The sequence below is a fragment of the Oncorhynchus masou genome, chromosome 14 (genome assembly GCF_036934945.1).
Source record: "Oncorhynchus masou masou isolate Uvic2021 chromosome 14, UVic_Omas_1.1, whole genome shotgun sequence".
Taxonomy (NCBI): Eukaryota; Metazoa; Chordata; class Actinopteri; order Salmoniformes; family Salmonidae; genus Oncorhynchus; species Oncorhynchus masou.
Window position 1 is genome coordinate 37,861,378 of NC_088225.1, and position 141,999 is coordinate 38,003,376.

The 141,999-nt window shown below is 45.1% G+C and overlaps 1 protein-coding gene across 1 annotated transcript; it reads right to left on the reverse strand.

The window, feature by feature from the left end:
- Positions 1–67,796: 67,796 nt before the first annotated feature.
- LOC135553794 (transmembrane protein 114-like) lies at positions 67,797–120,877 on the reverse strand. The gene is made up of 4 exons (XM_064985740.1): positions 120,570–120,877; positions 112,844–112,921; positions 87,945–88,082; positions 67,797–68,029 (listed from the first exon to the last, which is right to left on the reverse strand). Exons 1-4 carry the CDS (start codon positions 120,748–120,750, stop codon positions 67,797–67,799), a joined length of 630 nt encoding a protein of 209 aa, XP_064841812.1. The 5' UTR covers positions 120,751–120,877.
- Between the last annotated feature and the right edge of the window lie 21,122 nt (positions 120,878–141,999).

Here is a 141,999-nt window from a genome sequence, read left to right on the forward strand (position 1 = left end):
ATAATTGTGCAGTTTAGAGTGTGTAGACTTAGAGTGATTATCTTAATTTACCGAGGTTAGCTAGCCAGCTATTTGTCGTCCTTAACGTAGGAAATGCTGCTAGCTAGCTAGCCAACAGCTAGCCAACCTCTACCGAATTGAACTCCAACTACCCGGTCAACATTCCGCGTCGCTCCACAGGTAGTATCACATTTTCATTTCACTTCATTACAGTACAACGGTTTGATTTGTTTGATCGTAGCTAGCCAGCTACATAGCCGTCTTTGTATCTAAGACAATTGTGTAGTCTAGAGCGATTTTCTAGGTTAGCTGGCCAGCTATTGTCGTTCTTCTAACGTAGCTAGCCAGCTAGCCCCCGAATAGCAGCACTGTAGTAACTATTACAGTACAACGGTTTGTTTTGTTTGATCGTAGCTAGCTAGCTACATAGCCGTCTTTGTATCTAAGACAATTGTGTAGCCTAGAGCGATTTTCTAGGTTAGCCAGCCAGCTATTGTCGTTCTTTTAAAGTAACGGAACGCAATCAACCTTGCTAGCTAGCCAGCTAGCCCCCGAATAGCAGCACTGTAGAAACTATTACACTCGACGGAACGACTTGATTAGTGTAGTGTCAACATCGCAGCCACTACCAGCTAGCCTACTCCAGCAGTACTGTATCATTTCAATCATTTTAGTCAATAAGATTCTTGCTACGTAAGCTTAACTTTCTGAACATTCGAGACGTGTAGTCCACTTGTCATTCCAATCTCCTTTGCATTAGCGTAGCCTCTTCTGTACCCTGTTAACTATGTGTCTATCTATCCCTGTTCTCTCCTCTCTGCACAGACCATACAAACGCTCCACACCGCGTGGCCGCGGCCACCCTAATCTGGTGGTCCCAGCGCGCACGACCCACGTGGAGTTCCTGGTCTCCGGTAGCCTCTGGAACTGCCGATCTGCGGCCAACAAGGCAGAGTTCATCTCAGCCTATGCCTCCCTCCAGTCCCTCGACTTCCTGGCACTGACGGAAACATGGATCACCACAGATAACACTGCTACTCCTACTGCTCTCTCTTCGTCCGCCCACGTGTTCTCGCACACCCCGAGAGCTTCTGGTCAGCGGGGTGGTGGCACCGGGATCCTCATCTCTCCCAAGTGGTCATTCTCTCTCTCTCCCTTACCCATCTATCTATCGCCTCCTTTGAATTCCATGCTGTCACAGTTACCAGCCCTTTCAAGCTTAACATTCTTATCATTTATCGCCCTCCAGGTTCCCTCGGAGAGTTCATCAATGAGCTTGATGCCTTGATAAGCTCCTTTCCTGAGGACGGCTCACCTCTCACAGTCCTGGGCGACTTTAACCTCCCCACGTCTACCTTTGACTCATTCCTCTCTGCCTCCTTCTTTCCACTCCTCTCCTCTTTTGACCTCACCCTCTGACCTTCCCCCTACTCACAAGGCAGGCAATACGCTCGACCTCATCTTTACTAGATGCTGTTCTTCCACTAACCTCACTGCAACTCCCCTCCAAGTCTCCGACCACTACCTTGTATCCTTTTCCCTCTCGCTCTCATCCAACACTTCCCACACTGCCCCTACTCGGATGGTATCGCGCCGTCCCAACCTTCGCTCTCTCTCCCCCGCTACTCTTTCCTCTTCCATCCTATCATCTCTTCCCTCTGCTCATACCTTCTCCAACCTTTCTCCTGACTCTGCCTCCTCAACCCTCCTCTCTTCCCTTTCTGCATCCTTTGACTCTCAATGTCCCCTATCCTCCAGGCCGGCTCGGTCCTCCCCTCCCGCTCCGTGGCTCGATGACTCATTGCGAGCTCACAGAACAGAGCTCCGGGCAGCCGAGCGGAAATGGAGGAAAACTCGCCTCCCTGGGACCTGGCATCCTTTCACTCCCTCCTCTCTACATTTTCCTCCTCTGTCTCTGCTGCTAAAGCCACTTTCTACCACTCTAAATTCCAAGCATCTGCCTCTAACCCTAGGAAGCTCTTTGCCACCTTCTCCTCCCTCCTGAATCCTCCTCCCCTCCCCCCCTCCTCCCTCTCTGCAGATGACTTCGTCAACCATTTTGAAAAGAAGGTCGACGACATCCGATCCTCGTTTGCTAAGTCAAACGACACCGCTGGTTCTGCTCACACTGCCCTACCCTGTGCTCTGACCTCTTTCTCCCCTCTCTCTCCAGATGAAATCTCGCTTCTTGTGACGGCCGGCCGCCCAACAACCTGCCCGCTCGACCCTATCCCCTCCTCTCTCCTCCAGACCATTTCCGGGGACCTTCTCCCTTACCTCACCTCGCTCATCAACTCATCCCTGACCGCTGGCTACGTCCCTTCCGTCTTCAAGAGAGCGAGAGTTGCACCCCTTCTGAAAAAACCTACACTCGATCCCTCCGATGTCAACAACTACAGACCAGTATCCCTTCTTTCTTTTCTCTCCAAAACTCTTGAACGTGCCGTCCTTGGCCAGCTCTCCCGCTATCTCTCTCAGAATGACCTTCTTGATCCAAATCAGTCAGGTTTCAAGACTAGTCATTCAACTGAGACTGCTCTTCTCTGCATCACGGAGGCGCTCCGCACTGCTAAAGCTAACTCTCTCTCCTCTGCTCTCATCCTTCTAGACCTATCGGCTGCCTTCGATACTGTGAACCATCAGATCCTCCTCTCCACCCTCTCCGAGTTGGGCATCTCCGGTGCGGCCCACGCTTGGATTGCGTCCTACCTGACAGGTCGCTCCTACCAGGTGGCGTGGCGAGAATCTGTCTCCTCGCCACGCGCTCTCACCACTGGTGTCCCCCAGGGCTCTGTTCTAGGCCCTCTCCTATTCTCGCTATACACCAAGTCACTTGGCTCTGTCATAACCTCACATGGTCTCTCCTATCATTGCTATGCAGACGACACACAATTAATCTTCTCCTTTCCCCCTTCTGATGACCAGGTGGCGAATCGCATCTCTGCATGTCTGGCAGACATATCAGTGTGGATGACGGATCACCACCTCAAGCTGAACCTCGGCAAGACGGAGCTGCTCTTCCTCCCGGGGAAGGACTGCCCGTTCCATGATCTCGCCATCACGGTTGACAACTCCATTGTGTCCTCCTCCCAGAGCGCTAAGAACCTTGGCGTGATCCTGGACAACACCCTGTCGTTCTCAACCAACATCATGGCGGTGGCCCGTTCCTGTAGGTTCATGCTCTACAACATCCGCAGAGTACGACCCTGCCTCACACAGGAAGCGGCGCAGGTCCTAATCCAGGCACTTGTCATCTCCCGTCTGGATTACTGCAACTCGCTGTTGGCTGGGCTCCCTGCCTGTGCCATTAAACCCCTACAACTCATCCAGAACGCCGCAGCCCGTCTGGTGTTCAACCTTCCCAAGTTCTCTCACGTCACCCCGCTCCTCCGCTCTCTCCACTGGCTTCCAGTTGAAGCTCGCATCCGCTACAAGACCATGGTGCTTGCCTACGGAGCTGTGAGGGGAACGGCACCGCAGTACCTCCAGGCTCTGATCAGGCCCTACACCCAAACAAGGGCACTGCGTTCATCCACCTCTGGCCTGCTCGCCTCCCTACCGTTGAGGAAGTACAGTTCCCGCTCAGCCCAGTCAAAACTGTTCGCTGCTCTGGCCCCCAATGGTGGAACAAACTCCCTCACGACGCCAGGACAGCGGAGTCAATCACCACCTTCCGGAGACACCTGAAACCCCACCTCTTCAAGGAATACCTAGGATAGGATAAGTAATCCTTCTCACCACCCCCCTTAATGATTTAGATGCACTATTGTAAAGTGGCTGTTCCACTGGATGTCAGAAGGTGAATTCACCAATTTGTAAGTCGCTCTGGATAAGAGCGTCTGCTAAATGACTTAAATGTAAATGTAAATGGTTAGAGGGGCGGCAGGTAGCCTAGTGGTTAGAGGGGCGGCAGGTAGCCTAGTGGTTAGAGTGGCGGCAGGTAGCCTAGTGGTTAGAGGGGCGGCAGGTAGCCTAGTGGTTAGAGCGGCGGCAGGTAGCCTAGTGGTTAGAGGGCCGGCAGGTAGCCTAGTGGTTAGAGGGGCGGCAGGAGGCCTAATGGTTAGAGGGGCGGCAGGTAGCCTAGTGGTTAGAGGGGCGGCAGGTAGCCTAGTGGTTAGTGGGGCGGCAGGTAGCCTAGTGGTTAGAGGGGCGGCAGGTAGCCTAATGGTTAGAGGGGCGGCAGGTTGCCTAGTGGTTAGAGAGGCAGGTCGCCTAGTGGTTAGAGGGGCGGCAGGTGGCCTAATGTTTAGAGGGGCGGCAGGTAGCCTAGTGGTTAGAGGGGCGGCAGGTCGCCTAGTGGTTAGAGGGGCGGCAGGTAGCCTAATGGTTAGAGGGGCGGCAGGTAGCCTAGTGGTTAGAGGGGCAGCAGGAAGCCTAGTGGTTAGAGGGGCGGCAGGTTGCCTAGTGGTTAGAGAGGCAGGTCGCCTAGTGGTTAGAGGGGCGGCAGGTCGCCTAGTGGTTAGAGGGGCGGCAGGTCGCCTAGTGGTTAGAGGGGCGGCAGGTAGCCTAATGGTTAGAGGGGTGTCAGGTAGCCTAATGGTTAGAGGGGCGGCAGGTAGCCTAGTGGTTAGAGGGGCGGCAGGTAGCCTAGTGGTTAGAGGGGCGGCAGGTAGCCTAGTGGTTAGAGGGGCGGCAGGTAGCCTAGTGGTTAGAGGGGCGGCAGGTAGCCTAGTGGTTAGAGGGGCGGCAGGTAGCCTAGTTGTTAGAGGGGCGGCAGGTAGCCTAATGGTTAGAGGGGCGGCAGGTAGCCTAGTGGTTAGAGGGCGGCAGGTAGCCTAGTGGTTAGAGCGGCGGCAGGTAGCCTAGTGGTTAGAGGGGCGGCAGGTAGCCTAGTGGTTAGAGGGGCGGCAGGTGGCCTAGTGGTTAGAGGGGCGGCAGGTAGCCTAGTGGTTAGAGGGGCGGCAGGTAGCCTAGTGGTTAGAGGGGCGGCAGGTAGCCTAGTGGTTAGATGGGCGGCAGGTAGCCTAGTGGTTAGTGGGGCGGCAGGTAGCCTAGTGGTTAGATGGGCGGCAGGTCGCCTAGTGGTTAGAGGGGCGGCAGGTAGCCTAATGGTTAGAGGGGCGGCAGGTAGCCTAGTGGTTAGAGGGGCGGCAGGAAGCCTAGTGGTTAGAGGGGCGGCAGGTAGCCTAATGGTTAGAGGGGCGGCAGGTAGCCTAGTGGTTAGAGGGGCAGCAGGAAGCCTAGTGGTTAGAGGGGCGGCAGGTTGCCTAGTGGTTAGAGAGGCAGGTCGCCTAGTGGTTAGAGGGGCGGCAGGTCGCCTAGTGGTTAGAGGGGCGGCAGGTCGCCTAGTGGTTAGAGGGGCGGCAGGTAGCCTAATGGTTAGAGGGGTGTCAGGTAGCCTAATGGTTAGAGGGGCGGCAGGTAGCCTAGTGGTTAGAGGGGCGGCAGGTAGCCTAGTGGTTAGAGGGCGGCAGGTAGCCTAGTGGTTAGAGGGGCGGCAGGTAGCCTAGTGGTTAGAGGGGCGGCAGGTAGCCTAGTGGTTAGAGGGGCGGCAGGTAGCCTAGTGGTTAGAGGGGCGGCAGGTAGCCTAGTGGTTAGAGGGGGCGGCAGGTAGCCTAGTGGTTAGAGCGGCGGCAGGTAGCCTAGTGGTTAGAGGGGCGGCAGGTAGCCTAGTGTTTAGAGGGGCGGCAGGTGGCCTAATGGTTAGAGGGGCGGCAGGTAGCCTAGTGGTTAGAGGGGCGGCAGGTAGCCTAGTGGTTAGAGGGGCGGTAGGTAGCCTAGTGGTTAGATGGGCGGCAGGTAGCCTAGTGGTTAGTGGGGCGGCAGGTAGCCTAGTGGTTAGAGGGGGCGGCAGGTCGCCTAGTGGTTAGAGGGGCGGCAGGTAGCCTAATGGTTAGAGGGGCGGCAGGTAGCCTAGTGGTTAGAGGGGCGGCAGGAAGCCTAGTGGTTAGAGGGGCGGCAGGTAGCCTAATGGTTAGAGGGGCGGCAGGTAGCCTAGTGGTTAGAGGGGCGGCAGGTCGCCTAGTGGTTAGAGGGGCGGCAGGTCGCCTAGTGGTTAGAGGGGCGGCAGGTAGCCTAGTGGTTAGAGGGGCGGCAGGTTGCCTAGTGGTTAGAGAGGCAGGTAGCCTAGTGGTTAGAGGGGCGGCAGGTCGCCTAGTGGTTAGAGGGGCGGCAGGTAGCCTAGTGGTTAGAGGGGCGGCAGGTAGCCTAGTGGTTAGAGGGACGGCAGGTAGCCTATTGGTTAGAGGGGCACCAGGTAGCTTAGTGGTTAGCAAGATAAACATCTGTCGTTCTGCCCCTGAACAGTAAATAACAATTTGTTCTTAATTACCTGACTCTCCTAGATACATTTAAAAAAAAAATGTTTTCCACACATATTTCCGTGTAACCTACTTGGACACTGGGTCCCTCCATTTCCCACTGTCCAATACTGAGTAGCCTGAAGCCTTTGGGCTCTTCTCTCAGGCTCTATTTTCCTCCGCGGCAGCATTGTGGACCGTTGGGCAGGATTGTTGCCTGGTTACACGTACATTGACAACACAGCAGCTTATCAGCATGTTTTGTTATTTCTGTACAACAGAAAATCAACTCTTTTACAACGTGGGTCAATAGGAAGGAATGTTTGTTTCCACTAATGTGTAGTTGTGTTGGTTGTGATTAGGTGAATATGGACTCTGGACCCACAGTTGTCCATGTGAAACAGTGAGTCTGACTCAAATAAACCACAACTTCTTCGTTTTGACTGTTCACCCAAAATAACAGTGTTCAAAAATGTATTAAAATTACACAGTAATAAAATTACACAGTATTAAAATGTATTAAAATTACACAGTATTAAAATGCAATAAAATTACACAGTAATAAAATGTATTAAAATTACACAGTAATACAATATATAAAAATTACACAGTAATAAAATGTATTAAAATTACACAGTATTAAAATACAATAAAATTACACAATTGTCACACCCTGACCATAGTTTATTTGTATGTCTCTATGTTTTGGTTGGTCAGGGTGAGATCTGAGTGGGCATTCTATGTTGGATGTCTTGTTTGTCTATTTCTATGTCTGGCCTGATATGGTTCTCAATCAGAGCCAGGTGTTAGTCATTGTCTCTGATTGGGAACCATATTTAGGTAGCCTGGGTTTCACCGTGTGTTTGTGGGTGATTGTTCCTGTCTCTGTGTTTGTTGCACCAGTCAGGGCTGTTTCGGTTTTCCACGTTTGTTGTTTTGTATTGTTCGTGTTTCATCTTCATTAAAGATGTATCTAACTAACCACGCTGCATTTTGGTCCGATCCTTGTTCCACCTCTTCGTCAGAGGAGGGGTTAGAAGAAACCCGTAACAGTAATAAAATATATTAAAATTACACAGTATTAAAATGGAATAAAATCACACAGTATTAAAATGTATTAAAATTACACAGTAATAAAATTTATTAAAATTACACAGTAATAAAATGTATTAAAATTACACAGTATTAAAATGCAATAAAATTACACACTAATAAAATGTAATAAAATTACACAGTAACAAAAAGTATTATAATTACACAGTAATAAAATGTATTAGATTACACAGTAATAAAATGTATTAAAATTACACAGTAATAAAATGTATTAAAATTACACAGTATTAAAATGTATTAAAATTACACAGTAATAAAATTACACAGTATTAAAATGTAATAAAATTACACAGTATTAAAATGTAATAAAATGTATTGCTCCATGGACCCTTTTCTTGCCTATTGAGTTGAAGTGTGATGTCACAGTTATGACGTCACAGGGACTATTTCAGAGCCATGATTAGAGAGTTCCGGCCAACTTTCACAGCGTTGACTATTGTCCTAATTCATTCTGTTACATTAGCATTGTGGTCATGCGATATTAATGGGGGGGGGGTAATTGCAATGCTATATAATTGGTTAAGGGCTTGTAAGTAAGCATTTTACTGTAAGGTCTACACCTGTTGTATTCAGCGCATGTGACAAATACGATTTGATTTGAGAGAAATTGATTTGATTTGTTCCCAAAATATTTTCTTTTTACAAATATGTAAATGATAATATAATAACCTTTTAAAAATGCTTTTCTTACATGACGGCTCTGACGTGTGTTCCAGTACGTGATCTCCTAAATGTAATGCTCTGAATCCCTGTGGATAAGTTGGTTAAAGATGCTGCTGTGTTTCAACCAGAGTGTCTGACTCAGTTGTTCCTGTATATCATATGATGTGATCAGCTGATATAAAACCTTTCCATGCATTTTTTTCTGACTCCCGAGTGGCGCAGTGGTCTAAGGCCCTGCATCTCAGTACTAGAGGAGTCACTACAGGCCCTGCATCTCAGTACTAGAGTCACTACAGTCCCTGGTTCCAGTCCAGACTGTATCACAGTGGTCTAAGGCCCTGCATCTCAGTTCTAGAGGAGTCACTACAGTCCCTGGTTCCAGTCCAGACTGTATCACAGCCGTCTAAGGCCCTGCATCTCAGTACTAGAGGAGTCAATACAGTCCCTGATTCCAGTCCAGACTGTATCACAGCCGTCTAAGGCCTTGCATTTCAGTACTAGAGGAGTCACTACAGTCAATGGTTCTCAGTTCTAGAGGAGTCACTACAGTCCCTGGTTCCAGTCCAGGCTGTATCACAGCCGTCTAAGGCCCTGCATCTCAGTACTAGAGGAGTCACTACAGTCAATGGTTCTCAGTACTAGAGGAGTCACTACAGTCCCTGGTTCCAGTCCAGACTGTATCACAGCCGTCTAAGACCCTGCATCTCAGTACTAGAGGAGTCACTACAGACCCTGGTTCTCAGTACTAGAGGAGTCACTACAGACCCTGGTTCCAGTCTAGACTGTATCACAGCCGTCTAAGACCCTGCATCTCAGTACTAGAGGAGTCACTACAGGCCCTGCATCTCAGTACTAGAGGAGTCACTACAGTCCCTGGTTCCAGTCCAGACTGTATCACAGTGGTCTAAGGCCCTGCATCTCATTACTAGAGGAGTCACTACAGTCCCTGGTTCGATTCCATACTGTATCACAGCGGTCTAAGACATCTCAGTACTAGAGGAGTCACTACAGACCCTGGTTCCAGTCTAGACTGTATCACAGCCGTCTAAGACCCTGCATCTCAGTACTAGAGGAGTCACTACAGTCCCTGGTTCCAGTCCAGACTGTATCACAGCCGTCTAAGGCCCTGCATCTCAGTTCTAGAGGAGTCACTACAGTCCCTGGTTCCAGTCCAGACTGTATCACAGCCGTCTAAGGCCTTGCATTTCAGTACTAGAGGAGTCACTACAGTCAATGGTTCTCAGTTCTAGAGGAGTCACTACAGTCCCTGGTTCCAGTCCAGGCTGTATCACAGCCGTCTAAGGCCCTGCATCTCAGTACTAGAGGAGTCACTACAGTCAATGGTTCTCAGTTCTAGAGGAGTCACTACAGGCCCTGGTTCCAGTCCAGACTGTATCACAGCCGTCTAAGACCCTGCATCTCAGTACTAGAGGAGTCACTACAGTCCCTGGTTCCAGTCCAGACTGTATCACAGTGGTCTAAGGCCCTGCATCTCAGTGCTAGAGGAGTCACTACAGTCCCTGGTTCCAGTCCAGACTGTATCACAGTGGTCTAAGACCCTGCATCTCAGTACTAGAGGAGTCACTACAGTCCCTGGTTCCAGTCCAGACTGTATCACAGCCGTCTAAGACCCTGCATCTCAGTACTAGAGGAGTCACTACAGTCCCTGGTTCCAGTCCAGACTGTATCACAGCCGTCTAAGACCCTGCATCTCAGTACTAGAGGAGTCACTACAGTCCCTGGTTCCAGTCCAGACTGTATCACAGCCGTCTAAGGCCCTGCATCTCAGTACTAGAGGAGTCACTACAGTCAATGGTTCTCAGTTCTAGAGGAGTCACTACAGACCCTGGTTCCAGTTCAGACTGTATCACAGTGGTCTAAGACCCTGCATCTCAGTACTAGAGACGTCACTATTCCATTCCAGGCTGTGTCACAACCCGGCGGTGATTGGGAGTCCCATAGGGCGGCGCACAATTGACCCAGTGTTGTCCAGGTTCGGGTTTGACCGGGGTACACCGACTGATCTCTCCTGATGGGTAGAGGTGAGGCAGTTCTCTCCTGACAGGTAGAGGTGAGGCAGGTCTCTCCTGATGGGTAGAGGTGAGGCAGGTCTCTCCTGATGGTTAGAGGTGAGGCAGGTCTCTCCTGATGGGTAGAGGTGAGGCAGGTCTCTCCTGACAGGTAGAGGTGAGGCAGGTCTCTCCTGATGGTTAGAGGTGAGGCAGGACTATCCTGACGGGTAGAGGTGAGGCAGGTCTCTCCTGACGGGTAGAGGTGAGGCAGGTCTCTCCTGACAGGTAGAGGTGAGGCAGGTCTCTCCTGACAGGTAGAGGTGAGGCAGGTCTCTCCTGACGGGTAGAGGTGAGGCAGGTCTCTCCTGATGGGTAGAGGTGAGGCAGGTCTCTCCTGATGGGTAGAGGTGAGGCAGGTCTCTCCTGACGGGTAGAGGTGAGGCAGGTCTCTCCTGATGGGTAGAGGTGAGGCAGGTCTCTCCTGACAGGTAGAGGTGAGGCAGGTCTCTCCTGACAGGTAGAGGTGAGGCAGGTCTCTCCTGATGGTTAGAGGTGAGGCAGGTCTCTCCTGATGGGTAGAGGTGAGGCAGGTCTCTCCTGACGGGTAGAGGTGAGGCAGGTCTCTCCTGATGGGTAGAGGTGAGGCAGGTCTCTCCTGACAGGTAGAGGTGAGGCAGGTCTCTCCTGACAGGTAGAGGTGAGGCAGGTCTCTCCTGACGGGTAGAGGTGAGGCAGGTCTCTCCTGACAGGTAGAGGTGAGGCAGGTCTCTCCTGACAGGTAGAGGTGAGGCAGGTCTCTCCTGATGGGTAGAGGTGAGGCAGGTCTCTCCTGACAGGTAGAGGTGAGGCAGGTCTCTCCTGACAGGTAGAGGTGAGGCAGGTCTCTCCTGACGGGTAGAGGTGAGGCAGGTCTCTCCTGACAGGTAGAGGTGAGGCAGGTCTCTCCTGACGGGTAGAGGTGAGGCAGGTCTCTCCTGACAGGTACAGATGAGGCAGGTCTCTCCTGACAGGTAGAGGTGAGGCAGGTCTCTCCTGATGATAAAGCTTTCAGTCTGTCATGTACTGCACCTACAGGGCAATTCCAAATCATTTGACCATCTTAAAACAATTCCACATGTTAACTTAATAGAAACCCTGCCCCGGGACCTTAGACTATAGGGGGCTCAATCAAGTTTCCTTTCATTTGACAAAACAACGTTTTTATTTATTTTGTGGTGTTGTCTTTTATGTCAGGGCCAGACTCTCTCTTTGGGATGTAGTTCATGTCTTCTACACTAGAGGGCAATGTGTTCCCTCTGTGCTGCTACCTGTCCAGAAATTGGTTCCCAATAGTATCAATTTCCTCCCAACGTGAACACTTACCTTCACTGATTTAAAATGACATGAATGCTATAAGAAATATGGTGTCATCTCTCTGTAGCCTAACTCCCTCTACTGATCCAATTGTGCCATCTCTCTATAGCCCAACTCCCTCTACCAATCCAATGGTGTCATCTCTCTGTAGCCCAACTCCCTCTACCGATCCAATGGTGTCATCTCTCTGTAGCCCAACTCCCTCTACTGATCCAATGGTGTCATCTCTCTGTAGCCCAACTCCCTCTACTGATCCAATGGTGTCATCTCTCTGTAGCCCAACTCCCTCTACTGATCCAATGGTGACAACTATCTGTGTGGGTGGGTGGAGGTCAGAGGAAGACAGAGATGTTTTATGTGTGGGTGGGTGGGTGGATGTCAGAGGACGACAGAGAGCTGTGTAGCTGTACATGTAGTGTTCTGTAACAGCTCATTAGCTTAGTCAATGATGTAGAAGCAAGGACAGCTTGCTAGCCCTGCTGGTTAGGGCTGGGTCTGTTTGATAGATGGCTAGCCCTGCTGGTTAGGACTGGGTGTGTTTGATAGATGGCTAGCCCTGCTGGTTAGGACTGGGTCTGTTTGATAGATGGCTAGCCCTGCTGGTTAGGACTGGTTATGTTTGATAGATGGCTAGCCCTACTGGTTATGATTGATAGATGGCTAGCCCTACTGGTTAGGACTGGGTGTGTTTGATAGATGACTAGCCCTGCTGTTTAGGACTGGTTATGATTGATAGATGGCTAGCCCTGCTGGTGAGGGCTGGGTATGTTTGATAGATGGCTAGCCCTGCTGGTTAGGACTGGGTTTGTTTGATAGATGGCTAGCCTTGCTGGTTAGGACCGGGTATGTTTTATAGATGGCTAGCCCTGCTGTTTAGGACTGGGTCTGTTTGATAGATGGCTAGCCCTGCTGGTTAGGACCGGGTATGTTTTATAGATGGCTAGCCCTGCTGTTTAGGACTGGGTCTGTTTGATAGATGGCTAGCCCTGCTGGTTAGGACTGGTTATGTTTGATAGATGGCTAGCCCTGCTGGTTATGATTGATAGATGGCTAGCCCTACTGGTTAGGACTGGTTGTGTTTGATAGATGGCTAGCCCTGCTGGTTAGGACTGGGTTTGTTTGATTTTTTTTTTCACCTTTATTTAACCAGGTAGACTAGTTGAGAACACCTTTATTTAACCAGGTAGGCTAGTTGAGAACAAGTTCTCATTTGCAACTGCAACCTGGCCAAGATAAAGCATAGCAGTGTGAACAGACAACACAGAGTTACACATGGAGTAAACAATTAACAAGTCAATAACACAGTAGAAAAAAAGAGAGTCTATATACATTGTGTGCAAAAAGCATGAGGAGGTAGACAAATAATTACTGGTTAGGACTAGGTGTGGTTGATAGCTGGCTAGCCCTGCTGTTTAGGACTGGTTATGATTGATAGATGGCTAGCCCTGCTGGTGAGGGCTGGGTATGTTTGATAGATGGCTAGCCCTGCTGGTTAGGACTGGGTTTGTTTGATAGATGGCTAGCCCTGCTGGTTAGGACCGGGTATGTTTTATAGATGGCTAGCCCTGCTGTTTAGGACTGGGTCTGTTTGATAGATGGCTAGCCCTGCTGGTTAGGACCGGGTATGTTTTATAGATGGCTAGCCCTGCTGTTTAGGACTGGGTATGTTTGATAGATGGCTAGCCCTGCTGGTTAGGACTGGGTTTGTTTGATAGATGGCTAGCCCTGCTGGTTAGGACCGGGTATGTTTTATAGATGGCTAGCCCTGTTGTTCAGGACTGGTTATGTTTGATAGATGGCTAGCCCTGCTGGTTATGTTTGATAGATGGCTAGCGTTGCTGGTTAGGACTGGGTGTGTTTGATAGCTGGCTAGCCCTGCTGTTTAGGACTTGGTCTGTTTGATAGATGGCTAGCCCTACTGGTTAGGACTGGGTCTGTTTGATAGATGGCTAGCCCTGCTGGTTAGGACTAGGTGTGTTTGATAGCTGGCTAGCCCTGCTGGTTAGGACTGGGTGTGTTTGATAGATGGCTAGCCCTGCTGTTTAGGACTTGTTCTGTTTGATAGATGGCTAGCCCTACTGGTTAGGACTGGGTCTGTTTGATAGATGGCTAGCCCTGCTGGTTATGTTTGATAGATGGCTAGCCCTGCTGGTTAGGACTAGGTGTGTTTGATAGCTGGCTAGCCCTGCTGGTTAGGACTGGGTCTGTTTGATTTTTGTATTTTTTTTATTTTTATTTCACCTTTATTTAACCAGGTAGACTAGTTGAGAACACCTTTATTTAACCAGGTAGTCTAGTTGAGAACAAGTTCTCATTTGCAACTGCGACCTGGCCAAGATAAAGCATAGCAGTGTGAACAGACAACACAGAGTTACACATGGAGTAAACAATAAACAAGTCAATAACACAGTAGAAAATAAAAGAGAGTCTATATACATTGTGTGCAAAAGGCATGAGGAGGTAGACAAATAATTACTGGTTAGGACTGGGTGTGTTTGATAGCTGGCTAGCCGTGCTGTTTAGGACTGGTTATGTTTGATAGATGGCTAGCCCTGCTGGTTAGGACTGGGTATGTTTGATAGATGGCTAGCCCTGCTGGTTAGGACTGGGTATGTTTGATAGATGGCTAGCCCTGCTGTTTCGGACTTGGTCCGTTTGATAGATGGCTAGCCCTGCTGGTTAGGACTGGGACTGTTTGATAGATGGCTAGCCCTACTGGTTAGGACTGGGTGTGTTTGATAGCTGGCTAGCCCTGCTGGTTAGGACTGGGTGTGTTTGATAGATGACTAGCCCTGCTGGTTAGGACTGGGTGTGTTTGATAGATGGCTAGCCCTGCTGGTTAGGACTGGGTCTGTTTGATAGATGGCTAGCCCTGCTGTTTAGGACTTGGTCCGTTTGATAGATGGCTAGCCCTACTGGTTAGGACTGGGTCTGTTTGATAGATGGCTAGCCCTACTGGTTAGGACTGGGTGTGTTTGATAGCTGGCTAGCCCTGCTGGTTAGGACTGGGTGTGTTTGATAGATGACTAGCCCTGCTGGTTAGGACTGGGTGTGTTTGATAGATGGCTAGCCCTGCTGGTTAGGACTGGGTCTGTTTGATAGATGGCTAGCCCTGCTGGTTAGGACTGGGTCTGGTTGATAGATGGCTAGCCCTGCTGGTTAGGACTGGGTCTGGTTGATAGATGGCTAGCCCTGCTGGTTAGGACTGGGTCTGTTTGATAGATGGCTAGCCCTGCTGGTTAGGACTGGGTAGCTGCTTGTCCTTAACTCTGAAGTCCCACTCATCCCAAACCATCTCAATTCGGTTGATGTCGGGGGATTATTGAGGCCAGGTCATCTGATGCAGCACTCTATCACTCTCCTTCTTGGTCAAATAGCCCTTATACAGCCTGGAGGTGTGTTGGGTCATTGTCCTGTTGAGAAACAAATGATAGTCCCACTAAGCCAAAACCAGATGGGATGGCGTATCGCTGCAGAATGCTGTGGGAGCCATGCTGGTTAAGTGTGCCTTAAATTCGAAATACATCACAGACAGTGTGATGGGGTCACCTTGGGGTCATGATAGGGGCTGCACCAAATGTTTGATGTATTATAATAATTGATTATGCTTATGTTTTATTAATAGAAGGGGAAGGGCTATAAGACCCTCCCACACTACATTTAAAGGGTCCTGGACTACAGATTAGCAATACATATCATCATTATAAGGTTTAATATTGTTCCACGGTTCTTTACCAGTCTTTGCCGCTTATAAGAAACGGTCTGAGAGATGTGTGAGCCATTGCGGTCAAAACAGGGTGTCTGTGAGAAAGCGCCTCAAGGCTAAAAGAGACACATAGACACAGACCCCTGCAGGGGAATAAATAGATAAGAGACAAGTCAGACATACCACTGTTAGCCACACGGGAATGGAAAATTACTGCTGATCCCTTAGAAAAGACTGGAACTATTGTTTTCTCCTGCAAGTGTGTATAATTATATTTGCATGGGCTTGGTCTCATGAGTAGAAGGTGTTGACTTAGGCAGTTACACCACTGCAAGTATATTAAAGCAACTTTGACCTGTTTTGTTTTGCATAGCTTACACTGAAACATACGTGCTGTGCATCCGTTGTTAACATGGTCAACACCGACATTGTGTCCACCCCGGTTGAAGGAGATTCTACACCGTGGTGCCAGAGATCCAAATTAAACAAGGTAAACAGTTTAATCTAAGTCTGTAATTAAATGGCATTCGCTGGTGTGGTTTCCCTCTAATAAGTAAGTGGCACCTCACTCACTCTAAAATATATATATACAAATTTGAATATGACATAGTCGAATTCTAGAATGGTTATTGGTGAAATACGTGATGTCAATATATCATAAATGAAATTGAAGGTTTGAGGATTTTGATGTGTTTTTGGAGAAGTAATGCAGCGACCATTACTTAATAATAGTTTGTTTTGGAGAGGTGACTCAGTGACCATTACTTAATAATAGTTTGTTTTGGAGAGGTGACTCAGTGACCATTACTCAATAATAGTTTGTTTTGGAGAGGTGACTCAGTGACCATTACTTAATAATAGTTTGTTTTGGAGAGGTGATTCAGTGACCATTACTTAATAATAGTTTGTTTTGGAGAGGTGATTCAGTGACCATTACTTAATAATAGTTTGTTTTGGAGATGTGATTCAGTGACAATTACTTAATAATAGTTTGTTTCGGAGAGGTGACTCAGTGACCATTACTTAATAATAGTTTGTTTTGGAGAGGTGACTCAGTGACCATTACTTAATAATAGTTTGTTTTGGAGAGGTGACTCAGTGACCATTACTTAATAATAGTTTGTTTTGGAGAGGTGACTCAGTGACCATTACTTAATAATAGTTTGTTTTGGAGAGGTGACTCAGTGACCATTACTCAATAATAGTTTGTTTTGGAGATGTGATTCAGTGACCATTACTTAATAATAGTTTGTTTTGGAGAGGTGACTCAGTGACCATTACTTAATAATAGTTTGTTTTGGAGAGGTGACTCAGTGACCATTACTTAATAATAGTTTGTTTTGGAGAGGTGACTCAGTGACCATTACTTAATAATAGTTTGTTTTGGAGAGGTGACTCAGTGACCATTACTTAATAATAGTTTGTTTTGGAGAGGTGATTCAGTGACCATTACTTAATAATAGTTTGTTTTGGAGAGGTGATTCAGTAACCATTACTTAATAATAGTTTGTTTTGGAGAGGTGACTCAGTGACCATTACTTAATAATAGTTTGTTTTGGAGAGGTGATTCAGTGACCATTACTTAATAATAGTTTGTTTTGGAGAGGTGACTCAGTGACCATTACTTAATAATAGTTTGTTTTGGAGAGGTGATTCAGTGACCATTACTTAATAATAGTTTGTTTTGGAGAGGTGACTCAGTGACCTTTACTTAATAATAGTTTGTTTTGGAGAGGTGATTCAGTGACCATTACTTAATAATAGTTTGTTTTGGAGAGGTGATTCAGTGACCATTACTTAATAATAGTTTGTTTTGGAGAGGTGACTCAGTGACCATTACTCAATAATAGTTTGTTTTGGAGATGTGATTCAGTGACCATTACTTAATAATAGTTTGTTTCGGAGAGGTGACTCAGTGACCATTACTTAATAATAGTTTGTTTTGGAGAGGTGACTCAGTGACCATTACTTAATAATAGTTTGTTTTGGAGAGGTGATTCAGTGACCATTACTTAATAATAGTTTGTTTTGGAGAGGTGACTCAGTGACCATTACTCAATAATAGTTTGTTTTGGAGAGGTGACTCAGTGACCATTACTTAATAATAGTTTGTTTTGGAGAGGTGACTCAGTGACCATTACTTAATAATAGTTTGTTTTGGAGAGGTGACTCAGTGACCATTACTTAATAATAGTTTGTTTTGGAGAGGTGACTCAGTGACCATTACTTAATAATAGTTTGTTTTGGAGAGGTGACTCAGTGACCATTACTTAATAATAGTTTGTTTTGGAGAGGTGACTCAGTGACCATTACTCAATAATAGTTTGTTTTGGAGAGGTGACTCAGTGACCATTACTTAATAATAGTTTGTTTTGGAGAGGTGACTCAGTGACCATTACTTAATAATAGTTTGTTTTGGAGAGGTGACTCAGTGACCATTACTTAATAATAGTTTGTTTTGGAGAGGTGACTCAGTGACCATTACGTAAATAATAGTTAAGGTAATTCTGATTTATGGGGAAATTACCTATACCACGCTGACCTATGGGGAGGGTGGCTTGTTGAATAATTTCAGAGAGGTAATTCTGTGAAAATTACCTATACCACGCTGACCTATGGGGAGGGTGGCTTGATGAATAATTCAAGAGAGGTAATTCTGTGAAAATTACCTATACCACGCTGACCTATGGGGAGGGTGGCTTGTTGAATAATTTCAGAGAGGTAATTCTGTGAAAATTACCTATATCACGCTGACCTATGGGGAGGGTGGCTTGTTGAATAATTTCAGAGAGTAATTCTGTGAAAATGACCTATACCACGCTGACCTATGGGGAGGGTGGCTTGTTGAATAATTTCAGAGAATTCTGTAAAATTATACCACGCTGACCTATGGGGAGGGTGGCTTGACCTAATAATTTCAGAGAGGTAATTCTGTGAAAATGACCTATACCACGCTGACCTATGGGGAGGGTGGCTTGTTGAATAATTTCAGAGAGGTAATTCTGTGAAAATGACCTATACCACGCTGACCTATGGGGAGGGTGGCTTGTTGAATACTTTCAGAGGTAATTCTGTGAAATTACCTATACCACGCTGACCTATGGGGAGGGTGGCTTGTTGAATAATTTCAGAGAGGTAATTCTGTGAAAATGACCTATACCACTTTCAGAGGTAATTCTGACCTATGGGGAGGGTGGCTTGTTGAATAATTTCAGAGAGGTAATTCTGTGGAAATTACCTATACCACGCTGACCTATGGGGAGGGTGGCTTGTTGAATAATTTCAGAGAGGTAATTCTGTGAAAATTACCTATACCACGCTGACCTATGGGGAGGGTGGCTTGTTGAATAATTTCAGAGAGGTAATTCTGTGAAAATTACCTATACCACGCTGACCTATGGGGAGGGTGGCTTGTTGAATAATTTCAGAGAGGTAATTCTGTGAAAATTACCTATACCACGCTGACCTATGGGGAGGGTGGCTTGTTGAATAATTTCAGAGGTAATTCTGTGAAAATTACCTATACCACGCTGACCTATGGGGAGGGTGGCTTGTTGAATAATTTCTTCAGAGAGGTAATTCTGTGAAAATTACCTATACCACGCTGACCTATGGGAGGGTGGCTTGTTGAATAATTTCAGAGAGGTAATTCTGTGAAAATTACCTATACCACGCTGACCTATGGGGAGGGTGGCTTGTTGAATAATTTCAGAGAGGTAATTCTGTGAAAATTACCTATACCACGCTGACCTATGGGGAGGGTGGCTTGTTGAATAATTTCAGAGAGGTAATTCTGTGAAAATGACCTATACCACGCTGACCTATGGGGAGGGTGGCTTGTTGAATAATTTCAGAGAGGTAATTCTGTGAAAATGACCTATACCACGCTGACCTATGGGGAGGGTGGCTTGTTGAATAATTTCAGAGAGGTAATTCTGTGAAAATTACCTATACCACGCTGACCTATGGGGAGGGTAGTTTGTTGAATAATTTCAGAGAGGTAATTCTGTGAAAATTACCTATACCACGCTGACCTATGGGGAGGGTGGCTTGTTGAATAATTTCAGAGAGGTAATTCTGTGAAAATTACCTATACCACGCTGACCTATGGGGAGGGTGGCTTGTTGAATAATTTCAGAGAGGTAATTCTGTGAAAATTACCTATACCACGCTGACCTATGGGGAGGGTGGCTTGTTGAATAATTTCAGAGAGGTAATTCTGTGAAAATTACCTATACCACGCTGACCTATGGGGAGGGTGGCTTGTTGAATAATTTCAGAGAGGTAATTCTGTGAAAATTACCTATACCACGCTGACCTATGGGGAGGGTGGCTTGTTGAATAATTTCAGAGAGGTAATTCTGTGAAAATTACCTATACCACGCTGACCTATGGGGAGGGTGGCTTGTTGAATAATTTGGGTTTTTGGAGAGGTAATTCTGTGAAAATTACAAAGTAATGAGTTGAGTTGTTTATGAGTGTTGTGTTGTTTTATCTGTCTGGGGATTATGGCTGTTTTATTGGGTAAAGACCCAATGGTGGAATAGAAAGTTAGGAGAAGGACAGAAGTTATTTGAACAAAAGGTTGAACATATTTGTTAGTGACACCTTCCTACCATAGGACAGTACAGGAAATGTACAACCCCTTAGTATACCAGTAAACTATTACCAGGAAGTTCTGTTCTGTTGAGACGACTTTGTGACGCTTTCACCAGGGGCACTGCTGGATATAACATTACCGTTACTCTACACCCTTATGATATAACATTACCGTTACTCTACACCCGTATGATATAACATTACTGTTACTCTACACCCTTATGATATAACATTACCGTTACTCTACACCCTTATGATATAACATTACTGTTACTCTACACCCTTATGATATAACATTACCGTTACTCTACACCCTTATTATATAACATTACTGTTACTCTACACCCTTATGATGTAACATTACTGGTACTCTACACCCTTATGCTATAACATTACCGTTACTCTACACCCTTATGATATAACATTACTGTTACTCTACACCCTTATGATATAACATTACTGTTACTCTACACCCTTATGATATAACATTACAGTTACTCTACACCCTTATGATATAACATTACTGTTACTCTACACCCTTATGATATAACATTACTGGTACTCTACACCCTTATGATATAACATTACTGTTACTCTACACCCTTATGATATAACATTACTGTTACTCTACACCCTTATGATATAACATTACTGTTACTCTACACCCTTATGATATAACATTACAGTTACTCTACACCCTTATGATATAACATTACAGTTACTCTACACCCTTATGATATAACATTACAGTTACTCTACACAAATTATGATATAACATTACAGTTACTCTACACCCTTATGATATAACATTACCGTTACTCTACACCCTTATGATATAACATTACTGTTACTCTACACCCTTATGATATAACATTACTGTTACTCTACACCCTTATGATATAACATTACTGTTACTCTACACCCTTATGATATAACATTACCGTTACTCTACACCCGTATGATATAACATTACTGTTACTCTACACCCTTATGATATAACATTACCGTTACTCTACACCCTTATGATATACCATTACTGTTACTCTACACCCTTATAATATAACATTACCGTTACTCTACACCCTTATGATATAACATTACCGTTACTCTACACCCTTATGATATAACATTACTGTTACTCTACACCCTTATGATATAACATTACCGTTACTCTACACCCTTATGATATAACATTACTGTTACTCTACACCCTTATGATATAACATTACTGTTACTCTACACCCTTATAATATAACATTACCGTTACTCTACACCCTTATGATATAACATTACCGTTACTCTACACCCTTATGATGTAACATTACTGTTACTCTACACCCTTATGATATAACATTACCGTTACTCTACACCCTTATGATATAACATTACTGTTACTCTACACCCTTATGATATAACATTACTGGTACTCTACACCCTTATGATATAACATTACTGTTACTCTACACCCTTATGATATAACATTACTGTTACTCTACACCCTTATGATATAACATTACTGTTACTCTACACCCTTATTATATAACATTACTGTTACTCTATTCTTATTATATAACATTACTGTTACTCTACATCCTTATGATATAACATTACTGTTACTCTACACCCTTATGATATAACATTACCGTTCCTCTACACCCTTATGTTATAACATTACAGTTACTCTACACCCTTATGATATAACATTACGGTTACTCTACACCCTTATGATATAACATTACTGGTACTCTACACCCTTATTATATAACATTACGGTTACTCTACACCCTTATGATATAACATTACTGGTACTCTACACCCTTATTATATAACATTACTGTTACTCTACACCCTTATGATATAACATTACTGGTACTCTACACCCTTATTATATAACATTACTGTTACTCTACACCCTTATGATATAACATTACTGGTACTCTACACCCTTATGATATAACATTACTGTTACTCTACACCCTTATGATATAACATTACTGTTACTCTACACCCTTATGATATAACATTACTGTTACTCTACACCCTTATGTTATAACATTACTGTTACTCTACACCCTTATGATATAACATTACTGTTACTCTACACCCTTATGATATAACATTACTGTTACTCTACACCCTTATGATATAACATTACTGTTACTCTACACCCTTATGATATAACATTACTGTTACTCTACACCCTTATGATATAACATTAGGAGTTGAAGTCTATCATGTGGTTGTGTTGGGAAAGTTATGATTAAATGACTGAACAAATCATTTTAAATGGAACTGTAACTAAGTAAACTTATACTCTGTTTTATTATATCTGATTAACAACATGAGTTCATAAGAAGGGATTGATGACACGGACAAGGAGTAATTAAAGTTAAAACCTCTTGAAGCTTTGGGGGCGCTATTTCAATATTGGATAAAAAAAGTGCCCGTTTAAGCGCAATATTTTGTCACAAAAAGATGCTCGACTATGCATATAATTGACAGCTTTGGAAAGAAAACACTCTGACGTTTCCAAAACTGCAAAGATATTATCTGTGAGTGCCACAGAACTAATGCTACAGGCGAAACCAAGATGAAACTTCAAACAGGAAATGAGCAGGATTTTTGAGGCTCTGTTTTTCATTGTCTCCTTATATGGCTGTGAATGCGCCAGGAATGAGCCTGCCCTATCTATCTTTTCTCCAAGGTGTCTGCAGCATTGTGACGTATTTGTAGGCATATCATTGGAAGATTTGCCATAAGAGACTACATTTACCAGGTGTCCGCCCGGTGTTCTTTGTTGAAATTGCTGCGTAATCTCCAAGCTGCACGCATTCATCCATGTGATTGAGACAGAGAGGAGACTTCCACGAACGATATATCATGAAGAGATATGTGAAAAACACCTTGAGGATTGATTCTAAACAACGTTTACCATGTTTCAGTCGATATTATGGAGTTAATGTGGAAAAAAGTTCTGCGTTTTCATGAATGAATTTTCATTTTTTTTTGGTAGCCAAACATGATGCAGAAAACGGACCGATTTCTCCTGCACAAATAATCTTTCAGGAAAAACTGAACATTTGCTATCTAACTGAGAGTCTCCTCATTGAAAACATCAGAAGTTCTTCAAAGGTAAATGATTTTATTTGAATGCTTTTCTGGTTTTTGTGAAAATGTTGCCTGTTGAATGCTAACGCTAAATGCTATGCTAACTATCAATGCTGTTACACAAATGCTTGTTTTGCTATGGTTGAGAAGCATATTTTTGAAAATCTGAGATGACAGTGTTGTTAACAAAAGGCTAAGCTTGAGAGCTAGCATATTTATTTCATTTCATTTGCGATTTTCATGAATAGTTAATGTTGCGTTATGGTAATGGGCTTGAGGCTGTAGTCACGATCCCGGATCCGGGATGGCTCGACGCAAGAAGTTAATGAACACCATTCCAACTAGGCAGAAACGAATGGGTTCGGGACTGAGTAAGTAGATAAGGTAGTTAACCTATGGTTGAACCTATGGAACTGAGCTCTGGGGTGTTTTAGAAAACCTAGGAAGTCACTCACTGTCTTTTCTGTTAATTAGAACTGTCAGCTAAGTGGTGATCGATAATGTTGGGGTTCAAAGTTAATTCAGTTATGTTGCGTGACCTGTGAGTGTGTTAGTAAGTTAGAATGAACTATTAACCTCACCTTGTCCCGGTCGAGAGGAGGGGATTCTGTTAAGCAATGAAATGACGTCATGTTATTGTATATAAACTGTTGATCGTGGTGAAGTGGCAGCGCGCTCCGGGAATAAATTCTGTTACCTATTATTGAAAAGACTGGTCTCCGTCTATTTTATGCAAACAAGAATCTTACAAATTCTCATAAAATAGATTAAGGGTTTTCAATCAATGAAAACACATGGGCATAGTTAAATTACAGTAACAGGTTGTCTCTGTGAGGCCCGTGTGTGAAGCCTGGATTAAGTGAGGGTGGAATTAGGATTACAGTATCACCCACTGTTGTTTAACACACACTGAAAGGAGATAGAGAATCATTTATATAGGCATTTTCACACAATATTACACCCACTTTAGGATAACCTGAAATAAATTGTACAACACATTACACGCAGACTATCCACATAAAAAGCCGGAGCACCAAGGCACATTCCAACCAGAAATGAGGAGATAGTTGCAGGAAGCCTGTCACGCCTGTTGAATATATGCAAAAGATGTTTAAATCTGTGAAATTTACATAAACTTTTTAAGAAATGGCATGTCTGGACGGAGACGGCAGGAGAAAACAGATATCCACTGGATGGTTCATTCAACAAGACGAGGTTGGATTTAGTCAAGGAGATAATTCAGACAAGACAAATGGACAAAAAGAAGGAAAGTACCTTGATATCAGGTGATGATGCTGGAAGGACAGATCGTCATGAACAAGGCTACCATGAAGCTGGAGAGAACAATAGAAGGACAGATCGTCATGAACAAGGCTACCATGAAGCTGGAGAGAACAATAGAAGGACAGATCGTCATGAACAAGGCTACCGTGACACTAAAGCTGGAGAGAACAATAGAAGGACAGATCGTCATGAACAAGGCTACCGTGACACTAGAGCTGGAGAGAACAATAGAAGGACAGATCGTCATGAACAAGGCTACCGTGACACTAAAGCTGGAGAGAACAATAGAAGGACAGATCGTCATGAACAAGGCTACCGTGACACTAGAGCTGGAGAGAACAATAGAAGGACAGATCGTCATGAACAAGGCTACCGTGACACTAAAGCTGGAGAGAACAATAGAAGGACAGATCGTCATGAACAAGGCTACCGTGACACTAAAGCTGGAGAGAACAATAGAAGGACAGATCGTCATGAACAAGGCTACCGTGACACTAGAGCTGGAGAGAACAATAGAAGGACAGATCGTCATGAACAAGGCTACCGTGACACTAAAGCTGGAGAGAACAATAGAAGGACAGATCGTCATGAACAAGGCTACCGTGAAGCTGGAGAGAACAATAGAAGGACAGATCGTCATGAACAAGGCTACCGTGACACTAAAGCTGGAGAGAACAATAGAAGGACAGATCGTCATGAACAAGGCTACCGTGACACTAGAGCTGGAGAGAACAATAGAATGCGGGAGGAGAGAAATGAGTCAGGACTGAGAGGTGGTGGGGCAGACAGAAGCTGAACAGGAGAACTCCCCCCCGCTCCACCGAACTTGCACAATTGGTGGCTGACTAAATACTTTTTTGCCTCACTGTCGGTAGGTAGGTAGGTAGGTAGGTAGGTAGGTAGGTAGGTAGGTAGGTAGGTAGGTAGTTAAGCAGGTAGGTAGGTAGGTAGGCAGGTAGGTAGTTAAGCAGGTAGGTAGGTAGGTAGGCAGGCAGGTAGGTAGGTAGGTAGGTAGTTAGTTAGTTAGGTAAGCAGGCAGGCAGGCAGGTAGGTAGGTAAGCAGGCAGGCAGGCAGGCAGGTAGGTAGGATGTCCGTCTGAAGAAAGAAAAACACAAACTACTAAAGAAGCAAAAGAAAAGTACAATGAGCCACCATCCATGGGTGACCTGTTCAGAGAGCAAGAAAACGAGGACTAGGCACTGCACTGAAGAAGGCCCAGCTTGCACAGATCGAGACAGGAAGTGGTGATTTTACTCACAATATGATGGCTGCTCAAGTTGTTTCTACAGGCTCACCACAGCCACAGTCTGCCACTCCCCCCACAGTCACATCAGTCACACCTGTGAACCTAGCGCCTGAAGGGTATGTGCTTTTCACCACTCAGCATTATTGTGACCACAACCATGGACTGGAAGAGGAGATGGGCCCGCCAGAGCCCTTTATGAATGGAACAACACTCAATGCTGGACCTGTGGGCAGTTGGGGCATGTGAGTTTGCAGGTCAGGGGAAATGGAAGAGGAAGAGGTTACAACAGGGACAGAGGAAGAGGAAGAGGTTACAACAGGGACAGAGGAAGAGGAAGAGATTACAACAGGGACAGAGGAAGAGGTTACAACAGGGACAGAGGAAGAGGTTTACAACAGGGACAGAGGAAGAGGTTACAACAGGGACAGAGGAAGAGGTTACAACAGGGACAGAGGAAGAGGAAGAGATTACAACAGGGACAGAGGAAGAGGTTACAACAGGGACAGAGGAAGAGGTTTACAACAGGGACAGAGGAAGAGGTTACAACAGGGACAGAGGAAGAGGTTACAACAGGGACAGAGGAAGAGGTTACAACAGGGACAGATGAAGAGGTTACAACAGGGACAGAGGAAGAGGAAGAGGTTACAACAGGGACAGAGGAAGAGGTTACAACAGAGGAAGAGGAAGAGGAAGAGGTTACAACAGGGACAGAGGAAGAGGTTATAACAGGGGCAGAAGAAGAGTTTACAACAGGGGCAGAGGAAGAGGAAGAGGTTACAACAGGGGCAGAGGAAGAGGTTACAACAGGGACAGAGGAAGAGGTTACAACAGGGACAGAGGAAGATGTTACAACGGGGACAGAGGAAGAGGAAGAGGTTATAACAGGGGCAGAGGAAGAGTTTACAACAGGGGCAGAGGAAGAGGAAGAGGTTACAACAGGGGCAGAGGAAGAGGTTACAACAGGGACAGAGGAAGAGGTTACAACAGGGACAGAGGAAGAGGTTACAACGGGGACAGAGGAAGAGGTTACAACAGGGACAGAGGAAGAGGTTACAACAGGGACAGAGGAAGAGGTTACAACAGGGGTAGAGGAAGAGGGTACAACAGGGACAGAGGAAGAGGTTACAACAGGGGCAGAGGAAGAGGTTACAACAGGGGCAGAGGAAGAGGTTACAACAGGGGCAGAGGAAGAGGTTTACAACAGGGACAGAGGAAGAGGAAGAGGTTACAACGGGGACAGAGGAAGAGGGTACAACAGGGACAGAGGAAGAGGGTACAACAGGGACATGGGAAGAGGGTACAACAGGGACAGAGGAAGAGGTTACAACAGGGGCAGAGGAAGAGGGTACAACAGGGACAGAGGAAGAGGGTACAACAGGGACAGAGGAATAGGGTACAACAGGGGAAGAGGGTACAACAGGGGCAGAGGAAGAGGGTACAACGGGGCAGAGGAAGAGGTTACAACAGGGGCAGAGGAAGAGGTTTACAACAGGGACAGAGGAAGAGGTTACAACAGGGACAGAGGAAGAGGTTACAACAGGGGCAGAGGAAGAGGGTACAACAGGGGCAGAGGAAGAGGTTACAACAGGGGCAGAGGAAGAGGTTACAACAGGGACAGAGGAAGACAGTACAACAGGGACAGAGGAAGAGGTTACAACAGGGGCAGAGAAAGACGTTACAACAGGGACAGAGGAAGAGGTTACAACAGGGACAGAGGAAGAGGAAGAGGTTACAATGGGGACAGAGGAAGAGTGTACAAAAGAGGAAGAGGAAGAGGTTACATCAGGGGCAGAGGAAGAGGTTACAATGGGGACAGAGGAAGAGTGTACAACAGGGGCAGAGGAAGAGGGTACAACAGTGACACGAGGAAACGTTGGTCCAGCAGAGGAAGCTCCAGTGTCTCCAGTATGAATTCAATGATGGAAGAGAAGAGCTGATGGTTACTCTGAATGTTAATGGACATGAACCATTTCTAATAGACACTGGAGTTCCTGTTCAGGCAACCCTGGACAAGTTGTTGTGTCTTCCGTCCGTTACGATAACAGGGGCATCCGGACAGCCCAGGAATGTGAACCGGACAAAGACTTGTTTAATGAACCTCTGGTTGACTCTGACATGGTGCAGTTCGTTGCTGGTTTATATAGATCAAAGTACAGGTAAATGATTTGCTGTAGTAGACGTGGAAGGTGATATTGAGGTTATACGGCCCCCTACCGGAACATTTATCAGCGCAGCAGGCAGAATTATTAGCTCTGAAAACAGCTTGTGAATTGGGGGAAGGGAAGGCCCTTACTGTCTACGCTGACTCATCATATGCTATTGGGGTTTGTTTGTCACGGTGTGGGGTTTGGAGAGCAACAGGGTTTACTTGCACCACAGGAACACCTATTAAGAATAGGACATATGTTGAACAGTTGATTGAAGCAATGCAAAAACCTAACAAATTGGCTATTGTTAAGGTTGAGGCACACAAGGGTAGGAGTGATTATGCTAGAATTGGTAACAGCATTGCTGATGAGGCGGCCAAATTGGATGCTTCCCGTTGTCACACACTTGCATTCTATTTTTAGTCTTGAGAAACAGCAGCAGGCTGATGTTCTCAGTCACCAGGTGTGGAGGGAGAGAGGGTGTGCTCTCTGTCCTACGTCTGGCTTATGGCTACATCTTTTGTCTGACATGCCCTGCTTACCATCAACCATGATCTCTACTGCTTGCCGATTGGCTCATGGAGTGAGTGGAGAACGTTTCGGCCCAATTGTTTTGCCCAAATTTGACTCAGAACATAACGCAGTTAAATTACTGTTGAGCGACATGTTTGTTATTTAACATAGACAACGGAACTCCACTGAGAATTCCACTGGAAACTCCACTGGGAACTCCCCTGGGAACTCCCCTGGGAACTCTACTGGGAACTCCACTGGGAACTCCACTGGAAACTCCACTGGGAACTCCACTGGGAACTCCACTGAGAACTCCACTGGGAACTCCACTGAGAACTCCACTGGGAACTCCACTGAAAACTCCACTGGAAACTCCACTGGAAACTCCACTGAGAACTCCACTGGGAACTCCACTGAGAACTCCACTGGGAACTCCACTGAAAACTCCACTGGGAACTCCACTGGAAACTCCACTGAGAACTCCACTGGGAACTCCACTGTGAACTCCACTGGGAACTCCACTGAGAACTCCACTGGGAACTCCACTGGGAACTCCACTGGGAACTCCACTGCAACCAGGGAAGTTCTCCACTCCAAGAGGACCTTTTGTCCACCTTGCTATGGATTTCATAGACATGGTAGAGTGAAAAGAAAGAAAGAGATGCTGCCTGGTGATAATTGACGTCTCACAGAGACACGGCAGGTGGGAACCAAAAATCTGCAATCCAGACCAAAGGACACATTTCCACCGGTCTCATGTCCATTGCTCGTGTTTCTTGGCCCAAACAAGTATCTTCTTCTTATTGGTGTCCTTTAGTAGTGGCTTCTTTGCAGCAATTTGACCATGAAGGCATGATTCACGCAGTCTCTTCTGAACAGTTGATGTTGAGATGTGTCTGTTACTTGAACTCTGTGAAGCATTTATTTTGGCTGCAATTTCTGAGGCTGGTAACTCTAATGAACTTATCCTCTGGGTCTTCCGTTCCTGTGGCGGTCCTCATGAGAGCCAGTTTCGTCATGGCGATGATTTTTGCGACGGCACTTTAAGAAACGTTCAAAGTTCTTGACATTTTCCGTATTGACTGACCTTCACGTCTTAAAGTAATGATGGACTGTCATTTATCTTTGCTTATTTGGGCTGTTCTTGACATAATGTGGACTTGGTCTTTTACCAAATAGGGTTATCTTCTGTATACGTTGTGTTACAACGCAGCTGATTGGCTCAAATGCATTAAGAAGGAAATACATTCCACAAATAACATTTAAGAAGGCACATCGGTTAATCGAAATGCATTCCGGGTGACTACCTCATGAAGCTGGTTGAGAAAATGCCAAGAGTCTACAAAGCTGTCATCCAGGCAAAGGGTGACTATTTGGGGCGGCAGGGTAGCCTAGTGGTTAGAGCTTTGGGCTAGTAACCAAAAGGTTGCTAGATCGAATCCCTGGGCTGACAAGGTAACAATCTGTCATTCTGCCCCCGAACAAGGTAGTTAACCCACTGCTCCTTGGCCGTCAATGTAAATAAGTATTTGTTCTTAAATGTCTGGTTAAATAAATAAAAACATTTTTTTGAAGAATCTCAAATATAAAATATATTTTGATTTGTTTAACTATTTTTTGTTTACTACATATGTGTTATTTCATAGTTGATGTCTTCACTATTATTTTACAATGTATAAAATAGTAAAAAAATAAAGAAAAACCCTTGAATGAGTAGGTGTGTCCAATCTTTTGACAGGTAGTATAAGTCTTTGGAAGGGCATGATAAACCTGAGCCTCCTAGGTTTTGTATTGAGGTCAGTGTACCCAGAGGAGGACAGGAGCTGGCTGTAAATATTTTCTTAATGTCTTCTTGAACTGCACTGTTGTGCTTGTAAGTAAGCATTTCACGGTAAGGTCTACACTTGTTGTATTCGGCGAATGTGACAAAGTTTGATTTGCAAATGAATCATTTGTTCACGAAAAATATCGTTCTCACATATTCGTGTTATTTAACGCTGTAATTTAAAGGAATGAGTTGTTTTGGGTGGATTTTTATCCTTCAAGTGTAAAAAAATACATTTTTGAGCAAAATAGACACAATTGCAAACTTCGTGGTGTTGGTCTGATGATGAAATCTGTCATCGGCCTCCCCTTGCCTGAGGAACACCCCCCCCCCCCCCCCCCAACCACCACCACTTGTGTCATGTCAGAGGACACCTGGACCACCTACTGAGATGTAGAAATCTGTCATCGGCCTCCCTTGCCTGAGGAACACCCCCCCATGTCAGAGGACACCTGGACCACCTACTGAGATGTAGAAATCTGTCATCGCCCTCCCCTTCCTGAGGAACACCCCCCCCAACACCCCCCCATGTCAGAGGACACCTGGACCACCTACTGAGATGTAGAAATCTGTCATCGGCCTCCCTTGCCTGAGGAACACCCCCCCCCCCCCCCCACCCCCACCCCCCATGTCAGAGGACACCTGGACCACCTACTGAGATGTAGAAATCTGTCATCGGCCTCCCTTGCCTGAGGAACACCCCCCCACCCCCCCCCCCCCACCCCCCTCCCCATGTCAGAGGACACCTGGACCACCTACTGAGATGTAGAAATCTGTCATCGGCCTCCCCTTGCCTGAGGAACACCCCCCCCCATGTCAGAGGACACCTGGACCACCTACTGAGATGTAGAAATCTGTCATCGGCCTCCCCTTGCCTGAGGAACACCCCCCCCCCATGTCAGAGGACACCTGGACCACCTACTGAGATGTAGAAATCTGTCATCGGCCTCCCTTGCCTGAGGAACACCCCCCCCCATGTCAGAGGACACCTGGACCACCTACTGAGATGTAGAAATCTGTCATCGGCCTCCCCTTGCCTGAGGAACACCCCCCCCCCCCCCATGTCAGAGGACACCTGGACCACCTACTGAGATGTAGAAATCTGTCATCGGCCTCCCCCTTGCCTGAGGAACACCCCCCCCCCCCCATGTCAGAGGACACCTGGACCACCTACTGAGATGTAGAAATCTGTCATCGGCCTCCCCTTTCCTGAGGAACACCCCCCCCACCCCCCCACCCCCACCCCCCTCCCCCATGTCAGAGGACACCTGGACCACCTACTGAGATGTAGAAATCTGTCATCGGCCTCCCCTTGCCTGAGGAACACCCCCCCCCATGTCAGAGGACACCTGGACCACCTACTGAGATGTAGAAATCTGTCATCGGCCTCCCCTTGCCTGAGGAACACCCCCCCCCCCCCCACCCCCACCCCCCCACCCCCCCCATGTCAGAGGACACCTGGACCACCTACTGAGATGTAGAAATCTGTCATCGGCCTCCCCTTGCCTGAGGAACACCCCCCCCCATGTCAGAGGACACCTGGACCACCTACTGAGATGTAGAAATCTGTCATCGGCCTCCCCTTGCCTGAGGAACACCCCCCCCACCCCCACCCCCCCACCCCCACCCCTCCCCCATGTCAGAGGACACCTGGACCACCTACTGAGATGTAGAAATCTGTCATCGGCCTCCCCTTGCCTGAGGAACACCCCCCCCCATGTCAGAGGACACCTGGACCACCTACTGAGATGTAGAAATCTGTCATCGGCCTCCCCTTGCCTGAGGAACACCCCCCCACCCCCACCCCCCCACCCCCCCATGTCAGAGGACACCTGGACTACCTACTGAGATGTAGAAATCTGTCATCGGCCTCCCCTTGCCTGAGGAACACCCCCCCCCACCCCCACCCCCCCACCCCCCACCCCCTCCCCCATGTCAGAGGACACCTGGACCACCTACTGAGATGTAGAAATCTGTCATCGGCCTCCCTTGCCTGAGGAACACCCCCCCCCCCCATGTCAGAGGACACCTGGACCACCTACTGAGATGTAGAAATCTGTCATCGGCCTCCCCTTGCCTGAGGAACACCACCCCCCCACCCCCCCACCCCCCCTCCCCCATGTCAGAGGACACCTGGACCACCTACTGAGATGTAGAAATCTGTCATCGGCCTCCCCTTGCCTGAGGAACACCACCCCCCATGTCAGAGGACACCTGGACCACCTACTGAGATGTAGAAATCTGTCATCGGCCTCCCCTTGCCTGAGGAACACCCCCCACCCCCACACCCCCCTCCCCCATGTCAGAGGACACCTGGACCACCTACTGAGATGTAGAAATCTGTCATCAGCCTCCCCTTGCCTGAGGAACACCCCCCCCCATGTCAGAGGACACCTGGACCACCTACTGAGATGTAGAAATCTGTCATCGGCCTCCCCTTGCCTGAGGAACACCCCCCCATGTCAGAGGACACCTGGACCACCTACTGAGATGTAGAAATCTGTCATCGGCCTCCCCTTGCCTGAGGAACACCCTCCCCCACCCCCCACCCCCCCATGTCAGAGGACACCTGGACCACCTACTGAGATGTAGAAATCTGTCATCGGCCTCCCTTTGCCTGAGGAACACCCCCCCCCATGTCAGAGGACACCTGGACCACCTACTGAGATGTAGAAATCTGTCATCGGCCTCCCCTTGCCTGAGGAACACCCCCCCCCCCCCATGTCAGAGGACACCTGGACCACCTACTGAGATGTAGAAATCTGTCATCGGCCTCCCCTTGCCTGAGGAACACCCCCCCCCATGTCAGAGGACACCTGGACCACCTACTGAGATGTACATCCTGTTAAGGAAGTCATGTGATAAATGAGCTGAATAAGAGACTGGAGTAGGACTATAAGTACTCTTAGATGTATGTGGTTCTGGTACCAGTTCGGACCAACTGTTTAGCTTATACATCGACCTGTGAATACTGCAGATCCAAATGTCTTCATTGAGCATCGACCTGTGAATACTGCAGATCCAAATGTCTTCATTGAGCATCGACCCGTGAATACTGCAGATCCAAATGTCTTCATTGAGCATCGACCTGTGAATACCGTAGATCCAAATGTCTTCATTGAGCATCGACCCGTGAATACTGTAGATCCAAATGTCTTCATTGAGCATCGACCCGTGAATACTGTAGATCCAAATGTCTTCATTGAGCATCGACCTGTGAATACCGTAGATCCAAATGTCTTCATTGAGCATCGACCTGTGAATACTGTAGATCCAAATGTCTTCATTGAGCATCGACCCGTGAATACTGCAGATCCAAATGTCTTCATTGAGCATCGACCCGTGAATACTGTAGATCCAAATGTCTTCATTGAGCATCGACCTGTGAATACTGCAGATCCAAATGTCTTCATTGAGCATCGACCTGTGAATACTGCAGATCCAAATGTCTTCATTGAGCATCGACCTGTGAATACTGCAGATCCAAATGTCTTCATTGAGCATCGACCTGTGAATACTGCAGATCCAAATGTCTTCATTGAGCATCAACCTGTGAATACTGCAGATCCAAATGTCTTCATTGAGCATCGACCTGTGAATACTGCAGATCCAAATGTCTTCATTGAGCATCGACCTGTGAATACTGCAGATCCAAATGTCTTCATTGAGCATCGACCTGTGAATACTGCAGATCCAAATGTCTTCATTGAGCATCGACCTGTGAATACTGCAGATCCAAATGTCTTCATTGAGCATCGACCTGTGAATACTGCAGATCCAAATGTCTTCATTGAGCATCAACCTGTGAATACTGCAGATCCAAATGTCTTCATTGAGCATCGACCTGTGAATACTGCAGATCCAAATGTCTTCATTGAGCATCGACCCGTGAATACTGTAGATCCAAGTGTCTTCATTGAGCAACAGCCCTGGTTCCCATGGACACGGTAATATATATTTCCTGAGGCTGTGTGAAGTAGGATGTGTGACGTCTGAGACCACTTGAAGCTGGGATATCACTCTCTGGTTGAACCTTACATCACAGCCATTAACAAAAGCACATGCTTGTAATCGCTACATCTTAGAGCAGCGGGACAGAGTGGTTTCATCTCCGGAGCACACGGAGCAATCGATTTATACTCATTAATCCTAACGAGTTCAGGAAGCCGAGCTCGAGCTCTGTGAGACATTCACGGTGATGGGGAGAGGGCAGACGTTTTGATCGAGAAAGACCTTTAGAAAATATGAACATGTTTTCTAACACTAAACATACAATTGTGTATTTGACAGTTATAAGGAAGGTGAAATCTTATATAGTTAGTAATTTAATCATTTTATTATGCTATTGTAGCATGGTTCATTCTGTGTTGTGTACTTTTAATTAGGACGCTGCTACAACTGAAGGTCTGCTAGTTGAATTATTTTTATTTGCCGTGCACACGAAGAGACAACACACATCATTTATTTTACCTTTATTTAACCAGGCAAGTCAGTTAAGAACAAATTCTTATTTTCAATGACGGCCTGGGAACAGTGGGTTAACTGCCTGTTCAGGGGCAGAACGACAGATTTGTACCTTGTCAGCTCAGGGATTTGAACTTGCAACCTTCCGGTTACTAGTCCAACGCTCTAACCACACCCTTGGCACAGCTCTCAGGTGCCTTGCTATGCCGAAGGTCAGGCAAAAGAGAACAATAAGGGGAAATACAGATAACCCTCGATGGACCAAACCAAAATATACAAAAACCTTTACAATCACATGTACAATTATTGATATGAAAAAGTGTTTGTACACCAAAGAAAAAACATTAGCTATGCAGCTGTAATTAAATAAATAAAAATACACTGAATTATTATTATTACTATTATCAAATGATTAACGTCGCCTCTTGACGTGGTCTATTTGGATTGGTCCTCGTGTGCAACTTGGTGCATCATCTAGGGGAACAACATCACACTGCTTCATCCACCTCTGGCCTGCTCGCCTCCCTACCACTGAGGAAGTACAGTTCCCGCTCAGCCCAGTCAAAACTGTTCGCTGCTCTGGCCCCCCAATGGTGGAACAAACTCCCTCACGACGCCAGGACAGCGGAGTCAATCACCACCTTCCGGAGACACCTGAAACCCCACCTCTTCAAGGAATACCTAGGATAGGATAAGTTATCCTTCTCACCCCCCCCCCTTAAATGATTTAGATGCACTATTGTAAAGTGGCTGTTCCACTGGATGTCAGAAGGTGAATTCACCAATTGTTAAGTCGCTCTGGATAAGAGCGTCTGCTAAATGACTTAAATGTAAATGTATGTAAATGCTACACTGGGTTTAGAAAGCATATATCAATCCAAGCCTTATTCATTTAGTTCTGTTGAATAGAAAATGCCTCATATAAAATATGTCGTGTTTTATGTGTGTCACAGTTGTACTGTGTACTTGAGCTCTTGTTTTTATGTGTCACAGTTGTACTGTGTACTTGAGCTCATGTTTTTACGTGTCACAGTTGTACTGTGTACTTGAGCTCATGTTTTTACGTGTCACAGTTGTACTGTGTACTTGAGCTCATGTTTTTATGTGTCACATTTGTACTGTATACTTGAGCTCATGTTTTTATGTGTCACATTTGTACTGTGTACTTGAGCTCACGTTTTTATGTGTCACATTTGTACTGTGTACTTGAGCTCACGTTTGTATGTGTCACAGTTGTACTGTGTACTTGAGCTCACGTTTGTATGTGTCACAGTTGTACTGTGTACTTGAGCTCGTGTTTTTATGTGTCACAGTTGTACTGTGTACTTGAGCTCGTGTTTTTATGTGTCACAGTTGTACTGTGTACTTGAGCTCGTGTTTTTATGTGTCACAGTTGTACTGTGTACTTGAGCTCGTGTTTTTATGTGTCACAGTTGTACTGTGTACTTGAGCTCGTGTTTTTATGTGTCACAGTTGTACTGTGTACTTGAGCTCATGTTTTTATGTGTCACAGTTGTACTGTGTACTTGAGCTCATGTTTTTATGTGTCACATTTGTACTGTGTACTTGAGCTTGTGTCCTCAAAAAGTGATGACACCTCAGCTTTTTTTTTTATTCTACAAAGGTGATATTTTAACCTTTCAAACAGTATGCAGCATTACTAGTTATTGTTTATGGCCCTCTCATGATAAATAATTACTTTTGGTGGATTACGTAGATTTATGTTTTCGAATTTACGTTGCATTGTGCCTAAGGCCAGCCCTTAGCCGCGGTATATTGGCCATATACCACACCCCTCGGGCCTTATTGTTTATGAAGTATGAACTGTGTGGCAGCCGCGTGGAGTAGAACTCTCAACTCTGAGGTGTCGCTAGCTGGGGCTGTTGTTTCCCACGCGGACGGGTGTAATAACATTCAGCTTTTCAAACACATACATTACCTCCTTGCTGTGAGAGCTGTCTCTAATCTCTCCCTTGAACATTCTCTAACCTCTCCCTTGAACAGTCTCTAAACTCTCGCTTGAACAGTCTCTAACCTCTCCCTTCAACAGTCTCTAACCTCTCCCTTGAACAGTCTCTAACCTCTCCCTTCAACAGTCTCTAATCTCTCCCTTGAACATTCTCTAACCTCTCCCTTGAACATTCTCTAACCTCTCCCTTCAATAGTCTCTAACCTCTCCCTTCAGCAGTCTCCAACCTCTCCCTTCAACAGTCTCTAAGTCTCTCCCTTCAACAGTCTCTAACCACTCTCCCTTCAACAGTCTCTAACCTCTCCCTTCAGCAGTCTCTAACCTCTCCCTTCAACAGTCTCTAACCTCTCCCTTCAACAGTCTCTAACCTCTCCCTTCAACAGTCTCTAACCTCTCCCTTCAAAAGTCTCTAACCTCTCCCTTCAACAGTCTCTAAGTCTCTCCCTTCAACAGTCTCTAACCACTCTCCCTTCAACAGTCTCTAACCTCTCCCTTCAACAGTCTCTAACCTCTCCCTTCAACAGTCTCTAACCTCTCCCTTCAACAGTCTCTAAGTCTCTCCCTTCAACAGTCTCTAACCACTCTCCCTTTAACAGTCTCTAACCTCTCCCTTCAGCAGTCTCTAACCTCTCCCTTCAACAGTCTCTAACCTCTCCCTTCAACAGTCTCTAAGTCTCTCCCTTTCAACAGTCTCTAACCACTCTCCCTTCAACAGTCTCTAAGTCTCTCCCTTCAACTGTCTCTAACCACTCTCCCTTCAGGAGTCTCTAACCTCTCCCTTCAGCAGTCTCTAACCTCTCCCTTCAACAGTCTCTAACCTCTCCCTTCAGCAGTCTCTAACCACTCTCCCTTGAACAGTCTCTACCCTCTCCCTTCAACAGTCTCTAACAACTCTCCCTTCAACAGTCTCTAACCACTCTCCCTTGAACAGTCTCTAACCTCTCCCTTCAACAGTCTCTAACCACTCTCCCTTCAACCGTCTCTAACCACTCTCCCTTGAACAGTCTCTAACCACTCTCCCTTCAACAGTCTCTAACCACTCTCCCTTCAACAGTCTCTAACCTCTCTCCCTTGAACAGTCTCTAACCTCTCTCCCTTGAACAGTCTCTAACCACTCTCCCTTGAACAGTCTCTAACCACTCTCCCTTCAACAGTCTCTAACCACTCTCCCTTCAACAGTCTCTAACCTCTCTCCCTTGAACAGTCTCTAACCTCTCCCTTCAACAGTCTCTAACCACTCTCCCTTCAACAGTCTCTAACCACTCTCCCTTGAACAGTCTCTAACCACTCTCCCTTCAACAGTCTCTAACCACTCTCCCTTGAACAGTCTCTAACCTCTCCCTTCAACAGTCTCTAACCACTCTCCCTTCAACAGTCTCTAACCTCTCTCCCTTCAACAGTCTCTAACCACTCTCCCTTCAACAGTCTCTAACCACTCTCCCTTGAACAGTCTCTAACCACTCTCCCTTCAACAGACTCTAACCACTCTCCCTTCAACAGTCTCTAACCACTCTCCCTTCAACAGTCTACTTCCGGGTTGGAGCGAGCGGTCGCATCTACACGTCGGTCCGCAGGTAGTATAACTTTTCATTACATTTCATTATAGTACAACGGTTTGATTTGTCTAATCTTAGCAATTTCTCCTTAGCTAGCTACATAGCCGTCTTTGTATCAAAGATAATTGCGTAATTATCGTATTTCGTCGTCCTAACGTAGTCTACACTGCTATCTGCCCAGCAGCTAGCTAACGTCCACCGTCTACCGATTACCAGCACTGTAGAAACTATTACACTCAACTGAACGACTTGATTAGTGTAGTGTTAGCTAGCTACATAGTTGTCTTTGCTGTCTTCATATCCAAGATAATTGTGTAGTTTAGAGTGTGTAGACTTAGAGTGATTTTCTTAATTTACCGAGGTTAGCTAGCCAGCTATTTGTCGTCCTTAACGTAGGAGATACTGCTAGCTAGCTAGCCAACAGCTAGCCAACGTCTACCAAATAGAACTTCAACAACCCGGTCAACATTCCGCTTCGCTCCACAGGTAGTATCACATTTTCATTTCACTTCATTACAGTACAACGGTTTGATTTGTTTGATCGTAGCTAGCTAGCTACATAGCCGTCTTTGTATCATAGACAATTGTGTAGTCTAGAGCGATTTTCTAGGTTAGCTAGCCAGCTATTGTCGTTCTTTTAACGTAACGTAACGTAATCAACACTGCTAGCTAGCCAGCTAGCCCCCGAATAGCAGCACTGTAGAAACTATTACACTCAACGGAACGACTTGATTAGTGTAGTGTCAACAACGCAGCCACTGCCAGCTAGCCTACAAAGTCAACAACGCAGCCACTGCCAGCTAGCCTACTCCAGCAGTACTGTATCATTTCAATCATTTTAGTCAATAAGATTCTTGCTACGTAAGCTTAACTTTCTGAACATTCGAGACGTGTAGTCCACTTGTCATTCCAATCTCCTTTGCATTAGCGTAGCCTCTTCTGTAGCCTGTCAACTATGTGTCTATCTATCCCTGTTCTCTCCTCTCTGCACAGACCATACAAACGCTCCACACCGCGTGGCCGCGGCCACCCTAATCTGGTGGTCCCAGCGCGCACGACCCACGTGGAGTTCCAGGTCTCCTGTAGCCTCTGGAACTGCCGATCTGCGGCCAACAAGGCAGAGTTCATCTCAGCCTATGCCTCCCTCCAGTCCCTCGACTTCTTGGCACTGACGGAAACATGGATCACCACAGATAACACTGCTACTCCTGCTCTCTCTTCGTCCGCCCACGTGTTCTCGCACACCCCGAGAGCTTCTGGTCAGCGGGGTGGTGGCACCGGGATCCTCATCTCTCCCAAGTGGTCATTCTCTCTTTCTCCCCTTACCCATCTGTCTATCGCCTCCTTTGAATTCCATGCTGTCACAGTTACCAGCCCTTTCAAGCTTAACATCCTTATCATTTATCGCCCTCCAGGTTCCCTCGGAGAGTTCATCAATGAGCTTGATGCCTTGATAAGCTCCTTTCCTGAGGACGGCTCACCTCTCACAGTCCTGGGCGACTTTAACCTCCCCACGTCTACCTTTGACTCATTCCTCTCTGCCTCCTTCTTTCCACTCCTCTCCTCTTTTGACCTCACCCTCTCACCTTCCCCCTACTCACAAGGCAGGCAATACGCTCGACCTCATCTTTACTAGATGCTGTTCTTCCACTAACCTCATTGCAACTCCCTCCAAGTCTCCGACCACTACCTTGTATCCTTTTCCCTCTCGCTCTCATCCAACACTTCCCACACTGCCCCTACTCGGATGGTATCACGCCGTCCCAACCTTCGCTCTCTCTCCCCCGCTACTCTCTCCTCTTCCATCCTATCATCTCTTCCCTCTGCTCAAACCTTCTCCAACCTATCTCCTGATTCTGCCTCCTCAACCCTCCTCTCTTCCCTTTCTGCATCCTTTGACTCTCTATGTCCCCTATCCTCCAGGCCGGCTCGGTCCTCCCCTCCCGCTCCGTGGCTCGACGACTCATTGCGAGCTCACAGAACAGGGCTCCGGGCAGCCGAGCGGAAATGGAGGAAAACTCGCCTCCCTGCGGACCTGGCATCCTTTCACTCCCTCCTCTCTACATTTTCCTCCTCTGTCTCTGCTGCTAAAGCCACTTTCTACCACTCTAAATTCCAAGCATCTGCCTCTAACCCTAGGAAGCTCTTTGCCACCTTCTCCTCCCTCCTGAATCCTCCTCCCCTCCCCCCTCCTCCCTCTCTGCAGATGACTTCGTCAACCATTTTGAAAAGAAGGTCGACGACATCCGATCCTCGTTTGCTAAGTCAAACGACACCGCTGGTTCTGCTCACACTGCCCTACCCTGTGCTCTGACCTCTTTCTCCCTCTCTCCCAGATGAAATCTCGCTTCTTGTGACGGCCGGCCGCCCAACAACCTGCCCGCTTGACCCTATCCCCCTCCTCTCTTCTCCAGACCATTTCCGGAGACCTTCTCCCTTACCTCACCTCGCTCATCAACTCATCCCTGACCGCTGGCTACGTCCCTTCCGTCTTCAAGAGAGCGAGAGTTGCACCCCTTCTGAAAAAACCTACACTCGATCCCTCCGATGTCAACAACTACAGACCAGTATCCCTTCTTTCTTTTCTCTCCAAAACTCTTGAACGTGCCGTCCTTGGCCAGCTCTCCCGCTATCTCTCTCAGAATGACCTTCTTGATCCAAATCAGTCAGGTTTCAAGACTAGTCACTCAACTGAGACTGCTCTTCTCTGTATGACGGAGGCGCTCCGCACTGCTAAAGCTAACTCTCTCTCCTCTGCTCTCATCCTTCTAGACCTATCGGCTGCCTTCGATACTGTGAACCATCAGATCCTCCTCTCCACCCGCTCCGAGTTGGGCATCTCCGGCGCGGCCCACGCTTGGATTGCGTCCTACCTGACAGGTCGCTCCTACCAGGTGGCGTGGCGAGAATCTGTCTCCTCACCACGCGCTCTCACCACTGGTGTCCCCCAGGGCTCTGTTCTAGGCCCTCTCCTATTCTCGCTATACACCAAGTCACTTGGCTCTGTCATAACCTCACATGGTCTCTCCTATCATTGCTATGCAGACGACACACAATTAATCTTCTCCTTTCCCCCTTCTGATGACCAGGTGGCGAATCGCATCTCTGCATGTCTGGCAGACATATCAGTGTGGATGACGGATCACCACCTCAAGCTGAACCTCGGCAAGACGGAGCTGCTCTTCCTCCCGGGGAAGGACTGCCCGTTCCATGATCTCGCCATCACGGTTGACAACTCCATTGTGTCCTCCTCCCAGAGCGCTAAGAACCTTGACGTGATCCTGGACAACACCCTGTCGTTCTCAACTAACATCTCAGGCGGTGGCCCGTTCCTGTAGGTTCATGCTCTACAACATCCGCAGAGTACGACCCTGCCTCACACAGGAAGCGGCGCAGGTCCTAATCCAGGCACTTGTCATCTCCCGTCTGGATTACTGCAACTCGCTGTTGGCTGGGCTCCCTGCCTGTGCCATTAAACCCCTACAACTCATCCAGAACGCCGCAGCCCGTCTGGTGTTCAACCTTCCCAAGTTCTCTCACGTCACCCCGCTCCTCCGCTCTCACCACTGGCTTCCAGTTGAAGCTCGCATCCGCTACAAGACCATGGTGCTTGCCTACGGAGCTGTGAGGGGAACGGCACCGCAGTACCTCCAGGCTCTGATCAGGCCCTACACCCAAACAAGGGCACTGCGTTCATCCACCTCTGGCCTGCTCGCCTCCCTACCACTGAGGAAGTACAGTTCCCGCTCAGCCCAGTCAAAACTGTTCGCTGCTCTGGCCCCCCAATGGTGGAACAAACTCCCTCACGACGCCAGGACAGCGGAGTCAATTACCACCTTCCGGAGACACCTGAAACCCCACCTCTTTAAGGAATACCTAGGATAGGATAAAGTAATCCTTCTCACCCCCCCTTAAATGATTTAGATGCACTATTGTAAAGTGGCTGTTCCACTGGATGTCATAAGGTGAATTCACCAATTTGTAAGTCGCTCTGGATAAGAGCGTCTGCCAAATGACTTAAATGTAATGTAATGTAACAGTCTCTAACCACTCTCCCTTCAACAGTCTCTAACCACTCTCCCTTGAACAGTCTCTAACCTCTCCCTTCAACAAAAGCAAACAACTGCAGTACACATGTTATTACAGATGATCAATAACGAACATGTGGACGTTCTTTCAGTTCTTTTATAGGGGAGACGTGGGGACGACTAGGTACTGAATATCTGTCCAGATGAATACCAAATATGGATCTTCTCTTTGAGAGATAGTATCACTCCTCTGTCAGAGTGGTACGTCTCAAGACGCTCATGATGGATGCCTCCAAGATGTTATTTTTGAAAACAGACATTGGCTATCTCCCAAATGGCCCCTTTAGTCAAAGTGCAATACCTATTGGCTCTGGTCAAAGATGTGCGCTATGTAGGGAATAGGGTGCCATAGGGGTCTGGTCAAAAGTAGTGCACTATATAGGGAATAGGGTACCATAGGGCTCTGGTCTAAAGTAGTGCACTATATAAGGAATAGGGTGTCATTGAGCTCTAGTCTAAAGTAGTGCACTATGTAGGGAATAGGGTGCCATAGGGCTCTGGTCTAAAGTAGTGCACTATATAGGGAATTGTGTGCCATAGAGCTCTGGTCTAAAATAGTGCACCATATATAGGGAAAAGGGTACCATAGGGCTCTGATCTAAAGTAGTGCTCTATGTAGGGAATAGGGTGCCACTTGGGACACCAACATTTCCACTCCTCTGTGAGAGCTTTCTCAGAACATTCATGATGGATGTAAATGTTATTTTTGAAAACAGATATTGTCTGTGTCCTGAATGGCACCTGTGTCCCTATTTTTAGCACCTTGATCCCTATATAGTGCACTACTTTTGAACTAGGGTGCTGTTTGGGATGCAACCCATTACCACCCCACTGTGAGACCCTCCTCAGTCTATCCAGTAAAACAAATAGCTTGACTCAGAAGTCTATAAATCCAAAGTATTGTTTTTTTGGGGGGTGGAGGCTTTTATAAGGGTTATGTACTGTGAAATAACCTCCACTCCCTGAAATCATCTTGATGTTGTAACGTTGTTACGGCAACACATGGAACATGGACTATTTCAGCGAGCGCTGCTGTTCCAGCATTCTCAGAACACTCGTGTCACAATGAATGTTACATCTGGATGTTCTCTTTTAAAAGACATTCTCACCTCTGTGAGAGCGATCTCATCCTGCAGATGTGTGTAACAAGTGTAAACAGAGGTAGAGAAGTGATGAGTAAGCTTGTCAGAGACCTGGGCCCTAACCACAAAAGCATTTTAGTATAATGCTGATCTAGGATCTGTCGATGCAATCTTATTATTCGTGATGATCTATAAGTCAAAACTGATGCTAGATGTGCCTGGGTTCATATAGTGTCTCAGAGTAGGAGTGCTGATCTAGAATTTTGCCTTGTAAAATCAGTGAATATTATTTCTTATGATATTAAAGTGTAAACTCTGAGACACTTTTCTGAATAGAGTTGGTACAGCTCGGTAAGCAAGCTAAGCTACTCTACCAGCAGCATCCTAGTTACCATAGCTACCACTATAGAGTCGGCCTACGTCAATACAGTCTTTCTTCAACATAATATGTTAGTACTTTACCAACTAGTCTTTAATATACAGTTGTTTTCTTTCTATAACTCATCAGTAGCTTGTGGCTGTGTGGGTGTCTCTACAGCAGCTTGTCAATAACCCTTGTGGTTGTGTGGGTGTCTCTATAGCAGCTTGTCAATAACCCTCGTGGTTGTGTGGGTGTCTCTATAGCAGCTTGTTAATCAAATCAAATTTCTTTATATAGCCCTTCGTACATCAGCTGATATCTCAAAGTGCTGTACAGAAACCCAGCCTAAAACCCCAAACAGCAAGCAATGCAGGTGTAGAAGCACGGTGGTTAGGAAAAACTCCCTAGAAAGGCCAAAACCTAGGAAGAAACCTAGAGAGGAACCAGGCTATGTGGGGTGGCCAGTCCTCTTCTGGCTGTGCCGGGTAGAGATTATAACAGAACATGGCCAAGATGTTCAAATGTTCATAAATGACCAGCATGGTCGAATAATAATAAGGCAGAACAATTGAAACTGGAGCAGCAGCACGGCCAGGTGGACTGGGGACAGCAAGGAGTCATCATGTCAGGTAGTCCTGGGGCATGGTCCTAGGGCTCAGGTCCTCCGATAGAGAGAATGAGAGAATTAGAGAACGCACACTTAGATTCACACAGGACACCGAATTGGACAGGAGAAGTACTCCAGATATAACAAACTGACCCCAGCCCCCGACACATAAACTGGAGGCTGAGACAGGAGGGGTCAGGAGACACTGTGGCCCCACCCGAGGACACCCCCGGACAGGGCCAAACAGGAAGGATATAACCCCACCCACTTTGCCAAAGCACAGCCCCCACACCACTAGAGGGATATCTTCAACCACCAACTTACCATCCTGAGACAAAGCTGAGTATAGCCATAAGATCTCCGCCATGGCACAACCCAAGGGGGGTGCCAACCCAGACAGGATGACCACATCAGTGAATCAACCCACTCAGGTGACGCACCCCTTCCAGGGACGGCATGAGAGAGCCCCAGTAAGCCAGTGACTCAGCCCCTGTAATAGGGTTAGAGGCAGAGAATCCCAGTGGAAAGAGGGGAACCGGCCAGGCAGAGACAGCAAGGGTGGTTCGTTGCTCCAGAGCCTTTCCGTTCACATTCCCACTCCTGGGCCAGACTACACTCAATCATATGACCCACTGAAGAGATGAGTCTTCAGTAAAGACTTAAAGGTTGAGACCGAGTTTGCGTCTCTGACATGGGTAGGCAGACCGTTCCATAAAAATGGAGCTCTATAGGAGAAAGCCCTGCCTCCAGCTGTTTGCTTAGAAATTCTAGGGACAATTAGGAGGCCTGCGTCTTGTGACCGTAGCGTATGTGTAGGTATGTACGGCAGGACCAAATCAGAGAGATAGGTAGGAGCAAGCCCATGTAATGCTTTGTAGGTTAGCAGTAAAACCTTGAAATCAGCCCTTGCTTTGACAGGAAGCCAGTGTAGAGAGGCTAGCACTGGAGTAATATGATCACATTTTTTTGGTTCTAGTCAGGATTCTAGCAGCCGTATTTAGCACTAACTGAAGTTTATTTAGTGCTTTATCCGGGTAGCCGGAAAGTAGAGCATTGCAGTAATCTAACCTAGAAGTGACAATCACCCTCGTGGTTGTGTGGGTGTCTCTATAGCAGCTTGTTAATGACCCTCGTGGTTGTGTGGGTGTCTCTATAGCAGCTTGTCAATAACCCTCGTGGTTGTGTGGGTGTCTCTATAGCAGCTTGTTAATGACCCTCGTGGTTGTGTGGGTGTCTCTATGGCAGCTTGTCAATAACCCTCGTGGTTGTATGGGTGTCTCTATAGCAGCTTGTCAATAACCCTCGTGGTTGTGTGGGTGTCTCTATAGCAGCTTGTTAATGACCCTCGTGGTTGTGTGGGTGTCTCTATAGCAGCTTGTCAATAACCCTCGTGGTTGTGTGGGTGTCTCTATAGCAGCTTGTCAATAACCCTCGTGGTTGTGTGGGTGTCTCTATAGCAGCTTGTCAATAACCCTCGTGGTTGTGTGGGTGTCTCTATAGCAGCTTGTTAATGACCCTCGTGGTTGTCTCTTGTTGGATCCTGTGTTTTACATTATAGCCATTAGTATATATATGATTAAATATCATCTGATGTTGGTTGTGTGAGGTGTCTGCATTTGTGCACTGGAGCATCATTATGAGATTAAACAACTGCTTGCTACTTGCCTGTTTGTGTGTGTGACAAGAACTGAGTAACACGGTGTGACCTGCATGTTGCAAAACTGTAGATAACAGCCCAGCAGATGCTTTGTCCTTGTGTTTGTATGTGACAATATTGAGCACATGGTGTGACCTGCTGTATCTTACAAAGTTGTGATAGGGAGGGGTGGTCGTCACGAGGTTTAACTGAGATGGACAAATGCTGAACAACACAATAGCAGGAACTGAGCAACTGTTCTAACTAGGCTGCGATACCAGAACAGTAAGGATTTATACATCGAGGAGGGAGGACTCCAAGAGGCGGGGACCCGCCTGAGCGCCTGCGATAGGCTGAGCAAGTCTAAACCACGCCCAGTCTCTACTGTGATAGGCCAACCGATGGGTTGGAACTATGTCTATCACAGTATAAAGAATACTGTTTACATACATCTTGTCAGTTCTCTGTTCTGCCCTGAGTGGTATTACAGTGAGCCCGTATATATACGAAAGTTGCATTTGCCATTTATTACTTAGCTAATAAAAAATACGTAGTATAAAATCGGTGACTCATTGTTATATTTATCCTGATACCAGATTCGAATTTACAAAACTCTAACACTCTATAGCAGCCTGTCTATAACCCTCGTGGTTGTGTGGGTGTCTCTATAGCAGCCTGTCAATAACCCTCGTGGTTGTGTGGGTGACTCTATAGCAGCCTGTCAATAACCCTCGTGGTTCTGTGGGTGTCTCTATAGCAGCTTGCCAATAACCCTCGTGGTTGTGTGGGTGTCTCTATAGCAGCTTGTTAATCACCCTCGTGGTTGTGTGGGTGTCTCTATAGCAGCTTGTCAATAACCCTCGTGGTTGTATGGGTGTCTCTATAGCAGCTTGTCAATAACCCTCATGGTTGTATGGGTGTCTCTATAGCAGCTTGTTAATCACCCTCGTGGTTGTGTGGGTGTCTCTATAGCAGCTTGTCAAGAACCCTCGTGGTTGTGTGGGTGTCTCTATAGCAGCTTGTTAATGACCCTCGTGGTTGTCTCTTGTTGGATCCTGTATTTTACATTATAGCCATTAGATATATATGATTAAATATTATCTGATGTTGGTTGTGTGGGTGTCTCTATAGCAGCTTGCCAAGAACCCTTGTGGTTGTCGACGGAGAGAGAGCAATAGAGTGTGATTGCGGGGGTTGAGTGTGTCACGGGGGTGGGGGGAGGAGAGAGAGAGAGAGAGAGAGTGAGAGAGAGAGAGAGAGAGAGAGAGAGATGGAGAAAAAGAGATGAAGAAAGAGAGAGAGATGGAGAAAAGGAGATGAAGAAAGAGAGAGAGAGATGGAGAAAAAGAGATGAAGAAAGAGAGAGAGAGATGGAGAAAAAGAGATGAAGAAAGAGAGATGAAGAGAGAAAGAGAGAGAGATGGTGAGATGTAACAAAGCTAGAGAGCACAATGCACAGTTCAGATCTGAACAAGAACACTGACAATTCTCTTCAGGAGGACTGCAGGAGACAAGGGGAGTCTCAAGTTGGATTTAATTGGATTTAATTAAATCTACCTCGAATATTACAGCTCATTTGTGTCGGCTATTCGCCAGACAAGACCTGCTGAGTAGTGGCTGAATTTATGCTCAAGCCAACTACTTTTTCTTCTCATGGCGTGCAGTTATATGCACACAATAAGGCGATTAACATAATAGTTTGTTTAAAAACTTTACATCCTTTGCAGAAAAATAACATTTTTCCCTAATGATTATATTTACAGGGACACGTCTGAAAGCAAAGCTACCTGATTGCACTCGGATAAATGCAGAAAACTGGCAATCAAAATGAACGTTCTACCCCAGCGAACCTGTTATTTTTGATCAGCACATTTGACTTCGGACGTATGAAGATTAGGTGTGAAAACTATTTATAAGATACTTCTACTTCACTGGCACTAGAAGAGGGAGGATCGTGATCAGATACAGAACCTGTGTAATATATAACAGGACAGGTCAACCAGACCCTGTGTAATATATAACAGGACAGGTCAACCAGACCCTGTGTAATATATAACAGGACAGGTCAACCAGACCCTGTGTAATATATAACAGGACAGGTCAACCAGACCCTGTGTAATATATAACAGGACAGATCAACCAGACCCTGTGTAATATATAACAGGACAGGTCAACCAGACCCTGTGTAATATATAACAGGACAGGTCAACCAGACCCAGTGTAATATATAACAGGACAGATCAACCAGACCCTGTGTAATATATAACAGGACAGGTCAACCAGACCCTGTGTAATATATAACAAGACATCAAGCAGGGCCGTGTAGAACCAAGGGGCAGTAGTTTACACAGCTGCCTGTCTATTTGATTCAATCAGTACAACACTATTAATTAATATCTTGCTGCAGTATGTTTTTAATCTAAATTCATTCTACATTTCATTCCCTGAAGCTTTTTTCTTCTTCATTCGGGTTAGGTTGCATCTGCCGATAAGAAAATCTCATGGAGCCAATCCCGCATCGACCGCTAGTCCCTAGTCCCTATGCCTTAAACCCTAGCTCCTAACCCCTACCCAGAGGCAAGAGTTTATTTTTCAAATATTTACTTTTCAACGTGGCCTTGGGGTTAGCGTGTCCACTCTGACACTGGAAGGTCGGGGGTTCGGTTCCCCTGTCGAGTCATACCACAGACTGTAAAAATGGGACCTCGATTCCTCTCTGCTCGACACACTGCTCGAATCAAGGAGATACAGTAGATTGGGAGTAAAGCTCTGAGCTAGACTAGTGTCCTGTCCAGGGGGTGTCCTGTACATCAAGCTGCCTCACTACAGAAACAGGAGATAGACTAGTGTCCTGTCCAAGGGGTGTCCTGTACATCAAGCTGTCTCACTACAGAAACAGGAGATAGACTAGTGTCCTGTCCAAGGGGTGTCCTGTACATCACGCTGCTACAGAAACAGGAGATAGACTAGTGTCCTGTCCAGGGGGTGTCCTGTACATCACGCTGCTACAGAAACAGGAGATAGACTAGTGTCCTGTCCAGGGGGTGTCCTGTACATCACGCTGCTACAGAAACAGGAGATAGACTAGTGTCCTGTCCAGTGGGTGTCCTGTACATCACGCTGCTACAGAAACAGGAGATAGACTAGTGTCCTGTCCAGGGGGTGTCCTGTACATCAAGCTGTCTCACTACAGAAACAGGAGATAGACTAGTGTCCTGTCCAGGGGGTGTCCTGTACATCAAGCTGTCTCCCTACAGAAACAGGAGATAGACTAGTGTCCTGTCCAGGGGGTGTCCTGTACATCAAGCTGTCTCCCAACAGAAACAGGAGATAGACTAGTGTCCTGTCCAGGGGGTGTCCTGTACATCAAGCTGTCTCCCTACAGAAACAGGAGATAGACTAGTGTCCTGTCCAGGGGGTGTCCTGTACATCAAGCTGTCTCCCTACAGAATGCAAGTGTAGACCTCACAGTGAAATGCTTTACTTACAAGCCCTTAACCAACAGTGTAGACCTCACAGTGAAATGCTTTACTGACAAGCCCTTAACCAACAGTGTAGACCTTACAGTGAAATGCTTTACTGACAAGCCCTTAACCAACAGTGTAGACCTCACAGTGAAATGCTTTACTGACAAGCCCTTAACCAACAGTGTAGACCTTACAGTGAAATGCTTTACTTACAAGCACTTAAACAACAGTGCAGTTCAAGAAAATGTTTACCAAATAAGCTAAAGTATAAAATAATTAAAAGTAACACAATAAAATAACAATAACGAGACTATATACAGGGGGTACCGGTACCGAGTCAATGTGGAGGCTATATACAGGGGGTACCGGTACTGTGTCAATGTGGAGACTATATACAGGGGGTACTGGTACAGAGTCAATGTGGAGGCTATATACAGGGGTACCGGTACTGAGTCAATGTGGAGGCTATATACAGGGGGTACCAGTACAGAGTCAGTGTGGAGGCTATATACAGGGGGTTACCGGTACAGAGTCAGTGTGGAGGCTATATACAGGGGGTACCGGTACAGAGTCAATGTGGAGGCTATATACAGGGGATACCGGTACAGAGTCAGTGTGGAGGCTATATACAGGGGGTATCGGTACTGAGTCAGTGTGGAGGCTATATACAGGGGGTACCGGTACTGTATGAATGTGGAGACTATATACAGGGGGTACTGGTACTGAGTCAGTGTGGAGGCTATATACAGGGGGTACCGTTACCGAGTCAATGTGGAGAATATATACAGGGGGTACCGGTACAGAGTCAGTGTGGAAGCTATATACAGGGGGTACCGGTACTGAGTCAGTGTGGAGGCTATATACATGGGGTACCGGTACCGAGTCAATGTGGAGAATATATACAGGGGGTACCGGTACAGAGTCGATGTGGAGACTATATACAGGGGGTACCGGTACAGAGTCAGTGTGGAGGCTATATACAGGGGGTACCAGTACTGAGTCAATGTGCAGGCTATACACAGGGGGTACCGGTACAGAGTCAATGTGGAGGCTATATTCAGGGGGTACCGGTACAGTACAGAGTCAGTGTGCGGGGTTACAGGTTAGTCGAGGTAATTTGTACATGTAGGTAGGGGTGAAGTGACTATGCATAGATAATAAACAGCGAGTAGCTGTAATGTTTAGGCTGTTTCAAATGTACTGATATACAGTGCCTTGCGAAAGTATTCGGCCCCCTTGAACTTTGCGACCTTTTGCCACATTTCAGGCTTCAAACATAAAGATATAAAACTGTATTTTTTTGTGAAGAATCAACAACAACTGGGACACAATCATGAAGTGGAACGACATTTATTGGATATTTCAAACTTTTTTAACAAATCAAAAACTGAAAAATTGGGAGTGCAAAATTATTCAGCTCCCTTAAGTTAATACTTTGCAGCGCAACCTTTTGCTGCGATTACAGCTGTAAGTCGCTTGGGGTATGTCTCTATCAGTTTTGCACATTGAGAGACTAAATTTTTTTCCCATTCCTCCTTGCAAAACAGCTCGAGCTCAGTGAGGTTGTATGGAGAGCATTTGTGAACAGCAGTTTTCAGTTCTTTCCACAGATTCTCGATTGGATTCAGGTCTGGACTTTGACTTGGCCATTCTAACACCTGGATATGTTTATTTTTGAACCATTCCATTGTAGATTTTGCTTTATTTTTTGGATCATTTTCTTGTTGGAAGACAAATCTCCGTCCCAGTCTCAGGTCTTTTGCAGACTCCATCAGGTTTTCTTCCAGAATGGTCCTGTATTTGGCTCCATCCATCTTCCCATCAATTTTAATCATGTTCCCTGTCCCTGCTGAAGAAAAGCAGGCCCAAACCATGATGCTGCCACCACCATGTTTGACAGTGGGTATGGTGTTTTCAGGGTGATGAGCTGTGTTGCTTTTACGCCAAACATAACGTTTTGCATTGTTGCCAAAAAGTTCAATTTTGGTTTCATCTGACCAGAGCACCTTCTTCCACATGTTTGGTGTGTCTCCCAGGTGATTTGTGGCAAACTTTAAACAACACTTTTTTATGGATATCTTTAAGAAATGGCTTTCTTCTTGCCACACTTCCATAAACGCCAGATTTGAGCAATATACGACGGATTGTTGTCCTATGGACAGAGTCTCCCACCTCAGCTGTAGATCTCTGCAGTTCATCCAGAGTGATCATGGGCCTCTTGGCTGCATCTCTGATCAGTCTTCTCCTTGTATGAGCTGAAAGTTTAGAGGGACGGCCAGGTCTTGGTAGATTTGCAGTGGTCTGATACTCCTTCCATTTCAATATTATCGCTTGCACAGTGCTCCTTGGGATGTTTAAAGCTTGGGAAATCTTTTTGTATCCAAATCCGGCTTTAAACTTCTTCACAACAGTATCTCGGACCTGCCTGGTGTGTTCCTTGTTCTTCATGATGCTCTCTGCGCTTTTAACGGACCTCTGAGACTATCACAGTGCAGGTGCATTTATACGAAGACTTGATTACACACAGGTGGATTGTATTTTTCATCATTAGTCATTTAGGTCAACATTGGATCATTCAGAGATCCTCACTGAACTTCTGGAGAGAGTTTGCTGCACTGAAAGTAAAGGGGCTGAATAATTTTGCACGCCCAATTTTTCCGTTTTTGATTTGTTAAAAAAGTTTGAAATGTCCAATTAATGTCGTTCCACTTCATGATTGTGTCCCACTTGTTGTTGATTCTTCACAAAAAAATACAGTTTTATATCTTTATGTTTGAAGCCTGAAATGTGGCAAAAGGTCGCAAAGTTCAAGGGGGCCGAATACTTTTGCAAGGCACTGTAAATGGATGAAAAAACTACTTAGATGTTGTGCCTGTTGATCACACGCAAATCTGCCCTCTCATTGGCTAGAATGGTCCCACCTGATCTCGCCTGCCTTCAATCATTGAGGAGATGTATTTCCATTGTTAGAGCGGTCACTTGACTATCTAGTCAAAATAATAGATGATCTTTGGTTTTAGTTATTACCATTATGTGTTTGTCTTCACCTTAAGGTGAATACCCTGACTAAGTCTCTCAGGATGAGGGCTCTACCTTAAGGTGAATACATTAAGTCTCTCAGGATGAGGGCTCTACCTTAAGGTGAATACCCTGACTAAGTCTCTCTGGATGAGGGCTCTACCTTAAGGTGAATACCCTGACTAAGTCTCTCTGGATGAGGGCTCTACCTTAAGGTGAATACACTAAGTCTCTCTGGATGAGGGCTCTACCTTAAGGTGAATACATTAAGTCTCTCAGGATGAGGGCTCTACCTTAAGGTGAATACCCTGACTAAGTCTCTCAGGATGAGGGCGCTACCTTAAGGTGAATACCCTGACTAAGTCTTTCTGGATGAGGGCACTACATTAAGGTGGATACACTAAGTCTCTCTGAACGAGGGCTCAACCTTAAGGTGAATAACCTGACTAAGTCTCTCTGGATGAGGGCTCTACCTTAAGGTGAATACCCTGACTAAGTCTCTCTGGATGAGGGCTCTACCTTAAGGTGAATACACTAAGTCTTTCTGGATGAGGGCTCTACCTTAAGGTGAATACCCTGACTAAGTCTCTCTGGATGAGGGCTCTACCTTAAGGTGAATACCCTGACTAAGTCTCTCTGGATGAGGGCTCTACCTTAAGGTGAATACCCTGACTAAGTCTCTCTGGATGAGGGCTCTACCTTAAGGTGAATACCCTGACTAAGTCTCTCTGGATGAGGGCTCTACCTTAAGGTGAATACACTAAGTCTCTCAGGATGAGGGCTCTACCTTAAGGTGAATACCCTGCCTAAGTCTCTCTGGATGAGGGCTCTACCTTAAGGTGAATACACTAAGTCTCTCAGGATGAGGGCTCTACCTTAAGGTGAATACCCTGACTAAGTCTGTCTGGATGAGGGCTCTACCTTAAGGTGAATACCCTGACTAAGTCTCTCAGGATGAGGGCTCTACCTTAAGGTGAATACCCTGACTAAGTCTCTCTGGATGAGGGCTCTACCTTAAGGTGAATACACTAAGTCTCTCAGGATGAGGGCTCTACCTTAAGGTGAATACACTAAGTCTCTCAGGATGAGGGCTCTACCTTAAGGTGAATACCCTGCCTAAGTCTCTCTGGATGAGGGCTCTACCTTAAGGTGAATACACTAAGTCTCTCTGGATGAGGGCTCTACCTTAAGGTGAATACACTAAGTCTCTCAGGATGAGGGCTCTACCTTAAGGTGAATACACTAAGTCTCTCAGGATGAGGGCTCTACCTTAAGGTGAATACCCTGCCTAAGTCTCTCTGGATGAGGGCTCTACCTTAAGGTGAATACCCTGCCTAAGTCTCTCTGGATGAGGGCTCTACCTTAAGGTGAATACACTAAGTCTCTCTGGATGAGGGCTCTACCTTAAGGTGAATACCCTGCCTAAGTCTCTCTGGATGAGGGCTCTACCTTAAGGTGAATACACTAAGTCTCTCAGGATGAGGGCTCTACCTTAAGGTGAATACACTAAGTCTCTCAGGATGAGGGCTCTACCTTAAGGTGAATACACTAAGTCTCTCAGGATGAGGGCTCTACCTTAAGGTGAATACCCTGACTAAGTCTCTCTGGATGAGGGCTCTACCTTAAGGTGAATACCCTGACTAAGTCTCTCTGGATGAGGGCTCTACCTTAAGGTGAATACCCTGACTAAGTCTCTCTGGATGAGGGCTCTACCTTAAGGTGAATACCCTGCCTAAGTCTCTCTGGATGAGGGCTCTACCTTAAGGTGAATACCCTGCCTAAGTCTCTCTGGATGAGGGCTCTACCTTAAGGTGAATACACTAAGTCTCTCTGGATGAGGGCTCTACCTTAAGGTGAATACCCTGACTAAGTCTCTCTGGATGAGGGCTCTACCTTAGTCAGGGTTGACATCTTGGACTCTGTTATAGTGTTATATAGCTGGGATTAAACCATGTTCTTGGTGAAGGGAGACTCTCTTGTTGTTAAAGCTGTTATAGTGGGATATAGCTGGGATTAAACCATGTTCTGGGTGGAGGGAGACTCTCTTGTTGTTAAACTGTTTATATAGCTGGGATTAAACCATGTTCTGGGTGGAGGGAGACTCTCTTGTTGTTAAAGCTGTTATAGTGGGATATAGCTGGGATTAAACCATGTTCTTGGTGGAGGGAGACTCTCTTGTTGTTAAAGCTGTTATAGTGGGATATAGCTGGGATTAAACCATGTTCTGGGTGGAGGGAGACTCTCTTTTTGTTAAACTGTTTATATAGCTGGGATTAAACCATGTTCTGGGTGGAGGGAGACTCTCTTGTTGTTAAAGCTGTTATAGTGGTATATAGCTGGGATTAAACCATGTTCTGGGTGGGGGGAGACTCTCTTGTTGTTAAACCGTTTATATAGCTGGGATTAAACCATGTTCTTGGTGGGGGGAGACTCTCTTGTTGTTAAACCGTTTATATAGCTGGGATTAAACCATGTTCTTGGTGGGGGGAGACTCTCTTGTTGTTAAACCGTTTATATAGCTGGGATTAAACCATGTTCTTGGTGGGGGGAGACTCTCTTGTTGTTAAACCGTTTATATAGCTGGGATTAAACCATGTTCTTGGTGAAGGGAGACTCTCTTGTTGTTAAACTGTTTATATAGCTGGGATTAAACCATGTTCTGGGTGGAGGGAGACTCTCTTGTTGTTAAAGCTGTTATAGTGGGATATAGCTGGGATTAAACCATGTTCTTGGTGGGGGGAGACTCTCTTGTTGTTAAACCGTTTATATAGCTGGGATTAAACCATGTTCTTGGTAGAGGGAGACTCTCTTGTTGTTAAAGCTGTTATAGTGGGATATAGCTGGGATTAAACCATGTTCTGGGTGGAGGGAGACTCTCTTGTTGTTAAACCTGTTATATAAACTGGGATTAAACCATGTTCTGGGTGAAGGGAGACTCTCTTGTTGTTAAAGCTGTTATATAAACTGGGATTAAACCATGTTCTGGGTGGAGGGAGACTCTCTTGTTGTTAAAGCTGTTATATAAACTGGGATTAAACCATGTTCTTGGTAGAGGGAGACTCTATTGTTGTTAAACCTGTTATATAGCTGGGATTAAACCATGTTCTGGGTGGAGGGAGACTCTCTTGTTGTTAAAGCTGTTATAGTGGGATATAGCTGGGATTAAACCATGTTCTGAGTGGAGGGAGACTCTCTTGTTGTTAAAGCTGTTATAGTGGGATATAGCTGGGATTAAACCATGTTCTGGGTGGAGGGAGACTCTCTTGTTGTTAAAGCTGTTATAGTGGGATATAGCTGGGATTAAACCATGTTCTGGGTGGAGGGAGACTCTATTGTTGTTAAACCTGTTATATAGCTGGGATTAAACCATGTTCCGGGTGGGGGGAGACTCTCTTGATGTTAAAGCTGTTATGGTGGGATATAGCTGGGATTAAACCATGTTCTGGGTGAAGGGAGACTCTCTTGATGTTAAAGCTGTTATGGTGGGATATAGCTGGGATTAAACCATGTTCTGGGTGAAGGGAGACTCTCTTGTTGTTAAAGCTGTTATAGTGGGATATAGCTGGGATTAAACCATGTTCTGGGTGGAGGGAGACTATTGTTGTTAAACCTGTTATAGTGGGATATAGCTGGGATTAAACCATGTTCTGGGTGGAGGGAGACTCTCTTGTTGTTAAAGCTGTTATAGTGGGATATAGCTGGGATTAAACCATGTTCTGGGTGGAGGGAGACTCTATTGTTGTTAAACCTGTTATATAGCTGGGATTAAACCATGTTCTGGGTGGGGGGAGACTCTCTTGTTGTTAAACCTGTTATAGTGGGATATAGCTGGGATTAAACCATGTTCTGAGTGGAGGGAGACTCTCTTGTTGTTAAAGCTGTTATAGTGGGATATAGCTGGGATTAAACCATGTTCTGGGTGGAGGGAGACTCTCTTGTTGTTAAAGCTGTTATAGTGGGATATAGCTGGGATTAAACCATGTTCTTGGTAGAGGGAGACTCTATTGTTGTTAAACCTGTTATATAGCTGGGATTAAACCATGTTCTGGGTGAAGGGAGACTCTCTTGTTGTTAAAGCTGTTATAGTGGGATATAGCTGGGATTAAACCATGTTCTGGGTGGAGGGAGACTCTCTTGTTGTTAAAGCTGTTATAGTGGGATATAGCTGGGATTAAACCATGATCTGGGTGGTGTGAGACTCTCTTGTTGTTAAACCTGTTATATAGCTGGGATTAAACCATGTTCTGGGTGGGGGGAGACTCTATTGTTGTTAAACCTGTTATATAGCTGGGATTAAACCATGTTCTGGGTGGGGGGAGACTCTCTTGTTGTTAAACCTGTTATATAGCTGGGATTAAACCATGTTCTGGGTGAAGGGAGACTCTCTTGTTGTTAAAGCTGTTATAGTGGGATATAGCTGGGATTAAACCATGTTCTGGGTGGAGGGAGACTCTATTGTTGTTAAACCTGTTATATAGCTGGGATTAAACCATGTTCTGGGTGGGGGGAGACTCTATTGTTGTTAAACTGTTATATTGCTGGGATTAAACCATGTTCTGGGTGGGGGGAGACTCTATTGTTGTTAAAGCTGTTATAGTGGGATATAGCTGGGATTAAACCATGTTCTGGGTGGAGGGAGACTCTCTTGTTGTTAAAGCTGTTATAGTGGGATATAGCTGGGATTAAACCATGTTCTGGGTGGAGGGAGACTCTATTGTTGTTAAACCTGTTATATAGCTGGGATTAAACCATGTTCTGGGTGGGGGGAGACTCTATTGTTGTTAAACTGTTATATTGCTGGGATTAAACCATGTTCTGGGTGGGGGGAGACTCTATTGTTGTTAAACCTGTTATATAGCTGGGATTAAACCATGTTCAGGGTGGAGGGAGACTCTCTTGTTGTTAAAGCTGTTATAGTGGGATATAGCTGGGATTAAACCATGTTCTGGGTGGAGGGAGACTCTCTTGTTGTTAAAGCTGTTATAGTGGGATATAGCTGGGATTAAACCATGTTCTGGGTGGAGGGAGACTCTATTGTTGTTAAACCTGTTATATAGCTGGGATTAAACCATGTTCTGGGTGGAGGGAGACTCTCTTGTTGTTAAAGCTGTTATAGTGGGATATAGCTGGGATTAAACCATGTTCTGGGTGGAGGGAGACTCTCTTGTTGTTAAACATGTTGTAGTGGTATATAGCTGGGATTAAACCATGTTCTGGGTGGAGGGAGACTCTCTTGTTGTTAAAGCTGTTATAGTGGGATATAGCTGGGATTAAACCATTTTCTTGGTAGAGGGAGACTCTATTGTTGTTAAACCTGTTGTAGTGTGGCCTTGGGGTGAAGGGAGGCTCTCTTGTTGAAAACCTATTAATGTCTCCTTTTACTTCCTCGTGTTCTCCTAGTCTCCTTCCACTATCCACCTCTCCACCTTTGAGACGATTGGACCATTTTTAGCTAACCGTGCGTGTTCCTGCTGGGCTGATCAAAGTGCCTGTCTTTGAAAGCCAATCATCTGTGAGGAAAACGAATAACTCCATTCCGTGTTCTGCTCCTCGAACAACGTCTAACCTCTGACCTGTGATCAGTGGCGCGCCACACTTTCTCTGAGCCCCGGCAAGGTCGGAGTCTCCCTCTAAAATCCAATGTGTCTGCCAGACAGCCACTTACAAAGTAGTCCTATAGGCTATCGATCGCTGTCCCATGGTGTTGCGACGTGTCTATGTGGCTGCATGCATATTGAATAATGATAGGCTATCTGTAGTGCCAGGGTTTGTACTGCATAGCTTTGCTTTAGCTAAAGGATAACTGTTTATTGGTACAACTATTTGCTCGTCTAACGTTTCACTAAGCTATACACGCGTCGCAATGCTGCCATTTGTAGACTGCTGGCTGGTGGCACTAATGTAATTTGTTGTTCAATAATTCAAACATTGCAGATTGTAATGTGAATATGCATGACTGAGCCATCTTCACACTCTCTCCCAGCTTGGATAGAAAGTTGTTGTGCGTAAAACCGGTCTATTAATGCCGAATAACACAGTCAGTCCACCCTCAAAACACTACCTTGTTGTATTATTATTATTTATTTAACGTTTTTAATTTAACCTTTATTTAACTTGGCAAGTCAGTTATTAAGAACAAATTGTTATTACAATGAGGGCCTACACCAGTCACGCCCTGACCTTCGTTATCTTTATTTTCTTTATTGTTTTGGTTAGGTCAGGGTGTGACAAGGGGTGGTTTGTGTAGTTTTTGTATTGTCTAGGGGCTTTTGTATTGTCTAGGTGTTTATATGTCTATTGTTGCCAAGATTGGTTCCCAATCAGAGGCAGCTGTTTATCGTTGTCTCTGATTGGGGAACATATTTGGTCAGGGTCTGGGGTGGACTGCTCTGCTGTGGTGTTGAGACTTTTGTCGGGAGCTGAGGTGGGCTGTTCTGCTGGCTTCTCTGTGGGGTTGGCCACCTCTCTAGTGGGCTGTTCTGCAGGCTTCTCTGTGGGGGTGGCCACCTCTCTAGTGGGCTGTTCTGCAGGCTTCTCTGTGGGGTTGGCCACCTCTCTAGTGGGCTGTTCTCTGTCACACACCATCCCCCTTAACCTCTCCTCCAGCAGTCTGATCCTCTCCTTTAGTGCTCTGTTCTGCTCCTGCTCTTTCTCCTGTTGAAGTTGTCTCACCACTGTCCAATGTGCAGATATGTCTCTCTCCACCTCCAGCTCTCCGGGTCCTGCTGTTCCAGCTCCACCTGCCTTACCTCCAGCTGGGTGAATTTGTCCTTCATTTCAATGAGGGAGTAGTAATCTGTGCTGGGAGTTTGACTTTCCGCTTGGGGTTGCTCGTCTGTGGGGTTATATAATGAAGAGGTCTGGTCTGACCCGCTCGGGGTGGGGATATCTTTATCAAGGGAGAGCTTCTCCTCCTGGGCTAATTCTTTGATTTGGTGAACGTCCAGCTGAAACTGTTTGGGGGTTGCCCTGTACCATTACTGTTCCAGAGATTTATATTAGCTGACTCAGACTCCTCGTTGTCTAGTATCCTGCCCTGTACCAATACTGTTCCAGACTTACAGAGATTTGCATTAGCTGAGTCCGCGTTGTCTAGTATCCTGAGTTTCCACCCCTCGTTAACACTCCCCCTCCTCTTAACAGAGGGTTAGTGGGTTAATATAGCGAGCGGTCGCATCTACACTTCGGTCCGCAGGTAGTATAACTTTTCATTACATTTCATTATAGTACAACGGTTTGACGGTTTGATTTGTCTAATCTTAGCAATTTCTTCTTAGCTAGCTACATAGCCGTCTTTGTATCAAAGATAATTGCGTAATTATCGTATTTCGTCGTCCTAACGTAGTCTACACTGCTATCTGCCAAACAGCTAGCTAACGTCCACTAGCACAGCAGCTAGCTAACGCCCACTAGCACTGTAGAAACTATTACACTCAACGACTCGATTAGTGTAGTGTTAGCTAGCTACATAGTTGTCTTTGTTGTCTTCGTATCCAAGGTAATTGTGTAGTTTAGAGTGTGTAGACTTAGAGTGATTATCTTAATTTACCGAGGTTAGCTAGCCAGCTATTTGTCGTCCTTAACGTAGGAGTCACTGCTAGCTAGCTAGCCAACAGCTAGCCAACGTCTTCCGAATTGAACTTCAACAACCCGGTCAACATTCCGCCTCGCTCCACAGGTAGTATCACATTTTCATTTCACTTCATTACAGTACAACGGTTTGATTTGTTTGATCGTAGCTAGCTAGCTACATAGCCGTCTTTGTATCTAAGACAATTGTGTAGTCTGGAGCGATTTTCTAGGTTAGCTAGCCAGCTATTGTCGTTCTTTTAACGTAACGTTACGTAATCAACACTGCTAGCTATCCAGCTAGCCCCCGAATAGCAGCACTGTAGAAACTATTACACTCGACGGAACGACTTGATTAGTGTAGTGTCAACAACGTAGCCACTGCCAGCTAGCCTACTCCAGCAGTACTGTATCATTTCAATCATTTTAGTCAATAAGATTCTTGCTACGTAAGCTTAACGTTCTGAACATTCGATAAGTGTAGTCCACTTGTCATTCCAATCTCCTTTGCATTAGCGTAGCCTCTTCTGTAGCCTGTCAACTATGTGTCTATCTATCCCTGTTCTCTCCTCTCTGCACAGACCATACAAACGCTCCACACCGCGTGGCCGCGTCCACCCTAATCTGGTGGTCCCAGCGCGCACGACCCACGTGGAGTTCCAGGTCTCCGGTAGCCTCTGGAACTGCCGATCTGCGGCCAACAAGGCAGAGTTCATCTCAGCCTATGCTTCCCTCCAGTCCCTCGACTTCTTGGCACTGACGGAAACATGGATCACCACAGATTACACTGCTACTCCTACTGCTCTCTCTTCGTCCGCCCACGTGTTCTCGCACACCCCGAGAGCTTCTGGTCAGCGGGGTGGTGGCACCGGGATCCTCATCTCTCCCAAGTGGTCATTCTCTCTTTCTCCCCTTACCCATCTGTCTATCGCCTCCTTTGAATTCCATGCTGTCACAGTTACCAGCCCTTTCAAGCTTAACATCCTTATCATTTATCGCCCTCCAGGTTCCCTCGGAGAGTTCATCAATGAGCTTGATGCCTTGATAAGCTCCTTTCCTGAGGACGGCTCACCTCTCACAGTCCTGGGCGACTTTAACCTCCCCACGTCTACCTTTGACTCATTCCTCTCTGCCTCCTTCTTTCCACTCCTCTCCTCTTTTGACCTCACCCTCTCACCTTCCCCCTACTCACAAGGCAGGCAATACGCTCGACCTCATCTTTACTAGATGCTGTTCTTCCACTAACCTCATTGCAACTCCCCTCCAAGTCTCCGACCACTACCTTGTATCCTTTTCCCTCTCGCTCTCATCCAACACTTCCCACACTGCCCCTACTCGGATGGTATCGCGTCCCGTCCCAACCTTCGCTCTCTCTCCCCCGCTACTCTCTCCTCTTCCATCCTATCATCTCTTCCCTCTGCTCATACCTTCTCCAACCTATCTCCTGATTCTGCCTCCTCAACCCTCCTCTCTTCCCTTTCTGCATCCTTTGACTCTCTATGTCCCCTATCCTCCAGGCCGGCTCGGTCCTCCCCCTCCCGCCTCCGTGGCTCGACGACTCATTGCGAGCTCACAGAACAGTGCTCCGGGCAGCCGAGCGGAAATGGAGGAAAACTCGCCTCCCTGCGGACCTGGCATCCTTTCACTCCCTCCTCTCTACATTTTCCTCCTCTGTCTCTGCTGCTAAAGCCACTTTCTTCCACTCTAAATTCCAAGCATCTGCCTCTAACCCTAGGAAGCTCTTTGCCACCTTCTCCTCCCTCCTGAATCCTCCTCCCCCTCCCCCTCCTCCCTCTCTGCAGATGACTTCGACGACATCCGATCCTCGTTTGCTAAGTCAAACGACACCGCTGGTTCTGCTCACACTGCCCTACCCTGTGCTCTGACCTCTTTCTCCCCTCTCTCTCCAGATGAAATCTCGCTTCTTGTGACGGCCGGCCGCCCAACAACCTGCCCGCTTGACCCTATCCCCTCCTCTCTTCTCCAGACCATTTCCGGAGACCTTCTCCCTTACCTCACCTCGCTCATCAACTCATCCCTGACTGCTGGCTATGTCCCTTCCGTCTTCAAGAGAGCGAGAGTTGCACCCCTTCTGAAAAAACCTACAAACGATCCCTCCGATGTCAACAACTACAGACCAGTATCCCTTCTTTCTTTTCTCTCCAAAACTCTTGAACGTGCCGTCCTTGGCCAGCTCTCCCGCTATCTCTCTCAGAATGACCTTCTTGATCCAAATCAGTCAGGTTTCAAGACTAGTCATTCAACTGAGACTGCTCTTCTCTGTATCACGGAGGCGCTCCGCACTGCTAAAGCTAACTCTCTCCCTCTGCTCTCATCCTTCTAGACCTATCGGCTGCCTTCGACACTGTGAACCATCAGATCCTCCTCTCCACCCTCTCCGAGTTGGGCATCTCCGGTGCGGCCCACGCTTGGATTGCGTCCTACCTGACAGGTCGCTCCTACCAGGTGGCGTGGCGAGAATCTGTCTCCTCGCCACGCGCTCACCACTGGTGTCCCCCAGGGCTCTGTTCTAGGCCCTCTCCTATTCTCGCTATACACCAAGTCACTTGGCTCTGTCATAACCTCACATGGTCTCTCCTATCATTGCTATGCAGACGACACACAACTAATCTTCTCCTTTCCCCCTTCTGATGACCAGGTGGCGAATCGCATCTCTGCATGTCTGGCAGACATATCAGTGTGGATGACGGATCACCACCTCAAGCTGAACCTCGGCAAGACGGAGCTGCTCTTCCTCCCGGGGAAGGACTGCCCGTTCCATGATCTCGCCATCACGGTCGACAACTCCATTGTTTCCTCCTCCCAGAGCGCTAAGAACCTTGGCGTGATCCTGGACAACACCCTGTCGTTCTCAACTAACATCAAGGCGGTGGCCCGTTCCTGTAGGTTCATGCTCTACAACATCCGCAGAGTACGCCCCTGCCTCACACAGGAAGCGGCGCAGGTCCTAATCCAGGCACTTGTCATCTCCCGTCTGGATTACTGCAACTCGCTGTTGGCTGGGCTCCTGCCTGTGCCATTAAACCCTACAACTCATCCAGAACGTCGCAGCCCGTCTGGTGTTCAACCTTCCCAAGTTCTCTCACGTCACCCCGCTCCTCCGCTCTCTCCACTGGCTTCCAGTTGAAGCTCGCATCCGCTACAAGACCATGGTGCTTGCCTACGGAGCTGTTAGGGGAACGGCACCGCAGTACCTCCAGGCTCTGATCAGGCCCTACACCCAAACAAGGGCACTGCGTTCATCCACCTCTGGCCTGCTCGCCTCCCTACCACTGAGGAAGTACAGTTCCCGCTCAGCCCAGTCAAAACTGTTCGCTGCTCTGGCCCCCCAATGGTGGAAAAACTCCCTCACGACGCCAGGACAGCGGAGTCAATCACCACCTTCCGGAGACACCTGAAACCCCACCTCTTCAAGGAATACCTAGGATAGGATAAAGCAATCCTTCTCACCCCCCTTAAATGATTTAGATGCACTATTGTAAAGTGGCTGTTCCACTGATGTCAGAAGGTGAATTCACCAATTTGTAAGTCGCTCTGGATAAGAGCGTCTGCTAAATGACTTAAATGTAAATGTATATAGCACTGTGCCATGCCAGGGGATGGTCTGGTTAATATAGCACTGTGCCATGCCAGGGGATGGTCTGGTTAATATAGCACTGTGCCATGCCAGGGGATGGTCTGTATGGAAGATGAGGTTGCTGATGTTCCCATTTTTATAATAGTCAGCAAAAAGTGTCTCTTGATTTTCCATAAGGAGCTTCATTTTGTGATATTTTCTTGCCTTATCATTCTTTACATACACAGGGTACTGTGGGAGGCAGCTTCTAAGCCCTCTCCATTTGGTTGGAGTAGACTGCGACTCTCCTGCCATTGTTGGGCTTAAGGGCTTTGACACCTCTCACTTGACAAGTCATCTCTGATTGAAGTTGTATCAGGCTTCATTCAGCATTCAGTCCTTATAAAGTCATGTATTTTTCTTCTTTGCTTTTTGAAATAAAACAGGGCTTCAGACTAAACATTATTCAGTCAGTTCCAGGTTGGATGTGTCACGCCCTGGTCAAAATGTATTATGTTTATCTTCATTTATTGGGTCAGGCCAGGGTGTGACATGGGTTTATTGTGGTGTGTTTCGTCTTGGAGTTTTGTGGGATGTCTAGCGTTAGTCTATGGCTGCCTGAGGCGGTTCTCAATCAGAGTCAGGTGATTATCGTTGTCTCTGATTGGGAACCATATTTAGGCAGCCATATTCTTTGAGTGTTTGGTGGGTGATTGTTCCTGTCTCTGTGTTTAGTTTCACCAGACAGGCTGTATAGTTTTTTCACGTTTCCGTCTGTTGTTTTTTTGTACATTTCAGTATTTTCATGTCTAGTCATTTTTCAACAATAAATATGAATAACCACCACGCTGCATTTTGGTCCGCTCCTCCTTCAACAGAAGAACGTCGTTACAGCGTGGTGTTTTCAGATTTCTGTTGTTTTCCCAGAGCATTTACTGTATATAAATTGGAACGATCATCTTGGGCAGTTGTAAGCCTTCCAGGTGATTCTGTAATTCCGTCCAAAATCAGGTTGCAGATTTTAGAGTTTTGATTTGGAGTGAAGGTTAAGTTGTAGAGGGTAGAATCCTGCATGTGTTCCTGACAAACAATCCAGTCTTAAATAACTCTACATCTATCTCTTTTTGAGAACATGCTGAAAATGCAGGAGCTCACATGATCATGACCTCTCTCTCTCTCTCTCTCTCTCTCTCTCTCTCTCTCTCTCTCTCTCTCTCTCTCTCTCTCTCTCTCTCTCTCTCTCTCTCAACATTAGGTTTTTATTTAACTCAACTTTATTTGAAGAATAGTCTTTTTTACACATCTGACATTTTCAAACACAACCGTCAAACCTGAATAACAGCACGTTCATTAGTTAAAAAGGAATAAAGTAATTTCAACAACCCGTTCATTAGTTACAACAGAATTCTAACATTCCTGTGTGACATACTGAGTCCAGTTAGTCTGATTTCTAACAGTGACCCATAGTACAGTATTGTAGCAAACCACCTGCTATCCACCACTCCAGTAAGGGTTACCTCTTTTAGGGAGGGAGGTAACAGACCTAGGTTTACAGACTCTAACATATATACATACATATATCCAGCATCTAATAACTGACAACATATAGTAGAAAATACATCATACTGGCTATATATCTGATTTTATATGTGTATCTGTACATTGAAAGTTACAAATATGGAAAATATTTCTGACATGCAAAACATTTTGGGACGATATCAACAATGGACCAATGAAACACCGAAAGACTCAACAGCAAGGAAGAGGTCGGGGGGGAAAGGAGTGTATAAATTAGAAGAGGACATTCTTCATTGTCTGGATGTTCAGTCTGAATGTGTGTATCAAATCAAATCAAATTTTGTATCAGTGTTCAGTCTGAATGTGTGTATTGTATCAGTGTTCTGTCTGAATGTGTGTATTGTATCAGTGTTCTGTCTGAATGTGTGTATTGTATCAGTGTTCTGTCTGAATGTGTGTATTGTGTCAGTGTTCTGTCTGAATGTGTGTATTGTATCAGTGTTCTGTCTGAATGTGTGTATTGTATCCGTGTTCTGTCTGAATGTGTGTATTGTATCCGTGTTCTGTCTGAATGTGTGTATTGTATCCGTGTTCTGTCTGAATGTGTGTATTGTATCCGTGTTCTGTCTGAATGTGTGTATTGTGTCAGTGTTCTGTCTGAATGTGTGTATTGTATCAGTGTTCTGTCTGAATGTGTGTATTGTATCAGTGTTCTGTCTGAATGTGTGTATTGTGTCAGTGTTCAGTCTGAATGTGTGTATTGTGTCAGTGTTCTGTCTGAATGTGTGTATTGTATCCGTGTTCTGTCTGAATGTGTGTATTGTATCAGTGTTCTGTCTGAATGTGTGTATTGTGTCAGTGTTCTGTCTGAATGTGTGTATTGTATCAGTGTTCTGTCTGAATGTGTGTATTGTATCCGTGTTCTGTCTGAATGTGTGTATTGTATCCGTGTTCTGTCTGAATGTGTGTATTGTATCCGTGTTCTGTCTGAATGTGTGTATTGTATCCGTGTTCTGTCTGAATGTGTGTATTGTATCAGTGTTCTGTCTGAATTTAAAGTACCTTTCTAAAAACCAAAAAAACTTTACAGCAAAAACAGACCCAGGAAAATATAAGATATAGGATATATGAAATATAGGATAAAAAAAGACAATGAAAATAATATAATTTAATTACCTTAAAAAAGGAATATTTCACGCAAACCTTTTTGTTTTTTTGCATTTTGCATCATATGATGCTGTGTTTTGTTGGGCTTTGCTGGGCTACGCTGAGGAGAAAGCCAGACTGAGGAGAAAGCCAGACTGAGGAGAAAGCCAGACTGAGGAGAAAGCCAGACTGAGGAGAAAGCCAGACTGAGGAGATAGCCAGACTGAGGAGTAAGCCAGACTGAGGAGAAAGCCAGACTGAGGAGATAGCCAGACTGAGGAGTAAGCCAGACTGAGGAGATAGCCAGACTGAGGAGAAAGCCAGACTGAGGAGAAAGCCAGACTGAGGAGAAAGCCAGACTGAGGAGAAAGCCAGACTGAGGAGAAAGCCAGACTGAGGAGATAGCCAGACTGAGGAGTAAGCCAGACTGAGGAGAAAGCCAGACTGAGGAGAAAGCCAGACTGAGGAGAAAGCCAGACTGAGGAGAAAGCCAGACTGAGGAGAAAGCCAGACTGAGGAGATAGCCAGACTGAGGAGTAAGCCAGACTGAGGAGAAAGCCAGACTGAGGAGATAGCCAGACTGAGGAGTAAGCCAGACTGAGGAGATAGCCAGACTGAGGAGAAAGCCAGACTGAGGAGAAAGCCAGACTGAGGAGAAAGCCAGACTGAGGAGAAAGCCAGACTGAGGAGAAAGCCAGACTGAGGAGAAAGCCAGACTGAGGAGAAAGCCAGACAAGGGAGATAGCCTTACTGAGGAGAAAGCCAGACTGAGGAGAAAGCCAGACTGAGGAGAAAGCCAGACTGAGGAGAAAGCCAGACTGAGGAGAAAGCCAGACTGAGGAGAAAGCCAGACTGAGGAGAAAGCCAGACTGAGGAGTAAGCCAGGCTGAGGAGAAAGCCAGACAAGGGAGAAAGCCAGACAAGGGAGATAGCCAGACTGAGGAGAAAGCCAGACTGAGGAGAAAGCCAGACAAGGGAGATAGCCAGACTGAGGAGAAAGCCAGACTGAGGAGTAAGCCAGGCTGAGGAGTAAGCCAGACTGAGGAGAAAGCCAGACTGAGGAGAAAGCCAGACTGAGAGAAAGCCAGACTGAGGAGATAGCCAGACTGAGGAGAAAGCCAGACTGAGGAGAAAGCCAGACAAGGGAGAAAGCCAGACTGAGGAGAAAGCCAGACTGAGGAGGTGAGGTGTAGGCGAGGTGTAGTTTCTTGAAGGTGAGGTGTAGTTTGACTGGGAGCCAGTTAAGGCGGTGCAGGGAAGGGTGTTTCCTTCCTGGCCATATCAAGACACCTCTCCTCCATACAAGTACACTTAAAGGGGAAATCTGTAGTTCAAACAGCAAAGTGTTCACACCACCACTAAAAGTGTCATGAAGATGGATGAAGCAATCACAGATTGTCCTCTTTAACTGTGTGATCTTTTCCCCGTTACATGAACACTCATCCTCTCCAGGTACACCTTGTGTCTTAACCAATCAAATGGATATGTCAAGACAAGAGAGAGGACCGAGTTGAATTGCATCAAGGATGCAGGTCAACGTTTATTGTCATGAGTCTTGTCCTGGAGGCAGAACGGAGTGATTTTTCCCATAGATAGGCCAGCTGCAAAGTCAAAATTGTAAAAATTCAAGAAAACATGTTTAATTTTTTTGTCCCTCCATCCTCCTTTTTCTCTCGCTCCCTCTCTTTCCTCCTCCCTCTCTCTCCTTCCTCCCTCTCTCTCCTCCTCCCTCTCTCTCCTCCTCCCTCTCTCTCCCCCTCCCTCTCTCTCCTCCTCCCTCTCTCTCCTCCTCCCTCTCTCTCCTCCTCCCTCTCTCTCCTCCTCCCTCTCTCTCCTCCTCCCTCTCTCTCCCCCTCCCTCTCTCTCCTCCTCCCTCTCTCTCCTCCTCCTGCTTCTCTCTCCTCCTCTCTCTCCCCCTCCCTCCATGTCTCATAATTTCAGTTCCTGTCTCTGTGTAGTGATGGTTCTGCAGGCCAGCAGGAAGCCAGCAGAGGTGAATAGCTGTGTTCCACTAGAGATCCAGGACAAGACCAGAGACCAGCCAAACAGGATCTGGACCCCCTCCATATTGACCCCCATCTGCTTAGCCAGACACAGAGCCTCCTGGAAGACTGCAGCAGAGTAGGCCATGTACACACTCACCCCTGTTAGTGAGGACAGAGCTGGAGGGAGGGAGGGAGGGAGGGGGGAGGGAGGGAGGGAGGGAGGGAGGGAGGGAGGGAGGGAGGAGGGAGAGGAGAGGAGAGAGAGAGAGAGAGAGAGAGAGAGAGAGAGAGAGAGAGAGAGAGAGAGAGAGAGAGAGAGGAGAGAAATGGGGGAAAGGAGTGTGTTTACTGATAAAATACCAAATGACAGGGACATACTGACCACTAGGGAGAGACATACTGACCACTAGGGAGACACAGGGACATACTGACCACTAGGGAGACACAGGGACATACTGACCACTATGGAGACACATACTGACCACTAGGGAGACACAGGGACATACTGACCACTAGGGAGACACAGGGACATACTGACCACTATGGAGACACACACTGACCACTAGGGAGACACATACTGACCACTAGGGAGACACAGGGACATAATGACCACTAGGGAGACACAGGGACGTACTGACCACTAGGGAGACACAGGGACATACTGACCACTAGGGAGATACAGGGACATACTGACCACTAGGGAGACACATACTGACCACTAGGGAGACACAGGGACATAATGACCACTAGGGAGACACAGGGACGTACTGACCACTAGGGAGATACAGGGACATACTGACCACTAGGGAGACACATACTGACCACTAGGGAGACACAGGGACATACTGACCACTAGGGAGACACAGGGACATACTGACCACTAGGGAGACACAGGGACATACTGACCACTAGGGAGACACAGGGACATACTGACCACTAGGGAGACACAGGGACATACTGACCACTAGGGAGACACATACTGACCACTAGGGAGACACAGGGACATACTGACCACTAGGGAGACACATACTGACCACTAGGGAGACACAGAGACATACTGACCACTAGGGAGACACATACTGACCACTAGGGAGACACATACTGACTACTAGGGAGATACAGGGACATACTGACCACTAGGGAGACACAGGGACATACTGACCACTAGGGAGACACATACTGACCACTAGGGAGACACATACTGACCACTAGGGAGACACAGGGACATACTGACCACTAGGGAGAGACATACTGACCACTAGGGAGACACATACTGACCACTAGGGAGGGACATACTGACCACTAGGGAGACACAGAGACATACTGACCACTAGGGAGACACAGAGACATACTGACCACTAGGGAGACACATACTGACCACTAGGGAGACACAGGGACATACTGACCACTAGGGAGACACATACTGACCAATAGGGAGACACAGAGACATACTGACCACTAGGGAGACACATACTGACCACTAGGGAGACACAGGGACATACTGACCACTAGGGAGACACATACTGACCACTAGGGAGACACATACTGACCACTAGGGAGACACAGAGACATACTGACCACTAGGGAGACACATACTGACCACTAGGGAGACACAGAGACATACTGACCACTAGGGAGACACATACTGACCACTAGGGAGACACATACTGACCACTAGGGAGACACATACTGACCACCAGGGAGACACAGAGACATACTGACCACTAGGGAGATACATACTGACCACTAGGGAGACACAGGGACATACTGACCACTAGGGAGACACAGGGACATACTGACCACTAGGGAGACACATACTGACCACTAGGGAGACACAGGGACATACTGACCACTAGGGAGACACAGGGACATACTGACCACTAGGGAGACACAGGGACATACTGACCACTAGGGAGACACATACTGACCACCAGGGAGACACATACTGACCACCAGGGAGACACAGAGACATACTGACCACTAGGGAGATACATACTGACCACCAGGGAGACACATACTGACCACTAGGGAGACACAGAGACATACTGACCACTAGGGAGACACAGGGACATACTGACCACTAGGGAGACACATACTGACCACCAGGGAGACACATACTGACCACTAGGGAGACACATACTGACCACTAGGGAGACACAGGGACATACTGACCACTAGGGAGACACAGAGACATACTGACCACTAGGGAGAACCAGAGACATACTGACCACTAGGGAGACACAGAGACATACTGACCACTAGGGAGACACAGAGACATACTGACCACTAGGGAGAACCAGAGACATACTGACCACTAGGGAGACACAGAGACATACTGACCACTAGGGAGACACAGGGACATACTGACCACTAGGGAGACACAGGGACATACTGACCACTAGGGAGACACAGGGACATACTGACCACTAGGGAGACACAGGGACATACTGACCACTAGGGAGACACAGGGACATACTGACCACTAGGGAGACACAGGGACATACTGACCACTAGGGAGACACAGGGACATACTGACCACTAGGGAGACACAGGGACATACTGACCACTAGGGAGACACATACTGACCACTAGGGAGACACATACTGACCACTAGGGAGACACAGGGACATACTGACCACTAGGGAGACACATACTGACCACTAGGGAGACACAGGGACATACTGACCACTAGGGAGACACATACTGACCACTAGGGAGACACAGGGACATACTGACCACTAGGGAGACACAGGGACATACTGACCACTAGGGAGACACAGAGACATACTGACCACTAGGGAGACACAGAGACATACTGACAACTAGGGAGACACAGGGACATACTGACCACTAGGGAGACACAGGGACATAATGACCACTAGGGAGACACAGGGACATAATGACCACTAGGGAGACACAGGGACATACTGACCACTAGGGAGACACAGGGACATACTGACCACTAGGGAGACACAGGGACATAATGACCACTAGGGAGACACAGAGACATACTGACCACTAGGGAGACACAAACTGACCACTAGGGAGACACATACTGACCACTAGGAAGACACAGAGACATACTGACCACTAGGGAGACACAGGGACATACTGACCACTAGGGAGACACAGGGACATAATGACCACTAGGGAGACACAGGGACATACTGACCACTAGGGAGACACAGGGACATAATGACCACTAGGGAGACACAGGGACGTACTGACCACTAGGGAGACACAGGGACGTACTGACCACTAGGGAGACACATACTGACCACTAGGAAGACACAGAGACATACTGACCACTAGGGAGACACAGGGACATACTGACCACTAGGGAGACACAGGGACATACTGACCACTAGGGAGACACAGGGACATACTGACCACTAGGGAGACACAGGGACATACTGACCACTAGGGAGACACAGGGACATACTGACCACTATGGAGACACAGGGACATACTGACCACTAGGGAGAGACAGGGACATACTGACCACTAGGGAGACACATACTGACCACTAGGGAGACACATACTGACCACTAGGGAGACACATAATGACCACTAGGGAGACACAGGGACATACTGACCACTAGGGAGACACATACTGACCACTAGGGAGACACATACTGACCACTAGGGAGACACAGGGACATACTGACCACTAGGGAGACACAGGGACATACTGACCACTAGGGAGACACAGGGACATACTGACCACTAGGGAGACACATACTGACCACTAGGGAGACACAGAGACATACTGACCACTAGGGAGACACAGGGACGTACTGACCACTAGGGAGACACAGAGACATACTGACCACTAGGGAGACACATACTGACCACTATGGAGACACAGGGACATACTGACCACTAGGGAGACTCAGGGACATACTGACCACTAGGGAGACACAGAGACATACTGGCCACTAGGGAGACACAGAGACATACTGACCACTAGGGAGACACATACTGACCACTAGGGAGACACAGGGACATACTGACCCCTGGGAGACACATACTGACCACTATGGAGACACATACTGACCACTAGGGAGACACATACTGACCACTAGGGAGACACAGGGACATACTGACCACTAGGGAGACACATACTGACCACTAGGGAGACACATACTGACCACTAGGGAGACACAGGGACATACTGACCACTAGGGAGACACAGGGACATACTGACCACTAGGGAGACACATACTGACCACTAGGGAGACACAGAGACATACTGACCACTAGGGATACACATACTGACCACTAGGGAGACACATACTGACCACTATGGAGACACATACTGACCACCAGGGAGACACAGAGACATACTGACCACTAGGGAGACACAGGGACATACTGACCACTAGGGGGACACAGAGACATACTGACCACTAGGGAGACACAGGGACATACTGACCACTAGGGAGACACAGAGACATACTGACCACTAGGGAGATACAGGGACATACTGACCACTAGGGGGACACAGAGACATACTGACCACTAGGGAGACACAGAGACATACTGACCACTAGGGAGACACATACTGACCACTAGGGAGACACATACTGACCACTAGGGAGACACAGGGACATACTGACCACTAGGGAGACACATACTGACCACTAGGGAGACACAGAGACATACTGACCACTAGGGAGACACATACTGACCACTAGGGAGACACATACTGACCACTAGGGAGACACATACTGACCACTAGGGAGACACATACTGACCACTAGGGAGACACATACTGACCACCAGGGAGACACAGAGACATACTGACCACTAGGGAGACACAGGGACATACTGACCACTAGGGAGACACAGGGACATACTGACCACTAGGGAGACACAGGGACATACTGACCACTAGGGAGACACATACTGACCACTAGGGAGACACATACTGACCACTAGGGAGACACAGGGACATACTGACCACTAGGGAGACACAGGGACATACTGACCACTAGGGAGACACAGAGACATACTGACCACTAGGGAGACACATACTGACCACTAGGGAGACACAGGGACATACTGACCACCAGGGAGACACAGGGACATACTGACCACTAGGGAGACACAGGGACATACTGACCACTAGGGGGACACAGGGACATACTGACCACTAGGGAGAGACATACTGACCACTAGGGAGACACATACTGACCACTAGGAGACACATACTGACCACTAGGGATACACATACTGACCACTAGGGAGACACAGAGACATACTGACCACTAGGGAGACACAGGGACATACTGACCACTAGGGAGACACAGGGACATACTGACCACTAGGGAGACACAGGGACATACTGACCACTAGGGAGACACAGGGACGTACTGACCACTAGGGAGACACATACTGACCACTAGGGTGACACAGGGACATACTGACCACTAGGGAGACACATACTGACCACTAGGGAGACACAGGGACATACTGACCACTAGGGAGACACAGGGACATACTGACCACTAGGGAGACACATACTGACCACTAGGGAGGGACATACTGACCACTAGGGAGACACAGGGACATACTGACCACTAGGGAGACACATACTGACCACTAGGGAGACACATACTGACCACTAGGGAGACACATACTGACCACTATGGAGACACATACTGACCACTAGGGAGACACATACTGACCACTAGGGAGACACAGAGACATACTGACCACTAGGGAGACACATACTGACCACTAGGGAGACACAAGGACATACTGACCACTAGGGAGACACAGGGACATACTGACCACTAGGGAGACACAGGGACATACTGACCACTAGGGAGACACATACTGACCACTAGGGATACACATACTGACCACTAGGGAGACACATACTGACCACTAGGGAGACACAGGGACATACTGACCACTAGGGATACACATACTGACCACTAGGGAGACACATACTGACCACTAGGGAGACACATACTGACCACTAGGGAGACACATACTGACCACTAGGGAGACATATACTGACCACTAGGGATACACATACTGACCACTAGGGAGACATATACTGACCACTAGGGAGACACATACTGACCACTAGGGAGACACAGAGACATACTGACCACTAGGGAGACACATACTGACCACTAGGGGAGACACATACTGACCACTAGGGAGACACATACTGACCACTAGGGAGACATATACTGACCACTATGGAGACACAGGGACATACTGACCACTAGGGAGACACATACTGACCACTAGGGAGACACAGAGACATACTGACCACTAGGGAGACACATACTGACCACTAGGGAGACACAGGGACATACTGACCACTAGGGAGACACAGAGACATACTGACCACTAGGGAGACACATACTGACCACTAGGGAGACACATACTGACCACTAGGGAGACACATACTGACCACTAGGGAGACACAGAGACATACTGACCACTAGGGAGACACATACTGACCACTAGGGAGACACAGGGACATACTGACCACTAGGGAGACACAGGGACATACTGACCACTAGGGAGACACATACTGACCACTAGGGAGACACATACTGACCACTAGGGAGACACAGAGACATACTGACCACTAGGGAGACACAGGGACATACTGACCACTAGGGAGACACATACTGACCACTAGGGAGACACATACTGACCACTAGGGAGACACAGGGACATACTGACCACTAGGGAGACACATACTGACCACTAGGGAGACACAGGGACATACTGACCACTAGGGAGACACAGAGACATACTGACCACTAGGGAGACACAGGGACATACTGACCACTAGGGGGACACAGAGACATACTGACCACTAGGGAGATACAGGGACATACTGACCACTAGGGAGAACCAGAGACATACTGACCACTAGGGAGACACATACTGACCACTAGGGAGACACAGGGACATACTGACCACTAGGGAGAATCATACTGGCCACTAGGGAGACACAGGGACATACTTACCACTAGGGAGACACAGGGACATACTGACCACTAGGGAGACACAGGGACATACTGACCACTAGGGAGACACAGGGACATACTGACCACTAGGGAGAACCAGAGACATACTGACCACTAGGGAGACACAGGGACATACTGACCACTAGGGAGACACATACTGACCACTAGGGAGACACAGGGACATACTGACCACTAGGGAGACACAGGGACATACTGACCACTAGGGAGACACAGGGACATACTGACCACTAGGGAGATACAGAGACATACTGACCACTAGGGAGACACATACTGACCACTAGGGAGACACAGAGACATACTGACCACTAGGGATACACATACTGACCACTAGGGAGACACATACTGACCACTATGGAGACACATACTGACCACTAGGGAGACACATACTGACCACTAGGGAGACACAGGGACATACTGACCACTAGGGAGACACATACTGACCACTAGGGAGACACATACTGACCACTAGGGAGACACAGGGACATACTGACCACTAGGGAGACACAGGGACATACTGACCACTAGGGAGACACATACTGACCACTAGGGAGACACATACTGACCACTAGGGAGACACAGGGACATACTGACCACTAGGGAGACACAGGGACATACTGACCACTAGGGAGACACAGGGACATACTGACCACTAGGGAGACACAGGGACATACTGACCACTAGGGAGACACAGGGACATACTGACCACTATGGAGACACAGGGACATACTGACCACTAGGGAGATACAGGGACATACTGACCACTAGGGAGACACATACTGACCACTAGGGAGACACATACTGACCACTAGGGAGACACATAATGACCACTAGGGAGACACAGGGACATACTGACCACTAGGGAGACACATACTGACCACTAGGGAGACACATACTGACCACTAGGGAGACACAGGGACATACTGACCACTAGGGAGACACAGGGACATACTGACCACTAGGGAGACACAGGGACATACTGACCACTAGGGAGACACATACTGACCACTAGGGAGACACAGAGACATACTGACCACTAGGGATACACATACTGACCACTAGGGAGACACATACTGACCACTATGGAGACACATACTGACCACCAGGGAGACACAGAGACATACTGACCACTAGGGAGACACAGGGACATACTGACCACTAGGGGGACACAGAGACATACTGACCACTAGGGAGACACAGGGACATACTGACCACTAGGGAGACACAGAGACATACTGACCACTAGGGAGATACAGGGACATACTGACCACTAGGGGGACACAGAGACATACTGACCACTAGGGAGACACAGAGACATACTGACCACTAGGGAGACACATACTGACCACTAGGGAGACACATACTGACCACTAGGGAGACACAGGGACATACTGACCACTAGGGAGACACAGGGACATACTGACCACTAGGGAGACACAGAGACATACTGACCACTAGGGAGACACATACTGACCACTAGGGAGACACATACTGACCACTAGGGAGACACATACTGACCACTAGGGAGACACATACTGACCACTATGGAGACACATACTGACCACCAGGGAGACACAGAGACATACTGACCACTAGGGAGACACAGGGACATACTGACCACTAGGGAGACACAGGGACATACTGACCACTAGGGAGACACAGGGACATACTGACCACTAGGGAGACACATACTGACCACTAGGGAGACACATACTGACCACTAGGGAGACACAGGGACATACTGACCACTAGGGAGACACAGGGACATACTGACCACTAGGGAGACACAGAGACATACTGACCACTAGGGAGACACATACTGACCACTAGGGAGACACAGGGACATACTGACCACCAGGGAGACACAGGGACATACTGACCACTAGGGAGACACAGGGACATACTGACCACTAGGGGGACACAGGGACATACTGACCACTAGGGAGAGACATACTGACCACTAGGGAGACACATACTGACCACTAGGGAGACACATACTGACCACTAGGGATACACATACTGACCACTAGGGAGACACAGAGACATACTGACCACTAGGGAGACACAGGGACATACTGACCACTAGGGAGACACAGGGACATACTGACCACTAGGGAGACACAGGGACATACTGACCACTAGGGAGACACAGGGACGTACTGACCACTAGGGAGACACATACTGACCACTAGGGTGACACAGGGACATACTGACCACTAGGGAGACACATACTGACCACTAGGGAGACACAGGGACATACTGACCACTAGGGAGACACAGGGACATACTGACCACTAGGGAGACACATACTGACCACTAGGGAGGGACATACTGACCACTAGGGAGACACAGGGACATACTGACCACTAGGGAGACACATACTGACCACTAGGGAGACACATACTGACCACTAGGGAGACACATACTGACCACTATGGAGACACATACTGACCACTAGGGAGACACATACTGACCACTAGGGAGACACAGAGACATACTGACCACTAGGGAGACACATACTGACCACTAGGGAGACACAAGGACATACTGACCACTAGGGAGACACAGGGACATACTGACCACTAGGGAGACACAGGGACATACTGACCACTAGGGAGACACATACTGACCACTAGGGATACACATACTGACCACTAGGGAGACACATACTGACCACTAGGGAGACACAGGGACATACTGACCACTAGGGATACACATACTGACCACTAGGGAGACACATACTGACCACTAGGGAGACACATACTGACCACTAGGGAGACACATACTGACCACTAGGGAGACATATACTGACCACTAGGGATACACATACTGACCACTAGGGAGACATATACTGACCACTAGGGAGACACATACTGACCACTAGGGAGACACAGAGACATACTGACCACTAGGGAGACACATACTGACCACTAGGGAGACACATACTGACCACTAGGGAGACACATACTGACCACTAGGGAGACATATACTGACCACTATGGAGACACAGGGACATACTGACCACTAGGGAGACACATACTGACCACTAGGGAGACACAGAGACATACTGACCACTAGGGAGACACATACTGACCACTAGGGAGACACAGGGACATACTGACCACTAGGGAGACACAGAGACATACTGACCACTAGGGAGACACATACTGACCACTAGGGAGACACATACTGACCACTAGGGAGACACATACTGACCACTAGGGAGACACAGAGACATACTGACCACTAGGGAGACACATACTGACCACTAGGGAGACACAGGGACATACTGACCACTAGGGAGACACAGGGACATACTGACCACTAGGGAGACACATACTGACCACTAGGGAGACACATACTGACCACTAGGGAGACACAGAGACATACTGACCACTAGGGAGACACAGGGACATACTGACCACTAGGGAGACACATACTGACCACTAGGGAGACACATACTGACCACTAGGGAGACACAGGGACATACTGACCACTAGGGAGACACATACTGACCACTAGGGAGACACAGGGACATACTGACCACTAGGGAGACACAGAGACATACTGACCACTAGGGAGACACAGGGACATACTGACCACTAGGGGGACACAGAGACATACTGACCACTAGGGAGATACAGGGACATACTGACCACTAGGAGAACCAGAGACATACTGACCACTAGGGAGACACATACTGACCACTAGGGAGACACAGGGACATACTGACCACTAGGGAGAATCATACTGGCCACTAGGGAGACACAGGGACATACTTACCACTAGGGAGACACAGGGACATACTGACCACTAGGGAGACACAGGGACATACTGACCACTAGGGAGACACAGGGACATACTGACCACTAGGGAGAACCAGAGACATACTGACCACTAGGGAGACACAGGGACATACTGACCACTAGGGAGACACATACTGACCACTAGGGAGACACAGGGACATACTGACCACTAGGGAGACACAGGGACATACTGACCACTAGGGAGACACAGGGACATACTGACCACTAGGGAGATACAGAGACATACTGACCACTAGGGAGACACATACTGACCACTAGGGAGACACAGAGACATACTGACCACTAGGGATACACATACTGACCACTAGGGAGACACATACTGACCACTATGGAGACACATACTGACCACTAGGGAGACACATACTGACCACTAGGGAGACACAGGGACATACTGACCACTAGGGAGACACATACTGACCACTAGGGAGACACATACTGACCACTAGGGAGACACAGGGACATACTGACCACTAGGGAGACACATACTGACCACTAGGGAGACACATACTGACCACTAGGGAGACACATACTGACCACTAGGGAGACACAGGGACATACTGACCACTAGGGAGACACAGGGACATACTGACCACTAGGGAGACACAGGGACATACTGACCACTAGGGAGACACATACTGACCACTAGGGAGACACAGGGACATACTGACCACTAGGGAGACACATACTGACCACTAGGGAGACACAGGGACATACTGACCACTAGGGAGACACATACTGACCACTAGGGAGACACAGGGACATACTGACCACTAGGGAGACACAGGGACATACTGACCACTATGGATACACATACTGACCACTAGGGAGACACATACTGACCACTATGGAGACACATACTGACCACTAGGGAGACACAGGGACATACTGACCACTAGGGAGACACATACTGACCACTATGGAGACACAGTGTCACACTGACCACTATGGAGACACATACTGACCACTAGGGAGACACATACTGACCACTAGGGAGACACAGGGACATACTGGCACTAGTGAGACACAGGGACATACTGACCACTAGGGAGACACATACTGACCACTAGGGAGACACAGGGACATACTGACCACTAGGGAGACACAGGGACATACTGACCACTAGGGAGACACAGGGACATACTGACCACTAGGGAGACACATACTGACCACTAGGGAGACACAGGGACATACTGACCACTATGGAGACACAGGGACATACTGACCACTAGGGAGACACATACTGACCACTAGGGAGACACAGGGACATACTGACCACTAGGGAGACACAGGGACATACTGACCACTAGGGAGACACAGGGACACACTGACCACTAGGGAGACACATACTGACCACTAGGGAGACACATACTGACCACCTCGTGGTTAGAGCGTTGGGTGTCAGGTAGCCTAGTGGTTAGAGTGTTGGGTGTCAGGTAGCCTAGTGGTTAGAGTGTTGGGTGTTAGGTAGCCTAGTGGTTAGAGTGTTGGGTGGCAGGTAGCCTCGTGGTTAGAGCGTTGGGCCACTAACTGAAGGTTGTTAGATCAAATCTCCGAGCTGACGAGGTAACAATCTGCCGTTAAATAACGATACAATAAATACCTGTAGTCTAAGACTTGTGAAATCCATAGATTAGGACCAAACCAATGCATTTTAATTGACTGATGTACTCATATGAACTGTCACTCCGTTGATGAAATGATTACATTTATATTTCTGTTCAGTGTACTTTCAATATAAATGAGTGGAAAGTGGTCGGTATAGTATGTAAACTGTCGTGGTTTGGTGGTGGGGCGTGTATAGGGTGTAGGGTATAAGGTGTAGGGTATAAGGTGTAGGGTATAGGGTGTAGGGTATAAGGTGTAGGGTATAAGGTGTAGGGTATAGGGTGTAGGGTATAAGGTGTAGGGTATAGGGTGTAGGGTATAAGGTGTAGGGTATAAGGTGTAGGGTATAAGGTGTAGGGTATAAGGTGTAGGGTGTAGGGTGTAGGGTATAAGGTGTAGGGTATAGGGTGTAGGGTATAAGGTGTAGGGTATAGGGTGTAGGGTATAAGGTGTAGGGTATCGGGTGTAGGGTATAAGGTGTAGGGTATAAGGTGTAGGGTATAGGGTGTAGAGTATAAGGTGTAGGGTATAAGGTGTAGGGTATAGGGTGTAGGGTATAAGGTGTAGGGTATAAGGTGTAGGGTGTAGGGTATAAGGTGTAGGGTATAAGGTGTAGGGTATAAGGTGTAGGGTATAAGGTGTAGGGTATAGGGTGTAGGGTATAAGGTGTAGGGTATAAGGTGTAGGGTATAAGGTGTAGGGTATAAGGTGTAGGGAATAGGGTGTAGGGTATAAGGTGTAGGGTATAAGGTGTAGGGTATAAGGTGCAGGGTGTAGGGTATAAGGTGTAGTGTATAAGGTGTAGTGTATAAGGTGTAGGGTATAAGGTGTAGGGTATAAGGTGTAAGGTGTAGGGTATAAGGTGTAGTGTATAAGGTGTAGTGTATAAGGTGTAGGGTATAAGGTATAGGGTGTAGGGTATAGGGTGTAGGGTATAAGGTGTAGGGTATAAGGTGTAGGGTATAGGGTATAAGGTGTAGGGCATAGGGTGTAGGGTATAAGGTGTAGGGCATAGGGTGTAGGGTATAAGGTGTAGGGTATAAGGTGTAGGGTATAGGGTGTAAGGTATAAGGTGTAGGGTATAAGGTGTAGGGTGTAGTGTATAGGGTGTAGGGTATAAGGTGTAGGGTATAGGGTGTAGGGTATAGGGTGTAGGGTATAAGGTATAGGGTGTAGGGTATAAGGTGTAGGGCATAAGGTGTAGGGTATAAGGTGTAGGGTATAAGGTGTAGGGTATAGGGTGTAGGGTATACGGTGTAGGGTATCAGGTGTAGGGTATAGGGTGTAGGGTATAAGGTGTAGGGTATAAGGTATAAGGTGTAGGGTATAAGGTGTAGGGCATAAGGTGTAGGGTATAGGGTGTAGGGTATACGGTGTAGGGTATCAGGTGTAGGGTATAGGGTGTAGGGTATAAGGTATAGGGTGTAGGGTATAGGGTGTAGGGTATAAGGTGTAGGGTATAAGGTGTAGGGTATAGGGTATAAGGTGTAGGGCATAGGGTGTAGGGTATAAGGTGTAGGGAATAGGGTGTAGGGTATAAGGTGTAGGGTATAAGGTGTAGGGTATAGGGTGTAAGGTATAAGGTGTAGGGTATAAGGTGTAGGGTGTAGGGTATAGGGTGTAGGGTATAAGGTGTAGGGTATAGGGTGTAGGGTATAGGGTGTAAGGTATAAGGTGTAGGGTATAAGGTGTAGGGTGTAGTGTATAGGGTGTAGGGTATAAGGTGTAGGGTATAGGGTGTAGGGTATAGGGTGTAGGGTATAAGGTATAGGGTGTAGGGTATAAGGTGTAGGGCATAAGGTGTAGGGTATAAGGTGTAGGGTATAAGGTGTAGTGTATAGGGTGTAGGGTATACGGTGTAGGGTATCAGGTGTAGGGTATAGGGTGTAGGGTATAAGGTGTAGGGTATAAGGTATAAGGTGTAGGGTATAAGGTGTAGGGCATAAGGTGTAGGGTATAGGGTGTAGGGTATACGGTGTAGGGTATCAGGTGTAGGGTATAGGGTGTAGGGTATAAGGTATAGGGTGTAGGGTATAGGGTGTAGGGTATAAGGTGTAGGGTATAAGGTGTAGGGTATAGGGTATAAGGTGTAGGGCATAGGGTGTAGGGTATAAGGTGTAGGGCATAGGGTGTAGGGTATAAGGTGTAGGGTATAAGGTGTAGGGTATAGGGTGTAAGGTATAAGGTGTAGGGTATAAGGTGTAGGGTGTAGGGTATAGGGTGTAGGGTATAAGGTGTAGGGTATAGGGTGTAGGGTATAGGGTGTAGGGTATAAGGTATAAGGTATAGGGTATACGGTATAGGGTGTAGGGTATAAGGTGTAGGGCATAAGGTGTAGGGTATAAGGTGTAGGGTATAAGGTGTAGGGTATAGGGTGTAGGGTATACGGTGTAGGGTATCAGGTGTAGGGTATAGGGTGTAGGGTATAAGGTGTAGGGTATAAGGTATAGGGTGTAGGGTATAAGGTGTAGGGCATAAGGTGTAGGGTATAGGGTGTAGGGTATACGGTGTAGGGTATCAGGTGTAGGGTATAGGGTGTAGGGTATAAGGTGTAGGGTATAAGGTATAGGGTGTAGGGTATAAGGTGTAGGGTATAAGGTGTAGGGTATAAGGTGTAGGGTATAAGGTGTAGTGTATAAGGTGTAGGGTATAAGGTGTAGGGTATAAGGTGTAGGGTATAAGGTGTAGGGTATAAGGTGTAGGGTATAAGGTGTAGGGTATACGGTGTAGGGTATCAGGTGTAGGGTATAGGGTGTAGGGTATAAGGTGTAGGGTATAGGGTGTAGGGTATAAGGTGTAGGGCATAAGGTGTAGGGCATAAGGTGTAGGGTATACGGTGTAGGGTATCAGGTGTAGGGTATAGGGTGTAGGGTATAAGGTGTAGGGTATAAGGTATAGGGTGTAGGGTATAAGGTGTAGGGTATAAGGTGTAGGGTATAAGGTATAGGGTGTAGGGTATAAGGTGTAGGGTATAAGGTGTAGGGTATAAGGTATAGGGTATAAGGTATAGGGTGTAGGGTATAGGGTGTAGGGTATAAGGTGTAGGGTATAAGGTGTAGGGTATAAGGTGTAGGGTATAAGGTGTAGGGTATAAGGTGTAGGGTATACGGTGTAGGGTATCAGGTGTAGGGTATAGGGTGTAGGGTATAAGGTGTAGGGTATACGGTGTAGGGTATCAGGTGTAGGGTATAGGGTGTAGGGTATAAGGTGTAGGGTATACGGTGTAGGGTATCAGGTGTAGGGTATAGGGTGTAGGGTATAAGGTGTAGGGTATAAGGTATAGGGTGTAGGGTATAGGGTGTAGGGTATAAGGTGTAGGGTATAAGGTATAGGGTATAAGGTGTAGGGTATAAGGTGTAGGGTATAAGGTGTAGGGTATATGGTGTAGGGTATCAGGTGTAGGGTATAGGGTGTAGGGTATAAGTTGTAGGGTATAGGGTGTAGGGTATAAGGTGTAGGGCATAAGGTGTAGGGTATAAGGTGTAGGGTATACGGTGTAGGGTATCAGGTGTAGGGTATAGGGTGTAGGGTATAAGGTGTAGGGTATAAGGTATAGGGTGTAGGGTATAAGGTGTAGGGTATAAGGTGTAGGGTATAAGTTGTAGGGTATAAGGTGTAGGGTATAAGGTATAGGGTGTAGGGTATAAGGTGTAGGGTATAAGGTGTAGGGCATAAGGTGTAGGGTATAAGGTGTAGGGTATACGGTGTAGGGTATCAGGTGTAGGGTATAGGGTGTAGGGTATAAGGTGTAGGGTATAAGGTATAGGGTGTAGGGTATAAGGTGTAGGGTATAAGGTGTAGGGTATAAGGTGTAGGGTATAAGGTGTAGGGTATACGGTGTAGGGTATCAGGTGTAGGGTATAGGGTGTAGGGTATAAGGTGTAGGGTATAGGGTGTAGGGTATAAGGTGTAGGGCATAAGGTGTAGGGTATAAGGTGTAGGGTATACGGTGTAGGGTATCAGGTGTAGGGTATAAGGTGTAGGGTGTAGGGTATAAGGTATAGGGTATATAGGGTAGAAGGTGTAGGGTATAAGGTGTAGGGTATAAGGTGTAGGGTATAAGTTGTAGGGTATAAGTTGTAGGGTATAAGGTGTAGGGTATAAGGTGTAGGGTATAAGGTGTAGGGTGTAAGGTATAGGGTATAAGGTATAGGGTGTAGGGTATAAGGTGTAGGTTATAAGGTGTAGGGTATAGGGTGTAGGGTGTAGGGTATAAGGTGTAGGGTATAAGGTGTAGGGTATAGGGTGTAGGGTATAAGGTGTAGGGTATAAGGTGTAGGGTATAGGGTGTAGGGTATAATTTGTAGGGTATAGGGTGTAGGGTATAAGGTGTAGGGTATAAGGTGTAGTGTGTAGGGTGTAGGGTATAAGGCATAGTGTATAAGGCATAGGGTATAAGGTATTGGGTGTAGGGTATAAGGTGTAGGGTATAAGGTGTAGGGTATAGGGTGTAGGGTATAAGGTGTAGGGTATAGGGTGTAAGGTGTAGGGTATAGGGTATAGGGTATAGGGTTTAAGGTGTAGGGTATAATGTGTAGGGTATAAGGTGTAGGGTATAAGGTATAAGGCATAGGGTATAAGGTGTAGGGTATAGGGTGTAGGGTATAGGGTGTAGGGTGTAGGGTATAGGGTGTAGGGTATAGGGTGTAGGGTATAGGGTGTTGGGTGTAGGGTGTAGCTGTATAAGGTGTAGGGTATAATGTGTAGGGTATAATTTGTAGGGTATAAGGTGTAAGGTATAAGGTGTAGGGTATAAGGTGTAGGGTGTAGGGTATACGGTGTAGGGTATCAGGTGTAGGGTATAGGGTGTAGGGTATAAGGTGTAGGGTATAAGGTATAGGGTGTAGGGTATAAGGTGTTGGGCATAAGGTGTAGGGTATAGGGTGTAGGGTATACGGTGTAGGGTATCAGGTGTAGGGTATAGGGTGTAGGGTATAAGGTGTAGGGTATAAGGCATAGGGTGTAGGGTATAAGGTGTAGGGTATAAGGTGTAGGGTATAAGGTGTAGGGTATAAGGTGTAGGGTATAAGGTGTAGGGTATAAGGTGTAGGGTATAAGGTGTAGGGTATAAGGTGTAGGGTATAAGGTGTAGGGTATAAGGTGTAGGGTATACGGTGTAGGGTATCAGGTGTAGGGTATAGGGTGTAGGGTATAAGGTGTAGGGTATAAGGTGTAGGGCATAAGGTGTAGGGTATACGGTGTAGGGTATACGGTGTAGGGTATCAGGTGTAGGGTATAGGGTGTAGGGTATAAGGTGTAGGGTATAAGGTATAGGGTGTAGGGTATAAGGTGTAGGGTATAAGGTGTAGGGTATAAGGTATAGGGTGTAGGGTATAAGGTGTAGGGTATAAGGTGTAGGGTATAAGGTATAGGGTATAAGGTATAGGGTGTAGGGTATAGGGTGTAGGGTATAAGGTATAGGGTATAAGGTGTAGGGTATAAGGTGTAGGGTATAAGGTGTAGGGTATAAGGTGTAGGGTATACGGTGTAGGGTATCAGGTGTAGGGTATCAGGTGTAGGGTATAAGGTGTAGGGTATAGGGTGTAGGGTATAAGGTGTAGGGCATAAGGTGTAGGGTATAAGGTGTAGGGTATACGGTGTAGGGTATCAGGTGTAGGGTATAGGGTGTAGGGTATAAGGTGTAGGGTATAAGGTATAGGGTGTAGGGTATAAGGTGTAGGGTATAAGGTGTAGGGTATAAGGTATAGGGTATAAGGTATAGGGTGTAGGGTATAGGGTGTAGGGTATAAGGTGTAGGGTATAAGGTGTAGGGTATAAGGTGTAGGGTATAAGGTGTAGGGTATAAGGTGTAGGGTATCAGGTGTAGGGTATCAGGTGTAGGGTATAGGGTGTAGGGTATAAGGTGTAGGGTATAGGGTGTAGGGTATAAGGTGTAGGGCATAAGGTGTAGGGTATACGGTGTAGGGTATCAGGTGTAGGGTATAGGGTGTAGGGTATAAGGTGTAGGGTATAAGGTATAGGGTGTAGGGTATAAGGTGTAGGGTATAAGGTGTAGGGTATAAGTTGTAGGGTATAAGGTGTAGGGTATAAGGTATATAGGGTGTAGGGTATAAGGTGTAGGGTATAAGGTGTAGGGCATAAGGTGTAGGGTATAAGGTGTAGGGTATACGGTGTAGGGTATCAGGTGTAGGGTATAGGGTGTAGGGTATAAGGTGTAGGGTATAAGGTATAGGGTGTAGGGTATAAGGTGTAGGGTATAAGGTGTAGGGTATAAGGTGTAGGGTATAAGGTGTAGGGTATACGGTGTAGGGTATCAGGTGTAGGGTATAGGGTGTAGGGTATAAGGTGTAGGGTATAGGGTGTAGGGTATAAGGTGTAGGGCATAAGGTGTAGGGTATAAGGTGTAGGGTGTAGGGTGTAGGGTATAAGGTATAGGGTATATAGGGTAGAAGGTGTAGGGTATAAGGTGTAGGGTATAAGGTGTAGGGTATAAGTTGTAGGGTATAAGGTGTAGGGTATAAGGTGTAGGGTATAAGGTGTAGGGTATAAGGTGTAGGGTATAAGGTGTAGGGTGTAAGGTATAGGGTATAAGGTATAGGGTGTAGGGTATAAGGTGTAGGTTATAAGGTGTAGGGTATAGGGTGTAGGGTGTAGGGTATAAGGTGTAGGGTATAAGGTGTAGGGTATAGGGTGTAGGGTATAAGGTGTAGGGTATAGGGTGTAGGGTATAAGGTGTAGGGTATAGGGTGTAGGGTATAAGGTGTAGGGTATAGGGTGTAGGGTATAAGGTGTAGGGTATAAGGTGTAGTGTGTAGGGTGTAGGGTATAAGGCATAGGGTATAAGGTGTAGGGTATAATGTGTAGGGTATAAGGTGTAGGGTATAAGGTATTGGGTGTAGGGTATAAGGTGTAGGGTATAGGGTGTAGGGTATAAGGTGTAGGGTATAGGGTGTAAGGTGTAGGGTATAGGGTATAGGGTATAGGGTTTAAGGTGTAGGGTATAATGTGTAGGGTATAAGGTGTAGGGTATAAGGTATAAGGCATAGGGTATAAGGTGTAGGGTATAGGGTGTAGGGTGTAGGGTATAGGGTGTAGGGTATAGGGTGTAGGGTATAGGGTGTTGGGTGTAGGGTGTAGGGTATAAGGTGTAGGGTATAATGTGTAGGGTATAATTTGTAGGGTATAAGGTGTAGGGTATAGGGTGTAGGGTATCAGGTGTAGGGTATAAGGTATAATGCATAGGGTATAAGGTGTAGGGTGTGGGGTATAGGGTGCAGGGTTTAGGGTATAACATAGAGGGTATAGAGTGTAGGTGTAGGTGTAGGGTGTAGGGTGTAGGGTATAGGGTGTAGAGTGTCGGGTATAGGGTATAGGCTATAAAGTATAGGGTATAACGTATAAGGTGTAGGGTGTAGAGTGTCGGGAATAGGGTATAGGGTGTAAAGTATAGGGTGTAGAGTTTAAGGTATAATGTACAGGGTGTAGGTTGCAGAGTTTAAGGTATAGGGTATAACGCATATGGTAAAGGGTATAAGCTATACGGTGTAGAGTGTAGAGTATAAGGTGTAGGGTATAGGGTGCTTACCTCCCAGTAGTAACAGTACACCAGTCATCAGCAGTAGTAGGTAAGCTCTGGAGGTAAGGGTATAGGGTGTAGGGTGTAGGGAGTAGGGTGCTTACCTCCCAGTAGTAACAGTACACCAGTCATCAGCAGTAGTAGGTAAGCTCTGGCCAGCAGGCCGATGAACCCCATCAGTCCCCCGACAACCATGATGATCATGCTGAGAGGAAGCAACACCATGAATGTCCCATGCATATCTGAGAGAGGGGGAGGGGAGGGAGAGAGCGAAAACATAAATATGCTGTAACGCACTTTCTTGAGAGAGAGAGAGAGAGAGAGAGGGAGAGAGACAGAGAGATGGAGAGAGGGAGAGAGAGAGCATGAGGGAGAGAGAGAGCGTGAGAGGGAGAGAGAGAGAAAGAGAGAGAGGGAGAGAGAGAGCGTGAGGGAGAGAGAGAGCGTGAGGGAGAAAGAAGGAAGCGATTCCCAAACCTTCCATAACAAAGCCATCACCTACAGAGAGATGAACCTGGAGAAGAGTCCCCTAAGCAAGCTGGTCCTGGGGCTCTGTTCACAAACCCAAACAGACCCCACAGAGCCCCAGGACAGCAGCACAATTAGACCCAACCAAATCATGAGAAAACAAAAAGATAATTACTTGACACATTGGCAAGAATTTAAAAAACACTACTGGGTGAAATTCCACAGTGTGACATCACAGCAGCAAGATTTGTGACCTGTTGCCACGAGAAAAGGGCAACCAGTGAAGAACAAACACCATTGTAAATACAACCCATATTTATGTTTATTTATTTTCCCTTTTGTACTTTAACCATTTGTACATCGTTACAACACTGTTATATATACATAATATGACATTTGTAATGTCTTTATTTTTTGGAACTTCTGTGATTGTTTACTGTACATTTGTATTGTTTATTTCACTTTTGTTTATTGTCTACTTCACTTGCTTTGTCTGTCTGTCTGTCCCCATGGGATGTACACACACACACACACACACACACACACACACACACCAAGGTACCACAGGGATGCTTATCTGTCCCAGAACCGTGGGGTCTAATCTCGTCTAGAAACCTGGGCTTGTGTTGCTGTGGAGGTGGTTATGTTTTTTTGATTAGATACTAATTAATTCTACAGTACCTGTTGGTGTTTCTGAGGTCAAATCATTGTTTGTGTAACTACATGTGTGGGAGTATGTGTGTGTGTACTGTATCTCTATCATTACCTACAATTAACTGGACCCAACTAACCCTGTCTGTTACTCGCCATTGGCTCTCTCTCTCTCTCTCTCTCTCTCTCTCTCTTTCTGTCCTTCTGTCTCTCTGTCTCACTCTCACTCTCTGTTTCTGTCTCTGTCTCTCTGTCTCTCACTCTCTCTCTCTGTCTCTGTCTCTCTGTCTCTCTGTCTCTCACTCTCTCTCTCTCTCGGTCTCTCTCTCTCTCTCTCTCTCGGTCTCTCTCTCTCTCTCTCAGTATCATTATGCCCTGTAGATCAGCGAGCAATAATCATCAAGTCATTTAATCCACTTTACGTCGATTGTAAACCCTACAGTCCACCCTCCCCTTTCAGCTCACAGTCCACCCTCCCCTTTCACCCCACAGTCCACCCTCCCCTTTCAGCCCACAGTCCACCCTCCCCTTTCACCCCACAGTCCACCCTCCCCTTTCACCCCACAGTCCACCCTCCTCTTTCAGCCTACAGTCCACCCTCCCCTTTAACCCCACAGTCCACCCTCCCCTTTCAGCCTACAGTCCACCCTCCCCTTTCAGCCCACAGTCCACCCTCCCCTTTAACCCCACAGTCCACCCCCCTTTTCAGCCCACAGTACACCCTGTCTTGTTTGAACTATATAGAACTCTTTCATAACGTTCTATAAAGAACTATGAAAAACAAATACTATATATTACACCAAAAAGGTTTGTTGTGGTTCCAACACTTTTTGGTGCACTATAGAACCCTTTTTAATGGTTCTTTATAGAACCATTTTTAATGGTTCTTTATGGAACCTTTATATGGAATGGTTCTGTAATGATCTTACCTCAATCTCAAAGGTTCTACAAAGAACCTTTTTGAAGAATACCACCGGGTTAGCAACATCGGGTTGTTAATATTCCAAACGTGTTGTTATTGAGAGGGTGAACCAGGTGTGCTGGAACAGCTGAGGGGCCCTGAAGTAGTGACGTTACGGCTGAGGGGCCCTGAAGTAGTGATGTCACGGCTGAGGGGCCCTGAAGTAGTGATGTCACGGCTGAGGGACCCTGAAGTAGTGATGTTACAGCTGAGGGGCCCTGAAGTAGTGATGTCACAGCTGAGGGGCCCTGAAGTAGTGATGTTACAGCTGAGGGACCCTGAAGTAGTGATGTCACAGCTGAGGGGCCCTGAAGTAGTGATGTTACAGCTGAGGGGCCCTGAAGTAGTGATGTCACAGCTGAGGGGCCCTGAAGTAGTGATGTTACAGCTGAGGGGCCCTGAAGTAGTGATGTCACAGCTGAGGGGCCCTGAAGTAGTGATGTTACAGCTGAGGGGCCCTGAAGTAGTGATGTCACAGCTGAGGGGCCCTGAAGTAGTGATGTTACGGCTGAGGGACCCTGAAGTAGTGATGTTACAGCTGAGGGACCCTGAAGTAGTGATGTTACAGCTGAGGGACCCTGAAGTAGTGATGTTACAGCTGAGGGGCCCTGAAGTAGTGATGTCACGGCTGAGGGACCCTGAAGTAGTGATGTCACGGCTGAGGGACCCTGAAGTAGTGATGTCACGGCTGAGGGACCCTGAAGTAGTGATGTCACGGCTGAGGGACCCTGAAGTAGTGATGTCACAGCTGAGGGACCCTGAAGTAGTGATGTCACGGCTGAGGGACCCTGAAGTAGTGATGTCACGGCTGAGGGACCCTGAAGTAGTGATGTCACGGCTGAGGTGATGTCACGGCTGAGGGGCCCTGAAGTAGTGATGTCACGGCTGAGGGACCCTGAAGTAGTGATGTTACAGCTGAGGGGCCCTGAAGTAGTGATGTTACGGCTGAGGGACCCTGAAGTAGTGATGTCACAGCTGAGGGACCCTGAAGTAGTGATGTTACGGCTGAGGGACCCTGAAGTAGTGATGTCACAGCTGAGGGACCCTGAAGTAGTGATGTTACAGCTGAGGGACCCTGAAGTAGTGATGTCACGGCTGAGGGACCCTGAAGTAGTGATGTTACGGCTGAGGGACCCTGAAGTAGTGGTGTCACGGCTGAGGGACCCTGAAGTAGTGATGTTACAGCTGAGGGACCCTGAAGTAGTGATGTCACGGCTGAGGGACCCTGAAGTAGTGATGTTACAGCTGAGGGGCCCTGAAGTAGTGATGTCACGGCTGAGGGACCCTGAAGTAGTGATGTCACGGCTGAGGGGCCCTGAAGTAGTGATGTCACAGCTGAGGGACCCTGAAGTAGTGATGTCACGGCTGAGGGGCCCTGAAGTAGTGATGTCACGGCTGAGGGACCCTGAAGTAGTGATGTCACGGCTGAGGGACCCTGAAGTAGTGATGTCACGGCTGAGGTGATGTCACGGCTGAGGGACCCTGTAGTAGTGATGTTACAGCTGAGGGGCCCTGAAGTAGTGATGTCACGGCTGAGGGACCCTGAAGTAGTGATGTCACAGCTGAGGGACCCTGAAGTAGTGATGTCACGGCTGAGGGACCCTGAAGTAGTGATGTCACGGCTGAGGGGCCCTGAAGTAGTGATGTCACAGCTGAGGGACCCTGAAGTAGTGATGTTACAGCTGAGGGGCCCTGAAGTAGTGATGTCACGGCTGAGGGACCCTGAAGTAGTGATGTTACGGCTGATGGGCCCTGAAGTAGTGATGTCACGGCTGAGGGACCCTGAAGTAGTGATGTCACGGCTGAGGGACCCTGAAGTAGTGATGTTACGGCTGAGGGACCCTGAAGTAGTGATGTCACGGCTGAGGGACCCTGAAGTAGTGATGTTACAGCTGAGGGACCTGAAGTAGTGATGTCACGGCTGAGGGCCCTGAAGTAGTGATGTTACGGCTGAGGGACCCTGAAGTAGTGATGTCACGGCTGAGGGGCCCTGAAGTAGTGATGTCACGGCTGAGGGACCCTGAAGTAGTGATGTCACGGCTGAGGGACCCTGAAGTAGTGATGTCACGGCTGAGGGACCCTGAAGTAGTGATGTTACAGCTGAGGGACCCTGAAGTAGTGATGTCACGGCTGAGGGGCCCTGAAGTAGTGATGTCACGGCTGAGGGACCCTGAAGTAGTGATGTCACGGCTGAGGGGCCCTGAAGTAGTGATGTCACGGCTGAGGGACCCTGAAGTAGTGATGTCACGGCTGAGGGACCCTGAGGTAGTGATGTCACAGCTGAGGGACTCTGAAGTAGTGATGTCACGTGTTAAATACTGCAGTTCCCGGAGGCATGCGTTGAAATCTCCAAGCAGCGAACTTCAAAAGCAGTGTTCCGATGCGTGTTTCACTTTATCACAATTACGTCGTCAATGATGTCCGAAGCTTCGTTTGAGGATCTGCTTTTTCAAACCGTATGTTGCAAGAATAAAATGCGATATCCAACTGATTTCCTACAGGTTCCGGTGCTTTCTTTGATGAAGCCGCTTTCAAACATCGACCTTTTACTGGTTATCGTACTTATACACCTCGTTCGGGTTTTGCACATGTAATTACACCTGACTGGTAGCTAAGCAGGTAGAGTAGGTAACTGTGGAACATTCAAGAACGTTCGGGTGTGCGGTTGAATCCCATCGAAGGCACACTATTTAGAAAATAGTTTTAAAATAGTTATGTGAAACTACACTGCACTGTTCAAATAATGTGTTGTATTTAGTATAAGCTTCAGTCTAAATCATCCTAAATAATGTGTTTTATTTAGTATAAGCTTCAGTCTAAATCATCCTAAATAATGTGTTGTATTTAGCTTCAGTCTAAATCATCCTAAATAATGTGTTGTATTTAGTATAAGCTTCAGTCTAAATCATCCTAAATAATGTGTTGTATTTAGCTTCAGTCTAAATCAGCCTAAATAATGTGTTGTATTTAGTATAAGCTTCAGTCTAACAGTTTTGAACCATCGCTAGGACCCATTTCTCAATACTTAGGTGACTTTTTCATAACTCTTTGCACAACAGCAGTCTATGTGGACCAAAACTGTGGATCATTTTTCATTGTTTTGGCACAAAATGCATTCAATGACTACATCTTTCAAATGTCATGAATTATTTTTCACTCAGACACAACCACCACCACAACTCTATGCACCTACAGGCCAATTTGCACATGTTTACATACTCTTTTTCAAAACCGTTCAAAAACCTAACATAATAAGACAGCAATTTGCTACATTTCTACTTTAATGCCGTAGTGAAATATATTCCACATCTAAAAAATGAAATATTATCAAAACAATTAGACCGACCACATCTGACTCCCATTGTAGCTGAACACCTACTCAGGTGTTCGTCTTTCAATTTCATTACCATCTATTCAAAAGGGGACATCTTCGGAATAATGCTGCACTGTAATGTAAACATGGACGCAGCCAGAGATAGAGAAGTGGTTGACAGAGGAAGAAGAGTGGCTGGGAGAGGAAGAAGAGTGGCTGACAGAGGAAGAAGAGTGGCTGGGAGAGGAAGAAGAGTGGCTGGGAGAGGAAGAAGAGTGGCTGACAGAGGAAGAAGAGTGGCTGACAGAGGAAGAAGAGTGGCTGACAGAGGAAGAAGAGTGGCTGGGAGAGGAAGAAGAGTGTCTGACAGAGGAAGAAGAGTGGCTGACAGAGGAAGAAGAGTGGCTAACAGAGGAAGAAGAGTGGCTGGGAGAGGAAGAAGAGTACGTATGCGTGGTGGAAGAAGACTGAGAGGAAGATCAAGAGCTGTAGTCTCAGATGAGATTAGAGCTACTATAATTGATCATGTAATAAATCATGGTCTATCAATGAGAGAGGCTGGTCTGAGAGTGCAGACAAATCTGCAACACTCAACACTGGCATCTATTGTGAGACATTTCCGGCAAAACACCAGTTAAGATGTGCATTCTGCAAGAGGCATCTGACTGAACTGCACATTACAGAAGTCAATTGAACAAAGCCTGCAAACCCACTGGTGTGTGATTGTTTTTGTATTTCTGCTGAGGACCCAACAGTTACCTCCCAACGGTAAGGAGAGGTAGGATTTTCACTGCTGTGCAGGAAACTGCAACCGTTGATAAGGTCATCAGAAACAATTGCAAAAAACTCACAGAGATTCAGGACAGAGTGTTGGCAGAAAACATTACATTTGGAAATATTCACAATGTAACAACTATTTCTAGAGTCCTGAAACAACATCAAGTCAGGATGAATCAGTTGTACAACGTCCTCTTTGAGAGGAACTCTGAACGACTCAAGCAACTCAGGAACCAATACGTCCAGGTAAGATGACTATAAAATACAGAACTGGTTTTGAACAAAACCAAACAGGGCAGAGGCACATAATGGCATGTTTTATTAGGGTATAATGTAATCCACCGTAATAAAGACTAACTCTTATGTTGCCTTGTGGATTTATTTTAGAGAGTCATGGAGATTGAAGCCAGGCAAACACCCCACATATTCATCTTTATGGATGAGGCTGGTTTCAACTTGGCCAGAACATGGCGGTGAGGAAGGAATGTGATTGGGGAAAAGAGCCACAGTGGATGTCCCGGGCCAGAGGGGTGACAACATCACAATGTGTGCTGCAATATCCTCTGATGGATTTCTGTTACACAAACCGCTAATTGGGCCGTACAACACCCAGCGTCTCATTACATTCCTGGATGACCTCTCTGGAAGGGTTGGGTCAGGTGAGGAAAGGGATGTAGTGAGGCGAAATCGGCCAACGTTTGTAATTGTAAATGGAACAACGTGGCATTTCACCAGTCCCGTGCAGTCACAGAGCGGTATGCAGTCACAGAGCGGTATGCAGTCACAGAGCGGTATGCAGTCACAGAGCGGTATGCAGTCACAGAGCGGTATGCAGTCACAGAGCGGTATGCAGTCACAGAGCGGTATGCAGTCACAGGGCGGTATGCAGCCACAGAGCGGTATGCAGTCACAGAGCGGTATGCAGCCACATGGCGGTATGCAGTCACAGAGCGGTATGCAGTCACAGAGCGGTATGCAGTCACAGGGCGGTATGCAGTCACAGAGCGGTATGCAGTCACAGAGCGGTATGCAGTCACAGAGCGGTATGCAGTCACAGAGCGGTATGCAGTCACAGAGCGGTATGCAGTCACAGAGCGGTATGCAGCCACAGAGCAGTATGCAGTCACAGAGCGGTATGCAGTCACAGAGCGGTATGCAGTCACAGAGCGGTATGCAGTCACAGAGCGGTATGCAGCCACAGAGCAGTATGCAGTCACAGAGCGGTATGCAGTCACAGAGCGGTATGCAGTCACAGAGCGGTATGCAGTCACAGAGCGGTATGCAGTCACAGAGCGGTATGCAGCCACAGAGCGGTATGCAGCCCATCCCAGGATGGTGTCACTTTTCCTCACGGAGCTGGAAGGTGTATGACCACCATCCACATGATCAAATGTCCCACCTGAGCGCAATGCATGCTGGATGCCCGGACATATCTGCAGAAGATTGCCAAGGATGGACCAGGCATGCCAAAAGGATTCTTTCCTAGGTGTATTGTCCAAGATGACATAAGATGTGACGTGGATGAGAACCTGTGGCCAAATGCCGAAGACAGGGTTGACTAGCATTGCTACTGTATCTGTATCGGTACATACAAATGATTGTATTTTAGAATCACTCAATGCCATAAAATGTACATAAAACATATCAGAGCATTTAGCATCATGTCTGATTCGTTCCTGTAAGATAAACCGCAGTGAATTATAAACAGTAGAGAGGTGTCATTCTTGTTTTGTAAAGAAATTTGACAAAAGAAAACACTGTGTAACGCTACCTGTTGTTAGTGTTGTTTAGGTCGTTTAGGTCGTTTTATGAGTGACAACGTGTGCTTGTGTGGCGGAAGACTGTGCTGATTTGAGACATGTGTGAAGTTTTTTGGTAGTTTTAGTGCATTGTGGATGTGAAATGAACTGCTGTGCCAAGCTGAAAGTCGGTTATGAGAACAGTGTGAGGAGTTTTGAAAAAGTGACCTAAGTATTGGGAAATGGGTCCGAGCGATTGTAAAATCCGGTTCCGGTTCCGGGTTGGAGCGAGCGGTCGCATCTACACTTCGGTCCGCAGGTAGTATAACTTTTCATTACATTTTCACTACATTTCATTATAGTACAACGGTTTGATTTGTCTAATCTTAGCAATTTCTTCTTAGCTAGCTACATAGCCGTCTTTGTATCAAAGATAATTGCGTAATTATCGTATTTCGTCGTCCTAACGTAGTCTACACTGCTATCTGCCCAGCAGCTAGCTAACGTCCACCAGCACTGTAGAAACTATTACACTCAACTGAACGACTCGATTAGTGTAGTGTTAGCTAGCTACATAGTTGTCTTTGCTGTCTTCGTATCCAAGATAATTGTGTAGTTTAGAGTGTGTAGACTTAGAGTGATTATCTTAATTTACCGAGGTTAGCTAGCCAGCTATTTGTCGTCCTTAACATAGGAGATACTGCTAGCTAGCTAGCCAACAGCTAGCCAACGTCTACCGAATAGAACATCAACAACCCGGTCAACATTCCGCGTCGCTCCACAAGTAGTATCACATTTTCATTTCACTTCATTACAGTACAACGGTTTGATTTGTTTGATCGTAGCTAGCTAGCTACATAGCCGTCTTTGTATCTAAGACAATTGTGTAGTCTAGAGCGATTTTCTAGGTTAGCTAGACAGCTATTGTCGTTCTTTTAACGTAACATAACGTTATCAACACTGCTAGCTAGCTAGCTAGCCCCCGAATAGCAGCACTGTAGAAACTATTACACTCGACGGAACGACTTGATTAGTGTAGTGTCATCAACGCAGCCACTGCCAGCTAGCCTACTAAGTCAACAACGCAGCCACTGCCAGCTAGCCTACTCCAGCAGTACTGTATCATTTCAATCATTTTAGTCAATAAGATTCTTGCTACGTAAGCTTAACTTTCTGAACATTCGAGACGTGTAGTCCACTTGTCATTCCAATCTCCTTTGCATTAGCGTAGCCTCTTCTGTAGCCTGTCAACTATGTGTCTATCTATCCCTGTTCTCTCCTCTCTGCACAGACCATACAAACGCTCCACACCGCGTGGCCGCGGCCACCCTAATCTGGTGGTCCCAGCGCGCACGACCCACGTGGAGTTCCAGGTCTCCGGTAGCCTCTGGAACTGCCGATCTGCGGCCAACAAGACAGAGTTCATCTCAGCCTATGCCTCCTCCAGTCCCTCGACTTCTTGGCACTGACGGAAACATGGATCACCACAGATAACACTGCTACTCCTACTGCTCTCTCTTCGTCCGCCCACGTGTTCTCGCACACCCCGAGAGCTTCTGGTCAGCAGGGTGGTGGCACCGGGATCCTCATCTCTCCCAAGTGGTCATTCTCTCTTTCTCCCCTTACCCATCTGTCTATCGCCTCCTTTGAATTCCATGCTGTCACAGTTACCAGCCCTTTCAAGCTTAACATCCTTATCATTTATCGCCCTCCAGGTTCCCTCGGAGAGTTCATCAATGAGCTTGATGCCTTGATAAGCTCCTTTCCTGAGGACGGCTCACCTCTCACAGTCCTGGGCGACTTTAACCTCCCCACGTCTACCTTTGACTCATTCCTCTCTGCCTCCTTCTTTCCACTCCTCTCCTCTTTGACCTCACCCTCTCACCTTCCCCCTACTCACAAGGCAGGCAATACGCTCGACCTCATCTTTACTAGATGCTGTTCTTCCACTAACCTCATTGCAACTCCCCTCCAAGTCTCCGACCACTACCTTGTATCCTTTTCCCTCTTGCTCTCATCCAACACTTCCCACACTGCCCCTACTCGGATGGTATCGCGCCGTCCCAACCTTCGCTCTCTCTCCCCCGCTACTCTCTCCTCTTCCATCCTATCATCTCTTCCCTCTGCTCATACCTTCTCCAACCTATCTCCTGATTCTGCCTCCTCAACCCTCCTCTCTTCCCTTTCTGCATCCTTTGACTCTCTATGTCCCCTATCCTCCAGGCCGGCTCGGTCCTCCCCTCCCGCTCCGTGGCTCGACGACTCATTGCGAGCTCACAGAACAGGGCTCCGGGCAGCCGAGCGGAAATGGAGGAAAACTCCGCCTCCTGCGGACCTGGCATCCTTTCACTCCCTCCTCTCTACATTTTCCTCCGCTGTCTCTGCTGCTAAAGCCACTTTCTACCCCTCTAAATTCCAATCTTCTGCCTCTAACCCTAGGAAGCTCTTTGCCACCTTCTCCTCCCTCCTGAATCCCCCTCCCCCTCCCCCCCTCCTCCCTCTCTGCAGATGACTTCGTCAACCATTTTGAAAAGAAGGTCGACGACATCCGATCCTCGTTTGCTAAGTCAAACGACACCGCTGGTTCTGCTCACACTGCCCTACCCTGTGCTCTGACCTCTTTCTCCCTCTCTCTCCAGATGAAATCTCGCTTCTTGTGACGGCCGGCCGCCCAACAACCTGCCCGCTTGACCCTATCCCCTCCTCTCTTCTCCAGACCATTTCCGGAGACCTTCTCCCTTACCTCACCTCGCTCATCAACTCATCCCTGACCGCTGGCTACGTCTTTTCCGTCTTTAAGAGAGCGAGAGTTGCACCCCTTCTGAAAAAACCTACACTCGATCCCTCCGATGTCAACAACTACAGACCAGTATCCCTTCTTTCTTTTCTCTCCAAAACTCTTGAACGTGCCGTCCTTGGCCAGCTCTCCCGCTATCTCTCTCAGAATGACCTTCTTGATCCAAATCAGTCAGGTTTCAAGACTAGTCATTCAACTGAGACTGCTCTTCTCTGTATCACGGAGGCGCTCCGCACTGCTAAAGCTAACTCTCTCTCCTCTGCTCTCATCCTTCTAGACCTATCGGCTGCCTTCGATACTGTGAACCATCAGATCCTCCTCTCCACCCTCTCCGAGTTGGGCATCTCCGGCGCGGCCCACGCTTGGATTGCGTCCTACCTGACAGGTCGCTCCTACCAGGTGGCGTGGCGAGAATCTGTCTCCTCGCCACGCGCTCTCACCACTGGTGTCCCCCAGGGCTCTGTTCTAGGCCCTCTCCTATTCTCGCTATACACCAAGTCACTTGGCTCTGTCATAACCTCACATGGTCTCTCCTATCATTGCTATGCAGACGACACACAATTAATCTTCTCCTTTCCCCTTCTGATGACCAGGTGGCGAATCGCATCTCTGCATGTCTGGCAGACATATCAGTGTGGATGACGGATCACCACCTCAAGCTGAACCTCGGCAAGACGAAGCTGCTCTTCCTCCCGGGGAAGGACTGCCCGTTCCATGATCTCGCCATCACGGTTGACAACTCCATTGTGTCCTCCTCCCAGAGCGCTAAGAACCTTGGCGTGATCCTGGACAACACCCTGTCGTTCTCAACTAACATCAAGGCGGTGGCCCGTTCCTGTAGGTTCATGCTCTACAACATCCGCAGAGTACGACCCTGCCTCACACAGGAAGCGGCGCAGGTCCTAATCCAGGCACTTGTCATCTCCCGTCTGGATTACTGCAACTCGCTGTTGGCTGGGCTCCCTGCCTGTGCCATTAAACCCCTACAACTCATCCAGAACGCCGCAGCCCGTCTGGTGTTCAACCTTCCCAAGTTCTCTCCCGTCACCCCGCTCCTCCGCTCTCTCCACTGGCTTCCAGTTGAAGCTCACATCCGCTACAAGACCATGGTGCTTGCCTACGGAGCTGTGAGGGGAACGGCACCGCAGTACCTCCAGGCTCTGATCAGGCCCTACACCCAAACAAGGGCACTGCGTTCATCCACCTCTGGCCTGCTCGCCTCCCTACCACTGAGGAAGTACAGTTCCCGCTCAGCCCAGTCAAAACTGTTCGCTGCTCTGGCCCCCCAATGGTGGAACAAACTCCCTCACGACGCCAGGACAGCGGAGTCAATCACCACCTTCCGGAGACACCTGAAACCCCACCTCTTCAAGGAATACCTAGGATAGGATAAAGTAATCCTTCTCACCCCCCTTAAATGATGTAGATGCACTATTGTAAAGTGGCTGTTCCACTGGATGTCAGAAGGTGAATTCACCAATTTGTAAGTCGCTCTGGATAAGAGCGTCTGCTAAATGACTTAAATGTAAATGTAAAAATAAAAAATAAAATAAAAAACTGTAATCATCCCTAATAATGACATAGATTCTGTTTTATAACCATAGTAAAGTTGAAGGCAACAAGGGAAGAGTGATGTACAAGGAGACTCTGCCAATCCAACAGACTGTCGACTAAAGACAATAATTTACCGCTGCACCACAGAGGTTTGATGAATTACAACAACAACAAAAACAACTCTTGATTATCACACGATGCTATTTGTTGCTGACTCGCAGACGTCACTAATGTGCATCGCGAACGGATAATGAACCTCTGAGAGGCAAACCTATTTGAATGGAAATACTTCAGGAAGCTGGATGTCTTTCCACGACCAACCTGAAGAGATCATTGGGAACCATTGATTGAGACATCAGTTCTCAATAGACACAAGGCCAAACTATACGTGAGTCTTTCACAAGAGACACCGTCACTGGAAACACACGTAATGGCATCACACCACAGATCAGACCGACTGGAAACACATGTAATGACATCACACCACAGATCAGACCGACTGGAAACACATGTAATGACATCACACCACAGATCAGACCGACTGGAAACACACGTAATGACATCACACCACAGATCAGACCTACTGGAATGACATCACACCACAGATCAGACCGACTGGAAACACATGTAATGACATCACACCACAGATCAGACCTACTGGAATGACATGTAATGACATCACACCACAGATCAGACCGACTGGAATGACATCACACCACAGATCAGACCGACTGGAATGACATCACACCACAGATCAGACCTACTGGAATGACATCACACCACAGATCAGACCAACTGGAATGACATCACACCACAGATCAGACCGACTGGAATGACATGTAATGACATCACACCACAGACCAGACCTACTGGAATGACATGTAATGACATCACACCACAGATCAGACCAACTGGAATGACATGTAATGACATCACACCACAGATCAGACCGACTGGAATGACATCACACCACAGATCAGACCGACTGGCATGACATGTAATGACATCACACCACAGATCAGACCGACTGGCATGACATGTAATGACATCACACCACAGATCAGACCTACTGGAATGACATCACACCACAGATCAGACCGACTGGAAACACATGTAATGACATCACACCACAGATCAGACCGACTGGAAACACATGTAATGACATCACACCACAGATCAGACCGACTGGAATGACATCACACCACAGATCAGACCGACTGGAATGACATCACACCACAGATCAGACCGACTGGAATGACATCACACCACAGATCAGACCGACTGGCATGACATGTAATGACATCACACCACAGATCAGACCTACTGGAATGACATCACACCACAGATCAGACCTACTGGAATGACATCACACCACAGATCAGACCGACTGGAATGACATGTAATGACATCACACCACAGACCAGACCTACTGGAATGACATGTAATGACATCACACCACAGATCAGACCGACTGGAATGACATGTAATGACATCACACCACAGATCAGACCGACTGGAATGACATCACACCACAGATCAGACCGACTGGCATGACATGTAATGACATCACACCACAGATCAGACCGACTGGCATGACATGTAATGACATCACACCACAGATCAGACCTACTGGAATGACATCACACCACAGATCAGACCGACTGGCATGACATGTAATGACATCACACCACAGACCAGACCGACTGGAATGACATCACACCACAGATCAGACCGACTGGAATGACATCACACCACAGATCAGACCGACTGGAATGACATATAATGACATCACACCACAGATCAGACCGACTGGAATGACATCACACCACAGATCAGACCGACTGGAAACACATGTAATGACATCACACCACAGATCAGACCGACTGGAAACACATGTAATGACATCACACCACAGATCAGACCGACTGGAATGACATCACACCACAGATCAGACCGACTGGCATGACATGTAATGACATCACACCACAGATCAGACCGACTGGAATGACATCACACCACAGATCAGACCTATTGGAATGACATCACACCACAGATCAGACCAACTGGAATGACATCACACCACAGATCAGACCGACTGGAATGACATCACACCACAGATCAGACCGACTGGCATGACATGTAATGACATCACACCACAGATCAGACCGACTGTAATGACATCACACCACAGATCAGACCGACTGGAATGACATCACAAATGCAAATTAATTACTTAAAAATCATACAATGTGATTTTCTGGATTTTTGTTTTAGATTCTGTCTCTCATAGTTGAAGTGGACCTATGATAAAAATTACAGACCTCTACATGCTTTGTAAGTAGGAAAACCTGCAAAAGTGGCAGTGTATCAAATACTTGTCCTCCCCACTGTATATATATATATATATATATATATATATTATTTTTTATTTATTTCTTTTTTTATTTCATCTTTATTTAACCAGGTAGGCAAGTTGAGAACAAGTTCTCATTTACAATTGCGACCTGGCCAAGATAAAGCAAAGCAGTTCGACACATACAATGACACAGAGTTACACATGGAGTAAAACAAACATACAGTCAATAATACAGTATAAACAAGTCTATATACGATGTGAGCAAATGAGGTGAGATAAGGGAGGTAAAGGCAAAAAAAGGCCATGGTGGCGAAGTAAATACAATATAGCAAGTAAAACACTGGAATGGTAGATTTGCAATGGAAGAATGTGCAGAGTAGAAATAAAAATAATGGGGTGCAAAGGAGCAAAATAAATGAATTAATTAAATACAGTAGGGAAAGAGGTAGTTGTTTGGGCTAAAATATACAGTGCCTTGCGAAGGTATTCGGCCCCCTTGAACTTTGCGACCTTTTGCCACATTTCAGGCTTCAAACATAAAGATATAAAACTGTATTTTTTTGTGAAGAATCAACAACAAGTGGGACACAATCATGAAGTGGAACGACATTTATTGGATATTTCAAACCTTTTTAACAAATCAAAAACTGAAAAATTGGGCGTGCAAAATTATTCAGCCCCCTTAAGTTAATACTTTGTAGCGCCACCTTACAGCTGTAAGTCGCTTGGGGTATGTCTCTATCAGTTTTACACATCGAGAGACTGACATTTTTTCCCATTCCTCCTTGCAAAACAGCTCGAGCTCAGTGAGGTTGGATGGAGAGCATTTGTGAACAGCAGTTTTCAGTTCTTTCCACAGATTCTCGATTGGATTCAGGTCTGGACTTTGACTTGGCCATTCTAACACCTGGATATGTTTATTTTTGAACCATTCCATTGTAGATTTTGCTATATGTTTTGGATCATTGTCTTGTTGGAAGACAAATCTCCGTCCCAGTCTCAGGTCTTTTGCAGACTCCATCAGGTTTTCTTCCAGAATGGTCCTGTATTTGGCTCCATCCATCTTCCCATCAATTTTAACCATCTTTCCTGTCCCTGCTGAAGAAAAGCAGGCCCAAACCATGATGCTGCCACCACCATGTTTGACAGTGGGTATGGTGTGTTCAGGGTGATGAACTGTGTTGCTTTTACGCCAAACATAACATTTTGCATTGTTGCCAAAAAGTTCAATTTTGGTTTCATCTGACCAGAGCACCTTCTTCCACATGTTTGGTGTGTCTCCCAGGTGGCTTGTGGCAAACTTTAAATGACACTTTTTATGGATATCTTTAAGAAATGGCTTTCTTCTTGCCACTCTTCCATAAAGGCCAGATTTGTGCAATATACGACTGATTGTTGTCCTATGGACAGAGTCTCCCACCTCAGCTGTAGATCTCTGCAGTTCATCCAGAGTGATCATGGGCCTCTTGGCTGCATCTCTGATCAGTCTTCTCCTTGTATGAGCTGAAAGTTTAGAGGGACGGCCAGGTCTTGGTAGATTTGCAGTGGTCTGATACTCCTTCCATTTCAATATTATCGCTTGCACAGTGCTCCTTGGGATGTTTAAAGCTTGGGAAATCTTTTTGTATCCAAATCCGGCTTTAAACTTCTTCACAACAGTATCTCGGACCTGCCTGGTGTGTTCCTTGTTCTTCATGATGCTCTCTGCGCTTTTAACGGACCTCTGAGACTATCACAGTGCAGGTGCATTTATACGTAGACTTGATTACACACAGATGGATTGTATTTATCATCATTAGTCATTTAGGTCAACATTGGATCATTCAGAGATCCTCACTGAACTTCTGGAGAGAGTTTGCTGCACTGAAAGTAAAGGGGCTGAATAATTTTGCACGCCCAATTATTCAGTTTTTGATTTGTTAAAAAAGTTTGAAATATCCAATAAATATCGTTCCACTTCATGATTGTGTCCCACTTGTTGTTGATTCTTCACAAAAAAATACAGTTTTATATCTTTATGTTTGAAGCCTGAAATGTGGCAAAAGGTCGCAAAGTTCAAGGGGGCCGAATACTTTCGCAAGGCACTGTAGGTGGGCTATGTACAGGTGCAGTAATCTGTGAGCTGCTCTGACAGTTGGTGCTTAAAGCTAGTGAGGGAGATAAGTGTTTCCAGTTTCAGTGCTTTTTGTAGTTCGTTCCAGTCATTGGCAGCAGAGAACTGGAAGGAGAGGCGGCCAAAGAAAGAATTGGTTTTGGGGGTGACTAGAGAGATATACCTGCTGGAGCGTGTGCTACAGGTGGGAGATGCTATGGTGACCAGCGAGCTGAGATAAGGGGGGACTTTACCTAGCAGGGTCTTGTAGATGACATGGAGCCAGTGGGTTTGGCGACGAGTATGAAGCGAGGGCCAGCCAACGAGAGCGTACAGGTCGCAATGGTGGGTAGTATATGGGGCTTTGGTGACAAAACGGATTGCACTGTGATAGACTGCATCCAATTTGTTGAGTAGGGTATTGGAGGCTATTTTGTAAATGACATCGCCAAAGTCGAGGATTGGTAGAATGGTCAGTTTCACAAGGGTATGTTGGGCAGTGAAGAGTGAAGGATGCTTTGTTGCGAAATAGGAAGCCAATTCTAGATTTAACTTTGGATTGGAGATATTTGATATGGGTCTGGAAGGAGAGTTTACAGTCTAACCAGACACCTAAGTATTTGTAGTTGTCCACGTATTCTAAATCAGAGCCGTCCAGAGTAGTGATGTTGGACAGACGGGCAGGTGCGGGTAGCGATCGGTTGAAGAGCATGCATTTAGTTTTACTTGTATTTAAGAGCAATTGGAGGCAACGGAAGGAGAGTTGTATGGCATTGAAGCTCTTCTGGAGGGTTGTTAACACAGTGTCCAAAGAAGGGCCAGAAGTATACAGAATGGTGTCGTCTGCGTAGAGGTGGATCAGAGACTCACCAGCAGCAAGAGCGACATCATTGATGTATACAGAGAAGAGAGTCATGAAGTGTACCCCAACTGAAATTGTCCAAGAATAACTAGCAAGCTATCTTGATAAACAGTGCTGACAACTCCATTTGGGATTTGGGCTAGCAAGTTAAATTATATGTAATGAGATGATGTACAACAGGATTAGATGTTGCGTGCAATTTCAATGTTGAGGTTGCAGAAAATTTGCTTGAGATAATCACACTGCTCACTGAGTCCATGTTGTTGACACAGGTGTTTTCTATCTCACAGAACTCCATGCCCACTCAGCATACTACATTTACATTTAAGTCATTTAGCAGACGCTCTTATCCAGAGCGACTTACAAATTGGTGAATTCACCTTCTGACATCCAGTGGAACAGCCACGTTACAATAGTGCATCTAAATAATTTAAGGGGGGGTGAGAAGGATTACTTTATCCTATCCTAGGTATTCCTAGGTATACTAGCTTCCCTGCCCACTCAGCATACTAGCTCCCCACCCACTCAGCATACTAGCTCCCCGCCCACTCAGCATACTAGCTCCCCTCCCACTCAGCATACTAGCTCCCTGCCCACTCAGCATACTAGCTCCCCTCCCACTCAGCATACTAGCTCCCCGCCCACTCAGCATACTAGCTCCCGGCCCACTCAGCATACTAGCTCCCCGCCCACTCACCATACTAGCTCCCTGCCCACTCAGCATACTAGCTCCCCTCCCACTCAGCATACTAGCTCCCCGCCCACTCAGCATACTAGCTCCCGGCCCACTCAGCATACTAGCTCCCGCCCACTCAGCATACTAGCTCCCCGCCCACTCAGCATACGAGCTCCCCGCCCACTCAGCATACTAGCTCCCCGTCCACTCAGCATACTAGCTCCCCGCCCACTCAGCATACGAGCTCCCCGCCCACTCAGCATACTAGCTCCCCGCCCACTCAGCATATTAGCTCCCTGCCAACTCAGCATACTATCTCCCCGCCCACTCAGTCAGTTCCTGGTATTTTTTTCTTTCTATTCTGAGCATTTACCAGGGGGGGGGGGGGTTATTAAGGGTAATGTGTCTGTCACTCAAAAGGCTATTTTACATGGGAATAAGAATGACTGTGAAGGGCAATTTTTAATGCTGAGTGCCAAGCAGAAGGGCATCAGGTTCCTTACAAAACTAGTGGTTAAGTGTTTTGGCCACAGGGCCTGAGTGACCAGTACCTGTTCAATGATGCACCTGTGGTCCTGGTAAACATAAGCTGGTAATCAGCCCTGGACTGGCACCAATCAGCATCCTTTGTCTCTCAGTGGGAGAACTCTGATCCCAAACAGCTGCTGCATATCACACAGATAATATCCTCCTCTACCTACGCAATAGACACGCACACACATAAATGAATGCACCCACACACACACACACATGTACACAAACATACATAACAATAAATTGAAGATATGTGCTCAGCAGGAAATCATAGTCTAGTTATACAACCATTCCCTCCTTTCTCCATCCAGTAACAAGGCTCCAATGGTAAATAAAGCTGTGTTTGCTGAGAGACTTACTGTGTAACCTACATTAACCCAATGAGTGACAGCATCTGACCACACAATCAATGGGGAGGAAGAGAGCTGAGGGAGAGGTTGAGCACTGGAGGGATTGTGTGTGTGTGTGTGTGTGTGTGTGTGTGTGTGTGTGTGTGTGTGTGTGTGTGTGTGTGTGTGTGTGTGTGTGTGTGTGTGTGTGTGTGTGTGTGTGTGTGTGCGTGCGTGCGTGCGTGCGTGCGTGCGTGCGTGCGAGGGAGTTCAATGTTGGATAAATTAACCAGCATGGTCTGATAACCAGGTTATTGCAGGACTATAATCAAATGGGAAAGGGGAAGGAGGAGGGAGACTGATTCTAACTACATCCAGAATGCTTTCCCCTCCATTCTGTCCAGATAGACGACGTCCAGAATGCTTTCCCTCCATTCTGTCCAGATAGACTACATCCAGAATGCTTTCCCTCCATTCTGTCCAGATAGACGACATCCAGAATGCTTTCCTCCATTCTGTCCAGATAGACGACATCCAGAATGCTTTCCTCCATTCTGTCCAGATAGATGACATCCAGAATGCTTTCCTCCATTCTGTCCAGATAGACGACATCCAGAATGCTTTCCCCTCCATTCTGTCCAGATAGACGACATCCAGAATGCTTTCCCTCCATTCTGTCCAGATAGACGACATCCAGAATGCTTTCCCTCCATTCTGTCCAGATAGACTACATCCAGAATGCTTTCCCCTCCATTCTGTCCAGATAGACTACATCCAGAATGCTTTCCCCTCCATTCTGTCCAGATAGACTACATCCAAAATGCTTTCCCCTCCATTCTGTCCAGATAGACTACATCCAGAATGCTTTCCCCTCCATTCTGTCCAGATAGACTACATCCAGAATGCTTTCCCCTCCATTCTGTCCAGATAGACGACGTCCAGAATGCTTTCCCCTCCATTCTGTCCAGATAGATGACGTCCAGAATGCTTTCCCCTCCATTCTGTCCAGATAGACTACGTCCAGAATGCATTCCCCTCCATTCTGTCCAGATAGACGATATCCAGAATGCTTTCTCCTCCATTCTGTCCAGATAGACGATATCCAGAATGCTTTCTCCTCCATTCTGTCCAGATAGATGACGTCCAGAATGCTTTCCCCTCCATTCTGTCCAGATAGACGATATCCAGAATGCTTTCTCCTCCATTCTGTCCAGATAGACGATATCCAGAATGCTTTCTCCTCCATTCTGTCCAGATAGATGACGTCCAGAATGCTTTCCCCTCCATTCTGTCCAGATAGACGATATCCAGAATGCTTTCTCCTCCATTCTGTCCAGATAGACTACGTCCAGAATGCATTCCCCTCCATTCTGTCCAGATAGACGATATCCAGAATGCTTTCTCCTCCATTCTGTCCAGATAGACGATATCCAGAATGCTTTCTCCTCCATTCTGTCCAGATAGATGACGTCCAGAATGCTTTCCCCTCCATTCTGTCCAGATAGACGATATCCAGAATGCTTTCCCCTCCATTCTGTCCAGATAGACGATATCCAGAATGCTTTCCCCTCCATTCTGTCCAGATAGACGACATCCAGAATGCTTTCCCCTCCATTCTGTCCAGATAGACTACATCCAGAATGCTTTCCCTCCATTCTGTCCAGATAGACTACATCCAGAATGCTTTCCCCTCCATTCTGTCCAGATAGACTACATCCAGAATGCTTTCCCTCCATTCTGTCCAGATAGACTACATCCAGAATGCTTCCCCTCCATTCTGTCCAGATAGACTACATCCAGAATGCTTTCCCTCCATTCTGTCCAGATAGACTACATCCAGAATGCTTTCCCCTCCATTCTGTCCAGATAGACTACATCCAAAATGCTTTCCCTCCATTCTGTCCAGATAGACTACATCCAGAATGCTTTCCCCTCCATTCTGTCCAGATAGACTACATCCAGAATGCTTTCCCTCCATTCTGTCCAGATAGACTACATCCAAAATGCTTTTCCCTCCATTCTGTCCAGATAGACTACATCCAGAATGCTTTCCCCTCCATTCTGTCCAGATAGACTACATCCAGAATGCTTTCCCTTCCATTCTGTCCAGTGGACAGATTAGAGGCTGCTGCAATCTGGTAAATAGTTTCACCATAGTCAGGAACCAGCAGGAAGGTTGACTGTGAAATCTACTTCCTGCTATTAGGGAGAGGCAATATAAAAAAAACATTTTTACTCAGGCCCACTTTAAATTTGAGCTTTTTAACTAGATAATCCTTTTTTTCTTCTTTTTTTAAACATTCAATCTTTGTCAAATCAAATACCCATATATGTATAGGCGGAATCCTGATCGATGGGAGAACCATCCAATGAATAAATATGTAGTCCATCTTTAGCCTTTCCCACATTATTAAGTACACATTTTCAAACCAACCCGGGCTTTCTGTAAGGTAACAAGGTCAGATTGCAACTCTAACATAGCCTGGGCAACAGTTAGGTCATTGGCATACTGTTAAGGCTTTCTTCCGTCGAAGGAGAGGAGGACCAAAATGCAGCGTGGTTATTTGTAAACATATTTAATAAAGAATATGACGATACAATACAAAACAATAAACATAATGTGAAAAACCTAAACAACCTTATCTGGTGCAAACATACACAGAGACAAGAACAATCACCCACGAAACACTCAAAGAATATGGCTGCCTAAATATGGTTCCCAATCAGAGACAACGATAAACACCTGCCTCTGATTGAGAACCACTCCAGGCAACCATAGACTTTTCTAGACAACCCCACTAACCACAATCCCATAACCTACAACAAAACCCCTAGACAAAACACACCACAATAAATAACCCATGTCACACCCTGGCCTGACCAAAATAATAAAGAAAACACAAAATACTAAGACCAGGGCGTGACACATACATCACAGTGTCATCTGCATACAGATGAATATAAAAATGTTTTAACAGATATACCAATGTTATTGATTATAAATATTAAACAGAGCGGGTCCCAATACAGACCCCTGCTGTACACCTAAAAATCACACATCGTGGCCTATTAGACAGATCATTCTCAAACCACTTTCAAGAAGGCTGATCCAGGCCTTAGCCAGCTTTTTGAATGAGAATGTAATGGTAAACCGTGTCAAAAGGCCTCAGAAAAGATCTACAAATAAGTTAGCACAATGTTTTGTTACCATCTAAGCAAAACTTTGGAAAGTTGAGATAACTATCGTCCAATTTAAGTTATATAATATACTAATAAGTTAGAGATAACTTTCGTGTAACGACGTTCTTCGTTTGTCGCAAGAAAGTCGGACCGAAATGCAGCGTGTTTGTGTGTGTGTGTGTGTGTGTGTGTGTGTGTGTGTGTTGGTTACTCATGTTCTTTAATAATGAAACAAATAACGGAACTATACATGAAATAACTAATAAATACAAAACAACAAAACGGAACGTGAAACCTATTACAGCCTATCTGGTGAACACTACACAGAGACAGGAACAATCACCCACGAAATACAAAGTGAAAATACTAATAACTTGAGATAACTTTGGTCCACTCAAAAGGACCTCCTCCTTTGTGTAGAGGAGGACATGTGCCGCTCTCCAGATCTTAGGGAAAACACCAGAAACAAGTGTCATGTTAAAATATAGGTTAATGATTCTTCAATAAGCAGAGAGATTAATAAAGAAGGGATTGAGAGAATCAGCCACTGTAAAAAAAAATGACATAGATTTTTTTAGCAAGTCACTTACTTACATCATAAATATAAAATGGTTGAAATAGAGAAGATCTCTATGAGAAGAGCTATCGATCTGCAGCTCAGGCAGTGTGTGCTCTGTGAAGACAGCTGTCCCTCCTCTCCGTCCTCTAGGAAGTGCAGGCTAAGGAGCTGTGTGACTCCCTGCCGTACGGCGGCACCGTCGACCAGGTGTTACGGCGTTCTTCGTTTGTCGAAAGAGAGTCGGACCGAAATGCAGCGTGTTGGTTACTCATGTTTTTAATAGACAAATGACGATACATGAAATAACAAAAACAACAAACGGAACGTGAAAACCTATACAGCCTGTCTGGTGAACACTAACACAGAGACAGGAACAATCACCCACGAAATACAAAGCGAAACCCAGGCTACCTAAATACGGTTCCCAATCAGAGACAACGAGAATCACCTGACTCTGATTGAGAACCGCCTCAGGCAGCCAAACCTATGCAACACACACCCCTAATCAGCCACAATCCCAATAACTAAAAAACCCCACTAAGAAATACAACAAACAATAAACCCATGTCACACCCTGGCCTGACCAACTAATTAACTAAAACACAAAATACTAAGACCAAGGCGTGACACCAGGAGAAGCTAATGGCGCCGAGCCGATGGAATGACGATGAAATAAACAGGAAATACTGGAATCAGGATTTCTGGGAAAACAAGGGGAATTTTCTTCTTCATCTTCATCTTCTTCAGACTGTGTTTCTTGCCTGGAAAACTCCGGTCTATAAAGGACCTTGGTTTGGACCCGGCTGTTGGAGGTGTTATAGACAGGGCGCCTTGGATCAATAACTCAATAGAAACACATGATGTGAGCTCGGGAAAGAGGAGTTGTATTATTAAGGAGTGTCACTGGGGGTTCAGTCACTATCTGCGGCTTTCCTCCTGTAATGAAGGTGTGCATCCCGAACGGCACACTTTTTACTATATAGTGCACAACTTCCGACCAGAGCCCTATGGTCCCTGGTTAAAATAGTGCTCTATATGGGGAATAGGGTGCCATTTTGGAACGTAGACATGAAGGCGCCAGCAGCCTCAGCTGTAAATATCAGCTAAGTCCACAAACTGCCTAGAGAGGTAAACACTGAGCCGCTGCTCATTTTCTCTTGTACACGATGAGTAATGGGTTTGTCCACCTCCACTGTCTGCATCACAAAGGGCGGCCAACTCCCTTTAAAGAATCCTCGTCATCTTATTGGACGAGGAGTGTGTCTACGGGCCTCTCTGGAGAGACCTTTGCAGTTTCTGATGTTAGCTGACTCTACAGAGGTGTTTTGTCAAGACGGTATATTAGACTCTACAGAGTGGTGTTTTGTTAAGACAGTATATTAGACTCTACAGAGGTGTTTTGTTAAGACAGTAGAGTGTAATATACTGTCTTAAGAAAACACCACTCTGTAGAGTCTAATATACTGTCTTAACAAAACACCACTCTGTAGAGTGTAATATACTGTCTTAACAAAACACCACTCTGTAGAGTCTAATATAATGTCTTAACAAAACACCACTCTGTAGATTCTAATATACTGTCTTAACAAAACACCACTCTGTAGATTCTAATATACTGTCTTAACAAACACCACTCTGTAGATTCTAATATACTGTCTTAACAAAACACCACTCTGTAGAGTGTAATATACTGTCTTAACAAAACACCACTCTGTAGATTCTAATACACTGTCTTAACAAACACCACTCTGTAGATTCTAATATACTGTCTTAACAAAACACCACTCTGTAGAGTTTAATATACTGTCTTAAAAAAACAACACTCTGTAGATTCTAATATACTGTCTTAACAAAACACCACTCTGTAGAGTCTAATATACTGTCTTAACAAAACACCACTCTGTAGAGTCTAATATGCTGTCTTAACAAAACACCACTCTGTAGAGTCTAATATACTGTCTTAAATACTCAACAATATATCTTACATTTAAATACTCACCAATATATCTTACATTTAAACACGGCTAAATACTCACCAATATATTTAACATTAAGACACAGCAAAATACTGCCCAAAAGGTGGTAATCATATGACAATGGTAATGATGAAGATGATGATAACGATAAATGCTTTAGTTACTGTAACTGTTCTTACTTAAAAGTTGTCTGTAAGAGTCTGTGAGGTTTTGTCCGCCTTCAAACGGGTTGACGAATGGCTGACAGAGCTTCTGGGCTGGGAGAGAAGACAGAACACATGGATCAGCCAATCACATCTTCCCTCCCTCATCTCCGCCCCCTCATCCCCCCTCATCCCCCCTCATCTCCTACCCCTCATCTTCCCTCTCATCTCCACCCTCATCTCCTCCCCCTCCTCTCCTCCCCCTCATTCCCCCTCATCTCCCCCGTCATATCCTCCCTCCCTCATCTCCTCCCCCTCATCTCCTTTCCCTCATCTCCTCACCCTCATTCCCTCATCTCTCCCCTCATCTCCTCTCCCTCATCTCCTCCCCCTCATCTCCTCACCCTCATCTCCTCACCCTCATCTCCTCTCCCTCATCTCCTCCCCTCATCTCCTCTCCCTCATCTCCTCATCTCCTCTCCTCATCTCCTCTCCCTCATTCCCTCCTCTCCCTCATTCCCTCCTCTCCCTCATTCCCTCATCTCCTCCCCTCATCTCCTCCCCCTCATCTCCTCCCCTCATCTCTTCCCCTCATCTCCTCCCCTCATCTCCTCTCCCTCATCTCCTCTCCCTCATTCCCTCATCTCCTCCCCTCATCTCCTATCCCTCATCTCCTCTCCCTCATTCCCTCATCTCCTCTCCCCTCATCTCCTCCCCTCATCTCCCCCTCATCTCCTCCCCCTCATCTCCTCTCCCTCATCTCCTCATCTCCTCTCCCTCATCTCCTCCCCCTCATCTCCTCTCCCTCATCTCCTCCCCTCATCTCCTCTCCCTCATCTCCTCATCTCCTCTCCCTCATCTCCTCTCCCTCATCTCCTCTCCCTCATCTCCTCCCCTCATCTCCTCCCCTCATCTCCTCCCCTCATCTCCTCACCCTCATCTCCTCCCCTCATCTCCTCTCCCTCATCTCCTCCCCCTCATCTCCTCCTCCTCATCTCCTCACCCTCATCTCCTCCCCTCATCTCCTCTCCCTCATCTTCTCATCTCCTCTCCCACATCTCCTCTCCCTCATCTCCTCCCCCCTCATCTCCTCTCCTCATCTCCTCCCCTCATCTCCTCTCCCTCATCTCCTCTCCCTCATTCCCTCATCTCCTCTCCCTCATCTCCTCCCCTCATCTCCCCTCATCTCCTCTCCCTCATCTCCTCATCTCCTCTCCCTCATCTCCTCCCCTCATCTCCTCTCCTCATCTCCTCCCCCTCATCTCCCCTCATCTCCTCCCCTCATCTCCTCTCCCTCATCTCCTCATCTCCTCTCCCTCATCTCCTCCCTCATCTCCTCTCCCTCATCTCCTCCCCCTCATCTCCTCCCCTCATCTCCTCTCCCTCATTCCCTCATCTCCTCCCCTCATCTCCTCTCCTCATCTCCTCATCTCCTCTCCCTCATCTCCCTCTCCCTCATCTCCTCCCCCTCATCTCCTCCCCTCATCTCCTCCCCTCATCTCCTCACCCTCATCTCCTCCCCCCTCATCTCCTCTCCCTCATCTCCTCCCCTCATCTCCTCCTCCTCATCTCCCTCACCCTCATCTCCTCCCCTCATCTCCTCTCCCTCATCTCCTCATCTCCTCTCCCACGCTCCTCTCCCTCATCTCCTCCCCCTCATCTCCCTCTCCCTCATCTCCTCCCCCTCATCTCCTCTCCTCATCTCCTCTCCCTCATCTCCTCATCTCCTCTCCCTCATCTCCTCCCCCTCATCTCCTCTCCCTCATCTCCTCATCTCCTCTCCCTCATCTCCTCTCCCTCATTCCCTCATCTCCTCTCCCTCATCTCCTCCCCCCTCATCTCCTCTCCCTCAGCTCCTCATCTCCTCTCCCTCATCTCCTCTCCCTCATTCCCTCATCTCCTCTCCCTCATCTCCTCTCCCTCATCTCCTCCCCCTCATTTCCCTCCTAGCCTGGATGTCAGTCTGTTTCTAAACACCACAGCAGTCCTAGCCTGGATGTCAGTCTGTTTCTAAACACCACAGCAGTCCTAGCCTGGATGTCAGTCTGTTTCTAAACACCACAGCAGTCCTAGCCTGGATGTCAGTCTGTTTCTAAACACCACAACAGTCCTAGCTTGGATGTCAGTCTGTTTCTAAACACCACACCAGTCCTAGCCTGGATGTCAGTCTGTTTCTAAACACCACAGCAGTCCTAGCCTGGATGTCAGTCTGTTTCTAAACACCACAGCAGTCCTAGCCTGGATGTCAGTCTGTTTCTAAACACCACAGCAGTCCTAGCCTGGATGTCAGTCTGTTTCTAAACACCACAACAGTCCGAGCCTAGGTTGAGTTGTATGTTATGACATTGTTACAACCCAGAGGTTGTCTACAGCAGAAAACAGACATGCCGTCACCTACACTGGCTCTTACACCCTCACTGGCTCTTACACCCTCACTGGCTCTTACACCCTCACTGGCTCTTACACCCTCACTGGCTCTTACACCCTCACTGGCTCTTACACCCACGCTGCAGTAAAGCAGCTCTCCTCAACAACTCTGGTCCTGGGGACTGTCAGGGTGGGACTGTTTTTGTTCCAGCCCAGTACTAATACACCTGTTCCACGTAATCAAGGTCGTTACGATAAGTCTAATAAGTTGAATCAGCTGTGTTAGTGCTGGGTTGGAACAAAACACTTGCACAGGACCAGGACTGAAGAACAGAACAGCAGAGTAAAGGGATTTATTTGTAAAAGAGAACTGGGTCTCAATATAATGTCTGATAATAGAATGTCTGATAATAGAATGTCTGATAATAGAATGTCTAATATAATATCTGATAATAGAATGTCTGATAATAGAATGTCTAATATAATATCTGATAATAGAATATCTGATAATAGAATGTCTGATAATAGAATGTCTAATATAATATCTGATAATAGAATATCTGATAATAGAATGTCTGATAATAGAATGTCTAATATAATATCTGATAATAGAATGTCTGATAATAGAATGTCTAATATAATATCTGATAATAGAATGTCTGATAATAGAATATCTGATAATAGAATGTCTGATAATAGAATGTCTGATAATAGAATGTCTGATAATAGAATGTCTGATAATAGAATGTCTAATGTAATATCTGATAATAGAATGTCTGATAATAGAATATCTGATAATAGAATGTCTGATAATAGAATGTCTGATAATAGAATGTCTGATAATAGAATGTCTGATAATAGAATGTCTAATATAATATCTGATAATAGAATGTCTGATAATAGAATATCTGATAATAGAATGTCTGATAATAGAATGTCTGATAATAGAATGTCTGATAATAGAATATCTGATAATAGAATGTCTGATAATAGAATGTCTGATAATAGAATGTCTGATAATAGAATGTCTGATAATAGAAAGCTGATAATAGAATGTCTGATAATAGAATGTCTGATAATAGAATGTCTGATAATAGAATGTATGATAATAGAATATCTGATAATAGAATGTATGATAATAGAATGTCTGATAATAGAATGTATGATAATAGAATATCTGATAATAGAATGTATGATAATAGAATGTCTGATAATAGAATGTATGATAATAGAATATCTGATAATAGAATGTATGATAATAGAATGTCTGATAATAGAATGTCTAATATAATATCTGATAATAGAATGTCTGATAATAGAATATCTGATAATAGAATGTCTGATATTAGAATGTCTGATAATAGAATGTCTGATAATAGAATGTCTGATAATAGAATATCTGATAATAGAATGTATGATAATAGAATGTCTGATAATAGAATGTCTGATAATAGAATATCTGATAATAGAATGTATGATAATAGAATGTCTGATAATAGAATGTATGATAATAGAATATCTGATAATAGAATGTCTGATAATAGAATGTCTGATAATAGAATGTCTGATAATAGAATATCTGATAATAGAATGTCTGATAATAGAATGTCTAATATAATATCTAATAATAGAATGTCTGATAATAGAATATCTGATAATAGAATGTCTGATAATAGAATGTCTGATAATAGAATGTCTGATAATAGAATATCTGATAATAGAATGTCTGATAATAGAATGTCTGATAATAGAATGTCTGATAATAGAATATCTGATAATAGAATGTATGATAATAGAATATCTGATAATAGAATGGCTGATAATAGAATATCTGATAATAGAATATCTGATAATAGAATGTCTGATAATAGAATGTCTGATAATAGAATATCTGATAATAGAATATCTGATAATAGAATGTCTGATAATAGAATATCTGATAATAGAATATCTGATAATAGAATGTCTGATAATAGAATGTCTGATAATATAATATCTGATAATAGAATGTCTGATAATAGAATGTCTGATAATAGAATATCTGATAATAGAATATCTGATAATAGAATGTCTGATAATAGAATGTCTGATAATAGAATGTCTGATAATAGAATATCTGATAATAGAATATCTGATAATAGAATATCTGATAATAGAATGTCTGATAATAGAATGTCTGATAATATAATATCTGATAATAGAATGTCTGATAATAGAATGTCTGATAATAGAATATCTGATAATAGAATATCTGATAATAGAATGTCTGATAATAGAATGTCTGATAATAGAATGTCTGATAATAGAATATCTGATAATAGAATATCTGATAATAGAATGTATGATAATAGAATATCTGATAATAGAATGTCTGATAATAGAATGTCTGATAATAGAATATCTGATAATAGAATGTCTGAAAATAGAATATCTGATAATAGAATATCTGATAATAGAATATCTGATAATAGAATATCTGATAATAGAATATCTGATAATAGAATATCTAATAATAGAATATCTGATAATAGAATGTCTGAGAATAGAATATCTGATAATAGAATATCTGATAATAGAATGTCTGATAATAGAATGTCTGATAATAGAATGTCTGATAATAGAATGTCTGATAATAGAATATCTGATAATAGAATATCTGATAATAGAATATCTGATAATAGAATATCTGATAATAGAATATCTGATAATAGAATGTCTGATAATAGAATGTCTGATAATAGAATGTCTGATAATAGAATATCTGATAATAGAATGTCTGATAATAGAATGTCTGATAATAGAATGTCTGATAATAGAATGTCTGATAATAGAATGTATGATAATAGAATATCTGATAATAGAATGTCTAATATAATATCTGATAATAGAATGTCTGATAATAGAATATCTGATAATAGAATGTCTGATAATAGAATGTCTGATAATAGAATATCTGATAATATAATATCTGATAATAGAATGTATGATAATAGAATATCTGATAATAGAATGTCTGATAATAGAATGTCTGATAATAGAATATCTGATAATAGAATGTCTGAAAATAGAATATCTGATAATAGAATATCTGATAATAGAAATAGAATGTCTGATAATAGAATGTCTGATAATAGAATATCTGATAATAGAATATCTGATAATAGAATATCGGATAATAGAATATCTGATAATAGAATATCTGATAATAGAATGTCTGATAATAGAATGTCTGATAATAGAATGTCTGATAATAGAATGTCTGATAATAGAATGTCTGATAATAGAATGTCTGATAATAGAATGTCTGATAATAGAATATCTGATAATAGAATGTCTGATAATAGAATGTCTAATATAATATCTGATAATAGAATGTCTGATAATAGAATATCTGATAATAGAATGTCTGATAATAGAATGTCTGATAATAGAATGTCTGATAATAGAATATCTGATAATAGAATGTCTGATAATAGAATGTCTGATAATAGAATGTCTGATAATATAATATCTGATAATAGAATGTATGATAATAGAATATCTGATAATAGAATGGCTGATAATAGAATATCTGATAATAGAATATCTGATAATAGAATGTCTGATAATAGAATGTCTGATAATAGAATATCTGATAATAGAATATCTGATAATAGAATGTCTGATAATAGAATGTCTGATAATAGAATATCTGATAATAGAATATCTGATAATAGAATATCTGATAATAGAATGTCTGATAATAGAATGTCTGATAATAGAATGTCTGATAATAGAATGTCTGATAATAGAATGTCTGATAATAGAATATCTGATAATAGAATGTCTGATAATAGAATGTCTGATAATAGAATGTCTGATAATAGAATATCTGATAATAGAATGTCTGAGAATAGAATGTCTGATAATAGAATGTCTGATAATAGAATGTCTGAGAATAGAATGTCTGATATTAGAATGTCTGATAATAGAATGTCTGATAATAGAATGTCTGATAATAGAATGTATGATAATAGAATGTCTGAGAATAGAATGTCTGATAATAGAATATCTGATAATAGAATATCTGATAATAGAATGTCTGATAATAGAATGTCTGAGAATAGAATGTCTGAGAATAGAATGTCTGATAATAGAATATCTGATAATAGAATGTCTGCCATCTAGCTGACACTTTAGCTGAAACTTATCCAAAGCATCTTAAAGCCATGTAGTACCATGCTGTACCAGCTGAGCTACAGAGGACTACACTATACATGTTATAACCTGATAGTACCATGCTGTACCAGCTGAGCTACAGAGGGCTACACTATACATGTTATAACCTGGTAGTACCATGCTGTACCAGCTGAGCTACAGGGGACTACACTATACATGTTATAACTTGGTAGTACCATGCTGTACCAGCTGAGCTACAGAGGACTACACTATACATGTTAAAACCTGGTAGTACCATGCTGTACCAGCTGAGCTACAGAGGACTACACTATACATGTTATAACCTGGTAGTACCATGCTGTACCAGCTGAGCTACAGAGGACTACACTATACATGTTATAACCTGATAGTACCATGCTGTACCAGCTTAGCTACAGAGGACTACACTATACATGTTATAACCTGGTAGTACCATGCTGTACCAGCTGAGCTACAGAGGACTACACTATACATGTTATAACCTGGTAGTACCATGCTGTACCAGCTGAGCTACAGAGGACTACACTATACATGTTATAACCTGGTAGTACCATGCTGTACCAGCTGAGCTACAGAGGACTACACTATACATGTTATAACCTGGTAGTACCATGCTGTACCAGCTGAGCTACAGGGGACTAGACTATACATGCTATAACCTGGTAGTACCATGCTGTACCAGCTGAGCTACAGGGAACTACACTATACATGTTATAACCTGGTAGTACCATGCTGTACCAGCTGAGCTACAGGGGACTACACTATACATGCTATAACCTGGTAGTACCATGCTGTACCAGCTGAGCTACAGGGGACTACACTATACATGTTATAACCTGGTAGTACCATGCTGAGCTACAGGGGACTACACTATACATGTTATAACCTGGTAGTACCAGCTGAGCTACAGGGGACTACACTATACATGCTATAACCTGGTAGTACCATGCTGTACCAGCTGAGCTACAGGGGACTACACTATACATGTTATAACCTGGTAGTACCATGCTGTACCAGCTGAGCTACAGGGGACTACACTATACATGTTATAACCTGGTAGTACCAGCTGAGCTACAGGGGACTACACTATACATGCTATAACCTGGTTGTACCAGCTGAGCTACAGATGGTCACACTAAACCACAAAGGACCAGTATCTGATTCACTGCTCAAAGAAAAGTAACACGCAGTGACTTACAGTTGCAGGTCCTCCATAGTCCTGAGTGTGAGTTGAGAGAGAGGTTGGAGATGTTTTCCCTCTGAGCGACATCTATGAGGTACCAGTAGTCTGTCCCTATAGCCACCCCCAGCAACACAAAACTGGACACTCCACACACAGCTACAAACAGTGCCAGAGCTCCCAGAGTCATCCTCACCATACCGAGAAGAGGAGAGGAGAGAGGAGAGAGGGAAACAGAGAGAGTGATAGACGTGGTGAGGCAAATCAGAGCGAGAAAGAAAGAGATGTACAGAGCATGAGGGAGTGAGAAAGAGAAATGAAGAGAAACACAGAGGGAGAGAGTAGGAGAACAAGAAGAGAGAGAGGGGGGAAGAGAGAGGAAGAGAGAGGGAAAGGGAGAGAAACACAGAGAGAGGGATAGAGGAGGAGGACAAGAAGAGAGTTAGAGAGAGAGGAAGGAGGAGAGAGGGAAAGGGAGAGAAGCACAGAGGGAGAGAGGAAGATTACAAGAAGAGAGAGAGAGAGAGGGGAAAAGGGAGGGAAACAGAGAGGGTAAAAGTCAGAAGATAGAGCGAGGGAGATGAAGATTATCATTGAAAAAGTCAATAATAATAATAATTTGAGAGAGAGAGAGAGCAACAGAGAGAGAGAGAGAGGAACAGAGAGAGAGAGAGAGAGAGAGAGAGAGAGAGAGGAACAGAGAGAGAGAGGGGAACAGAGAGCGAGAGGAACAGAGGGAGAGAGGAACAGAGAGAGAGAGAGGAACAGAGAGAGAGAGAGAGAGAGAGAACAGAGAGAGAGAGGAACAGAGAGAGAGAGAGAGAGCGAGAGAGAGGAACAGAGAGAGAGAGAGAGAGAGAGGAACAGAGAGAGAGAGGAACAGAGGGAGAGAGGAACAGAGAGAGAGAGAGGAACAGAGAGAGAGAGAGGAACAGAGAGAGAGAGAGGAACAGAGTGAGAGATTAGGTGGGAGTGAGAGATCAGAGCTGTTGTGTCTCTATGTCAGAGTGTGTATCTGCCATCTGTGGAGTGGAGGTGTATCTCTGTGTCCTGGTCTGGTACTGAAGTAGTCTACCTACCACCGGGTTTCCCAAACTCAGTCTCGGGACCCCTCTGTGCACGTTTAGGTTTTTCCTCTAGCGTTACACAGCTGATTTAAATAATTAAAGGTTGATGATGAGTTGTTTATTGTAATCAGCTGTGTAGTGCTAGGGGAAAGATATAAACGTGCACCCTTGGGGTGTGTGTGTGGGGTGGGGTGGGGTGGGTACAGGACCAAGAGGTGCCCAGGACCCAGAGGGTGGGTGAGGAACAAGTTTGGAAAACCCTGTCCTACATGACGGTCGATCAGTAGAGTGTAGTACCATCCTGGGCCAGATGAGGGTAGTGTGGGACAGACATTGTGCATTTTGAATGTTCGTTATGATCTCTGTGTATGTATCAGTAGCATCAGTAGTATCACTAGTATCACTAGTATCAATAGTACTATCACTAGTAGTATCACTAGTATCACTAGTATCACTAGTATCAATAGTACTATCACTAGTATCACTAGTATCAATAGTAGTATCACTAGTACTATCACTAGTATCACTAGTAGTATCACTAGTATCACTAGTATCACTAGTATCAATAGTACTATCACTAGTATCAATAGTATCAATAGTAGTATCACTAGTATCACTAGTATCACTAGTAGTATCACTAGTATCAATAGTACTATCACTAGTATCACTAGTAGTATGACTAGTATCACTAGTAGTATCACTAGTAGTATCACTAGTAGTATCACTAGTATCACTAGTATCAATAGTACTATCACTAGTATCACTAGTATCAATAGTACTATCACTAGTATCACTAGTAGCAATATTAGTATCAGTAGTATCAATAGTAGTATCACTAGTATCACTAGTAGTATCACTAATATCAATAGTAGTATCAGTAGTATCACTAGTAGTATCACTAGTATCACTAGTAGTATGACTAGTATCAATAGTAGTATCAGTAGCGTAAGTAGTAACACTAGTATCAATAGTAGTATCAGTAGTATCACTAGTATCAATAGTAGTATCACTAGTATCACTAGTATCAATAGTAGTATCAGTAGTATCACTCTTAGTATCACTAGTATCACTAGTAGTATGACTAGTATCAATAGTAGTATCAGTAGAATCAATAGTAGTATCACTGGTATCAATAGTAGTATCAGTAGCGTAAGTAGTAACACTAGTATCAATAGTAGTATCAGTAGTATCATTAGAAGTGTTAGAGCCGATTTGGACATATTTGTGTAAAAGACTGAACATATGGAGCTCCATGTATATTTGTGTAAATATATTAAATATTAATGTAAATGATGAAATATTAGGTACGTACCATTATGATTTATATTTACCTGATTTGAGATATATTCATTTGTTGTTTGTGTAACTCAGTTTTTGTCCCCCCCTCTTGCCTATTCATTGTATTGTGGTAAGTGTGTTAGGATAAAGGCAGGAAGTTGGGCCTTCGGGAGGGGGAGTCCTTGCTAGATGCGGGAGCGGTATAGTTTTTTGACCATACATCCATACATCCATACATCCATACAAACATACAGACATAATGTGTATTTTCCATATAAAGTATTCTATGCTTTAAGTTGATTGGAGAATAACTTATTTGTTAGATATAAGAAGAATAAACATTTTTGTTGCACCATATCCCTGGATGTCATCGAATGTTTGGCCGTTTGGGAAACCTTGAGTGTGGACTGTATGCGTACCAAATAACCCCGCTTCAGGCTTGGGCAGTGGCTATGGTAAAGACGAAAGGAAGCCACTACAAGAAGTATCACTAGTAGTATCACTAGTATCACTAGTAGTATCAGTAGCATCAGTAGTAGTAACACTAGTATCAGTAGTAACACTAGTATCAGTAGTATCACTAGTAGTATCACTAGTATCACTAGTAGTATCACTAGTATCAATAGTAGTATCAGTAGTATCAGTAGTAGTATCATTAGAAGTATCACTAGTAGTATCACTAGTAGTATCACTAGTATCAGTAGTAGTATCACTAGCATCAGTGACTAGTATCAATAGCAGTATCACTCTAATCAATAGTGGTATCACTGGTATCAATAGTAATATCAGTAGCGTAAGTAGTAACACTAGTATCAATAGTAGTATCAGTAGTATCAGTAGTAGCTGTAGTAGTATCAGTAGTATCATTAGAAGTATCACTAGTAGTATCACTAGCAGTATCACTAGTATCAATAGTTTTATCAGTAGTATCAATAGTAGTATCAGTAGTATCACTAGCAGTATCACTAGTATCAATAGTTGTATCAGTAGTATCAATAGTAGTATCAGTAGTATCACTAGTATTACCGATAGTAGTATCACTAGTAGTATCACTAGTATTATCGATAGTAGTATCACTAGTAGTATCACTAGTATTATCGATAGTAGTATCACTAGTATCACTAGCAGTATCACTAGTATCAATAGTTGTATCAGTTGTATCACTAGTATCACTAGTAGTATCACTAGTAGGTATCGATAGTAGTATCGCTAGTATCACTAGTAGTATCACTAGTATTATCGATAGTAGTATCACTAGTAGTATCACTAGTATTATTGATAGTAGTATCACTAGTAGTATCACTAGTATCACTAGTAGTATCACTAGTATCACTAGTAGTATCACTAGTATCAATAGTAGTATCACTAGTATCAATAGTAGTATCAGTAGCGTCAGTAGTAACACTAGTATCAGTAGTATCACTAGTATCAATAGTATCAGTAGTAGTAGCAGTAGTATCAGTATCAGTAGTATCAGTAGCATCAGCGGTATCAATAGTAGTATCACTAGTATCAATAGTAGTGTCAGTAGCGTCAGTAGTAACACTAGTATCACTAGTATCACTAGTATCAATAGTAGTAGCAGTAGTATCAGTATCAGTAGTATCAGTAGCATCAGCGGTATCAATAGTAGTATCAGTACTACCAGTATTATCACTAGTAGCAGTAGTATCACCTGCCTGATGACTCCTTGCTGTCCCCAGTCCACCTGGCCGTGCTGCTGCTCCAGTTTCAACTGTTCTGCCTGCTGCTATGGAACCCTGACCCGTTCACCGGACGTGCTACCTGTCCCAGACCTGCTGTTTTCAACTCTCTAGAGACAGCAGGAGTGGTAGAGATGCTCTCAATGATCGGCTATGAAAAGCCAACTGACATTTACTCCTGAGGTGCTGACCTTTTGCACCCTCGACAACCACTGTGATTATTATTATTTGACCCAGTTGGTCATCTATGAACATTTGAACATCTTGGCCATGTTCTGTTATAATCTCCACCCGGCACAGCCAGAAGAGGACTGGCTACCCCTCATAGCCTGGTTCCTTTCTAGGTTTCTTCCTAGGTTTTGGCCTTTCTAGGGAGTTTTTCCTAGCCACCGTGCTTCTACACCTGCATTGCTTGCTGTTTGGGGTTTTAGGCTGGTTTCTGTACAGCACTTTGTGACATCAGCTAATGTAAAAAGGGCTTCATAAATACATTCCATTGATTGATAGTATCAGTACTATCAGTAACATCAGTAGTAGTGACAGAAGTATCAGTAGTATCTGTATCAGTAGTACTATCAGTAAAATCAGGAGTAGTAGTGACAGTATCAATAGTAGTATCAGTAGCATCAGTAGTTTCATTAGTATCAGTAGTTTCATTAGTATCAATAGTTTCATTAGTATCAGTAGTTTCATTAGTATCAATAGTTTCATTAGTATCAGTAGTATCAGTAGTATCAGTAGTTTCATTAGTATCAATAGTTTCATTAGTATCAATAGTTTCATTAGTATCAGTAGTTTCATTAGTATCAATAGTTTCATTAGTATCAATAGTTTCATTAGTATCAGTAGTATCAGTAGTATCAGTAGTTTCATTAGTATCAATAGTAGTATCAGTAGCATCAGTAGTTTCATTAGTATCAGTAGTTTCATTAGTATCAATAGTTTCATTAGTATCAGTAGTTTCATTAGTATCAATAGTTTCATTAGTATCAGTAGTATCAGTAGTATCAGTAGTATCAGTAGTTTCATTAGTATCAATAGTTTCATTAGTATCAGTAGTTTCATTAGTATCAATAGTTTCATTAGTATCAGTAGTTTCATTAGTATCAATAGTTTCATTAGTATCAGTAGTATCAGTAGTATCAGTAGTTTCATTAGTATCAATAGTAGTATCAGTAGCATCAGTAGTTTCATTAGTATCAATAGTTTCATTAGTATCAGTAGTATCAGTAGTATCAGTAGTTTCATTAGTATCAATAGTTTCATTAGTATCAATAGTTTCATTAGTATCAATAGTTTCATTAGTATCAATAGTTTCATTAGCATCAGTAGTTTCATTAGGATCAGTAGTTTCATTAGCAGCAGTAGTAGTATCAGTAGTATCAGTAGTAGTATCAGTAGTATCAGTAGTATCAGTAGTAGTATCAGTAGTAGTATCAGTAGTATCAGTAGCATCAATAGTAGTATCAGTAGTATCAGTAGTATCAGTAGTATCAGTAGTATCAGTGGCATCAATAGTAGTATCAGTAGTAGTATCAGTAGCATCAATAGTAGTATCAGTAGTATCAGTAGTAGTATCAATAGCATCAATAGTAGTATCAATAGCATCAATAGTAGTATCAGTAGTATCAGTAGTAGTATCAGTAGCATCAGTTGCATCAGTAGTAGTATCAGTAGCATCAATAGTAGTATCAGTAGTAGTATCAGTAGTATCAGTAGTATCAGTAGTAGTATCAGAAGTAGTATCAGTAGTATCAGTAGTATCAGTAGTAGTATCAGTAGCATCAGTTGCATCAGTAGTAGTATCAGTAGCATCAATAGTAGTATCAGTAGTATCAGTAGTAGTATCAGTTGCATCAGTAGTAGTATCAGTAGCATCAATAGTAGTATCAGAAGTAGTATCAGAAGTAGTATCAGTAGTATCAGTAGTATCAGTATCAGTAGCATCAATAGTAGTATCAGTAGTAGTATCAGAAGTAGTATCAGTAGTATCAGTAGTATCAGTAGTACCAGTAGTAGTATCAGTAGTATCAGTAGCATCAATAGTAGTATCAGTAGTATCAGTAGTAGTATCAGTAGCATCAGTTGCATCAGTAGTAGTATCAGTAGCATCAATAGTAGTAGCAGTAGCATCAATAGTAGTATCAGAAGTAGTCTCAGTAGTATCAGTAGTATCAATAGTAGTATTAGTAATAATACCAGTAGTAGTATCAGTAGCATCAGTAGTTTCAGTAGTTTAGCATCAGTAGTTTCATTAGCAGCAATAGTAGTATCCGTAGTATCAATAGCAACCGTAGTAGCATCAGTAGTTTCATTAGTATCAATAGTAGTATCAGTAGCATCAGTAGTTTCATTAGTATCAATAGTAGTATCAGAAGCATCAGTAGTAGCATCAATAGTAGTATCAGTAGCATCAGTAGTAGCATCAATAGTAGCATCAATAGTAGTTTCATTAGCATCAGTAGTTTCATTAGCATCCGTAGTTTCATTAGTATCAATAGTAGTATCAGTAGCATCAATAGTAGTTTCATTAGCATCAGTAGTTTCATTAGCATCCGTAGTTTCGTTAGTATCAATAGTAGTATCAGTAGCATCAATAGTAGTTTCATTAGCATCAGTAGTTTCGTTAGTATCAATAGTAATATCAGTAGTATCAGTAATAATACCAGTAGTAGTATCAGTAGCATCCGTAGATTCATTAGTATCAATAGTAGTATCAGTAGTAGTATCAGTAGTTTCATTAGTATCAATAGTAGTATCAGTAGCATCAGTAGTTTCATTAGTATCACTAGTAGTATCAGTAGCATCAGTAGTTTCATTAGTATCAATAGTAGTATCAGTAGAAATCGTAGTTGCATCAGTAGTAGTATCAGTAGTATCAGTAGCATCAGTAGTAGTATCAGTAGCATCAGTAGTAGTATCAGTAGCATCAGTAGTAGTATCAGTAGTATCAGTAGTATCAGTAGCATCAGTAGTAGTATCAGTAGCATCAGTAGTAGTATCAGTAGCATCAGTAGTAGTATCAGTAGTAGTATCAGTAGTAGTATCAGTAGCATCAGTAGTAGTATCAGTAGTATCAGTAGTATCAGTAGCATCAGTAGTAGTATCAGTAGCATCAGTAGCAGTATCAGTAGCATCAGTAGTAGTATCAGTAGTAGTATCAGTAGTAGTATCAGTAGCATCAGTAGTAGTATCAGTAGTAGTATCAGTAGCATCAGTAGTAGTATCAGTAGTAGTATCAGTAGCATCAGTAGTAGCATCAGTAGTAGTATCAGTAGCATCAGTAGTAGTATCAGTAGTAGTATCAGTAGCATCAGTAGTAGTATCAGTAGCATCAGTAGTAGTATCAGTAGTATCAGTAGTATCAGTAGCATCAGTAGTAGTATCAGTAGCATCAGTAGTAGTATCAGTAGCATCAGTAGTAGTATCAGTAGTAGTATCAGTAGTAGTATCAGTAGTAGTATCAGTAGTAGCATCAGTAGCATCAGTAGTAGTATCAGTAGTATCAGTAGAATCAGTAGTAGTATCAGTAGCATCAGTAGTAGTATCAGTAGTAGTATCAGTAGTAGTATCAGTAGCATCAGTAGTAGTATCAGTAGCATCAGTAGTAGTATCAGTAGTATCAGTAGTATCAGTAGCATCAGTAGTAGTATCAGTAGCATCAGTAGTAGTATCAGTAGCATCAATAGTAGTATCAGTAGTACTATCAGTAGTATCAGTAGCATCAGTAGTAGTATCAGTAGCATCAGTAGTAGTATCAGTAGCATCAGTAGTAGTATCAGTAGCATCAGTAGTAGTATCAGTAGTAGTATCAGTAGTATCAGTAGCATCAGTAGTATCAGTAGTAGTATCAGTAGTATCAGTAGTACTATCAGTAGTATCAATAGTAGTATCAGTAGCATCAGTAGTAGTATCAGTAGTAGTATCAGTAGTACTATCAGTAGTATCAATAGTAGTATCAGTAGCATCAGTAGTAGTATCAGTAGTAGTATCAGTAGTATCAGTAGTATCAGTATTGGTATCAGTAGTATCAGAAGTAGTATCAGAAGTAGCATCAGTAGCATCAGTAGTAGTATCAGTAGTATCAGTAGAATCAGTAGTAGTATCAGTAGCATCAGTAGTAGTATCAGTAGTAGTATCAGTAGTAGTATCAGTAGCATCAGTAGTAGTATCAGTAGTAGTATCAGTAGTATCAGTAGTATCAGTAGCATCAGTAGTAGTATCAGTAGCATCAGTAGTAGTATCAGTAGCATCAATAGGAGTATCAGTAGTACTATCAGTAGTATCAGTAGCATCAGTAGTAGTATCAGTAGCATCAGTAGTAGTATCAGTAGCATCAGTAGTAGTATCAGTAGCATCAGTAGTAGTATCAGTAGTATCAGTAGCATCAGTAGTATCAGTAGTAGTATCAATAGTAGTATCAGTAGCATCAGTAGTAGTATCAGTAGTAGTATCAGTAGTACTATCAGTAGTATCAATAGTAGCATCAGTAGTAGTATCAGTAGTAGTATCAGTAGTATTAGTAGTATCAGTATTGGTATCAGTAGTAGTATCAGTAGTATCAGAAGTAGTATCAGTAGTATCAGTAGTACTATCAGTAATATCAGTAGTACAATCAGTAGTATCAGTAGTACTATCAGTAGTATCAGTAGTACCAGTAGTAGTATCAGTATTGGTATCAGTAGTAGTATCAGTAGTATCAGTAGTATCAGTAGTACTATCAGTAGTATCAGTAGTACTATCAGTAGTATCAGTAGTAGTATCAGTAGTATCAGTAGTATCAGTAGTAGCATCCGTAGTATCAGTAGTATCAGTAGTATCAGTAGTAGCATCAGTAGTACTATCAGTAGTATCAGTAGTAGCATCAGTAGTATCAGTAGTACAATCAGTAGTATCAGTAGTAGCATCAGTAGTATCAGTAGTATCAGTAGTACTATCAGTTGTATCAGTAGTACTATCAGTAATATCAGTAGCATCAGTTGCATCAGTAGTAGTATCAGTAGCATCAATAGTAGTATCAGTAGTAGTATCAGAAGTAGTATCAGTAGTATCAGAAGTAGTATCAGTAGTATCAGTAGTATCAGTAGTATCAGTAGTAGTATCAGTAGTATCAGTAGTATCAGTAGTAGTATCAGTAGTATCAGTAGTATCAGTAGTAGCATCAGTAGTATCAGTAGTATCAGTAGTACTATCAGTAGTATCAGTAGTACTATCAGTAGTATCAGTAGTAGTATCAGTAGTATAAGTAGTTGTATCAGTACTATCAGTAGTATCAGTAGTAGCATCAGTAGTATCAGTAGTACTATCAGTAGTATCAGTAGTACTATCAGTAGTACTATCAGTAGAATCAGTAGTAGTATCAGTAGTATCAGTAGTATCAGTAGTACTATCAGTAGTATCAGTAGTACTATCAGTAGTATCAGTAGTAGTATCTGTAGTAGTATCTGTAGTAGTATCAGTAGTATCAGTAGTAGCATCAGTAGTATCAGTAGTAGTATCAGTACTATCAGTAGTATCAGTAGTAGCGTCAGCAGTATCAGTAGTACTATCAGTAGTATCAGTAGTACTATCAGTAGTATCAGTAGTATCAGTAGTATCAGTAGTATCAGTAGTACTATCAGTAGTAGTATCAGTAGTATCAGTAGTATCAGTAGTACTATCAGTAGTATCAGTAGTAGCATCAGTAGTATCAGTAGTATCAGTAGTACTATCAGTAGTATCAGTAGTATCAGTAGTATCAGTAGTAGTATCAGTAGTAGTATCAGTAGTAGTATCAGTAGTATCAGTAGTATCAGTAGTATCAGTAGCATCAGTAGTATCAGTAGCATCAGTAGTAGTATCAGTAGTATCAGTAGTATCAGTAGTAGTATCAGTAGTATCAGTAGTAGTATCAGTAGTATCAGTAGTATCAGTAGTAGTATCAGTAGTATCAGTAGTAGTATCAGTAGTATCAGTAGTATCAGTAGTACTATCAGTAGTATCAATAGTAGTATCAGTAGCATCAGTAGTAGTATCAGTAGTAGTATCAGTAGTACTATCAGTAGTATCAATAGTAGTATCAGTAGCATCAGTAGTAGTATCAGTAGTATTATCAGTAGTATCAGTAGTATCAGTATTGGTATCAGTAGTAGTATCAGTAGTATCAGAAGTAGTATCAGAAGTAGCATCAGTAGCATCAGTAGTAGTATCAGTAGTATCAGTAGAATCAGTAGTAGCATCAGTAGTAGTATCAGTAGTAGTATCAGTAGTAGTATCAGTAGCATCAGTAGTAGTATCAGTAGTAGTATCAGTAGTATCAGTAGTATCAGTAGCATCAGTAGTAGTATCAGTAGCATCAGTAGTAGTATCAGTAGCATCAATAGTAGTATCAGTAGTACTATCAGTAGTATCAGTAGCATCAGTAGTAGTATCAGTAGCATCAGTAGTAGTATCAGTAGCATCAGTAGTAGTATCAGTAGCATCAGTAGTAGTATCAGTAGTAGTATCAGTAGTATCAGTAGCATCAGTAGTATCAGTAGTAGTATCAGTAGTATCAGTAGTACTATCAGTAGTATCAATAGTAGTATCAGTAGCATCAGTAGTAGTATCAGTAGTAGTATCAGTAGTACTATCAGTAGTATCAATAGTAGCATCAGTAGTAGTATCAGTAGTAGTATCAGTAGTATCAGTAGTATCAGTATTGGTATCAGTAGTAGTATCAGTAGTATCAGAAGTAGTATCAGTAGTATCAGTAGTACTATCAGTAATATCAGTAGTACAATCAGTAGTATCAGTAGTACTATCAGTAGTATCAGTAGTACTATCAGTAGTATCAGTAGTAGTATCAGTATTGGTATCAGTAGTAGTATCAGTAGTATCAGTAGTATCAGTAGTACTATCAGTAGTATCAGTAGTACTATCAGTAGTATCAGTAGTAGTATCAGTAGTATCAGTAGTATCAGTAGTAGCATCCGTAGTATCAGTAGTATCAGTAGTATCAGTAGTATCAGTAGTAGCATCAGTAGTATCAGTAGTACTATCAGTAGTATCAGTAGTAGCATCAGTAGTATCAGTAGTACAATCAGTAGTATCAGTAGTAGCATCAGTAGTATCAGTAGTATCAGTAGTACTATCAGTTGTATCAGTAGTACTATCAGTAATATCAGTAGCATCAGTTGCATCAGTAGTAGTATCAGTAGCATCAATAGTAGTATCAGTAGTAGTATCAGAAGTAGTATCAGTAGTATCAGTAGTATCAGAAGTAGTATCAGTAGTATCAGTAGTATCAGTAGTATCAGTAGTATCAGTAGTAGTATCAGTAGTATCAGTAGTATCAGTAGTAGTATCAGTAGTATCAGTAGTATCAGTAGTAGCATCAGTAGTATCAGTAGTATCAGTAGTACTATCAGTAGTATCAGTAGTACTATCAGTAGTATCAGTAGTAGTATCAGTAGTATAAGTAGTTGTATCAGTACTATCAGTAGTATCAGTAGTAGCATCAGTAGTATCAGTAGTACTATCAGTAGTATCAGTAGTACTATCAGTAGTACTATCAGTAGTATCAGTAGTAGTATCAGTAGTATCAGTAGTATCAGTAGTACTATCAGTAGTATCAGTAGTACTATCAGTAGTATCAGTAGTAGTATCTGTAGTAGTATCTGTAGTAGTATCAGTAGTATCAGTAGTAGCATCAGTAGTATCAGTAGTAGTATCAGTACTATCAGTAGTATCAGTAGTAGCGTCAGCAGTATCAGTAGTACTATCAGTAGTATCAGTAGTACTATCAGTAGTATCAGTAGTAGCATCAGTAGTATCAGTAGTATCAGTAGTATCAGTAGTACTATCAGTAGTAGTATCAGTAGTATCAGTAGTATCAGTAGTACTATCAGTAGTACTATCAGTAGTATCAGTAGTAGCATCAGTAGTATCAGTAGTACTATCAGTAGTATCAGTAGTAGTATCAGTAGTATCAGTAGTATCAGTAGTATCAGTAGTATCAGTAGTAGTATCAGTAGTAGTATCAGTAGTAGTATCAGTAGTATCAGTAGTATCAGTAGCATCAGTAGTATCAGTAGCATCAGTAGTAGTATCAGTAGTATCAGTAGTATCAGTAGTATCAGTAGTATCAGTAGTATCAGTAGTAGTATCAGTAGTATCAGTAGTATCAGTAGTAGTATCAGTAGTATCAGTAGTATCAGTAGTACTATCAGTAGTATCAGTAGTATCAGTAGTAGCATCAGTAGTAGCATCAGTAGTATCAGTAGTACTATCAGTAGTAGCATCAGTAGTATCAGTAGTACTATCAGTAGTATCAGTAGTAGTATCAGTAGTATCAGTAGTACTATCAGTAGTAGTATCAGTAGTATCAGTAGTATCAGTAGTATCAGTAGTACTATCAGTAGTATCAGTAGTATCAGAAGTAGTATCAGTAGTATCAGAAGTAGTATCAGAAGTAGTATCAGTAGTATCAGAAGTAGTATCAGTAGTATCAGTAGTATCAGTAGTATCAGTAGTATCAGTAGTATCAGTAGTATCAGTAGCATCAGTAGTACTATCAGTAGTATCAGAAGTAGTATCAGAAGTAGTATCAGTAGTATCAGTAGTATCAGTAGTATCAGTAGTAGTATCAGTAGTATCAGTAGTATCAGTAGTATCAGTAGTAGTATCAGTAGTATCAGTAGTATCAGTAGCATCAGTAGTTGTATCAGTAGTATCAGTAGTATCAGTAGCATCAGTAGTAGTATCAGTAGTATCAGTAGTATCAGTAGTATCAGTAGTAGTATCAGTAGTATCAGTAGTAGCAGTAGTAGCATCAGTAGTATCAGTAGTAGCATCAGTAGTATCAGTAGTATCAGAAGTAGTATCAGTAGTATCAGTAGTAGTATCAGTAGTATCAGTAGTATCAGAAGTAGTATCAGTAGTATCAGTAGTATCAGTAGTATCAGTAGTATCAGTAGTACTATCAGTAGTATCAGTAGTAGTATCAGTAGTGTCAGTAGTATCAGAAGTAGTATCAGTAGTATCAGTAGTATCAGTAGTACTATCAGTAGTATCAGTAGTATCGGTAGTATCAGTAGTATCAGTAGTATCAGTAGTATCAGTAGTAGTATCAGTAGTACTATCAGTAGTATCAGTAGTATCAGTAGCATCAGTAGTACTATCAGTAGTAGTATCGGTAGTATCAGTAGTATCAGTAGTATCAGTAGTATCATTAGTATCAGTAGTATCAGTAGCATCAGTAGTATCAGTAGTACTATCAGTAGTATCAGTAGTATCAGTAGCAGTCGTGAAGGGGGCACGACAAAACCTGTCCCCCCTCAGCATTCTGACGGGTTTCATCACTGCCTGGTATGGCAACCGCTCGGCCTCCAACCGCTCGGCCTCCAACCGCTCGGCCTCCAACCGCTCGGCCTCCAACCGCTCGGCCTCCAACCGCTCGGCCTCCAACTGCAAGGCACTACAGAGGGTAGTACGTACGGCCCAGTACATCACCGGGGTCAAGCTTCCTGCCGTCCAGGACCTCTATACCAGGCGGTGTCAGAGGAAGAACCTAAAAATCGTCCAAGACTCCAGCCAGCCTGGTCATAGACTGTTCTCTCTGCTACCGCACGGCAAGCGGTACCGGAGCACCAAGTCTAGGTCCAAGAGGCTTCTAAACAGCTTCTAGCCCCAAGCCATAAGACTCCTGAACATCTAATCAAATGTCTACCCAGGCTATTCCCCCCCCCCCTCCAATATGCTGCTACAACTCCCTGTTAATATCTATGCATAGCCACTTTAACAACCCTAACTGCATGTACATCATTACCTCAATTACCTCGACACCTGTGCCCCCACACATTGACTCTGTACTGGTACCCCCTGTATATAGCCCCCACACATTGACTCTGAACCGGTACCCCCTGTATATAGCCCCCACACATTGACTCTGAACCGGTACCCCCTGTATATAGCCTCCACATTGACTCTGTACGGGTACCCCCTGTATATATCCTCCACACTGACTCAGTACTGTTACCCCCTGTATATAACCTCCACACTGACTCTGTACCAGTACCACCTGTATATAGTCTCCACATTGACTCTGTACCGGTACCCCCTGTATATAGCCTCCACATTGACTCTGTACCAGTACCACCTGTATATAGTCTCCACATTGACTCTGTACCGTACCCCTGTATATAGCCTCCACATTGACTCTGTACGGTACCCCTGTATATAACCTCCACATTGACTCTGTACTGGTACCCCTGTATATAACCTCCACATTGACTCTGTACTGGTACCCCCTGTATATAACCTCCACATTGACTCTGTGCAGGTACCCTCTGTATATAGCCTCCACACTGACTCTGTACTGGTACCCCCTGTATATAGCCTCCACATTGACTCTGTACCGTAATACCCTGTATATAGCCTCCACACTGACTCTGTACCGGTACCCCCTGTATATAACCTCCACATTGACTCTGTACCAGTACCACCATGTATATAGCCTCCACATTGACTCTGTACCAGTACCCCCTGTATATAGCCTCCACATTGACTCTGTACCAGTACCCCCTGTATATAGCCTCCACATTGACTCTGTACCAGTACCCCCTGTATATAACCTCCACATTGACTCTGTACTGGTACCCCCTGTATATAACCTCCACATTGACTCTGTACCAGTACCCCCTGTATATAGCCTCCACATTGACTCTGTACCGGTACCCCTGTATAACCTCCACATTGACTCTGTACCGGTACCCCTGTATATAACCTCCACATTGACTCTGTACCGTACCCCCTGTATATAACCTCCACATTGACTCTGTACCAGTACCCCCTGTATATAACCTCCACATTGACTCTGTACTGGTACCCCTGGGTATAACCTCCACATTGACTCTGTACTGGTACCCCTTGTATATACCTCACATTGACTCAGTACTGTTACCCCCTGTATATAACCTCACACTGACTCTGTACCAGTACCACCTGTATATAGTCTCCATTGACTCTGCACCGGTACCCCCTGTATATAGCCTCCACATTGACTCTGTACCAGTACCACCTGTATATAGTCTCCACATTGACTCTGTACCGGTACCCCCTGTATATAGCCTCCACATTGACTCTGTACCGGTACCCCCTGTATATAACCTCCACATTGACTCTGTACTGGTACCCCCTGTATATAACCTCCACATTGACTCTGTACTGGTACCCCCTGTATATAACCTCCACATTGACTCTGTACCGGTACCCTCTGTATATAGCCTCCACACTGACTCTGTACTGGTACCCCCTGTATATAGCCTCCACATTGACTCTGTACCGTAATACCCTGTATATAGCCTCCACACTGACTCTGTACCGGTACCCCCTGTATATAACCTCCACATTGACTCTGTACCAGTACCACCATGTATATAGCCTCCACATTGACTCTGTACCAGTACCCCCTGTATATAACCTCCACATTGACTCTGTACCAGTACCCCCTGTATATAACCTCCACATTGACTCTGTACCGGTACCCCCTGTATATAACCTCCACATTGACTCTGTACCAGTACCCCCTGTATATAACCTCCACATTGACTCTGTACCAGTACCCCCTGTATATAACCTCCACATTGACTCTGTACCGGTACCCCCTGTATATAGCCTCCACATTGACTCTGTACCAGTACCACCATGTATCTACTGGTATACACTGGTGCTCCTATAAAAAACATTTACCGATATAATACACCGGATACCTCTATTTGTGCTGTTGGGAGCAAAGTTACTGCGTTTGTATCGGCTGTAATTACAGGTGTTACATTTGAGCGGATCGCATCATGAGCAAAGTCGATACATTATATCATTTAATCTCACCTGTGAGAGTAAATTGGAAATTCAGCAACTCTTGGAGACAGTGGAAGTCTATAAAATGCCTTTCTGTATTGGTAAAAACCAAAGTGTTTCTGCTTTATAGAGCTCCACAGTGGAGGTGTCATAATACCCATAAAACCTAGCAGTCAAACAGGGAAATGGTTCCAATTGTTTTTCCACCATTCATTTTTACCAAAGGGGATTTCAGATACGGTTAAAATAAGGGCTGTGTTTCCTGTAGGCCACCCTGGTGTGACGTTTTGATAACCGTGTAAATCTCTCTCGGACAAGGTGACTTTCATCAATATATCCGTCTCTATTTACTCTCAGATTCGAAAATGATCATTAGCATCAACGCAGACATCAAGCAAGACTGGGTCCCTGCAAGCTCCTGCATGTCATCTCTAGCTGACACCTTTGCTAACAGGTATTGTGCCAATTTCAAACGTGCACAACACAGTTCACAGACCGTGTCAATAATAATGGCACAGATACAAAGATGAGTCCTCTATCTATCTCTATGCAGCTGCCCATGCTGTGACAGACGCTATAATGGCACAGACACAAAGATGAGTCCTCTATCTATCTCTATGCAGCTGCCCATGCTGTCAGACGCTATAATGGCACAGATACAAAGATGAGTCCTCTATCTATCTCTATGCAGCTGCCCATGCTGTCACAGATGCTATAATGGCACAGACACAAAGATGAGTCCTCTATCTATCTCTATGCAGCTGCCCATGCTGTCACAGATGCTATAATGGCACAGACACAAAGATGAGTCCTCAATCTATCTCTATGCAGCTGCCCATGCTGTCACAGATGCTATAATGGCACAGACACAAAGATTAGTCCTCTATCTATATCTATGCAGCTGCCCATGCTGTCACAGATGCTATAATGGCACAGACACAAAGATCAGTCCTCTATCTATATCTATGCAGCTGCCCATGCTGTCACAGACGCTATAATGGCACAGACACAAAGATGAGTCCTCTATCTATCTCTATGGGTTTTATCAAAATATGTATTTTTTGTATTTTTTTTTGCCATTTATTTGACCTGCTAGTGCTGGCTGCAATGAGTCCTACAGCAGGATTATCTGCTCCTCTGGCTCAGAGGCTCCAAAGACGTGCTCTGACCATCAACTGTCTGCCATATGTGTGCAGGAATATACACTGAACAAAAACTACAAACGCAACATGTAAAGTGTTGGTCCCATGTTTCATGAGCTGAATTAAAAGATCCTAGAAATCCCACAAAAAGCTTATTCCTCTCAAATGTTCTGCACACATTTGTTTACATCCCTGTCAGTGAGCATCTCTCATTTGCCAAGATAATCCATCCACCTGACAGGTGTGGCATTCCAAGAAGCTGATTAAACAGCATGATCATTACACAGGTGCGCCTTGTGCTGGGGACAGTAAAAGGCCACTCAAATGTGTGCAGTTTTGTCACACAATACAATGCCACAGATGTCTCAAGTCTTGAGGGAGCGTGAAATTGGCAGGCCAACTGCAGAAATGTCCACCAGAGCTGCTGCCAGAGAATGTAATGTTAATTTCTCTCCACCTCCAATGTCATTTTTGAGAATTTGGCAGTACGTCCATCCGGCCTCAGAACCGCAGACCCCGTGTAACCACGGCAACCCAGGAACTCCACACTGGGCTTCTTCACCAAATTGATTCTGTGCTTCTCTGAGACACGTATGGACAGTACCATCTCTCAAATTGATTATGTGTTTCTCTGAGACACGTATGGACAGTACCATCTCTCAAATTGATTATGTGTTTCTCTGAGACATGTATGGACAGTACCATCTCTCAAATTGATTATGTGCTTTTCTGAGACATGGCTGGACAGTACCATCTCTCAAATTGATTATGTGTTTCTCTGAGACATGTATGGACAGTACCATCTCTGAAATTGATTCTGTGCTTTTCTGAGACATGCTGGACAGTACCATCTCTGAAATTGATTATATGTTTCTCTGAGACAAGACATACCCAGCGCTGGAGGAGGCATGCTACAGACCAGCCAATCAGAATGACTTTTACCCAGTGCTGGAGGAGGCATGCCACAGACCAGCCAATCAGAATGACTTTTACCCAGCGCTGGAGAAACCTTTCTCTAAATGTTTAGATCTTCAATGTACAGTGGGGCAAAAAAGTATTTAGTCAGACACCAATTGTGCAAGTTCTCCCACTTAAAAAGATGAGAGAGGCCTGTAATTTTCAACATAGGTACACTTCAACTATGACAGACAAAATGAAAAAAAAAATACAGAAAATCACATTGTAGGATTTTTTATTTATTTATTTGCAAATTATGGTGGAAAATAAGAACATTCCCAGTCCCTGCCCCTGAAAAACATCCCCGCAGCATGATGCTGCCACCACCATGCTTCACAGTAGGGATCCTGACTAGTCTCCAAGTCCCTGCCCCTGAAAAACATCCCCGCAGCATGATGCTGCCTCCACCATGCTTCACAGTAGGGATCCTGACTAGTCTCTCAGTCCCGGCCCCTGAAAAACATCCCTGCAGCATGATGCTGCCACCACCATGCTTCACAGTAGGGATCCTGACTAGTCTCCCAGTCCCTGCCCCTGCCACCACCATGCTTGTACGGGAATAATGTTTAACGTTGAACACATTTAACGTTGAACACATTATGTTAATTTAATCAGAGTATTAGAAATGTAATTATTTGAGTGAGGAAAAGTGTCTACAACACACACATGTAGATATTTAATCACAATCTAAGTGAAATTCTAACTATGTTCAAATTAGAATTCTAATCCAAATGCCATTTAAATCCTTTCGGAGCAGTGTTGTGGTTTACATATTGAGTTATTTCAAGATGCGTAGCACGCGGAACATTTTGAATGGCTTTTGTTTCCTTTGTTGGTGGGTGAAATAATAATGTGGCACCGCCTGTATTCTGTACACCTAGTGTTATTTCTGTACGACTTGGAAGCTGATATTTGAGACAATCTGCGCGTCGTTGTAAGCTCAGAGTGAATTAAATGCGTGTTTATGTTATTAGACTGTATTGAATGTCAAGTGTTGGAAGTGTTTCATTTAAATGTGCCCGTTAAATGTCCCTCGTTAGCTAGCGTCGTTGTTAGTTAGTCTGCCCCTGGACCTTGCGAAGTCATTCATTATCAGAGTAGCTAGCATCAAGCTAGCTCATGGTAGCTGTTTCTAGCAGGTTCCCTCCCACCCATTCAGTTACGTTTGTCAGAAGTTCCCACCGTAGAGAAGGCTAGTTTATTTGGCCAAATGAATACATGTTTACCAGACACACGTCTTTGCAGCATTTTCAGTGACAGCTTCTGGCTAGAAAAGTTAGCTAACTACCACTGGAAAGGTGAGTGACCGCTAACAGTTATAAGTAACGTTGGCTGCTGACTGCAGGGCATAACAACATACATTTTAGCCACGCCGACTAAGAAGATTGTGTTTACGAACCATTTATTGTGTCTCTTGTTGACATAATGAATACAGGGTCGTCAACACACTCTCCTTAGTCGGTAGCTATGGCGACGTCAATTGGTGCTTTTCCAGCTATGAGGCGGCTTGCTGCTACAACACTTCACTGTGATTCTGGAGAGGCCACTTTGCTGAGCCGCAGATTGCCTCTGGCTGAGTGTTGGGGAGTCCATCTAGCTGTTGGCCTTGTCTTTTAGTTCTGTGTTCCCGGGACAGGCTGTGTTTCACCTGTCTAACAGATAACAGAGACAGGCTTTATTTCACCTGAAGCCCATTTGGTAGTTTAAGCTCTTAAAAGTGTGTGTGTGTGTGACCTGTGTGCTTGCGACAAATGTATATATGCACCTGGTGTCAGTTTGTGCTTGAACGCGCGTGTGTGTGACTCCTGTGTGTGTGTGTGTTGTTCCCCAGGTGTGCTGCAGGCAGGTAGATGACATGCAGGGTGAGCCATGGATCAGATCACCTTCCATTATGACACGGTGCTGTCTGACGTTCACCTGTTGCTGCCCAACTCTCGCCACCTCATGGCACGCCTCAACCGCGTAGGACAACCAGGTACTGGAGGGGTGTGTGTGTGTGTGTGTGTGTGTGTGTGTGTGTGTGTGTGTGTGTGTGTGTGTGTAAAATGACACAAAATTAAATTATGAAAATGTTTTCATTTAGTTTCAATGTAGGTCTTTCCTGAATGTCAATGGAACTGTCCCAACCCTCTATTGCTGTGTTTACACAGGCAGCCCAATTCTGGTATTTTCCCCCCAATAATTGGTCTTTTTTACCAATCACATCAGATCTTTTCACGTCCGATCTGTTTCAGAGCTGATCTGATTGGTCAAAATAGCAATGAGTGAAAACAAGATCAGAATTGGGGTGCCTGTCTAAACGCAGCCTGTGTGTCTAGTTTCATCTCCCGGTTCAGAATCCTGTGGGACGGAACGAAGCAGCGCACCTGTGACCTCGGTTCCCCTGCGGAGGGAAGAGTTAGACCGCGACACCCAGGAGGAGAGTGGAAGGGGGAGATGCTAGGGGGAGTGAGACTGGAGCTGACGGAGGAGTGGACAGGGATGAGGATGGAGGGGCTGACGGAGGAGTGGACAGGGATGGGGACGGAGGAGTGGACAGGGATGAGGACGGAGGGAGTGGACAGGGATGAGGACGGAGGAGGGGTGGAACCACCCCTGGATGAAGATGGAGATTTAGAGGTACCACGCAGGTCAGTTACATCGCACCTTCACATCAGTCACCACAGTTATTACAGTCAAACCTTCCCTTTGTGTTTTATTGCCTTCATTTGATTGTTGTCCTGGAGATGTTTTACGGCCAGTGGGTCAATAGAATGGTAGAATACACCAAGGTCCGATATAGAAATGTGGTTGTGCATCAGCAGTGTTTCTCTTCTTATGACAGTCACTCAATTATCTCCCTCAGCATTATTTAGAAATGTGGTTGTGCATCGGCAGGGTTTCTCTTCTTATGACAGCCACTGACAGTCACTCAATTATCTCTCTCAGCATTATTTAGAAATGTGGTTGTGCATCAGCAGTGTTTCTCTTCTTATGACAGCCACTGACAGTCACTCAATTATCTCTCTCAGCATTATTTAGAAATGTGGTTGTGCATCGGCAGGGTTTCTCTTCTTATGACAGTCACTCAATTATCTCTCTCAGCATTATTTAGAAATGTGGTTGTGCATCGGCAGGGTTTCTCTTCTTATGACAGCCACTGACAGTCACTCAATTATCTCTCTCAACATTATTTAGAAATGTGGTTGTGCATCGGCAGGGTTTCTCTTCTTATGACAGCTACTGACAGTCACTCAATTATCTCTCTCAGCATTATTTTGTACTTGTTTTTTTATATTGGTAAGTTAGTCTAGCGGCCCGCATTGATTTTGTTCGTCAATCTCACTCAGGTATCATATTAAAAACAGCAAACATTTCTCTCTACCCTGAAGCAGAATGTGTAGAATTGCAGCAAAGTAGTAATAAAATAAACATAGCTACATCTTCTCTCCGACACTTTTTTTATGGCCCATTTCCCATCAAAGTTTCCCATCCCTGTTCCAGA

Coding starts and splice junctions, on each gene's coding strand:
- LOC135553794 (XM_064985740.1), bottom strand. CDS start 120,750: ATGGTGAGGATGACTCTGGGAGCTCTGGCACTGTTTGTAGCTGTGTGT. Junction 112,922..120,569: donor ACTATGGAGGACCTGCAACT/GTAAGTCACTGC, acceptor CTTCTCTCCCAG/CCCAGAAGCTCTGTCAGCCA. Junction 88,083..112,843: donor CTCTTACAGACAACTTTTAA/GTAAGAACAGTT, acceptor CCCCTCTCTCAG/ATATGCATGGGACATTCATG.